Here is a 144,179-nt window from a genome sequence, read left to right on the forward strand (position 1 = left end):
TACCACTGGGCCATCTCGGTATCTTTGTACTGTTCCAGATAAATTAAAAGGAGTTAGTTACTCTTATTACAGGAACAAGATAGATAACATTTAAAATGACTTTTTAAGGAACGGTTTTATTTATTATGTTACCAATGTCAGTACTCCATGTCCTCATTGCCAATGTTGACTACTTAGAATCTAGCTGAATTGTAATTAATTTATCTTTAAATGAAGATTTTTTTAAGCTTTCACTAACATTATTTTAATAGCTTTTTCTTTGATTGAATTTTTAATAAACACGTCTCTAGATATTTCTTCGCAATATTTTTAAATCCACTTTTAATTCAACATTGCATTTCCTTATTTAATACGACATTTATGAAAAAAACATAAACGTCAGATAAGGTTCCTTTTTTAATATTAATCTAACTTACATGATATATACCTACTACTTTAATTTGAAATAATCTATTATCGTCAGAATTATCTTTATTTAACCCATATACGACTTAATATAGAGCTTTAATTAGAGCTCTAAGAACCATTTGTAGTTTTTAGTCGTGGAAGGGTTTTTTATTTAGTGGGACGAAAACGACCATATGTAAATTTATATGACTTTGGTCATTCCATGGCTTTACAACACTTGAAAATGACATTGCCATTTCATTGACATGTATGTACAAATTTCATTGTATGTACAAGATTGCCTTTATTTGTATATATTGGTATGAAGCATTTAAGTTGGTACCATTAACATGGGTTCAAGAACATTGTGGTCAGCTAAATAAATATGATCAAAAATTATTTGGTTTATTTGCGACTTTGCTCGCTGATATTTAGCTATTTAACATTATTTATATTTACAAATATACACACATTAATATTTTATACAATTACTTATTTAATTTTTTATTGAAAGGGTTAAAGTGGTTTCTCGATTGTTGCGCTCAGTTTTTTAATTTAATGGTCTGTGTTTTATATATAAATGTTTTATATATAATAACACAACAGCAGATTAATAAAAAAAAATAAAGTTCTGGCTGACTATTTCCAATATACCATATTTTAAAAAGGAGAATAGCTTCACATCCAATCTACATGTGTATTTAGTTAAGGCCTCGGTGTAAATTTATTTTATTATTTTAGCTTATTTTGTTAATAAATTATTTATCAAGGTTCGTATATACAATAATCTATACATGTATGTAATTAAAATTGTGTATATATACAAACTTAACAACATATTGTCGCCGGATTCCGTTAGTAAGATATAAATACAAAATAAAAGTTTTATTAAGGCAAATACATAATTTACTTATTCAAAGTCCGTGTCTCTTAAAAATTCATATCGAATCCAATGGCTCAATTTTAGTAACAAATTTAACCGTTAACCGTTTTCCTACTTTTTTTAAACATTTAGACACCAACGCACATAGACATTGGCATTGCAAGAAATGTTAACCATCGGTTACATCGCCAATGCACCACCAACCTTGGAAATTAAGATGTTATGTTATTATATCCCTTGTGCCTGTAATTATCCTTCAAACCGAAATACATTGATACCAGGTACTGCTGTTTTGCGGTAGAATATCCGATGAGTGAGTGGTACCTACACAGACGAGCTTACACAAAGTCCTACCAGTAAAATTCCACGAACATAAAGATCCAGTTGCGATTCGGTCTGTTAGATCGAAATTGAATTGGGAAAATATCGAAACCGTTATTGTAGATATACCTAGTAGATTTTTCCCCTATTCGAACAAGATTTAAACAATATACACAAGACGCTATTAATAATTAAATTTTATATTATTTTTGTAGCAGTTTTATTTTATATAGTACTATAATTCCAATAATGATCGATTTTCTGTGCGTTATCCGTGTTTCGGTTGGTTCGCTATAACACTAAAATTATGGATCCTTGAAATAAATCTTTTAGCATTAAACATCACTAATTATTCTCATATTAGTGGGATACGTTGCGAAATAGGTCGAACTGCGGTAAATAAATAAAAGGTGAATATTCTTAACATTCGCGATACTGTATTATTTATTAATAAAAATTTGAATATAATATTTTTTACAGATTTCACCTGTTCTTTTTGTGTTCGAGGTTACGTTCGTGTATCATTCTATATTAACATATTTTTCGGTCTTAGTAACAAACAAAAAACTTACAAATATATTTTTTAAGTCGGTGGATTGCCTGTCAATGCGTTGAAAACTTATCAATTTAAAATATATTTTATGTAGATGTCTCAATACTTGCACTTATAATTTAAATACCATTATTCGTCATTTTGTGTTATGTACTTAGAGATCTCTCAGATAGAATATATCAATGAAGGAATTATAAATTTGCAAGAAAATTGTAAACATAAATATATACACATAATAAAGCTGCATATTATTTTAAAATTTATGCTATTTTTTAAACAGGTAGGCAAATGGTGCTAGCAAATAAGCTAGCAAATAAATATGATGGTAAATGGTAACCATCGCACATAGACATTGGTGCTGTAAGAAACATTTACACAGGAAGTGTTACATCGTCAATGCGCCAACAACTTTGGGAACTGAGATGTTATGTATATTTTTTTCTCGCTGGAAATACGCGTTTACGTATTTCCCCGTGAAGCAGGGTAAGTAGGACTTGCCGGCGCCGATCTTACGCCGGAATATTAAAAAACCAGCGGTATTCCGTTTCTTCGTGGGACGTCACGGGATCGTTTGCGCATACTACCGTGCCGTCCCGATGGTTTGCCCGCCTTTTGGGCTTCCAATTCCTAGTGGGTTCTCGGGGTACAAATACCCTCTTGCCCAGTGACACTTATGAAGGAGGGAGAAGGTGCGCATAGTGCCAACGCCTTCTATGGAATAATATAACAAATCTAACTTATTAAATTCAATAAAACTCTAACGGCATTACTTATAAACGTTGCTTAGCGACTTGATTTCGCTCTTTTTGTCATTATTGACTTGACATTTGAAAGAAGAAAACAGCATTACTTAACTAATCACCTACTAAGCAACGTTTGTAACTAAGGCCGTAATAGTGCTGCTAATTCTGTGCTTTCATTAAAGAACAAAGCCTTTACTTATAGATAGCGAGATCCTGGAGTCAAATCCCGGGCTGGACCAACTGTAGTTAGTGGGATTATCTGACGACACAAAGCAGATCAAAGTTTCGTTGACCAAAGTTGGGAGAGCAACACTCTTACTCCTCGGAGTGCACCTGCTCTTTTTCCGATCGTATCGGATTGCAGATCCATCAGGTTACCATATTAAGGGAATTAAGAGTGTGCGCGAGCTTGCACACTAATAATATCTCCTACGCTAATCTTTTTTAAGATGCAGACATGCTTTGACCTTAATCATTAGGAAGGCATCATAAAAAAACAGTAGATTGATTTATTGCAAGATTTCATATTCATATCATAATCCTAAATAATACTATAAGTGAAAGTAAGTTTATTTGTTACGTACTACTCAACCGATCATCATTAAATCATTAAAAGGGTACTTAACACCGGTTTTGTTCAAAATTGCATTAAGTAGACAAGAAGTAGGAACCTGCTGCTGCGAAGAAACGTTCGAAAACTTTTGACTAAACACATTTTATTTTATTACTAACTCAATCTATCGAATGATTGCAAAATCGTACATCTGTATATATAGATGTCATCACTGGAACTTATGATCACAAACATTCAACAAGGCGTGAATAAATTTGTAGCGAGTACGTTAGTGAGGTCGCAACGATGACCTTTCCGGAAGCAAGGTCGAGTCTTAAATTATTAACTTGGATATTCCGGAAAATTTCATAGTAAAGATGATGCGTATAAAGTAAGCGTTATAAATAATCGTCAAAAATACCTGTCTTATAAAAATATAAATATTTTAGACTATCTAAACTCCTTAACTATAAAATAATATTGCGTATTCGACTAAATCCTTCAACAAATAGTGGAGCAAAGTGACGAAAAGAATACCAAATCTTTTTAACAGGAGAAGTGGAGGATTGCTTTGCTAGGGGATATTTACTTTGCTTTTATAACATTATATCGATATAACCTAGATGTGAATAGAACACATGAATCTTTTCGGAAGATTGAGGGATCAAACCCTGGCTCTCAATTATAAATTATCTCTTGTTCAACGGTGAAGAATGATTGTGACTTTTTCAGGATGCCATTATGGCAGCCTGTCCAGGATTCTTCTTACTATTGCTGTGTTCCGGGTAGAAGGGCGAGTGAGCCAGTGTAAGTACAGATACAAGAACCATAACATCCTAGTTCCCAAGGTTGGTGTCGCATTGACGATTTATGAGATGGTTAATATTTCTTACAATACCAAAGTCTAGGGGCGGTGGTAACCACTTACACAATTGGTTTTTTGCACAAAAACGGGTGCTATTTCATTCCAGCACTCTCATAATTGTATGACCCGACCTGATAAGGCGCAGAACTATACATGCTAGTTAATTAAAATTTATTAACGTAAAAAATCAACAGCTTCAGCTGAACATTCTTACCCACGATTTGAACCATGAACGTCAGGATCTGTAACATTATTACACGTATTTACTTCAATATAATTATGATTGCTTTTACGGCGTACACAAGAGACATATACGATTCGTGGGCGTGCCTTCGAACACAGCCAATTTTCAAAATGAAAAATTATTGAATACCATAGCTAATAAAAATTTATTTGTATTAAATAAAAAACCTAAATGGAAATACAAGTTTTAAATTAAGTTATAGGCTTATTAATAAAATTATTATGACCTAAAATACAATTAACTGACCTTCGTGAAATTTATAAGTCTAAATTATTTTATGTAAATTAGATTAATCAAAATAAAATTGTGCTTCATCATTGCGATTCGAATACAATTCTATTCTCGACTAACAGCGATACGATAGATTATTTATTTATTTATTGAAACTTAAATAATATACATTCATTAAAACCAGCTGCTGTTAAAGGAAAATGTTAAACATATTTTTTTGCATTAAAAAAAATATTAACAACGGCACATCACGAAACGATTTTTCTTTGTTATATATATTCATATTTATGCATCCTTACGATACATGCGATATAAATTAAGAGTCTGAAATATGAATTCACTTAAGTGCAATGACAAATAAAAGTGGTTCACAAAAATAAGTACGAATATTATGAAAAACAAATTTTATATCGTTGACACAAAATGTTTTATAACTATTAATTGTATAATATCTAATTATATTTTAATTTTATAAGACATTACCATTGGCTTTCTATGAAGTTGCGACATGACATGTGTGGGTTACTCTTTAGATTTTAAAACTCGAGACACATATATTTCGAATCTTTACATTTAACTGAATACTCTAAAACTTCGTTTCAGAAGCTGCTCATAAGAACCAATTTGAATAATGTATATATTGTTAGTTCAATATTTTTAATTGTGTGTTTTTATTTACTTGAAGTAACGTTATGATGAATAATGATAAAGAACAATTGCCCAAAGTACATTATAACTGGCAACATTAATACAAATATACCTGTTGTCAAATGGCTGTGTTGTTTAGTGTTAGCCTTTTTCAAATTTACCACCTAAGGTTTACTATACAATACTTATTTTAACATGTTTAATGAAACGACTAGTAATTTATTAAAAACTGGTGATCATAACACACACACATACATAGCATATACACATAGCCTAGCTATAATAAAAGAATTGGCGCTGCCATTATAACCCACGCGATCTTTTACTACCCACGTAATATAGATTCTCGATTTTAATGACAAGGTAAACACCGTGGCGACAGATTTAGTTTTCTACACACATAACGTGAATCAAAGATACATAAAGTTAACAAAATCGTTTTAAAAAAGGCAATTATATAATGTTACTAATAAGTTATAAGCCAATCCTACTTTTATATATTTAATAAATACTGTTGATATGCATTTTACTGCTTTTCTATAATGAATACCATTCTTTATGTTACTTGTTGGGCAATTTATTTAAATTTGTGGCGTCTACATATTCCTAACCAGATTTGTGCGTCACGGTTGAATATTTTACATTCTACAGCCTTTAACTCGTGAAATAGAATTTTGTTAGAAAGCTTATTGCAATTTAACTCGACTTGTTATAGTAATTAGTATGTGTGTAGCTTCATGCCACTTTATATCAATGATTGAAAAGAAATAAATATTGCCATTGAATTAATTACAAAATCTGAAAAAATAATAAATATATTAAATTATATTTGAAATTGGAGACAAAAAATAATAGGTACTTTTTGGACTGTACACCTTAACACTAAAAAACTCTAACAGCTGTAAATGTTTGCAAAAACTGTTATAAAATGTTAGTTGAAAGGCCAAAGCTAAATATAAAATGAATTTGATATAAAGACAGAATATTTCCGGGATGCATGTAATTTATGATATGGTAACAACATTTTGATCAAAGATTGACTTTTAAATTAAATATCTTTTTTGTCATAAACTTTTTTGTTTAAATTTATAAAATATTTAAGGAACATAAAATTAGACTTAGTATACTATTCAGGTATAATATGAGTCGAAACTTTATACAACAAATAAATTTTAAACACAGTTAAGAGTAATTAGAAGTACAATAAACAAAGCTTAAGTGCCTTATTTATCCTAAGCTAAATAGTGAAAACGATACAGCTCATTTTAAATAATAAAAAAAAAATAGCCTTTTTGTATAGAGCTAAATTACTTTTTGCAAGTCTGGTTAAGTACCACTCAATCAATACACAGTGTATCGCGAAACATCAATATTTATTATCTCACCTTGTATAGTGAATACGCCAATGTGACTACAGGCACAAGGAATATAATATCATTGATGATGTAAGGGATGGTTAATATTTCTTACCGAGCCAATTTATAAGGGTAGTGGTCGCATAAGTTGGCCCATTTGCCAATCTGCCTATCTACTAGAAATATATACTATATGCATTCTATTCTACTGGATTTTTTATTTTCATTTCGATGTCAATTGTATAATTTTATTAACTTATTATATAACTTCATTAGGTTATAATAAACATAATAGTTATATTTCTTGAAATTACCTTGGTTTTTTAAACAATTAATGTTTTCAGCAAAATTGCTTTTTTTTTCTCCTAGGATCTCTACAATTACTTTTAAATGCCTGTTAAAAAATTTATTGCAATTTCACACAATATTGATAAAAAAACAGAAATAAACTTATTATTTTTAAATATAAGTAAATAGAGATAACTTAAGTATTAATAAACTTATTATATAAAATAATTTTATAATTATATATACGAAGAGTATATATTTAAAAAAAAAAACATGCGTTTGTAATGAGTACGTCTATATAACGATGACATATATTGAGAATGACACGAAAACGAAACATAATAGACCTTATTAACGTTTGGTTAATATTGTCCAAACTAAGCATTGTAAGATCATTTCCTACCAGACAACGACCAGGCGAGGCGTATTTATTAAAGAAATCCAATAACCAATACCAAACCAATGGAGAATAAATATTGAGTACACAATGAAGTATAAGTAGACAGCGTCGCCGGTTAGAGGGGAATACGGCATACGAGTTGGTCTGAATCCCACATGTCATTACTTGTTTCAGGCGCGGAAACACCGTTGTGGGCACTAGGGGCATGCCCACAACCCTTCCCTAGACTCTGTGGTCGATAGAATTTTCTGCGAGATTTTCATACATTTTTTAAGCTTCTTTGTACGAGTACGAATGCATCAGTAAATGCAATCTGTAGTTCGACTCGCACGGCTGATTTTTAGTCATATGTGTTATTTTATGTACGCAAACTCCAAGAGCTCAAATGCCTCCTTTAAATAAGATGGACTTTTGTGACTAGATAACCAAAAGGAAAATAGTCAAAGTCAAAGTTAAAAATCTTTATTCAATGTACATAGAAACATTACACTTGCTTACTGATTTTCAAAAATCTACCACCAGCTTGGAAATAAGCAGCTCAGAGATGAGAATAACTGGCGAAAGAAACACAAACTTTATTTTTAGCTCATGTTTATAGAGAAATTATATACCATATGAATTTTAGTAGTAAGTTTTTCGTCGGCGTCGTCCGGCGTAAAGGTTTTTTTCTTTTATTTTTGGTATGCACTGAGAAGGATTTACTGAAGAGTAAAAGAAAAAAAATGCCTTGAAATCGTGGTTAGGCAGTCGATGATAACGTTCAACTCTCAAATTGCAACTTACAATATGCGACAACAATCATAATACTATGATTTTCAATAGTCACATTGTATGAATCTGAATATCGTCTACGTACATTTGATAACGAAAGAAAAACTCTGAATTCCAATTATGCTCGTCACACATTATCATATGAATAAACGAATGCTTACGGGATTTACATTGATTATTTTATATATTTATTAGTAACGAATTTATCGTTGTTGTTTTTATTTATCGTTCATCTGAGTATTTTTTATGCGTGATAATCTTGAATACGCTTCAGGCGATTTGAACCCGCAATAAAATAGTTATGTAAATAATATTGACAAAAATATAAATTTAATATTAAAAACTTTAGCTTTTTAAAGCGCACTATTTTGATAATTAAATATATTTTATGTAGCGTTAATTTTTCCCTTGTCTAGAATTATAAATTCAAATATTTTAATGATTTAGTGGACGGTACAATTCTCGTAAATATTAGTTATCAAAATAGAGATAATAATAATTAAGTCATTTAACTAGCCAATTTATTTGCGTATAAAAATATCCTTTTGATTTATTTGCGCTAACACAGATCATATAATTACTATGCACTATAGACATATTTTTTTTACAGATTTTTTTATGTCAAATTTGAACTAGAGTTAAATGTATTTTGAGTATTCCTGTAAATTTATGTGACATTTATTTTTATCGTATAAGTTTCAGTTTATTTTTATTTTATTCGTCTGATAATTTAATAAATTAATAGTATTAATAAATTGATTATAAACACTTTTACTGGTGGTAGAGCTTTGTGCAAGCTCGTCTGGGTAGGTACCACCCACTCATCAGGTATTCTACCGCAAAACAGCAATACTTGATATTGTTGTGTTCTGGTTTGAAGGGTGAGTGAGCCAGTGTAATTACAGGCACAAGGGACACAAAATCTTAGTTCCCAAGGTTGGTGGCGCATTGGCTATATAAGCGATGGTTGACATTTCTTACAATGCCAATGTCTAAGAGCGTTTGGTGACCACTAACCATCAGGTGGCCCATATGCTCGTCCGCCTTCCTATTCTGTAAAAAAAAAAAACAAGTAATAATCAAATGTGTGTAACTGGAATTATTATTTAAAAAAAAAACAAAATTAAAACCATGCTTTTTATTCACAACTTAGTATATAACTAATTCATTTATACGATTAAAGAATTAAGTTTATAATATCAAAGAGGTAATATACCTACTATTTAACTTACTGTAGCATTATTATTTATATAATAACTAAACTACACACATACATCATTTATATAAAATAAGGCAAGTATTTAAAATCTATTTGAAGATTAGTTTAAACAGAGATAACCAAATTCAAAAAGTCACTGTAAATATACAAATAAAGTTTTACAAGAACTACTAGTGCGATATTTTTTTTGTGTTATGTAATTTATTTAAAAAGGATTGTAATAACGAAGGTTATACGATTTAAAGGTACGACCCTAAGAAACGGAGAAGTAACCTTAAGCCGTAACCAATACGACAAACTATACATACGACAAAAGCTAATTCAATGCGTGCATAGATAGAACCCTGTGTCCCTTACATAGCTAGTTATTTATACATTTTTTTATTAATGTCATATTTATTATTAATTCGGTGTTGAGAACGCGAAACGCTGACGAAAAGTTATAGGTATCGCTTTTATTCAACGGAATTACGATGATTTTATTTGTTAGTGATTTTATTTTTAATGTTCGATTGATTCTATTCTTCGACGATACGAATTACACGCCAAATACTATTAAAATATATCTATAATATCATTTTATTGAGGTAAAATAATATGACGCAATACAAAATTTGCGGCTAAAAGCTATAATAAAATATTTATTATAAACAAGAAAAAAAAAGTTATTAAGCGCTATGATAATTTTAACATCATATCAATGTTATCTACAGGATTATTTTTGCAATATTTAAATTAAGCTAAAAATTGCATTCTAAATAAATATACTCCTTAAATCTCAAATAACACAATGTTTTATATAGTATAAAAGTAAAGTATGTTTTGTTTAACCTTTAAATGTCTTTGGAAATCTTAAGTTAGCCTCTTAATACAATCTTCATTTACAATTACCACCAATAACCGTGGTGACCGTAATACCCACCATAGGGCCAGCCTCCATACCATCCATAGCTCGGATATCCCCACCCGTAGCTATAATGGGGGTAACCGTAACCGTAACCACCCCAACCGCCATAACCACCGTAATGTCCACCCCAGTGTGAGGCTGCGGTCTGTAGATCTTCCTTCTCAGAAGATACGAGATCTTTTTCTTGTGCAGGCGCAGATAGTGCCACCGATATCAGGCACGCAAAAGTGAATAGAAGAACAATCTAAGCAGAAAATATTTTCATATCAGGTAAGTTAAAAATAAAATTAATTAACACAAATAAACAATATCGAGGAATTAAATGACGAAATTTCCAAAATCATCATATTTGTTTAATATTAAAAAGTTACAATAAATTAGGAAACACTTAATAAAATAAAGTTACTGATTATATATTTATCTGTATAAGTTTTAAATGAAAAAAAAATACATTAGCACTACTCGTTGACGTAAAACAATTCTCTAGTTATTTATCTTGAAGTAAAACAAAAAAATATCTCGAAATTAGGATAAAAAACTAGTACAATTAAAACAAAAATAGTTGCAAGTAAAACATTTTTAAATGAATGTCGAAATGTTTAGTATAAAATAGGACTTACTTTTCTGGAAGCCATCTTGGTTCAGGTCCTGTGTCGCACTGTCCGTAGTTCTGAAGACGATCGTTTTATATGAACGTTGCGTCCTAGACGTATACGGTCGACTGAGCTTCCTTCCATGGTGCCATTGACCTCCATGGTGTTTGGATTAGCACGCAATGCCGAATCGAAGAGACTACCAGGGAATGTATGTATGGGCTGTTATTATGGGTTTTTACATAGCATTACAACCGATTCCGAACCGAACTGTTTATTTTTCAAGGCATTTCTTAAGATTTGGATTTAATTAATATAACTATGTAATTTAATAAGTGGAAAAAAGCTTGTCATAGCTTGTAAAGAATATTTTGCCAGAATTATAATATGGTCTTCAAGCCATTTATTTCATACGTCAAATAAACGTCTGACTAACTATTCATTAAATTTGGTTTTGCAAATATAATAATAAAAGAAATATCTGTAAAGGCGATAAATTGGAAAGTAATTGCATTAGTTAAATAAATAGCACTAATTTTTTTAATTTAATTGTACAGTTTACAGCACTCTGCCTAATTATTATTTATAAAAAAAGAAATGCGATTTTAATCAATAAAATCGTACCATAATCACATTTTTATCTATACTCATGTTATAAAGCTATCGTTTGTTTATTTCAACTGGCTTATATCAGGATTCATCAGTCCTATTTTTGAATCCGATCGTATTCATTGGGAAAGGTAAGATATTTATGGGATTTTGTTATAATACTGTCTTGAATAATTAAAATATCTTACAAATTAAGTGCAACTCAATCAACTAACAAGTAAATACTAGTATATTGTTGATATTATTTGTATAGAAATGACAAGCGGTTACGTCAATGTTTTGAAAAACCATAAATAATATTGTACACAAACCACACTCATTAAACTAAACAACTTAAACATTGTCATCAATACTTACTGAACACTATTTAAAATGAAACTAAGCTAATTACAGACGAAAACAAATTTGCTAAAAAGCTGAAACCGATTTGCTTTCGATATTGTTATCTTTTTAATAAAAACAATATTATTGAATGTATATTATTAACCAAGATGACGACTTGGTTAAAATCTGTGGAAGATGTTCAAAAGAAAAAATGTTCAAGTGATTAATTTGTTTTTATAGTTCATGTATTAATTATGTTAAGAAACCTACATGTGTCGAATAAGACTATATCGCACGTGTCAGCAAATGGAATAGGAACAAAATGGTGAAATAGCTCCCAAACCCTTTGACCAAGTTAATCAATTGTATTGTATTTAATATCGTTTTATGTATTAACAAAAAATATACATTGTAATGTAATTTCGTGTCGTTGTAATCAGGGGCGGTCCGTAATTAGATAAGTAGGGTCGCTTAACACAATGGGTGCTGTTTCCTCGAGAATGATTGTACACATACTATAGACGAAAGCGATAATATTTAAAAAAAATTAACTCCAATAATATTTAAGGCGATTTTTCTATTAAATTTAATTATTATGACAGCAGCAGCCTTTCGAGCTGTTCCTTTCAAGTTTGACTGGGAAAATATTTTTATGACTTTTTATTGATCTGATTCTATAAATATAATTATAATTTATTTGATTGTTTTAGCCGTTGGAGCAGTCGAGTCCTTGAGTGAAGACCATAGATCGGCAAGGGCAGCATAGGTTGCCTCCAGCCATGTGAACCGACAACCTTGACTTAATTGACCTAATACATAGTGTATTAGAAGAAAAAGGTGAGCTCTTATTGGTCTCTCTGCCCAGCCTGCTTCATCACAATCATGTAAAACGTTAGACGCCCACAGTTCGCCCTTGGCCTTGTCAATATGTTTACCCAGTTCTATCTTTGACTTTCACAAATCACACCGATTGACAAGACATCTTCCCCAGCCCGCGTTGCTTATGACTATATCCAAAGTCAGAGAACGGACGCAGCCATCGCGGCTTCATCCTTCCTCGCGCGTTTCTCTTCATTACATCTGTCATTGAGATGGCTTTTGTTAATTTTATTCACTAACCCTTACGGTGTATTATGTGTGACATTGATTATACGATCATGCTTCTAAGCTGTAAAGTCTCGCTGTACTTCATTAAAACAATATGATTAACACCTTTTTTTAATTTTACAATTTATAGTTCTTATTTTTATATTGAGCATGTGTCAATCGTTGATTTCAAGAGAGTAAAGTAGAGAGCATCTGTGCTTTGACGTCAGACATAAAACATAGTTATTGAGTTTTTAATTTGATAGTGAAGTATTCGTTTTATATGTAACTGAAATTTTATAAAATACATTACAATTTGAAATTTACAAATACATTGTATTGAACAATAATTAAATTCTTTGTACCCAGTACACAAATTGATAAATAAAACTTTAGAGAAAAAAAATACAATAACACAAATAAAATATACCAACAAACGATACTGAATCTAAAGTTGTTGCGTTATTATTGATAAAACACATTGTACATAATATTGAATTATACAAAAAATATATAAAAAAATATATAATAGATACTAAAATAATTCAGTACATATTACATTTATCTGCCATTTATAACAATGTGTAATGCTTTTCTCCGAATTATTATCGCGTTATAATGTATTTCCAAATATATTTCATTGACCGCTAAAAAATACCGCATCGATACATGTTTCGAATATACAATAAATATACAGTACGTAACAGAGAAGATTTTTCATAACTTATATAAGCGACTGACGTCTCTATTACATTACAATAAGGCTTATAATAGCATTAAGCATTTTTATAAATGTGAACTGTAATATGAAGTCGATTATGGAATTGTCAAACACGTGCTCGCGTCACGGGAGCGACTTGAAAAGTTCTCAATGAATGTAAGAAGATTCTCCGTGTACGGAATATTTATTGGTCCTAATATATGATTGGGATTTTCATGTGATTTTTTTAGTAAAAGAACAAATTCATTCACCTTTTTTTTAAGTAGGAAATATTTATGTTGGTTTTAGGTTAGTAAGTTAGTAAGTAAAAAGTTTATTGACTTGGTCGGGTTATTCTTAATATAGAAAAAATTTCAACGTAATGAACGTTAATTTAGGTTCTGGTTTCAAATAAAATGATTCGCATTTTATCCTTATTTTAAAATATTATTTAATGCTTAATTTTGTTAATACTTATATTATATAAAATGTTAATACTTATATTATATAAAAATTCACTTCTTTTTCGGTTTAATCATTAAAAAAATATATTTATAGACGGTTACCGAAACGAATGTTCAATTAAGGACGCGTTGTCATTTACAATACCAAACGTATTTTCTTCAGACTGTAATAGAACGATATCGATTACATATCAATACCAAAGTAAAAATAATATTTAAAGGTTTAAAGATATATTTTTTAAAAAGACAAAACAGACACATGAGAACATGGGAGATATATTATACATATCTTTGGTTGTCAAAAACATAACAAATTATGTGTGAGTTGAACGAGTGTTCAACGGTTGTATTTTGAAAGCATTATTAATTAAAACTATATTAGAGCTTTTTTGAATTAAATATTTCGATAGTTTTAAAAACGTTGTATGATTTTAATTTTTTTAAATATGATAGTAAATTGTTATATAGTTATGCTCCTTTTTAGGTGATATTCTTTTGAGCATAATTTGTCTGTGTTTGCAAGTGTCTTGTGTGTGCAGGGCTAGTAATCTAGGTTTACGAAGATTACGTTTAGAATTTGAAATTTCTAAACGTAGTCTTGAATCGAATTCTACAAATTTTCGAATTAAATTCTACAAAACGTGCAGTCTTAAATAATAATCTATGGTTTTGTTAATGTATAATGTTAATAAAAATGGCGTTTTAATTTTCAACGAAGTTATTATCAGATTTTGGAAGTAAAAATTAAGTGGATATAAGTAATTAAATGGAATATTGAGTATTATATTACAAATAAAATATATTTACCAAGAAATATTCGCGCGCGTGTTACGGGAAGAAACTACTTTTTACTTAATACTCGCCAAAAAGTAGCCATGTCCGTCCTTGGGGTTCCTGCTTGCTTCATACTGAATTTTATCAAAATCGGGTTAGTGCATTAACAGTGTAACGGACAGAGTTACATCGCATTTATAATATTGGTATAGATTGTATGCATTCATTCATTCATTCATGCTATCAAATTGCAAGGAATATGTAAATTTAAGGCTTGTTGATCTTTACTCCTGTCATTTATATTGGCAATACGAAGGTACAGCTTACAGGCTAGGGCATACATTGTATGGTATTTTTTATATTATAATACAAATCTCATTACAATGGTTTATTTATGACTATATAATATACCTATATATAATATAAAAAGCCGAGATGGCCCAGTGGTAAAAAACGCGTGAATCTTAACCGATGATTTAAATACATTGTGCTTGACGGTGAAGGAAAACATCGTGAGGAAACCTGCATGTGTCTAATTTCACTGAAATTCTGCCACATGTGTATTCCACCAACCCGCATTGGAACAGTTTGGTGGAATAACCTCCAAACCTTCTCCTCAAAAAAAAAAGGGGGGAGAGGAGTCCTTAGCCCAGCAGTAGGATATTCACAGGATGTTACGGTACGGTATATGTAATACTGATTTCAGAATAGGTATGCTACGAAACAAAATGAGTTTTGGGTTACCTAAGTGCTCATTACTAGGTTTAAGTAATCTAATGGTATACTCGCCAGCTACGCGGGCGATGCGTGACGGTAGGCCTAGTAAATTTATTATGTCACCAAACAAATTACCTGTCATAATAACAACTAACAATTTTATTTATTTTTCATTTGATATAGGTTTATTTGTACATTTTCATTATAATGTAATAATATAAGGAAATTGCTTTTGTAATCGTTTTCTTTTATTTCTATTGTTAACTGCGATTACACTAGTTCACTTAATCTTCGCATCGGAATACAGAGTATATGTGTATGTGTTTTATTGTTGTAAACTGTTATGCCAGATTCCAAAGGGCTAAATGGCGAGAAGTCACCGGCGTCATCTGTAATCGCAGAATACCCATGAAATTAAAGGGCCTTGTGTACAAGTGTATCATCCGACCAATCCTATTTTACGGCATCGAGATGTGGCTAACTCTTGAAAAACATGTGTAGCAACTTCACATCGCGGAGATGAAGATGCTGCGATGGATGTGTGAAATTACGCGACTAGATCGAATTCGTAAAAAGCACATCCGTGGCAGCCTCGGCGTTCGCGATGTAGCGGATAAGTTGCAGGAAGGCCGTCTACGTTGGCTTGGCCACATCAGCCGCAAGCCGCCGGGCTATCTCGGAAACCGATGTCTTGACCTTGTTGTCGAAGCCCTAGATTCCGCAGCAGGCCCAAGAAGCGTTGGCTCGATGTCGTGAAGAATGACCTGAGAGCACGATCTCACCAAGGAGCATGTTTTAGATCGAGCAAAGTGGAGGTTATGCCTTCACTTCACTTGAGGTTTCCTATGTAAGAAAGCGGACCCTAGGCCGGGAAAACCCTAGGCAGAACAAGAAAAAGAAGTTGTAAAATGTTATACAAAAAAGGATAAGAGGTTAATGAAATTGAAAAGACGTATCAACGCAGATCATAATTTTAGATAACCATTAATACTAATACTTAGTAAATTTTCGTATAAAAATTTAATTAAAGTCTGAACCTTAATCACTATTAAACTTTTTTTCTTCGAAAATTGAAGATTTAAATCAAGACTAAGACAAGCATCTCTGAGATTTTAATAATAATAAGCTCAACCTTTCCTTTCCTTTTCCTTGACCTTTTCGACCATTACAGCAATGGATTTTTATTTTTTCTATGACCGTTTGTAAAACATATTTTTGTAAAATAGTATTAAATATAATAAAAAAATAATTTCTTATTTCTTCTAAAACGTATACATATAACTGCCTGGTCAAGCGACCAAAGTCTACGATAATAATATCCGTATTGTATTTTGAATATTCCCACGAGTATCCGATAGTATTGTCATATAACAAATTACATGTTAATTTCAAATTCCATTGATATTTATTTGCATGAGGAGTACTTACACTTACATATATAAATACGTAATAATCATTACGTTTCAAAATGAAAATACTCTTTATTAAAAAATAAAAATTTAACACCAAAAATACCTCTAAACAGTAAAAGCCAAATGTGTTTGTTGGCCCTTTAACTGCATTATAATATGAAATATGAAATATGAAATAATTCTACTGGTGGTAGGGCTTTGTGCAAGCTCGTCTGGGTAGGTACCACCCACTCATCAGATATTCTACCGCAAAACAGCAATACTTGATATTGTTGTGTTCCGGTTTGAAGGGTGAGTGAGCCAGTGTAATTACAGGCACAAGGGACATAAAATCTTAGTTCCCAAGGTTGGTGGCGCATTGGATATGTAAGCGATGGTTGACATTTCTTACAATGCCAATGTCTAAGAGCGTTGGTGACCACTTACCATCAGGTGGCCCATATGCTCGTCCGCTTTCCTTTTCTATAAAAAAAAAAAAAAAAAAAAAAAAAAAAAAAAAAAAAAAAAAAAAAAAAAAAAAAAAATGGAAATACAAAAGTCGTCGCATCGGAAAACCGCAATTTAAAATGAATCGAACCTATGAATATTAGTAAAACCCTTTCTTAAAATATTAAATGAGCTGATGATTTTCACTTGAACAGGTCATCATAATTTATAGATGAGAACCATCTCGATCACATCAGATTTCATAAAGAAAAAAACCACATCAAAATCGGTCCATTCGTTTGGAAGCTACAATACAACAGAACCACAAATTAAATATTATATAACATTCCACTTTTTACGTCGGGTGTTCAAAAAGTTGGGATAATTTCGTCGAATAATGTTATAACATAGAATTTACGGAATATAATAAAGACAATAAAATATTTTTATAATTATGTGTAATTCAACAATTAATCTTGAATCACTTAATTATAAAACATGAATACTCAACCCAAATAATAAGAAATTGGCCTGAGCGTGAATATAAGACTATAAAAATAAATTAAATATAACTATTGTTTACGCCATCTATTATAAGAACTGCTCAATTGGCGCGTAATTTATGGCAGCAGCGGTGTGGAAGTTCCCACCTCGTCCGATAGATGGCCCTTGCTGTCTGAAGTATTCAGCAACGTTGCCGCTCATACTGCCGTAAGGAATGCCACCTATAAAAGTAATTAATTTTATAAATATGTTATATTTTTTAATTTTTTACATATTAAAATTTTTGTTTCATGTTATGAAGCTATAGCTGTAGACTTACTATATTTAAACGAAGAAGAGACGTAAGTCATATATTTAACTTTGCTATAATATAAAACCTAATATATAAGTCTACCTGATATAGTCAATTATAACCATTTTGTGATTTTCCGGTTTTTTCAGATTTTACCGCTCTATATACTTTAAATTGTATATTGTTTGTACATTAAATTATAAATAATTTTACCAATTACTAACACACAAAAAAAAAATCACAAAGATGCACTGTTTTTAACTTGACATATTATATACTACTAAAGCTTACTTTTGGTAAGTTATAAAAACTTTTCATTTTTTTAATATAGTGCCTGTTCGTTAAGGCTTGCTACATTTGTTCCTTTGAAGGATCATATATTAAACGTGCTCTAAAAATAAAAATTACCATATGAAAGTCCTGGTCCAGGCAACGGAGCATGACCCGCGCTGTCAGGTCTCGCCTCGCACAACATAAGCACAGCGCACGAGACGAAAATCAGGACTAATATCTGAAATATTTACAAAAAATTGTATGAAAAATAATGAAACTTGTCAGTCGTTCACTTACATTATAAGTAACAGCCTATTAATGTCCCACTGCAGGGCTAAGGCCTTTCGAGGAGAAGGTTTGGAGCTTATTTCACCACGCTGCTCCAATGCGGTTTGGTAGAATACACACGTGGCATAATTTCAATGAAATTAGACACATGCAGGTTTCCTTACGATGTTTTCCTTCACCGTCAAGCACGAGATGAATTATAAACTCAAATTAAACACATGAAAATTCAGTGGTGCTGGCCGGGTTTGAGCCCACGATCATCGGTTAAGAGTCACGGTTTGTAACTACTAGGCCATCTCTGCTTTTTACTTTATAAGTGCACGTCATATTTTCTTCGTAATACATAAACAAAAAAAAATTTTCCGTAACTTAGTCAAGATACATGCATAGTAAATGGGGCAAATTATTTACTTGTGCTAGGAAGCAGCGCTCTTCTATCACAATACTTAAATTAAATAATTATGTTAATAAGTAAGTATTTTCTCAAACGGTAATCTCATTTCATCCTGATAAACTACTATCTACATATAATCGTTGGTCACTTCAGCATTAATATTAAAAAATATATCAATGCAATGTTTCGCTGAGAAATAATACCTATTCATATTTTCCTCTGTTGATAATCGTAAACCTTACGATTAACTACCACAAACTTATTTGTGAGTACAACCATTTTGTACAGAGGAAGCATTCAGAAATGTATACGTGGTCCTTGGGAGATGAAACAGGGTTTTGTGTGATTATCTATATTATCTGGCATTGCTCAAGAAATCAGGATCGAAATAGGAACTATCACCTATATATAATATGCTTATTAAGCTATTGAGTCTCCATCCATCAATTGTATGAATAATGCTAAGGCCTTTCCTATATAAGGCATGGAGCGAACTAATATATAATATTCAATATTAGACCATGAACATTCCAACAAACAATGTCATCTAACGTAACGTTATACATAATATTATATCTCAATAGTGACAACGTGTACTTTAAGACCTTAGCTAGACCTCATATAGCCTCAAAGCACACAGAACAAAAACGATTGTAGAAATAACTTGATATAAATATTTTAACAAAAAAACAAATTACAGACTAATACACAAAAAATTAAGTGTTTATGCAAATTCGAAGTTAAACATTTCACCTTACTTTAATTACTAAAAACTACATCGCTAAAATTATTATATAAATAAATAGCAACTTATCCGAGATTTGCCCGGGTAGAATAAAGGTCTAAATAAAACGCGTTTATATAGTAAAACATATTCCATTTGTTTATGCGGCGAACGCCAATAAAGCATGATTCCCAATCGGCTTGATTTTTCCGATATCTTTAATAATTATCGTTATATTTTACCCAATTTACTCAAAACCTTTAATGAATTATGTATGTGAAAACCGTAAGAGAATCCATTCGCACACGGTTTGTTTTATAATATAAAGTGATAGTGACGGAGTAATTATAAAATATTTGTTTTATCATGAATAATTTATAGATTTTATATGTTAGGTATTTGTGTCAATAGCTTTCTTTCCTCTCGATCCAAAAATAAATTTCCCTCAGGATCTGTGATGAATATATGTTTTGTTAAATAGAAAATATTCGCTGTAGTTTAATTATAAACAATTTCTCTTCAACGTTTTCTACTTAGTAAAAACTCCTCGAGTTAGTTAACGATTGACATGAATGGTAATGATATTTACTGGAAGAAACCTTGACGAGCTTTTGTACTTATCAATACTTTTGACTGCCTCGTTGGTCTATCTAGTTAGATATAAGGCAGTTGACCCGGAAGACCTGGGTTCAATTCTCAGGTAGGGCCAATACTAGAATAGACTTGTAGTCGTAGATCGTCATTGTCCATTAGATTAGGTATATTAGGACATATATATATATTTAAAATATATATTTTAAATTTATTATATATTTTAAAAAAGTTCTTATTAAAACTCGCCTGTTTACCAAACAAAGTTATTAGTATTAAATAAGTATCGCTTTTACAAATATTTACTACTCAATTTTAAATACCATTTTGTAGAATTTAGGCTGTAATTGAATGTGATTTGCATAAGCTAAAAATCAAACCTTGAACTTAAGGCTTATGCACAATGTCAGCAACTATTGCGAATTTTAACTTCCTGCTTAAAATAATTGCAACTAGATTTGGATTTTATTAAATGTTTCAAGATCGCTTTATGAAAGGAATTGAGGCTCGATATGTAAAAGTATAAACATAAAAAAGTTGTTAATAACAGTTGTTACTTAAATAAATAAGTGTAATAAACATAAACAGCAAGTCTATTTGGCGGTATGTCTTTGTACAAGCTTGATAAGTTACACCTACTCATCGCATATTCTACCTCCAAATAGAAATACCTAGGTGATATTGTTGTGTTCCAGTTTAAATGGAGAGTCAGCTAGTGTAACTACGGGTACAAGGGACCATAACATATCAATTTACAAGGCTTGTGGTACATTTAATATGAAAGGGATGGTTAATATTTCTTACAGCGCCAAATTTGTGATCGTTGCCATTTATCCGTTTCCCTATTCTTTAATTTAATTATCGACTATTGGTATAAAAGTTAACAATTGAGTTGGATTTTGACATAACGGTATATGTTAACATATTATCGGTTCGGTTCCGATTCGAATAAAAATATATTATTCAAAGTTGGATCAGAATTAAGTCGGGAACGTATTGTAATCGATATACTAGAATTCAGCCCCTGAATTATGACGCGAGCGAAGCTATCTTATATAAAACTTGCATTCGTGTTACTTTATACGTCAACGTACTATAGGAAGCGAGCGCTATATTTCCGTTACGATACGTTCCCGATTCTATTCCGATCCAACTTCACCCGAAACGCAACTGGGTTGTTGTGTAGAATAGAAAAACAGTTAAACTGCAAAACAATTACATTTCGATTCGATTGCGATAAAGTGACAATTTGTTAGTAAAATTTCCCGTGATTCAAATTCTACGAAATCTTACATGACCTACTTACTAATCATGGAAGTATGTATACAATTATAAAACGAAATTAAAATTGCAATTATTGGAAGACGAACACAGAATTTTTTCTTATGGGCATATAATTTGACACACATACGAACGCTGCATTAGGCTTGCAATATAGTGAAATAAGGTTTTAGTACAAAAATGGAATTTGATTAAGATTACTTGTCCTTTAATATGTATTTTTTTATGGTCACAATGATTTACTGTTTATACTAGGAGCTCGGGATGTGCAGTCTTATAAGCCACTAGGCCGACGAATATATATAAAAATATTTAATCACGAGCCATCGCATTACAATAATAATATTTAATTATCAAAATTTCTTCCGACACATGAAGGTTTCCTCGCGATATTGCCCTTCACTGTCACACAAGACTAATAACACACACATTAGAACTTGACAAACTCAGTCGTGCCTTTCCTTTGAACTAACCTTAGATTATGATCCAAGTGCTTAATCTTATTATGTATCTTATTGTTAGCGGCTCAGCCACAGACATATAGAGATATCCATCTCCTTATAGATATCGAGATATAAATCTGATTGGTCGACTATTTGGTATTTCACTTCTAGTGCTAGAAATAACCCATAAAAACCAATATTTTATTTGAAATATGTTAGAAGGTAAGTGTGAATTTAAATGGCGAGCGTTAACCACCATCTTGAATTTTTTTAAAGGATTTTTTTTTCAAATATAAATGCATAATATTAACAATTTTAAATGATACATCTTACGAAAAAAAAATGATTTTATTATAGAAAATTAATTAATAAATTATATTTTTTTAACAATTTATGTTATATTTTAATGGTAGGGTATATAAATCAAAATACTTAGTCTTATCTAAGAAATATTCCAGCTCAGAACAGTCCATAAAGATAGCTCTATCGCCGCCCCTAACTTTCCCACGAACCTCGCGGCCTGTCGGATACTTAGATAGTAGTATATTGTACATAAAATAAATCTACCTTGTCCATTCTAGCACTGTCTTAGTATAAATGAATCATAGTTATTGAACAACAAAAATCAACGAACCTGTTTAATCGCGAGCATGGTGATCACGGGCAGTTTATACTGGCACTTAATATTAAATAAACAACGCGCGCGGCGCCCGTGCTCTATATATACAGAAAGATGCGACCCTCGAATCAGAGCGATTTAACATAACCAATTAATTGGATGTTTAGGAACATTTTCCGTAAATAGCAAACACGTGCGCAATTTAAGTCAATCACTATAAGTAGCATTTATTCTGTCTTTCTTGGCTTTGTATGTACTGACTGTCAAGAAATAAATTATATCAATTTTATCCATAATCGCGATCGTTTGGCAATAAACGGTGAATACGGATATAGTAATAGTTTTGTATATATAATTCATTTTGTATAGAAGAAATAGTATACCTATGCGGGTCATTTTAAATTAGTTAAAATATCATATAGGTATCCAAAGGCTGTAACATTCTGGAAGTTGAAAGGTTTACAAGGATTTATACTACGTAATTTGAGTTAATTTGAAGGCTTAAAATGTAAACATTATTTTTTTAAATTGATTTTTAATGGGGTTAAATAAAGGAATGTAATCAATAAATTATTCTTATTTCTTTAAAATAAATAACAAAATATAAATAACACAACACAATTTTAAGGTTATTGCACATTTCCCTCCAATATGGTTTTTACACAGGTAGTATATATATATAAGATAATTAACAAAAGAAATGTGACACTGGAATTTGTTCAAGTATATTCAACATGGTCTACATACATTTTTGTCTTTAACCTGAAAACAAATTTCACAAATCGAAATACACAATAATTTGATACAACCGTAGTAATCTAATATTGGAAGGTGATAGCTTAACTTCCCCTCTACTTTGTACACATTTTTATGAATGAAACACATACATTAACCCTGAATAAAAGCTTGCTTTTAAGTTTGTATATAGCTTATATAAACTAGCAAACGTACAAGTAAGCAATAAAGGGGTCTTATTTAGTGTGTTAAAATTTAAATTTCAAGTTTGGTAGACGGATCTTAATTTAACGATTACGTCTGTCGTTGTTCTAATCTAAAGTGCTTAATATTTTATTCTAAGTGTACGATGATAATAAGCCAATGTGATTTTTAGCAATTACTTTCTCTTTTATTTACGTATTATTATATAGTGAATGTAATATTTCGCATTTGTATTTTTATGATAGGCAGATAAACTGGATGTGTGACATAATTTGTGTTACGTAATGATAAAAATGTTATTTCTTTTTAATTGTAGTTGCATCTCACCATAGACGTTGGCTATGTTAGAAATATTAACATTTCCGTACATCATAAATGCGCAACCAACTTTGGAAACTAAGACGATACTCACGAATAATGTCTATGGGCGCTGGTGACCACTTAACATCAGGTGACCCATATGCTCGTCCGCCTTCCTATTCTATAAAAAAAACAGCAATCTCTTTACATTGCGTAACTAATATACCTGCTACAATATAATATTATTTTACTAACTTTAAAGAACTTATGTTATCATATTTTGTGATATTTAGCACATGTTACTTCTACTTGACTCAGCAATGAGGTTAGTATGAAGCCTTGACAAACAAATTCCAATTGCTAATACTAAAGTTAAGCATGTACTTATAAAGCGTGCGCCACATAATATGAATTTCAAGCGTATGTAAGTTTATTAATACGGTGATCACTTTTTATTTTTAAGTTTAAGTAAGTTTTTTTTCAAGTGCTTAGCGATGTAAAAGTATCAGTTTTTATACTGACACCTCGGGTTCTTAGTTTGAGGGGTAAATATGAATATTAATAATTCGTTATAAACGGATATTGCACGAATACTTTAAAAAAATGACATATTTTGCAAAGTAAAGTACACCGGCAAATGGATGATTTGATAGTAAATAGACAACGGCGGACATTTTGGCGGTAGAATATGTAATGAGAGTCCTTTACCTACCCAGACAGGCTTTAAACGTGAAGTCGTAATTATAATAGTATCTAATTCTAAGTATCTAATTGCCCTTTTTTAAGTTTATTATATTTATTTAAGCGCTTTAATGTTTTATTTTGATCGGAAATTTAAGTTTGAAAGACACTAATTACAGTAGTACAATTGAGTCTACTCCGCGTGATAAGCATTTATATTACATTTATATTACATTTATTACAACATACAATTTATACACATTTACTTCAATTCTGTATGTATCAAACAAAATCATTTTCAGTATTCTAATCAACCATATCTAAATTGACAGAAACTAATTAAAAGTAATAAAATTGCCTCTAAATGTTAAACTGCTAGGCAAAGTACCCTTTGAGTTAAAAATTTTTAAGCGACCACGCAGCTCCAGTGGGGGTTGATGTTATTAAAACTGTTTTAAGTAGATAAATCATATAATGACGAAGATATCCAGTGTTATTGTTCTTTATTCATATATTGTTTGTATACAATAGATAAATAAATCAATTATGTTATTGCTCTGGTCTATGTTTTGTTTTCCAGAAAATTATTTCAAGAAAACAATTTCCAGTGGCGAATGATAAATTATTACTCAACCCTAAGTAAATCATAAGTTATATTTTTTAATGAAATAATAAATAATATACGTTTAATGTGGGGATGACCTTCACAAATATCTTCATTGCAAACTAGTTTCAATACGCGTTTCCGTATGATAACAAAGGTCGCTAATATTAATTGTTGTACACGACAATGTTTTACGCTTGTGGTTGTGAAATTTATTTTATGTTAGTTTGTTATGTGCACGATAATAAGGTCATCGTTAACCAATCCTCATCTACTGCTGGACATAGACCTGTCCCAAGTTGCAACAAAGTTTCACGCCACTGTCTTCAGTTCATCGGTCCACCTGACTGGAGGGCGCTCCACGCTGCGTTTACTGATCCGCGTTCCTCATTCTATATAGAATACACACGATATGATCACACGAAATTCAGCCCTATCTAATTCCATACCGAATGTGTAAGAGTAAAGTAACAGCCGGTCGCGATTAATACCTGATTTTGAGGTGGGTGGTAACTCTACTTCTTTGAGATCTGCAGCCATAAAAGATACTACTCTACTGAGTTTCAGTCACGAATATAACACATTTTACAGCATTTCAGGTCAGCATTAAAAACTTTAAAATATACGTTCTTTATACATGATATATTATGCTGTATGTTTCCCAAAATAAATAATAAATAAATAAACATATATAAACATATATATGTTTATAAACTATCAAAATCGTCTGAAATCTATTTCGAATAAATGACAAGATATAGCTGGCTATGTTAACTGTCATGCTTTATATGTTACAAGTACGTCATTAGTCTAAATTTAAAGCGGGTCAAACTGCGATGCGCATTTACTTACATACAATAATATTATATACTAAAAGCCCTCTGCTTAAATCCCTCTGCTTAAAGCCCGTCTGGTTAAGTACCACCCAACCACTAATCACCATATTTTTTTCTACATTAAAAATTGTTGTATTCCAGTTTGAAGAGTGACTCTTCGTCCCAAAGGGAAATGGCGCATTGCAATGCCAATGTCTATGGGTGTTGGTGACCACTTACCATTTAGTAAGTCATTTACCAGTCTAATACCTACCAATGCTCTTCTCCGCTGCACCTTTTGATATAAATTTTAAGTGTATTGACTTATTAGTTTTTCAGTTAGGCTAAATAAAAAACACGTCTACTTATTTATTAGTATATAATATAAATTAATACAATTATCCTTTGATACACCTGTTTAGTAGCATTATTGCTAATTCCCTCTATGAAGTAGGAGCTCAGCACTTTTAAATGTATGAACAATAGTCTACGGTCGCCCTTAGCATGAACCTTTTTTAACTCATTATACTGTAAAAACTTTACTAACTGCAACATTTCCTTGACTCACGTTTTTCAATCAAAATATTTCAAAACTTTTGATTCTCTTTGATTGTTGTTGAAATAACAAATAACGACTAGACACTATTAAGAAAATAATATAGATAAGTTCGTGTCAGATCACGCGGTCGATGGTTCCGTAGTATACATTTTACGAATATGTGTTATATTTAAAGACTAATAAGAATAGAAACACATAACGTGGGTAAGAGTTTTGATCTAAAACGAAACAGAAGGTGGGCCAGGATAGCGAAAGAAGTGTTGGGTGGTTATAAACAATATTTATTTAAACAGGCAGAGTAACCACCCTGCTCAAGTTCAACAATAATTATGATCGTTCATTGTAAATACATCGCTTTTTATACAAAAGTTAAGTCATTATAATGTCGGTAGTTGTAAAAATCATATCATGAAATTAAATAACATTAAAACAAAATTTGTAATCAAATTAACTTCAATAAATATTAGGTTATTCTAAATTATATACGTGTCGGTCGTAGCGTTGAGTTTAACAAATAATTTGAATATTTTAGAATTGACTACATATGTATATCATCTTAGTTCCCAAGGTCGAAGGCGCATTAGCGGTATAAGGGATGGTTAATATTTTTTACAGCGTCACTGGCCAGTTCGTGTACATTAATAATCAAAAAAAAAAAAAGTTGACCTCAAACAAATCCAAGTCTTCGTTTCTAGATCAGCGCAAGCCACCATCTTTAGTAACAAGTGTTTTCAAATATTTCATAATCAGAGCATGGTACGATAAACATAATAGGAATCTATGTAGTATAAAAAGCACTTCCTATTTCACATCATACATTTTACTTTGCCTACATTTCGTTTATTTTTTTAAATACGAATAATAACACGATAATGTCAAACCGTATTCAATTATTATTATTATTATTATTATTATTATTATGTATTGTTAGTAAGTAGTTAGCGTGTTGAGTGAAATATTTTATTATATTTATGTTTTCTTTATAAGCAGTTGTCAACATTTAACTATGTAGAGAAAGCTTTGTAAGGCGATTTGTTTGTACAAAAAATGTTCCTTTTTATCACACAATGGATAAGATAAGTATGATAGGTATGACTAAATATATTCCAAATGAAATTACGCGTAATTTAACTTAATTTTAATTAGATTATTATTGTAACAAAATATTTCTTAAAGTCACATATAATAACAACAACATTTCATTCTGTTTAAGCGGTTTTCATGAGAGAAATACACAACTCCAATATAAAAAAATATTACGAAACTTTTAAAGACATTTTTTCATGTTTTAATGTCTAATTCTAATTTAAATAACAATAAATTTTTTAAAGATAGAGCTCCCGTCAGCATAACATGAAATACCGCCTTTGATTTTTAATAATACAATATAACGAACTAACGATTTAACTAATGAAATATCAACAGGCTCGTTAAAAACGTTTTAACGATTAAATATAGCGAATTCGAGTTTGGGTAAAAACTGAATCATCTTATACTTATATTTGTAAATCATCTTGTGCTCGGTGCGATCTTTCAAATAGACTCCATAAACTCCAAGGGTTTATAACAGGGCTCAGTTTTGGGTGTTTTTTTTTATTTCAAACTTATATTATTAATATTCCTGCCGTTTTGAGAAGTTTATGTGTTTATTCTATTATTCGCAACTGTATACATATAATTTTTTAACTAAGACTTGTTTTCGTAAAACGGCCACATTCGTTTACTCCGTTATTTTTTATAGTATTATAGTCAAACTATATTTGTCTATGATCTTCAAAAATGAACCTTATGACCTAGTTATATTTTTTAAGATTATTTTTATAAGGCAGAGCTACCTTCTGGGACGTACTAAGTACACAGTTTATTTATTTTAACAACCTAATTACATGTAACAAATTCTTAAATAAAAAATGACATATAAAATACTACAAGTAAATAAAATATTATCTAATAAAGTGAAAATTAAAAACGTTATATATATATATATTTAAACACAAATCAAAGTAAATAAATAGTCCGTACGAATTAAAACGAGAGCGGATCTAATACAACCAAATTATTGACGGTAGCAGGTTCTATGCAAGATTCAACTTTCGTCTGACCCATAGTAAATTGTTCTAGATAATTACAACTGTTTTGTAAGGGAAGCCAAGGACTTGATACTCGCAATTATTAAAAAAAAATGCTATGAAATAGAACTGAAATTATTGTAATATACTCGTAGTAGTCATGATCATAGTAATATCATTTTCAAAGTGGTAAGTTTTAATATATTTTGTCAAGTGTTTAGTTGCCAAATGACATGGACCTTTCATCATGATAATAAGGTTTATAAGGTTTAAGACATTTATTTCCTAAAAAAGAACAAAGTCCACTTAAACTTAGGAAATAACATTATATACAAAGTACTATACCATAACTTAGAATTCTACATTTTGTGCCAATAAATAACTTTTTAATCTTTCTGAATATATTAATTAAATTTGCATTTATAACGTCTTTTGGTAATGAGTTGTAAACTGCGCTCCTTCAAATAATATAGTTTTTGTACCATACTTAGTTCAGAATTTGGGTAATTCGATTGTATGTCGATTTCGAGTAAGGTGAGAATGGATTTTAGATTAGAATGTAATTTAAGTGTAATTTAATTTAGTGAATGTGTGGTGTTTGTAACTATGTTCCGAATTAATAAGCATGTTTTGTATTTATAAATTTGTTTTATTGATAAGATTTTTTGTGATAATATAATGTGTATTATTATATTAATTATTTAAATACCTTATATGTTATGTATCTATGTAGATATATATATATATATATATATATATATATATATATATATATCTACATAGGTTGGCAGTAAGTTGTAGTAAGGTGACTGCCTCGATGCTGTAGTGGTGGCTATATAGAAGGCCACAGACTCCGAGGTCCTAGGTTCAAATCCCAGGTCGAGCCGATAAATAGTTTTTAGTATAGGGGTTTTCTGTCAAAAAGTTGGTAACAGTCCGGATTCTGAAAGTGTGTACATTACTATAAAATGTAATAGGTAATAAAGATATTGAGTGAACTGCTTTTCTAAGCGACAAGTCTATTTTTTTTTCTTGTTTTAACCATAATAACACTTACTGTAATGGACCTATTTGTTTAAGATATATAAAAATACTATTGAGTCTTTTCTATGTAAAAATAAATTTCAATCACTTAAAAATTATAACAAAATCTGTTACATAACTTACATTTCATATATAAGCGGATTTATCTTACGTTCTTGCTTTTAACAAAAACCGACACCAGTTCAAGTTTGAAGTCACTTATCTTTTTTTTGCGATATTTTTCTTCATTAATATTGACAATTAATGACAGTTACATATGGAGTAATATGCATTAGACATATGCTAAATACAAATAATAAAGTTCTTAAAAAATATAAGATAACTAATTAAATTGCACATTATTAATGCTAGTGCATTGTGGTACAGTTCAAATAAACTGGCGGAGTTTATTTCTAACCGATTACAAAAATAAGCAATAGTATTGTAATTGTAAATAAATAATTATCTACGCCATCTGACCCAGACCTCTCGGCCCGTTCAATGTCACAGGCGATATAAAAAACAGATCTAAGACACGGTTTAAGATTCGTGTTATGAGTTATATACATATTTATATGAAACGCGAGTAAAAGTATGTGAATAAATAGAAAAAAAAAGTCTTCTTTTAAATAAACTTAGATTATAATATTAGAGTAAGAGCCCGTGGTATTTTATACACCTTTGTTGCTTGATACCTGATAAAGCCACGATAACTCAAACTCCATAGTAGCCCATCCATCATTCTTGGTTGAAAGAAAGCGCTGAGAATCTTTCAGCTTTTATAAAACAAGGAATGTCTGGCGTTCACGGGCTCCTGGTACGTATGTATGCATATATGAAGTTAGATCTGTACCGAGACAGTAATTACTTGAAATTTCATTCGATGATATGTAATTACATACCACTTTGTTCTCTATCATTCTGCACATATATCCCTATAACTCGAATGATCCTATTTAAAAAATGATCTTGAAAATTTTAAGTTTAATTTAATTTATTTTCTCTATATAATATATTTTGGTTTTATTACAGCTAGAGTTATTAATGTAAGCGATACTATAAATGTATCTGTGGTTAGGATAATTCTAGATGTGGTCCGTGACTTCATTATGATGTTGAAAACAGAAATCAGGTTCTCAGTTGGCTAACTTAGTTCTCATGAAATAAGCTTTATAAATTAAATCGTTCACAAAACTAAAAGGTGTGTCCTTTATCGGTATTTTATGTACTATTTATTATCATTGCATCTAAGAGACTGTTTGAGATTGTTGTGAAATCAATTCTGAGTGAATATCCATCTAAATTTAATCCATAAGCAATTAACAGTGGTCTCTGAGAAAATCATAAAATCTTTACGTAAACTACAGTACATTATAGACTTACAATTTCTCATCATCATCTCTTAAAAATAAAATAAAAACCCCCAAAATATATATATATATATATGGAGACAAAATATACCACAATGAACTGAGTGTCCAGTGCGTAGAATATACGAATCTTAACTAAAGATCACAGGTTCAAATACAGGCTATATTCATGCTTATATGTCAAATTGTGCTCGATGGTATACATGACACATTTTTTTAATTAAACATGAATTATAATCACAAATTATGTAAATGAAAACAATAAATCTTGTACGATGTTGAACCCGCAGTAATCGATAGATGTTCATGTTCTAACCACTGGACCATCTCGGCGATACATACCTATGTATATATTGTAAATGAAAGTCCCCAAAGCATCATCTACATAGGGATATTCACCAAGAGGCAGATTTACTTACGAGTTGTAAGTATATAATTCTTGAATATTTTATTAAATTAGATAATGTTATTACTTAGTGTTTTACTCGATGGTAGGGCTTTGTGCAAGCCCTCTCGGGTACCACCCACAGAATGAGCTATTGAGCAGCAAGGGCGGGTTCCTATGTATATATATTATACACATATCGTAATATATACATTTAAACCTCCTCAAACATACAATTCTAAGATAATGATATAATTGTTCTCAGAAATATCAGACACTTTCGGTCGACTTTCTTTGTACCGTTGATAAACGATACATTTTATATTTGTACAATACTAAAGTAATAGTGTTACGTCAATTCGATCAATTGTCCGGCCGATTGCCAAGTACCGTTACATAAAGGAACCCTGGTTAGTTGGTTGCACAAACTGTTACCACTAAAACTTGTTGCGTCAAACCTGTTAAGCTTTTTGGTTTAAATTAGGCCGTGTGTACAGAACTGAAATGATTATAAAAGTTAATATGTTTTTACCTGACAAAGTATTAATCTGTACGATTGTCGACTTTGTAGAGCGAACCTTAGTTTGTTTTTTAGTACCAATAATTAATTAATTATGCAAACTTTTCTTTTACATTTAACATTATTCCTTTGAACTTATGTAAGATTCGCAACTTCGCAACTAATTATATTTTATTGTATTTTATATTAAGATATTCACTGATCCATATCATAGTATTGGAAATCGTAATAATGAAATATTCTTTGTTACGTCCTATCGTTTTATGCTGAGTTTTTCGTCGCTGCAAGTTCTATATTGTCTCGCTTCGTAAAATTTACGCAAATACCTTTGACCAAAAAATTAGAAGATGCTTGGTCAACGATTATTTAATGAAATACTTCGTTACTTATTTAAAGACGCCTAACATTTCACTCCATTGTTTATCTGAGTGACGATAAGTGTTGGACCTGATTACGTATTTTTATTTAATTTGTCTCATTAGATATTAAATTTAAATACTGTTAAAACATCTCACAAATGATATTAAAATTATTATGTATTATTTGTTGTAATCATTTCAACATGTTCTTGTAAAAGTTTTTAATATCAATTTGCCTTTAAATTTTTTTACAATAAATTACAACATTTAATTTTTTTATATTAAAGTTTAACCTTTATTTCACTAAAATATAATATATGTGTATGATATATATTTTATTAGCAATATAGCTGCTAAGCTTAGCGGCTTAATACATAGTGTTTTAGTGAAAAATCCTTAGGTACTTAGTCATGTAGAGTAACGTACAAGTACAAGTAGGCTTTCACGCTTCAACATCCGGCTGCTTTGTGGTCGTAGAATTTATCTATTTCATTAATCGTCAAACTTATACACCTTTTCTTATCTCAATTTCACTAAACTGCAAGTAAATGGTTCAAAGCAAAAGCTACTTGACCTCAATTTTCATATATGGTAACCGGTTAACTACTACAATAATACTGGAATAGTACAACTGTATATGAAATTTCGCTTCACATATTATGTTTTATTAAAAGTAACCCTTTACATAATGATTATGCATAGTTCAATAATTGATTTAACGAATAAGTATGACAACGGAAATAGTTTTTTTATTTTTATTTTACGTTCAAAATCAAATCAATGATTTGATTTCATTTTGATTCATGTAAGTTGGGAATAATAAATCGATATAAAAAGCTTTCATTTGTTTTATTTTTATTTTTGACGCTTTCATTCATATTTTGGACCAAAACGCTCAAACAAAATGCACGATCACTAGCTATCGGTCGGCAACGCTTGACCGAGGAGATAAATACAGTGATCGGCGTGCCGGCCCGGTTAGTTGACCGCTGTATTCGTCCGCGATCCGTGATGTGAACAATGCACAAGAAAATAGTGTTCACTTTTCTAGTGCTTCAGTGTACGCTCTGTCTAACCATCCGAGTGCCCGTGGACTGGAATGATGATAGTGAAGTGAAAGATGGTCAGTTTACAAAGGACCAAATACAAACGCCGCAACCTCCGATATATAATGAATACTTCCAATACACTGCGAACAAACCACAATTCGCGATTGATATCGCCGAGGCACATGGTGTGCAGTCGCCGGAAAAACATTACGAATCGTATCCAATTAGACCTAACACAGGCTTGACAAGACCGGTATTAGGACAACACCAAATTTTAAATTCAGAAAGAAATACATATGAATCTTACCAACCATTCCTTCAAAATTCTGGGCACTTGTATTATGCGACCCCAGTATCTACATCATTTGAAGTATATCATCCGTATAAAGATGAACAACCGGCTCTGAAGGAAATATATAAAGATCCCGTTTTGGATAAAATAAGAAATGACCTACGTAATAGCAAAAACAGATTGCAAAAGTATGAAAATGAAGCTGGAGAAACGGATATAAGTAAAGATGAATATTTAGAGACACCTAAGCAGATTGAACGTAAAAAAAATCCGCAAAAAAATATACCAACCCAGTTTGAAATACATAGGCCCCAGCGTCGACCCATATATTACCGGTTGCCAGTAAGACAAAATCATAGGGAACAATTATTGAATCATAAATTGAGACATCCTTGGAATCAAAATATTAAAGTCACGCCACACCATTATCGCCCTGTTAAAAATCATCTGTATGGATTGAGGCAGCAACATGCTTTGAAGTACGATGATGAACATAATGAATATCCTCAATTTACCGTTCCCGAAAGTTATAATGAACAACCAGATGGTTACGATATATATGAAAAAAATAAAGCAAAATATGTGCAGCTAAGAAATAATCTTGATGAGTCTATCAATACGGTAGTCCAGCAACATAGACCTAACACTCAAAATAAATTAGAGTTACAAACTGGATATTCCAATGATGATTCTAATAATAGTGATGAAGAACAATTTGTACCTATTAAGAACTATGCACAGGTAAGAAAAACTGAAACAACCAAATATCTTCCAAGAAAAGCTGCACTTCATGACGCTGAAAGTATTGAAGAAATTCAGAATGCACCACGCCTTCGAGAAGCTATTAAAAGTACAAAAGCACAAATAGTTTACTCAGAAGAGGGTTATGAAGATGCTGCATATGACCACGCTGGTGAACAAAAACATGCCTCTGATCACGAAAGACATGGTGGTTATCTCAAAGAAAATGAAATAAGTGGTGGTAAATATAAAATACCATCTGTAAGTGCCAATTACGAAGACAACAAAGGCTCTGTATACAGAGATCAACTATTACATGACGAAAAATGGAAAGATATTAAAAAAGAAAATGATGATGAAAATGAATCGAATGACTACTCTGAAGATGAAGAAGAAGATGATCTTAGTAGTGTTATTATAGACGACTTGAATATTGAAAACGAAAGTGATCGAAATAAACGAAATAGCGACATCTTAGGAACAGCAAGTTCTTCTGAAAGTCTTTTGAAAAATGATAACAAAGAATACTCCGATAACTCATCTAAAAATACTACGCAACATGAGGTAATAAAAAGAGAAACGTCTTTTAAAATTCCAGAATTTGATTTCAATTCAACATTACCATCAGACGCTGAAATACTGAAACTTTCGAAAACCAAGGTGATCTCTCAAAAACTGAAAATAGAAGATAAAACAAAAAATAAAAAGTATCCCTACTATTTAAAAAATAATAAAACATTAAACAAAAATTCACCACTTCGTTATGCTGAAAATATTAATTTAATTCCTAAGAAATCAAATGGCGGTACTGAATTCTACGACTCACGTTCGGAGCATGAATGTTCTGAAGTTGAAGATAATGTAGATGTTGTACCTGAGAAACTAAATAAAGATGGGAACCCGGATGATAACTCCGATGGTGAAGCAAATAAGAATAAATTTGATAATCTAAAGGACAAACAGCGACTAAAAGGACTTGGCGATAAAATTGATTGTTTTAAGGTTAAGTACTTTGGTGAAAACCCACTAGACAGTCCATTTTTTAATGAAGAAATAATTGAAAATCCAGAGCCGATAACAAAACCCAATCTTAAAGTCTTTGAAACAAAAAAGGTTGAAGATATGTCAAATAATAAATTATTTTATTATGATGCTGATATATTTTCCATCTTAGAAAATATACAGAACAAAAGTAACAATTTAACGCATCCATTAAAAAATGAATTATCGATTATTAACAACATAACATTAACAAACAATACATTATTATCAAATCAACCAAATTCTTATCCAGAACTTTTTAATATAACTAATAACGCCTTACAGGTAAATAATAGGTTATTAGAAAACATACAGAATTCAAATTTATTAAATGGATCATCCGATTTATCAAATATAACGTATAATCATTTTCAAAATAAGGAGGATGTTACAAAACCTCCTCTATCTATTAGAAAAAAGAGAGCCACGCCTTTTTTGTATGAACCATACAAAATTATAAGGGACAGTCAAGTGCAAGATTCAAAGAAAACAACTACTTCAAGTAATATTAGTCCTTTAATTAAACAACTACAATCAAGCAGAGTCATCGACAAAGTAAAAACAAATATAGATATAGATCAAGGTAAAAAGAATTCAAAAATTTACAAAGATATTGGGAAAGGTGACAGACAAAAATCTTCTAATGAGCATACCATTGATACTAAAAATTCAAGTTTCGTAGATATAAGCTCAGGTAAACGTGGCGAGCCCCGTTACGAATTGCGACCAATAAATCATAAAACCACTTACTCACCAGTGGAAAACAAAAGAGCCTTATCAGTCGAAGATTATAAAACACAAATGAGTAATGATGGCACAGAAATTAATACAAAAAATATACACTCTACTGCACAAGCTCAACCAAAACAATCTATATCATCGAAAATGACCTCCAGGCCTTACTTTGATGTATCTAAGTATTTACCGGAACTTGTAGAAGCACAAAATATTGCTGCGTCAAATACTATACGAAAAGTCATTCGTACAACGACCCCAGAAGTAACAACAGACCAAATACAACGACAAAAATATGAAACTGATAATGATGATAATGAGGAATACGATGAGTATGAAGATGATGACGAAGATAATGAAGAAGACATTAATACCACAACAACGACAACAACGACAACGACTACGAGAAAACCTACAACAAGAAAAAGAACAAGAGGTACAACAACCCTTAAACCAATTCCAATTGAAAAAGAAACCGAAACGCCAAAGTTACGCTTAACTACTAGATTCCGCAACTATCCATCTACGATGAAATCTACTACACATCATGAAGTAGTAAAAGGGCCTATTCAAAAAATATCCAATACAGAAAGTGATTCTCCCAAATATACAGAAAAGAAGAGAAAATCAACCAAGAGTACCTTGATAACCGATACAAAGACGTACGGAGAAGATGACGATGATATGACAAGAAAAGAAGTAGATGCCTTATTACGTGTAAAACAAGATATGGATGAGTATATGCCACATTACGAAAAAGCTAATAACAAAAAAGATGATAACTCTGATAATATTGCTCATAACGTTTCTGACATAAATGAGAGCGAAGATCATGAAGGAAACGACGAAGACGATGAAGATGATGAAGAAGACGATGAAGACGATGAAGACGATGAAGACGATGAAGATGACGAAGAAGAAGATGACAACGAACATGAGGATAAGTCCAATCATCAAATTAAGAACAGTAATTTAGAATTCACAACTTCAGAACCCACAAAAAGGACCCTAGTTAGAACAACAGTAGCTCCAGCCACAACAACTGAATCAAGAAGCGCCAGAATAGAATTAAAACCTACAGTATTAAAAAAGAAATTTGAAATACATGAAGAATTACCGATCAACAGATCATCTCCACATATTACTCAATTCAAGCAGGATATTAAGGAAATCGAAATTGTTAAAGAAATGCCACCAAAGCTTAGAAAAAAGAATCATAAAAATTTAGAAGCTTTAGATTTGTTTCGAGATGAAAATTTAGCTGAAGAAATAAACAAATTAGGAGATGTAGAAGTTTTTAAAGAAAATTTGAATTTGAAATCAGGACCAAAACACGGTGGAAATTACCGAAGTCTTACATCAGAAGATGTACGAAAAGAAATGGTTGCAACAAAGATACGTGATAGTACAAATAAGGATGACGTTGAGACTTCTCCGACACAACCTAGAAAACGCATAAAATTAGATGATGATCACCGTTTAATATCTCACATAAATTTTGGTACAAGAGGTCCGCAATCATCTGCTCCTGACGATGCTAAAAATGCAAAAATTACTGAAGAATTAAGTGATACTGTAGACACAGGCTTAAATAACATGCATGGTGGCAATTTAAAATTATTAAAAAGCAAAGGTACAAGACACGGTGATAAAAGTGCAAAATTAATTGAGCTTGATACTGATGACGAAGTTGAAACATCGAGGATGCATGGAGGTAATTATAAATCCTATGGAAACAGAAACACTGGTCGTCAAATGCATGGAGGCAACTACAAAAGTGCAAAAATCATTCAACCCGAAGACACCAATGATAAACCAAGATCTAGAAGCAAAATCAGAGACGCGAGAACTAATGCAGCAGCTCTATTAAATGACTACGCGCGCGCCGTACCTATTCTCACTACAACCCCTGCTTTCATTTTAGATCCTAGTAAGCGTATGTACTATTATGTAGATTCCTAAAATTTATAAGGTTTTCTTAAAATGTACTCATTATTGTTTATAAATAGGACATTGAAAAGTAGAAAGTGCCACAAAATTAACTTTGAATCACTTTCGTGACAAAAATTGTGAAAGTGTTTTATATTACTTTTTAAGATGTTAGACGTGACAACGTTAAATAAGTAATAACATGACGTGTATTATAAAAGTATTAATTTTAAGATTCTGTGATAAATATTTTGTTAGACTTTTTTACTTAAAATTTTATATTTATACTGTTGAATTTATTAATAAAGATCCTTGACTTGTATCTTGTATTTATTTATTGACATGCATATGTAGAACTAAAACTCACTATTTGTTCATTAAGTATTTGTAGTTAAAGGCTATAAGCCGAGAAGTGTTCATTATTGCTTGAATACTCATTCTCTTTACGGAACCACATTTGTGTATTTGTTCACCGATTTAATACTAGGTCCAGGCAGGTCAATCCACAATTACAACATTCAAAACGAGTAAGTATGTAATAGTTTACTGTTCAAAGTAAGGCAGTGTAAACAAATTATTGCTCTAGATTCTATTTTGTCTCGAACGTTCACCTCATTACAGAAACTGCACTTTCACTTTTGATGGCATTCAACGAAAAAATAATTTTGTGACAATACGCGGTTATTTTATTTAATTAGTATTATTTATTTATAATATTCCATTATCTGCTATTGAAACATATTCTGAGACCCTGATTACAAAAAACATGATTTCTTTGTACACAAAGTTCAATAATTTCGGTTTGATGTTATATATTTATAACATTAGCACGATAAAAAGCGAAGAGCTTAAATAAAAAAACATTTTTAAATTATTATTTTATTGGCAAGTTTTTAAAATTGTAATAAATACCTATAAAATTGTATAAAATAGTAAAATAACTTAATATAAATAAAAGCAATAACTTAAATAATTTACATTGCAAATTAAATTTGGCTTCGTTTTTTGTTTATTAACTATATTGCCATACGTACTTAAAGCTAGTTAAACGATAACATTTATCGTTAAGTAAATGTATTATAATTTTAACTTATAAATATATTTAATAATAAACTTCATTACAAATATTATGAACTAATTCATTTAGGGTGAATTACTTGTGTTTTTTTCGCCCTATTTTGTTTGTAGATTTAGCATCTGAAGATGGGTGGCTTATTGGTTTCCATTCCGATTCAGGGGATACTTCATAAGTTTCAACATTGTCTTCTCTATCGATAGATTCGTCTTCTTTATCACCTTCACCAAAGAAATCAATAATTGGATGATAGTTATAATTAACTTTCTTGGCATTCGTTCGTGTTTCATTGTTTATCATTTTCATTTGATCAGAAGTAAACGTAGTAAAATTTCTGTCTGTTGTTACAGCATACAGCTTAGGAGCTATTGTTGCTCTAGGATTGAAGCTAGAGCTTACATTTTCTACTTCAGAATCATCTAAATCATCATTAAACTCTTCCATAGTTTCCAAATTGTCACTTACATATGTACCTATAGATGATGTCCCCGATGGTACTAAATCTTCCGGACCACTGGATATCTTTTTTCTTATCGGTCGTCGACTCGGTCTGATAGGACCTCTTTTGAATTGACTGTCAATTATTTTATACTTATTTATATTATCTTTTGAAAATGAAAACGATGATGATGAGGATGCAGATGGTGTGGGTGGTTCCAAATAACTGGGTAGTGTAACCGATTCTAATCCAAGTATTCCACCTGGATTACGAGATATAGGCCTTTTCATGTTTCTTACAGAACTCGCCTGATTAAATGAATCAGGAAAATATGTATTTCCATAGGAGTCCATAGTATTTGACGGTATGTTATTAAATTCATCGTCATCACTTAGTTTAGCTTTATTAAAACTTGATCCTGGTATTGAATTATGATTATCGACGAACGGTGGGAATGTTTCTAAAGGCTTATTGAAATTAAATGGTTGCGTTTTAGATACTGTTGGCCTCTGTACACTAGACTGTATAGATTCAAAGGCCTGATTTTCATGTTCCGAAGACAAATCTTCTCCTGGGAAATGTTCAGACGATGTTTCATGAACTCTGTGACTGACTGGCGGAAAAGATACACTGTAGCCTTCGATGTGACAGGAACAGCAAGTTGGGACCTACAAAATAGTGAATGGCAATTTTAATATCTAGATTCTAGAGTAATGTTGGAATCAAATGTGAAAAATGTAATAAATATACATAATTGTTGTATCCAATATTATACGAGTGGCCATCTGAAATAGTTCTAACGTGAGGTACGTTGAGTGGCAAAACTTTTACATCATATAATTTAAAAGTAGAATCATGTAGTTTTTTTAATTATATTAAAACGTAAACTTAAGCTCACTTTGAATATATCCATATGTAATCCATTTTGTTGATCCCAAGTCAGAAGTCTATGGTAATTATAAACTTGGACGCACTTCGATTTAAAATTGTCAGTCAAATAAGTGCACGATTCCTTTGGTTTTCTGGAAAAAAAAATAAGGTTTTTTTTTTAACTTATACTCTGATCATGTAATAATTCATGAAATAACATAAAGAGGAATGCAACATTGTCCTTAGATAGAAAAACATTTAAGGTAAGTAATAAGCTTTCTTTGTAGAAACTTATCAAGCATTTTGATTGATAAGTTACCAAGTATTGTGGTGAGTGAAGACATAAAGCATTCTGGAAGTGTGCATGTGTACATAATCAAGCCTTCTAATGTTGATATAATGAATCATTAAATATTTAAAACAATAATACACTACTCTACGCTATACCTTTTGTACTAAAAGTAACTTAGGTATTAAAACTAGTTAAGATTTTTTAACAATGTTACTCTGTTTTGTCCTAATATGAAAATGTTATAAATTTATAGATATATAACCAATATCTATCGCTTCGTCACTAGTTAGTTTTATTCAACATGAAAATACATGCAACTACTCCTTCAACTATTTAATATCAAACCTACTCACAAGCATTTCTCTAATCGCAATGTCTGCGTGTGTTCTCCAGTATTTACGATGAATTTCCATTGTCCTGACGTTGCTCTAGCTCGCTGCGGTCTCGCGTACTTCACTGTGCTTGGACACATAAATCCAGCCTCTCCAGCACCGGCGAAGTCACGGTTGGCAGTATCTCCTCGTCTAAGATATAATAAAATATTATCATTTGTTCGCTTGACCTGTTTGCTTGATTGCTTGCTTGCTTGCATTGACCAATTAGTCCAATATTAACGTTGTAATATTGCAATATTCGAATAAGTTTGGATGTGAATAAATTAATGTACTTTAAAATACTAGTAAAGTAGTTTTTTTTTTTATTATAAGCCGTAGCCGTAACAGCCTGTGAATGTCCCACTGCTGGGCTAAAGGCCTCCTCTCCTCTTTTTGAGGAGAAGGTTTGGAGCTTATTCCACCACGCTGCTCCAATGCGGATTGGTAGAATTCACATGTGGCAGAATTTCAGTGAAATTAGACACATGCAGGTTTCCTCACGATGTTTTCCTTCACCGTAAAGCACGATTTTATTATAAAACTTAATTTATTCAAGGTACTTTAGATTTTTTGTCTATAGAAAATTATTACTATTTTTATGTATGTATGTAGTAATGTATTTATTAGCGAATATTGGAATTGGAATCATTCGCAATCGTTATATCAGCGCGCACAATCAGCTTTTACTGCAACGAAATATTTATGATGAAAGGAGAAATGTATCGAACAAAAGAGATTTGCATTTATTTATTATACAATCACTTCGATCTTTTAAATTAATTTACTTTGGTAGACGAGCGAATCGGTCACATTCTCAGACTATTACACACTACACTATAACAAATATAAAACAATTCTTAAGTGTCAATGCTAAGTCGAACAAATCTAAGATATTATTTCCTTGTGCTAATTGCTTAAACTTATTCTCCATTCAAATGAAAAGACCTATTTAACGTATTAATATTTGGCATGAAACTCTTCCTCTGTGGATGATACCCAATCAGACTTTTTTTTTAACGCTGGAAAAACGCATTACGCGTTTCCCCCACGGGAACAGTGGGGAGGGGTATGTGGGTCTCGCCGGTGTCCAAGGCGCCGAGTGCGCCCCGAAAATCGGAATACCCGGTAAAAGACCCAGCGGTACCGTCCGGTCCGGTCCGTTCGGTACGTCTTAACGAGGAGAGCCACGGGATCACTTTCACATGCTACCGTAAGATACTCAATCAGACCTGCACAAAGCCCTACAACAAGTAAATAAAACATTCCCACCAGTTGGGAGACTTAAGAAATGCTATGTTCTTCTTACAATGGTAATATACATATATGGACAAGAATTATATCATACGAAACGTAATCGTTGCCGTTAAACTATTCCGTCATCTATTCTACTGACACAACAATTCAGTTGCTTTTCAGTCGAAGTTGGATTGGAATACAATCGGAATAGATATCGTTACCGTTATAAATTAAAATATAATTGTCGCCTAGTTACGATTCTTGTAAGGAATGGAATTGGGACCTTCCCATCATAACAGTTATAAATTAGTAGAATTAGCCCCCAAGTTTCCTATCTATAAATATGATTTCGTAAAATAATTGAAACATCGATTACCTGTTAGACACTAGATAATGGTCAGCGGTGTACTTCGCTTCCTGAGCAGCTGTTATACCATCCACGGCGCCTTCACCCGGATCCTTGTAATCAGCTAGTAACGCTCCAGCCGCTGCTTTGTTCCTGCGGATGGACTGCACTATTGCTTCTCTGAAAATAGTAGTTTTATTATAAAATAAGATTTTTATTCAATCTTAATTATATTCAAAGTATTACACGCTCATATAACCCTGCTAAAATGGCCCCCTTGTTATAAAACCCGAAGATTTCATGTTCCAACCCGGAAATGTATCACTGAGTTTTTATGTGTCGGTGATGAAAAAAAAAACATCGTGAGAAATCTGTCTGTCAAAAGGCGAGTAGGCATTAGTCCAGCTATGGGAATGGATACAGGATGTTAATTTTGTTATACATATTTCTATAGTATGTACTATTTTATTTATATCGTAACTTTACAAGAGCCTCTTCATGCTAAAATTACATACAAAACTTGGCTATAAAAACTCAACAACAAAAAACGTTACTTTTAAAATTCCCTACATACGAATCAGGTTTTGCTTTTCAAACTGACCAGTGACATATCACTTTCGCTTTTGTACGCCGTTCCGACACGGCAAAGATTATTTTTTTATTTACTTTTGCCTTCGTTTGTGATCTACTTCTTAAGTCGTTGACCTATGTTTCTTTGTTTTTGCATACAAATTCATTGAATAATTAGTCCAATATTAATTATGTATGAATAAAGTAATCAAACAAAATGTAAGGGTTTAGAATTTTTTTATATTTCTCTTAAAAAGTGATTTTAAGTCTTTAAATTAATAATCTTGGCTTTTCCACGTACAAAACTAAAATAGGTTTTACAGGTATTACTTACGTAGGATAATCATCAGAATGTAAGCACAAGGTGTTGGTGAATAGCTCGCATTTCGATTGATCGCTGACTACAGGTAGTTTTCTAGCTGGCATCGGTCTGCGACGAATGAGGGGACCAAGAGTCGGTTCAGCAGTTGTCCGACGTGATGCGGGTGACGGTTTTGGATACATCCCACGACGCATTATGTTGCCTGCAAATTTATTAAAAAAATATTACCATAAGAAATATTTTACCTTCTCAATGATCTTATGACAGTTTACATTTAATATTTCATAAAATCGTTTATTCAGCCGGCAAAAGAAAATTTTGATACTTTTTTTTAATTTATCGTATAATTAAACTTTTTTTTAATTACCTTTTCTGTCCATATATCTATTTAACGAACGAAGCTTCTCAGGCACAGGTAAGTCTTGGATTAGAGTCATATTCGTCGCGTCTGCTGATAGTTCCACAGTGCTGTTATCCATGGCACGATCGATATCGTCAAATCTTGATTTAATAGTAGCTTCCGTTGTCAAAGATTGTGTTTTTGTGAGATTCATCTGAAAATTTGTTAAAGTTATGCCTTTTTAGTAATTAACTTCTAACAATTGCAATTTTTTCCATAATTTATAAAGAGGTCGTAAATTAATATTAAATTAACAAACAGTTATAACCGCTTAACAAAATTATTGCAACTATCTTCTAAATTTAACACTAACGTGAAAATAATAAATTAAGTGAATTAGCGGCATCTAAATCATTTTAGTAACAGAAACGCAAAAAAATATAATAATAAATATATCAAAACAATTGCTAAACTAAAGAATGATGCATAATATTATAATTACTCACACAGTCATGAATAAATTATTGTAAGTTATAATTTTAAGAAAATATGTTAGTGTATATTCTTAAAATTAACAATTGAAATAAGATAAAAAGCGTATTTTGCAATGGTAAAAGTCGACTCATATTCTAACAGTCTCGTAGCACAATATCGAAAGTTCAAACAATGACTGATTATCTGTAAACAGAACTAATTCACAAATCTCTTTGTAGCTTTCATCTCATTTAATAATTCACATAAATATTAAGCCTTAGCATAACCTTTTTAAGAATTTATATATTTAATATCTAGTGACATTCGAGTATAAATATAAACACAAGAGTTAGGTAAATAATAATTTTTATCGAATGGCACATTAACATTGTAAGGATGGATATTATAAAGTACAACAAATTAGCAAGTTTTATCTTCCTGGAAATCAATGAAAAATTAATATCATCCATGTCTCGATAAACTAAGAGAACTTAAAAAAGACCATTATTTTATGAGGCCATCCATATTAAATTTATTTGCCTGTTTTGTCTTAAAAATTAAATCGATTTTAAATTTGCACCTTCAATATCGTAACTGTATTTTTTCAGGTCTAGAACTATTAGTAAAATGTTGATGTTATTCAAGAAATTCAGAGGGTATTTTGAAAACGAGGAGATAAAGCGATTTTTAAGAATAAACATAATATCGTAAGAATTAGCTAGTTATGTACTGGTGGTAGGGCTTTGTGCAAGCTCGTCTGGGTAGGTACCACCCACTCATCAGATATTCTACCGCAAAACAGCAATACTTGATATTGTTGTGTTCCCGTTTGAAGGGTGAGTGAGCCAGTGTAATTACAGGCACAAGGGACATAAAATCTTAGTTCCCAAGGTTGGTAGCGCATTGGCTATAAGCGATGGTTGACATTTCTTACAATGCCAATGTCTAAGGGCGTTTGGTGACCACTTACCATCAGGTGGCCCATATGCTCGTCCACCTTCCTACTCTATAAAAAATAAAAAATAAAATGTTACAATACACGAATTGATTGATCGGTCTGAACTTGGGTTATATAAAATCATGTAAAATTGTATTTAACAATGATAATGAACTATTTACCTAATTGTAATCGTAATATTTCGTAATCGTAACTTGTAAAAAAGTACACATTTGGTCTGCTTTCACCTATTATTGTTCCTACAAACTTAAAAATATACTTGCAGAGCTAACGACTAATTTCTAACCGGCCAACTTAGACTGTGCAAATTGCACCTTTTAAATCCAGTACTTAAGTTACTGGTGGTAGAGCTTTGTGCAAGCTCGTCTGAGTAGGTACCACCCACCATCAGATTTTCTACCGCAAAACTGCTAGCAGTACTTGGTATTGTTGTGTTTCGGTTTGAAGGGTGAGTGAGCCAGCGTAATTACAGGCACAAGGGACATAACATCTTAGTTCTCAAGGTTGGTGGTGCATTGGTGATGTAAGCGATGGTTAACATTTCTTACAATGTCAATATCTATGGGCGTTGATGACCACTTACCATCAGGTGGCCCATATGCTCGTCCGCCTTCCTATTCTATAAAATAAAAAAGTAACTATATTATTTTTAATTAGTTTATTTATTTATACTCGTAATCATACTTACATTCTCATCTATATCATAATCATCAAGTGTAATGTCTTTAGGTTTATCGTTTTGCGTGTGATTTGTTATTTTATTATCTCGTGCATGTTCTTTGATTGGGTTTGTTGTATTTATTTTAAATGGTATTCTTTGTGATCTTGTTCTGAAGTTACGATATTTTTGTATGATGGATTGTGTGGTTGTACTTGATTCGTTTTCTTGTCCACTATCGAATAAATCACTATTAAGTGATGTGTCTTCGTTGAATGATCTTCTTTGGAATAGTGCTTGTGGAGTTTTAACTTCGCGTGGTTCTTTACCAGGTCTCATCGAACGACGAATCAAATTAGCCGTGTCCAATAAAATTGGTAACATTAGATCCGAAGTGGTGTTGTTATTGAACATTGATCTCACCTGAAACGAAATTTAATATTATTAATAAACAGGCAATCGGCAAATATGCAAAAATCCTCTACAGATTTTTTTTATTTATATACAATTATACAAAAGCTCAACTAGTCACCCTAATTAGAATCGTTTTGTTTTTGTTTTAGTTTTTCTTTCATTCGATCCATTATGTTTTCCACCTTGATTCTGTTAGATCAGCAGTCTGTTTCTGCATTTATAAGATAGAAATCTTTCATTTTATCAAATAATATTTGAAGTTATCTTATTAATGATCCAATTGTTTGTAAAACCCTATTCTGAGATAAAAACTTATGTAAAATTTGATTTAGAATTGTTTAATCTAAGCTACTGTGCACCACACTTTATTTGACGGCCATGCGAAAATTTACTTCAAATAGTGGGACAGCTTTCATGAGCTCATTATCTACGGGACAATGTACATTTAAATTCCACTTTTTAGGATTATAATCTCTATATTTATGTAATTAACGACTGTTATAGTATGTATGATGTCTCTTGAGTGGCCTACACCGCTAGTTTGATAAGGTCACTTATTTCCAAGATTCTAGTTCAAGTTCTGTAGCATATTGTTTTATATTATAAAATATTACAATGGTTAAGCGTGAGAGGTCAGTTTGTTTAACTACCGTGAGATCGATTCCCGCCGGCGCGTAATTCGGCTCTGTTTGATAACAATAACATTGTCTTATCAAGGTCTTATAAACATATAATACATAATATTTAATACTAATTAGAATAGAATAGAATAGAATTTGCTTTATTGTACACAAAAAGAGTTACAGAACCATTTTAAACACAACCTAAAAAAACGAAAACCATTTTGTACAAAATACTAATTATGTGCATTAGAAAAGATATTTAATGACACAGTTATATTAATTTGAAAATCGAATTATAAGTCGATAAAATATTAATTATTTTTTAGAATTTTTGATACAAAAAAACATATTACACTTATTTATAGTCAGAAAAAGATATTACAATTATTCATCGTCAGATTTGTTCATGATGTTGTTAAAATAAAATGTTGAATTTCGATTTTCGCATTTTTAAATACCATAGTTTTTTATATAAATACATCCATTACATTTTTTTGTAAGAATTTTCAATTGCAATTGCAAAATGTAATGTAACACATTGACGATGATCAAATAACTTATATCAATCAACAGCCAATCGTTGTCCACTGCTGAACATAGGCCTCTCCCAAGGTGCGCCAAAGCTCCCTGTCCTCCGCCTTCCGCATCCAGTTGGTGCCCGCCACCTTCTTAAGGTCGTCGGTCCACCTGGCTGGAGGGCGCCCTACGCTGCGCTTGCCGATTCGCGGTCTCCACTCTAGGACTCGTCTGCTCCAACGGCCATCGGTCCTACGACATACGTGACCAGCCCACTGCCACTTCAGCCTGCTAATTTTGCAAGCTATGTCGGTGACTCCGGTTCTTTTCCGGATAATCTCATTTCTGATCTTATCTTTCAAAGATACTCCGAGCATAGCTCGCTCCATAGCACGCTGAGCGACTTTGAATTTGTGGACTAGTCCCGCAGTTAGTGTCCACGTTTCGGCACCGTATGTCATGGCAGGTAAGACGCATTGGTTGAAGACTTTCGTCTTCAAACATTGCGGTATAGACGACTTGAGGACTTGACGAAGGTTGCCAAATGCTGCCCATCCCAAGCGAATTCTTCGATCGGCTTCCTTCTCGAAGTTGTTCCTACCGATTTGTATAATCTGTCCTAGGTAGGTATATTCACTAACAACTTCGAGAGGTTTGCCCTCGACGTATATCGGTCCCGGCACGACATGCCTATTGAACATGACCTTGGTCTTGTCCAAGTTCATGCCGAGACCGACACACCGGGAAGACTCGCCTAGGCTACGCAGCATTTCGGTGAGTTGTTCCAGCGACTCTGCTATGATGACGATATCGTCGGCAAATCGAAGGTGTGAGATGTACTCGCCGTTTACATTGACTCCATACCTAGTCCAATCCAGCGTTTTGAAAACGTCTTCCAACGCGTTGGTGAACAGTTTCGGGGATATTACATCCCCCTGTCTCACCCCTCTGCGCAATTGGATCGCCTTCGTCTTACAGTCCTGGATGTGGACAGTCATTGTAGCGGCGTTGTACAGACATCTCAGTACCTCGATATATCTCCAATCGATATGACATCTCTGCAATGAGTCGAGCACTGCCCAGGTTTCGATGGAGTCGAAGGCTTTCTCGTAGTCCACAAATGCCATACACAGCGGCTGATTGTACTCTTCGGTCTTCTGCACAATCTGCCGAACAGTATGGATGTGGTCCACGGTGCTGTAGCCTGATCGAAAGCCGGCTTGCTCTGGGGGCTGGAACTCGTCAAGTCGTCTGGCGAGACGGTTCGTGACGACTCTTGAGAACAGCTTATACACGTGACTCAGGAGGGAGATTGGTCTGTAGTTTTTCAAGAGGGTTTTATCACCTTTCTTGAAAAACAGTACCACCTCACTCCCGCTCCACGTTTCCGGGGTCTTGCCATGTTGGATGACGGAATTAAAGAGGCTTGCTAGCTCTTTCAGGACCGGAGTCCCGCCTGCCTTAAGCAACTCTGTTGTGATTCCGTCATCTCCCGGAGATTTGTTGTTTTTAAGCTGTTCTAGAGCCGCCCTAATCTCTCCTTGGTCAACGACCGGGAGCTCCTCGGAGTAATGGCGCATAAGAGGGGCGCGCTGGTCATCAATACTGATTCCCATGGGTTTATCCGATCTTGAAGAGAACAACTGCCCATAAAACCTCTCTACTTCTCCGATAATCTCAGGCCTAGAGGTAACGACCCCACCATTTTCAGTTTTAAGTTTTGTCAGACGCGGCCTCCCAAACTTGCGAGCGAACACTTTCGATCCCCGATTTTGCTCAATCGCAGCCTTGATGGCACGGGTATTGGAGCGTCGGAGATCGCGTCGCGTCAGCGTTTTTATTGTTCGGTTTAAGGCCTTATCTGACAAAAACGATGGTAGTTCTCGTCGTTTTCTCATGAGCTCGAGTGTCTCAGCAGAGAGTTTTGGTGCGTTGTCTCTTCTCTGTGGCGGAAAACACTTGCGGGATGTGTTTTGCAGTATTTTGACCAGCGTGTCGGTTATCTCATCAATGCTGCTTATGGTTTCCAACGCGGTGAATTGATTTTGAAGTTCCATTTGGAACTTTTCGGAGCCTTGAGCAGCTTGGAGCATGGTAGGTCGGAGAGTAGACCTCATCATTCTCGATCTTTCGGCTTTTAAGTTGATATTTAGAGTGCCTCGAACCAAGCGGTGATCACTTCCGGTATTAAACCTGTTGATCACTGAAACATCTCTAAATATGTGCCTTTTATTCGAGATGATAAAGTCTATCTCGTTCCTTGTCACGTTATCGGGGCTTCGCCAGGTCCACCTCCTCTGAGGCTTCTTTTGAAAGAAAGAATTCATCAAAAAAAGCCCCTGCGCTTCGAGGAAGTTTACCAGCATTTGCCCCCTGTGATTTCTGCAGCCCAAGCCGTAAGGTCCGACTTTCGATTCACCGCTATCTTGTACTCCCACTTTAGCATTAAAGTCTCCCATAACAACATTGTAGTGGGCCCTCGAGGTGTCGTTGAGGGCCTTTGCGATGTCCTCGTACATCGCTTCGACCACATCATCAGAGTATGTCGAAGTTGGCGCATATACCTGTACAACCTTCAGGGAGTACCTGTCGGAAAGTTTTAGGACAAGGTACGCTACCCGGTTCGACACACTACTGATTTCCACAATGCTGCTAATGAGATCCTTTTTGACTAGAAAACCGACACCACCCTGGGAGAGGTTATCACCTTCGCGGAAGTAGAGTAAGTTACCGGACTCTAGAGTTATCGTGTCCTCCCCCTGTCTTCGGACTTCAGATAACCCCAGTATATGCCAGTTTATATGACTTAACTCTACTTCTAATTCGGCGAGGTGATGGTCCAGCCTCATCGAGCGTCCATTATACGTTGCCATTTTCAGTCGTTTTATACGGTAGCCTGCCGTGAACCGGTGATTCTTAGCACCCCCTGCCCTGCCGATACCGCGACCGCTACCTTGGTCGGGCCTAGCGGGCTTGCCGGTAACTGGGGGCCTTTTTTTGGGCGCATCTGCCATTTAGGGAGGTGGTTTGCCCATACTCGCCGCGCTGGGCAGGCGTGTTGGCGAGCGCAGTAGGGGGTAAGATGTTTATGGGAGGGGGGACGCTGCTGCCCATCCCCCCTTTTCCCCGTCCCTCAGTCGCCTCTTACGACACCCACGGGATGAGATTGGGGGAGTACTATTCTAAGCCGGTACTCCACGGCGATATAAGAAGACGAAAATATAACTTATAAGAAGACGAAAATTCATAAAAAAATAGAAGAGTTTCATGCAATTTTTATTTCTAACTTCTATATATATATATTTTTATTATTCTATAATCCGCATATATACCTAACACTCCGCATGACTACTCCGCAGGACGATAAAATCGATTCGACCGAAAACAATTCAGGTACAGGATCATGCTTTTCGAGGCATATGATTGTAAAAAATGCACTGGCAGATCTTCCAATAACTTTTTAGTGACCTGACATTTATTTGCCGATACATACTAGCTACTATGGCAACGAAGCTGTCAAACATTTTTATTACGTTATGAAATACAGCGGTACTCAATCTTCCTTCGCTTCACTCACTAGTCATCTTAATTGTCTTGTGAGTGTATGGTTGAATATTTATGGGAAGGAAATAGTTGGGCGCCGCTCATCTGTGTCGAACGTGACACTTCGATGTAAGAATTTTTATAATCAAATTGATGTCTTATAAAGCATTAAGCTGAGATGACTCAGTAGTTAGATAGACTGACATTTAAAGGTTGTTAGTTTATTTTATTTTGCTACAAAAATAAAAATATATTAGTATTAACAATAATTCATAGATATAATGTACTAGAAACGGGATAAGGAAATGTATTGTATTGATTACTAATACATTATTTTAGAAAAAATGTGTTTTGTTCACTACCTAACCCGCTTGTGAGTTGTTGGGTACGCTATGTCCTTTTCTGCACCCTGACATGCATATACGCAAAATGTCGTAAAGATCGGGTGAGTAGCTTAGATGTGAAAACAAACAAACTCACTTTCGCATTTATTATATTGGTTAGGATGGATAGATCTTATAAAATGTTTAAAGAAGGCAATATACCTTCCTACCTACAAATACACTACTTGGCACATTGGGTACATTGGCACTTCAAGCAATATAATAAAATAACACCAAGACACCGCCAACCTCAAACTCTAAGACGGTATGAGATACGACTGTTATGTCTATCATATCAGTGGTTCACTCACAATTCAAAGCAAAAAAATACAAAAAGTATTGTTTAGGGGAGCAAATGGGGAGTAAGTGGTACCCATGCAGATCTTGTACAAAACCGTACTAGTAGTAAATGAAATGGTTTGGTGATGGCACGTGATAACTTATATACTATGTCAATACATATAACAATTATATATTTCATATCTATTTTCTCTTAATAAAAATGAGCAAAAACTATTGGTATTATTTATAATGTAAAATATATAATATTTACTTACATAATAAATAATACAATTCAGTAAGTGTTTTAAAAAATATAATTTACGTAAATTAAATTTAATTTCAAAATAATTTCTTTACTTATTAAAATTAAGTTATTAAGAAAATATAGTAAAAAATTAACTACATAATTGTCTATTTCATAACATCGACAAAAAACTGACAAATGTTTTACAATAGTGTCTAACCTAGTTTAGATTTCAGAAATAAAATCGTTTAAATGTACTGTCTGATTAAACCTTTTTACTGTTGCAGTATAAGTTTACAGTAGCAACCACAGCAGTGATATTCTGTAAGAGCTCACTCACCCACCCACTCACTCACTCACCCACTTACTCACTCACTCACTCACCCGTGATATATTAACAATCGACTTATAGTAATATACTATTTTGATGCATGTCTTCTTGAATTGTTATAATTATTATGGTACCTATTTGATATGTAAGATAGCTTGAGATACGATGGGTTTGGCCGTAAGGATGAAAAACCCGTAATAAAATAGATTAAAAAATATATATTATGGTCATTGTCGTATATTACGAATGTTCTGGCATTTTAGGGTCGATTTTTGCGGTGAGTTTAGTTTGTTCTTTCAGGATAGCCCTACAGCTCACCGGTCATGAATAAAATTAATATAGAACATAAGACTCATTATATCTCGGTGCTTGTATCTTTTACATGTAATAAAGTCCAAATGGGCCATGTCATAAAATTATTTCTTGTATATTCGCACTGTAATAAATATAAGCTCTTTCTTAAACTTTCAATAAACTACCAAGTTACCAACCAATATTTGGAAGGTTATTAATATAAGTACTTTCTCGTACACACACTTATAATACAAAAAATTGCTTAGGAGAAAAAAAGTGTTGTTCAACGGACGGAGATATATTGCCTATTCATCATCTCTACCAGATAACCCAAGTGTAAAACATCCATATTACGTATATTAGAGTTTAGCTTCAAATATTTGAGTTTTGTTTAAACACTTAGTAGTATCATAAATACAAATAAATGCATAACTATCTTCAGTTGCGCCGGAGTCGCGTAACAAACAATCTACTCGGTCTAATTGACGCTGTACAATACATGTGAGAATTTACATCGCTTGACAAAAAAAACGACCCCGTTCCGGATCTCGAATGAAACTCGCGGATGGAAGATAATTCGATACACTTCGTTGAACAATGCGTTTATGTTGAAACTATTTATTGAAATTGCGGCGATTTTTATCAAATATCGATTGATTGTAATATTAACAGAAACTTAATGCAAATTTCAAAATTCGTATTACGTTGCATCAATATCTTTGCAACAATTCTGTTTTTCATTTACAGTTGAAATATTGAAGAAATATCTGCTAAAATTTTAATGCAATTACTTTAAATAGATAATTATTAAATCCTAAGCGAAGATATTAACCTAAATGAAAACTGAATTTCAGATAATATAAAAAATTAATTAAACTTTTATAACTCGATGACATAGACACTAATCTCGCAGCTAATTTTTTATTTGATTTTCACAGTTTTTAGTATTCTAATTTTAATTTCAAGCTTACGAGTACTAAGAAAAACGAATAGTATTTTTTGTTAAACATGAAAATATAAGTAAAATCACTGATCGCGTTTCCAATTCACATAGAAATTGCAACATGATTAAACGTTGACAGTAAAAAGTTTAACACTTGTGGGAATAGATTTCGCTGGTATAAATGTCGTAAAATGATAGTGTATATTTTTTTGTCGGCTTGCCGTGTAACAAATGAAAACCTTTGTAACTGTAAAATTTACACAAGTTGTAAAAGTATTCATAATATTTTATTTTTACGAACTTACATAAATGTAATGACCATTGAAATACGCTTAATAAAATGTTTTTTTTTTTCTTAGCAAGTTACTATCTAGGTTTTAACCATCTTAACCCAGTAGTAGGACATTTGCAGGATGTTACTTTACTTTTTCAACGGGTTTTCCTCAGAACACGTGTTATTAAATATCATAAATTTAATGATGTGGCTAAAAATTTCACCATATTCACACAACTAAAGTAGCTCTTATGAAATCTTTATATTACATAATAAACGTTATTTGACGTTGCATTTATTATGCTATCATATTTTGTTTATTATTATTTTTAGAGAGTATACTTATATTGACTAGATCAGAGAATGAACCGCCTTTGAAATGAATCCCCTGGTAGTAGTACATACTAATATGTAGACCTCTAGTTTATCCCAAAAAGAGCGAGGAAGGTACTGACGACAATATGATTATAGTAATAATAATAATAAAGAAAACGTATAATATGTATTTTTTTTTCAATCCAGGCAAAAACTCATCATTTGATTAGTATAAAACTTTCTCATAAGTATAAGTATTGTCAACTGAACGTAATTACGCTTACGCTTTTCTAGCGGGCTTAAAGCAAAGGGAAAACCATAGCAAATAGGTATATAAGAATTAGGAGGAATTTAGGAGATTCATAGATCACAAAAAAAAATCTACAAAACAGTTTGAGGTACTATATAACTATGTGTATAGTTGGGAGATTCCTTCATACTATAACTGGCTAGATACAAAAAATGCTTTTGGGTTCTCGGACTGTGATTCATTCATTATTGGTGCGACTTGTACTTTGTTAAGTGTTTGTTTTTTAAATTTACTGAGTAGGTATTTTACTTCAATTTGTATAAATAGGTGTTTGATTTATATTAAGATTCGACGTTAGAGATACTTTCGGATGGTGATGGTTAGTAAATTGCTTAAGTTAATTAACTAATTATTATTATCTTTTTAACCTATTTAAATCCTTGACGTATTCTCGCTTTAAAGGAAAAGCGAAAATTCGTCCAATTGACCGACATAGCCGACTGGCCGACTATATTAATAAATAATTTGATGAGATCTATTTCACACGTATGTATGTACATATCATTATATAAGAAGAGAAAGTAGTACTAAATTATAAAAATTTTAACTGTTAATAAGATTTACTGTTAGGAACGGATATACGGCAGTGCGTCTTATATTAATTAGCCCGGTTACGAAACATTGCTTAGTATAACTATTATATAAAGTGATTCCGAGTATATTATTAATGATCGGAACTGGAGTGTTCTGATACAGGGTTGGCCTACTACTACTAAAAGTTGGTTCCTGCCTAAAACTTTTGAGTTACTGAAATAATCTATTTTTATTTAATACCGCTACAAAAGGTATACGCCGATATTTACGTAACTTTAATAAATAACTTGTAAATTTTTGGCACTCTGTATTAATTTTTTTTTTATTTTATTTATAATTAATTAAATATATAATATTTATAATTAATTAAATTTTTCATAAATTGTTACTAATACGATACAATATTGTATGTGAATGGTACTGTCCTTTCCTGCAGTGCTGTTCTTCTTCTTTCTAGAAACTCACTACATTACTCACCCGTAAAATAAACTATTTTATTGCTTGTATTCTTGAAATGTTATATCTATTATAGTCATAGATATTTCACGACCGTTTTCTGAGGCGAGTTTCGGGTTTTTTCTTACATATCAGCCCTAAAGTACACCCTAAAGTACAAGTGTCAAGCACAATCGGTCAAAGTTTCAACTCATTCGGATTAATTGTGAAAGAACGCATTTGAAATTAAGATAAAAGAAAATGACAGATGTCATTTTTATAGAAAAAGGATGGCTTCGTTTCTTGATCTTACAGAATTGACAGATAAGCTTTTATTTTATTAGTATAATTGTGTATCTCTTTTCTATTACACGAGCAATTATAATTTATATGTATTATAAGTTAAGTAATAATAATAGATAGATAGTAGTTAAAAATAATAGTAATATTCCCATTGAACATTGTCATCAGTAGCAAAGAGCAGAGCATGTCCAAGCGAAGTTAACTATGTGCATTAACATTATTCATGATAGAAGAAAGGTAAATAAGCGTATTATCCATCTCTTAGCTTATCCATCATGTCTAAACATGTAAACAATATTATTATATAATGTAAATGATGGATATAAGGTACCTACTTCTGGGATAATCCATTCTTTAAATTAGGGTTGCCATTTAATATTTAAAAATATAATCTAATTTTGTCTTTTAAAAAAGTATTTGTTAGAAAAACAAAGCACATAAATGTTCACTTTGTTAAACTTCCGACTTATTACGTTCTATGCAACTATAAGGAATCTCTCCGAAGTAGTAATGATTTTTTTTTTATTAAACCAATAAAAAATTAAAATAACATAATTATTGTTATCGACGCGAGATTTTATCCTTGAGCCTCAGCAATATATTTATATATATTTTTTATACCTTTTTTATTTAAAAATTCATATGAAATATATACTTAATATAATTATAGTTATTATGACTAATAAAAAGTATCTCGATATGCACATCGGTGACAATTTATATATCATTATATAATCATACTTTCCAGTTGAAACATCCATACATTGTGAAAGTATTTTTTATGCCGTTTAATTACACAAAAGTATACATGATTTACTTTATTAGAAGTTATAAAATTTTAAATGTAAACAAGAATAAAAAAGTAATCTCGATTTCATTTATTCTTTATTTGGCGCATGGCTCAAAACGAAAAGTCATAAAGTATATATTTTAGTACGTACTAAATTGTGTAATTGGTAAATTTTTTTTAATGTAATGGGTATATTATATGGACGACTAAACAGCAGCCTAAATACAATTTTGCATGTTGTTTTACGCAATTTAATTTTTTGAGTATTTTTTTTTCTCTCGCTACTGACGGACTATCTCAAAGAAGGCCCTATTACTATATTCATATAGGAATAAACTAATTACTGAAAGGACTTTGTGATCTGAACTAGATACTAGTTTATATGTTTACAGATTCCGTTTCTCTCTCTTAGTTTCGATTCCGGTGCTATAAAATTGAATGGTTGTTTTCTATCAATAAATTTTCAGTAGGAAGAAGTTAGGACACTTCCTATAAATTTATTTCTGTCGTATTGTCGTCCTATTGGATTATGAGAGTGAGAGAATAGATAATGCACCTGTGTTAGCTGCTAGCGCCATACTATGTTCACTGCACAGCTAGTCTTTGAGTTCAGTTACCGTGGACGAAATTCGTTCAGAACATCATAAACTGATCAATAAATGACTATGTTAAACACATGCTATAATAAATATCAAAATATGTTACAATAAATATAAGTATAAAAAAGGAGACGACGTAGACCAAATATTTACCTATGCTTATATTTATTTATGAATTAGTGTTATTATTATTCAAAACTTTAGTGGCAACTTCATTATACATAGAATATTTTATCTTCGCTCTTTTAGGATACTACATGAACAATAAGAACGTATGTACTGAAATCTATAAATATCAAATATTTATAAATATTAAACATTATAAAAACCCAGGTCTGTCTTGAGTTACTTAACAATGTTTTATTAAAAATAATAACCCATTAACCGGCATCGATTTAACCTAAATGCTCACACTCATGAATATTTATTCAACCATCTTCTTACTTTATTTTTATTATTTAAGTATAACTCAACAACTTAGTACCGCGTAATTAATATACTATTTAATTTATACTTAGATTACACTAGGTATCTCCTCATATATTATCTAGAGCTAGTCTGTTGATAGATCGTAATCATTTTACAAAACAGAATTTATAATAAGGAATGTATACATTACCTGAGATAGACTTAGTGGCTGCCTTCCAGGTGGTGTAGTAACTTGACTCGCGACCAGTGACGCGAGTGCCACCCGCTGGTTTCCAGACATCGCCCTGATGATTGGAAGGATCTGCGCGAACTTCCCAACATGGTCCTTCCTTTCCAACGCTTTTAACACCGCATCCCTTATCATGCCTTCCTTGTTTTTCTTAGTTTTATAATTCTTTACTAAAGCCTTCTTCGTTGTTGCTTCATCGTTGAATTGTGAACTATCTGCTTCCAAAGAATCTAAATTGTACTGTGGTCTATGCGAATTCGTTACGCCGTTAGGCTTAAGGATCCTGATAGGAGGTTTGACGACCGTCTCGTAATGCCTCGATTCCTGTGCTATTAACAGTTCATTCGGCTCAGAAAACTCAAAATCCTTCAAATCGTCGGCGTTTGAAATAGCCAAGAGTGTCAATAAATAAAGTCTAAAATTCGCCATCGTATTCAATATCAAACCCTAACTGCAATATAGCATTATTGTATAAGAGCACTAAACACAGAACACCGCCTATTCACATATCAGTCTTTTTTGTTTAGGTAGAGATGCGCGCGCGCAGCTTTCTGCCTCGCAGCCGAATGAGCGCGTGCGCGGTAACCACACGCATACAACTCTCACGTATTTACAGGTGTCAGATAATACCGGAACTCACAACTTTCTCCCATCCTAGGGTCAAAATGCGACCTATCAAAAAGTGCAAAATCACCCTTAAAACGTACATCGTCAAAATAATTGCATATACAATTCGATAACGAACAATACAAAAAAACACAAACAGACTGAAATGGAATACATCTGATAATGTATCATATTTCCATAGTCATAGAAATCACTTTTCTATGACTCAAAGTATTATGTATCGTTTGTAAAGAGATGCTTTCACAGAGTTACGTCAGTTATGAAAGCCTTCTATGGGTCGATAATATCGAAACTATTATTAGCTTTGTCATTTATAAATGGAGATATGTTTTTAAGTGACGATTATGAGTACAATGGAGTTTAGAAGTGGACAGCAAATATAATAGTTACATGCTTAAGTTTTCTGATTTCATACACTTACAGCATTCAAAGCAAAATAAAATTTCCTAGAAATATAATTTCTTCCTAAAATACAAATTGTAACTACTGGCTTTAAATAAATTATATAAGATAAAAAGTCATAGATGATAGAGCTTATTTATTAATATATGTATAGGTATTTTTACTGGTGGTAGGGCTTTGTGCACAGTCGTCTGGGTAGGTACCACCCACTTATCAGATATTGTACCGCAAAACAGCAGTACTTGGTATTGTTGTGTTCCGGTTTGAAGGGTGCGTGAGCCTGTCTAATTACAAGCAAAAGGGACATAATATCTTACTTCCCAAGGTCGGTGGCGCATTGGCTATGTAAGCGATGGTTAACATTTCTTACAATGCCAATATCTATGGGTGTTGGTGACCACTTACCATCAGGTGACCCATATGCACGACCGCTTTCCTATTCTATAAAAAAATGCTGTACGATATAATATTTTAGAATATTACTACTGTAGCTATATACCATGACATATTAGGTCCTTACATATGAACTTGGCATTTTGTCGTACTGACCACTTTGATCTGAAATATCTCCTCTTTGGTTAAGAATCCCAAATTCAAATTTATAAATTCATTTAGCTGGTACATTTGAGTTTTGAAAACAGTCATTCATTTGTTTTTTCCTCATTATTTTTTTCTTTGGCGTCACTTATTACCTTGCAATGGAAAACATGAAATGGTTCTCTACCGTGGCACCAGTAGAATGCAGAAACAGCTCAAAGAATTAATGATGTGTACGGCGCTGGTGTCGCAAAAGAAAGCACAGTACGTTTTTGGTTTCAACTTTTTCGTTCTGGAAATTTCGACCTTCAGAACCAACACCGTGGACGGCCGGAGACCAAAGTGGAAAATGAAGAATTAAAGGCTATTGTGGATGCGGATCCATCACAAAACACTTCAGAGATAGCTGCTGGCTTCAGGGTAAGTGATAAAACTGTATTAATCCACTTGAAGCAAATCGGGAAAGTAAAAAAACTTGAACGATGGGTACCTCATGAATTGAGTGAATCGAACTTGCAAACACGCGTCGACTGCTGTGTTACTTTACTCAACTGACACAATAATGAAGGTCTTTTAAATCGAATCATTACTTGTGATGAAAAGTAGATACTGTACGATAATCGGAAGCGCTTGTCGCAATGGCTGAACCCTGGAGACCCAGCCAAATCCTGCCCTAAACGAAAATTGACTCAGAAAAAGTTTATTGTGAGTGTTTGGTGGACTAGCGCCGGTGTCGTTCACTACAGCTTTCTAAAATCTGTCCAATCGATTACGGCAGATATCTATTGCCAGCAACTGTAAACCATGAAGGAAGAACTAGCTGCTAAACAACCGAGATTGGTCGCTCTAGGCCACTGCTGTTTCACGACAACGCAAGACCACACACTGCACAACAAACAACCACTAAGTTAGATGAGCTACAATTGAAATGTCTGCGACATCCACCGTACTCCCCGGACCTTGCTCCAACAGATTACCATTTTTTCCGGAATTTGGACAACTTCTTCAGGGAAAAAAATTCAACTCTGATGCGGCAGTCCAAACCGCCTTCAAAGAGTTTATTGATTCTCGCCCTCATGGTTTTTTTAGTAAAGGGATCAATGAACTACCTATGAGATGACAAAAGTGCATAGATAACAACGGTGCATACTTTGATTAATTAAATATATTTTACAAAAAAAATTGACTTTATATTCCTCCCGTACAAAACGCCAACTTCATATGTAAGGACTTATACATAGCAAGTAAGTAAGTACTTACGGTGCATTGACTAATAAGATATTCTTTCATAATTGATTTTCATTTCAGCACACAATAGCTTATAAGCGGTTACGCCACTTCGCACTTTCCTTTTAACCGCAGATTGACCCGACCGCATTATCAGTGTTTGTAATTTGATTTTATACATGATGCTTAAAACAAAAATAAGCCCTTAACAAAAGTAATTTAACTATTGAAATATTTTAAAATTATGTTATTTATTAATTAATCCCTTTATAATTGGCGTTAAACTACATTTTAAAAATAAATTAAAAGTGTATCTTGACAAAGTTATTTATTTTGTCTTTAATCCTATTTTGATTGAAACAGGCTATGGCTATTTTGCTTGGTATATAAAAAGCACCTTCAACTTCAGTATAGCTAGTTATGTATAATAAAGATTACTAGGTACAACCACGTTATTACAAATACTTTGCCTGTGCCAAAATACTAAGCATATAGTATTGGTCTGTAACAAATAATAATCTAAAGCAGGAGGAAAATAGATAAAAGAACAATTTTGAATTGACATGACATCTTTGGCCGAGATCTTAAATATATTCTATGGTAATCATTATGGATATGGATTTAGATACGAAAATAGATATAAGTAATTGTGGTTTTTTTTGTATGTATATATATACCTACTAGCGGACCAAGCAGACGTCTTGCCATACAGACATCTTTTCATTTAGTGACACACCGACAACAGCGCCACCTACCGGGTCCAATTGTGTTTTCAAACCATACTGGAACTCATTAAATTGCAGGGGTTATGTGACCAACACACTTAAAGAAGAATAATAAATATGAAGATAATAAAATAAGATAATCATGAAATATTCGTAGTGCATAGGTAATATAGCAGGACTACTTGGAAATCGCATATATAAAGTTTGCTTATCTGACTCCTCTTGCCATCAGAATATTGTAAACATTGTTCAACTTATCTTACGTTTTTGCCTATTAACGCAAACATTTCTAAATCAAACATAAAATCATCACAATAAAGATTATATTTAAAAATAATAAATAAATATATATATATTTAGAATATGTTTATTATTTAAAAATATAATCTTTATTGTGATCACTCTGTAAGCGAATAATTCAGGGAACAATGGGTCAAAGCAAAGAAAGTAACAAGTCATACCTTTAAACCGCAGGCGTTTAATTTTAATATCGTTTCGTCTTTGATTGCCATCATATGGAATGAACAATTTAATTTACCCTTTATCTTGTAAGTTTTAGAGACGAAAATCAAATAACGTTTTTGTTATATAAACGCTTCTCAATATTTCGAAATCAGGTATTACTTTAAATGACTATTATCTGTGACATTTCAAGATTAAATTAAATTCTCTCCTTCAGAAAGATTTAAATTAGTCAATGATTTATCTACCTAATTGCAGTGCAACATTAGTTAAGAAATTAGTTTTAGTTTTGAATCATTGTTGCTTGTTTTTGTTTGTTTTTACTGAGTTCTTCTGTATCCGTTAGTTTCTTATTATTCTTTGTCTAAGAAATCAGTAAACTTTTACGGAAAATTTTAGAATGTAAGATTTTTTTTAATTAAAATAAGTCTGCGTCATAGTAATTAAATTATAATGAAGCAGACTGGCCCATGTGCGAACAGAGAGTAAATGGTCACCACCAGGCACTGTGTCAAATATTCCCCATCATTTTCAACCTCAATGCATCACCAACCTTGAGAAGTATGTTATGCCCCTTTTGCTAGTTACACGGATTCACTCACCCTTTAAACCACAACATAACAACACGAAGTAGTTTGGTGGTAGAATATGTTTATGATGAGTGGGAGGTACCACATACCCAGAAGGGCTTGCACAATGTCTTACCACCAAGTAAGTATAAAAACCACAAGTATAAAAATATTAAAAAATCTCCACATTTTTTTTCAAGCCGCTTGTTATGATGATGTTCATATATCACACTTAAATTTTTATATTATAAAATTTTGTATGTTATATGAAATACATATTAAATGTATATTGTAAGTGTGTGTTACCTATGAAAAAAATTACACATTAATTACGTTTTTATAGTTTTTTTAATATTTTCTCGTAAAAATAAATATAATTATTGTATTATTTACTAAGGTATACAAGGAAAGGTTAAAATAGAAATAATTTATAATTTTGTGCATTTGATTAAAAAGCATTCCTGACATAACAGAGAAAAATACGTAGGAAGCATTGTTATATTATAATATAATTAATATGATCTATAAAAACTCATTTTTTACTATTTAAAAATATTACATACAATTTATTCTTAAGAATAAATAATAGCAGCATCTTAAAACAACTATAAACATTTAAATTATCTTTAACAAATGAACGACATGTTCGCCGATCTCATATTATAAATATGACAACATAATTCTTCTCTATTTCATAAATAAATATAAAACATCCACTAAAGTCCACGTATGTTTTAGTCCCCTGACTAAGAACCATTTTTCAAATATAATATTATAATTAATTACTCGACTTTAAAAGTGAACTCAACTCCACATTTCGAGCGTCTAATGGAGACCTTTGACTGGTCATATGGCACGAGAAAAACAACTATAGGAACCGAACTATTTCTGCCAACTAACTCAGGCAAGGCTGAGGAAATAGAAGGCGAGCAGCGACAGCGCGTAGAAGGCGCCACTGAAGGCGAGCAGTGCGCGCACAGCCGCCCGCTGCGCACGCGACCCGCGCCGGCGCGCGCCGTTGTTGTAGCGCTCCGTGTTCAGCACTTTGCGGCGCAGCACCGCGCTCACACCTCGCGCCGGCCTCTGCGCTGCCTCCTTCTCAGGCTCGCCATACGCCTCATAAGTTGCATAAGCGCCCGACGCCTGCGATGTCCTCGATACGCCGTACGATCGCTCGTCAGCGGACGGCGCCGCACTCTGTAGCCGTGACGCCGACGGCGCTTCATCCGGTAACGCGAACTCAGGGCGCGGAGCCGACTCGGACGCGGAAGTGCGCCGACTCGTCGGTGATTCACGACGCCACCGACGCTCGGCGGTAGACAACCGCGTGCCCAGCGGCTCGACACCTTCTGCCGGTTGACGGTAATCGAGTGGAAGGTATCGAGCTGGATACTCGCCTGGGGTAGACTCGCCGGGTCGAGTCTCTAGCGATGGCGCGAAAATGCGAGGGAGATCCCGCCGACCCCGACGCAGCGGTGCGTAGCGGGGTGAGAGACGGGGGAGCGGGACACCCGCATCAAACAACACGCCGGCGCGTGGCGCCTGCGTCGGCGGTGGCGCACGCAGCGGCACGTGATGGGCGCGGGCGCGCGGGGAAGCAGGCGGCATTATGCTAAGGGGCAGGCCGTAGCGAAAGTAGCGGTCGCTGTACACGACGGTGGATAGCGCTCCGACGCGTGTAGCTGGCAGTATGTTGTAGACGACGCGTGAGAAGCGCGAAGTGCGGGCGCGGCGGCGACGTGGCAGCAGGCGGCGCAGGACGGCGGCACGCCGAGCAGGCGGGGGCGGACGCTCGTATGGCTCGGCGTAGAGGCGGCGTGGTGAAGGGGAGCGCGGCGCATGGCGCACGCGGCGCGGGCGGCCGCGGAGGGGCCGTCAGTCGGCGGGAAGGGGACGCGCGCGTCGCGCTAGCTCGAGCTCATGTAGCACCTCAAGCACACAGCCCGAGCTCCATGCCTGCGTGCGGCACGAATCGGCACAATAGGCGCCACTTGCGTTAGTCAACTCCGGCAAGCCGCGCCAGGGCGAGGAACGTATTTCAGCCACGTGGGGCGCGAGGGCTGCGTATACGGCCGCAATCGTCTTTGCATACTGCCCGTTCTCGTGGGCGAATGCGAGGCGGGCTCGTAGATAGAAGCCGATCAGCCACACCCACTCTGGACCCTGGTGATAGTTATATCCGTGCGCGACACTAGGATCGTCGCTGTTGTTAGAGTTGTCGTAGTCGCTCCGATATGCCCAGTCGGCCGGGTCGAGAGTCTTCACGCCAAGTGGACCGAGCAAAAGTCGCTCTACGTTGTCGAGGGCGAGCCAGGCGTGTTTTGGGTCAAAGAGATCGGGTGCAACCGCCATTGCGACGGAGTAGTTGCAGCGCAGCTGGTAATCTGCCCAGGGCCGCGTGGCACCGTGCGTATCCTTGTAGATGGCACGACGGTGAACTAGGTCTGGGCGCGCATCGGCCGCTGAAGGGGCGGCCGGCACCCAGAAGTGCCGCTCAAAGGAACGATGGATGCGGTCAGCCCACTGGGCAAAAGTCCACGCTGTGAGCGACCCGTCGCGATGTCTGCGCGCCACGCCGGGGTAGGGGTAGCGTCCGGCACGCTGCTGAGTCGCCAGCCATGACGCAGCGCTATACGCTAGCGCCACGAGCTCCACGGCGCTCCCGTCGCGTGGAGTGGCAGGCTTGCCGCGAGTACCGGCCGTCTCAGATGAACCCATCTTGTCCATCCACGTACCGCAGTTGGCGTCGTTACCGCCGAACGGGAAGCCGGTCTCAGGGTCGACGCCGATCTGTAGATTGAAGCCCTTGTCGGACATGTGCGCGTCGATCTGCCGGCCAGCGTTGCGCTCGCGGAACACGAGACCCTGTGGATAAAGAGCGGTAACAATGACGCCAACTAGACTGCCATAAATTTAAAATAAATCAGGAGGAAGCAGGCCAGTCCTTTCAATTCCAGGGTTTACTGAAGTTAATTGTCTAATTACCTGGAAATGCACGTCGAGAGCCTCCTGCATGACGTCGTGTAACGGCTGGTCCGCAGCGCCGGGCGGTGCTGGCTCGCTGTCGTCTTTGGGAAATATTCGTGATACGGGATCAGTCAGCAACGCGTAACCCTGAGGCGCTTCGGTACAGTACTGAAATTAATTTATAAGCCGATTAATATTAAAATAATACAAATAAAATATTAAAATAATATAAATATAAATTATATATCTAAATTATTAACCTGTTTTATGCTCTGCAACCACCACCAAACGGCATCGCGACAGTTAAAACGAGCATTTCGGCCTCCGTCCAACAAATTCGGAATAAGTCCATGTCTGAGACAAGCCGCGAAACCGAGGATATGATAGCGAGCGTCCTGCAAAAAGAAAACCATCAATGCTGCTAATATAAAAGACAGTCGCATCATAGGCTGCGAGACTAACAAAGGTCCGTCCTTTTGACGTACCTGAAAACGGCCAGTAAGCAAAAAATTGCCGCGTAGGGCGATAAAGGTGTCGCGACCCCAGCAGCGCATATAGCCCACAGCGAAATGCGGCAGGCCGGCCGATAACGACACCGAGTGCGCGGGCCGCGGCGGTGGCAGTCCAGGAGACAACGCTGGCAGCCGCGCAGATGGCACCGAACCCGCCAGCTGCACGCTGGTTAGTGCAAGTGCACGCGACAGACTACAGCCACGCGCCGCACCGCTCATGCGAGCCAGCGCCGTACGTTCCACATCTGCGTGCAAGCCACGCATCACCGCCTCGAAGTACGCAGGCACGAGGAAGCGCGGTAGCTCGGCCACCACGCGCAGCACCTCGCGGTAGCGCGCGCCCACTGCAGCGAGCCTCGGGTCGCTCTCGAGGCGACGCCACTGGTACTCGAGCAGCCAGTCGCCGGCACGCAGGTTGTCACACAGCGGGTGCCCGAGGTCGTCGCGCGGCGCAACCTCATCGAACAGCGAGAGCACACCCTGCAGGCCGGCGTACACGAGCGGTCCGTGGCCGGGCACGTCGTAGGCACCGCCACCGCAGCGCTCACGCTCCTCGGGCTCGCTACAGTACAGGAGGGCATTGAAGTCAGCGAGGTCGAGCTCGGCGAGCGCCGGCCCGAGGCCGAGTGGATCAGCGCGTCCCGCGTGCAGCGCAGCCACCGTACGCCGCAGAGAAGAGATCGCGGCAGCCTGCAGACGAACAAGTTTTTTCTTTAAGTTCAATTATATACAGAAAGACAAAAAAAGACTCGAAAAAGCGGTTCGACCTGCGGTGCGTGCGGAGACACGCGTACGGCGACAATGGTGCCGGGTGGCAGCGAGTGGAACTCAAGCACGGTGAGCGGCCCTTCGCGGCGTTCGGCGGCGAACACAGCGGACTGCGCCAGCGGCACGCTACATCGCAGGTGCGCCTCGTATTCGCTCAGTCCATTGATGTACTGTGAATGTCGCGTGAACGCGCCCGGAGGTTGGAATGCGCGTCCCGTGTTCCTGTAACAGCCGACGTATTATAAATGTTCATCGGATTTATCAATACCCCGAAAATTTCATGTCGTCGATTACGTCACCTATAATCCTTGTGTCGAAGACCAGCCTCGAGTATAATTTCGTCAAGTTGCCCTTCGAATCGTAGAGGCTTCACGTAGCGGGCACCAAACGAGGCGTCCGGTGACGTGAACGCAGTGAACGCCACCATAATCACCGACTGCGAGTGACATGCATTTCATAAATTCACATCATTAACAGTAACAATATCATAACCATGTACCAAAACGTGTTCTTCACCTTTCGAGAGAGCGGTTCGTGTCTAGTCACGGCTACAACGTCTGCGTCCATTTGGTCGACGTAAACCTACACCAGATAATTATAAAATCATAATAATAACAAAAATATAATTTCATTATTCATCAGGTTTGATTATAAATCAAGCCGACCTCGCTGTAGCCGGCGGCGGCCAGCTCCACGTGCAGCGCGTTAAGTGCGCGTCGCGCCGCCAAAAGCCCCGCCACGCCACTCACACGCCCCTCCAGTTCTTCGTCGGCCTCGGTGTCACCCCACTCCGCGTAAAGCCGCGTCTCGTCTACCACGTGGATCTGCGATACAGACGCACATAGGTCAGCGTAGTCGCCACGGCCGGCTTCCCGCTCGCGACGCGACACTCACGTGGTGCGGCACCAGCTCATCGTAACCGCGTGTGCTGCCCGTCGCACAGCAGGCCATCGCAACGAGAGCGGCCGATGGCAACATGTCGAACACGCTCCTGTTAATTAAAATTATCGCAACATGATTATCGCTCCAAGGAGTCAAGCCTACGCAAACTAGGCATACGGCTCGAAACAACACTGATCGATCTAACTAGATGTATTTCGGAGCGGTTTGAGTTCAAGCATACCTCTTCTCGAGCGGCGAGGGGTTGTCGTGCGTGAGGTCGAGCAGCACGGCGTGCGCGACGAGCGGCACGGCGAGGCGGCGCGGCGCGCGCAGGAAGGCGCCCACCGCGCGCCCCCCGAAGCGGTGCACCAGCCGGCCCTGCTCGTGCGAGTCCCACGCGCTCAGCGCTTCTGTAACGCGGAATATTCTGTTTCGGTCACTCTGTGGACTCATGTCAGCCGAAGGCATTGTAGCAACATCGGTAAGGTTTTCTCGACATAAGTGTTAAAAAATGTCAAGAAATTTATTGTTCCTTTTGCTACATAATAATAGATTACATTGTTAATTAAATCGTAGCGCGATTTAATGTAAACATGTATGCTTGATCTCGCCAAATATATATTTATAAATATTTTCTCAAGTTTGATCCAACAGTTCTACAAGAAGTCAGATACTGTGATTTCATTACCTGAATATCTAGAATATATCCCTTACCTCGGATAAGCGAGGTGATTCCGAGGCGGTTCACGAATATGTTGTCGACGTGGTCCGAGTTCGTAAACAGCTCAGCGACAACATAAAGATCCGGCTTCACGTTGCGCGCACAGTCCAGCATATACTCCGCCACCTACCGTGCGCTTTTGATAAATACCTTTGCTACATGACGCAAAATTAAACTAAAAACAAACATATAATGGTATATTTGATTTCATGATATATTTTAAAATATGTTATTTAAGAACTTAGTTTATTTAAATTTTAATATACGCTAACTGAACATGTCATAGATGTTTTATAATTCGAAAAAGAAAAATAGAAAAATATACGGTGTTCGATAAAAACTTACATAACACAAAAGTCATTGAAATGAAATTTAATAACTTACGTGCAAGGGCGTCGAGTGACAATTATCTAGTCGAACACCGTCAAAAACTTCAGCCGTCAACTCGACGTACTCGCGCATCTGTCCCCAGAGGAAAGGACTGTCTTCCGGTTTGTCACCGTACCTGCGAAGGTAATGTCAACAATAGCATCGAACCAAACGAGTTTAGTTTTTCAGATTTATCATGCGCACCTAAGCTTGACACTGTCTCCCCACGCAATAAGCTCGCGGCGCATGTAGACGCGTCCCTCGTGCTCGCGAGCCGCGAAGTCTTGCAGCGGGTCCGCGTTCATCACCCAACCGTTGTGCGCCATCACCAACCGCCCTGTCTCGCCGTAGATTATTGCTTCCATATCCGCCAGCGAGCCAAACGCACTCGGAAACGTGAAGTACCTGCGACACGGAAGTATATCACTAGCTGTCGCCACATACTCACTCACTCACCCATCGCCAGTACTCACCTCGGTACTAAAGGATTTTTGGCGCTCACCTCCTCGATCTTCGGCCCGTCGGACTGCAGCCGGAAATATCTGGAAGAGTACATTAATTAATGTCAAAATAGATGATTGTATTACTAGTTAAGGTAAAGCGACGCACCGCATGCCGGCCACGCAGTTATCGAGCGCTGAGCAGAGGTGATCGCGCATGCAGTCGGTCGCCACCTCGTTGAGCTGCTCGAGTCGTCTCCGCAACTCCTCGCATGACCTTTTCAACCGCGACTCCTCGTCGTAACAGTCGGATCTGCAAGAGATCGAAGAATGGTTACGTAATTTAATAAATAATATAATACTAATATAATAATATAATACCAGTAATACATCTTGTAATTTTGTTTAAAATATTATTAATTTTATGATAAAATTATTAAGTATGTAATGTACAATACAACATAGATCTTTTGGTGCTCGGATAAGATTCACAGTAGTTGCAGACTTAGGGGTACCAGTGAATAAAATCTCCTCACTTCCAAATATTAAGATATAACTTTATAAAACGAGCAACTCCAGTGTAACTTTATAAAACGGCGTTTTCGCAGTACGAACCTGTAAACGTTATAGATCTGCAGCGCGAGGTCGAGGTCGACGGTGGCGGCGCAGCGGCGGCGCTGCGGGTCGGGGGTCAGTCGCAGCGCGTCGCGCGCTCCGTCACCCAGGCCCTTCACCGGCGGCACCCTGCAACACGGCGGGCGTCATGCGCGCTGCTGTCCGCTGGGACGGGGCGACGTCAGGCCACCTCCCACACTCACTTGTTGCGTGCCATGTAGTAGAATCGCTGCACGATGTCGTCCACATCACATGTGAACATCTCGTGCAGCCGCGCCTCCGGGATGCGCTGCGTTTGCAGCACGTGCCGTATCGCCTGCGCGGAAAATGTCGATGACAAAGGTGAATATGAGCATATCTGAGTAACTACAGTCTAATCGCAAGATTCTACCTATATGTCGCCATTATGTTTATAAAGCTTTTGGAATTACAGGCAAAAGGCACAGACTCAGATTGCATGGTTGGTAGCTAATGCTAAATAATAGCTAACGCCCTTGCAGCGGATACCACTCACCTCAATATGGTCATGTTGCGTGACACGTCTCGGCACGGCGGGCTCAAGCGCGCCGCGCCCAACGTCATCGCTGAGTTTGGCGAGCACGGCGTCCAACAGCGCGGCCGGTCGCAGATGTGGACAGTTGTAGCAGTTGTACGTCGCTTCCGGGTGCTCCGCTAGCCACGGCGCCTCGTTGGCCGTGTGGTTTAGCACTACATCGCATATCGACAGCATCTGCGACAGGCATCCGTTTTAAATTAGATAGTCGCTCGATCAATCGGGGAAAGCACATCCGAACGCCACTCACCTTCCAGTCACTGCGCATCTTGGCGACAATATTTTCGATGTCGGCGAACGTCGCCTCGCGACCGGAATTCACGTCGTTAAAGCGCGGGTCTACGCGAAGCTGGTTGGCAATGCTGTAGCTCGAATTCGACGCGCCCAGCTCCTGCAATACCAGGTCTTTTTTCGATCATGCAATCGCGAGACATCTCACGAGCGAATGCGATGATCGCACCTGTACGGGTGTGAAGTGTATCATGTTGTAGCCGGCCTCGTGCGCCACACGCAGCACACGCAGCCAGCGCGGCAATGGCCCGAGGCACTTGGCGAGCACAGTCTGACACATAACACCATCTAGCGGCACTTGCGAGCCGCCCGCCGAAAGCGTGGGCGCTACGTGGAACCAACCTGAGCCCTGCGGTCCTACGCGTGACTCCCTGCAAATTATGGTGAGATTAGCGGCAGCGGTACAATCAGATTGGCTGTGAAAGATTTAGTGAGCGCACTGACGGGCTATCATATACGAAGTAATAGTGGAAGGAGCCGGCGCGTGCCAAGCGTAGCTCGCAGTAAGCGTCGGTGTCAGTCAGAAGCAGACCGGAGCCGAGTGTCTCGTTTACGTTCTCACGTTTCCACTCCAGTCCGTAGTATTGATTGCGCACGAACTCACCCTGCTCGCCCTGTTCGCCCTTCTCTTCCGCTGCGACGATGGAAAAAATATCAAATCATTTGTTTTAAAATATCATCGTTTTAGTGAATGATATGAATTTTACTTACGATTGTCTGAGACTACATAATTGGTGTAGAGAAAGACCTTGCGACCGAGCAAGCTGGGTCCAGGGCAGAATTGTAAATAGCAGCCTTTTTCAAATCTGTTGGACAAAAATTAACAATTTTACTTTTATGGGCAGTCCGGAGTGATAACTAAAAATTGTTTACACTTGTTGTACAGTTGTACTTGTATTGTTATCGTTATTTTAAATACCGGAAAAGAGTGGCGTCCTGGTGCTCGCCGTGATTGAGTGTGAGCGTGCGCACGACCAGCGCCTCCGCCTCGCTCTCGCGCGCCTCCTGCGCCTCCCGCCGCTCCACCGCCATCTGTCTCTGTAACAGATAAATATTCAAAAATTTATCTATTTCATAGGATATATTATAAACATATACATATATAGCAATATATAATAAATAATAATAAACAAATCAAACATCTTTGTTTTGCTAGTATGTCACAAAAACGAGTTAATGCAACATGAATAAGAATTCTTATTTAATTACTTCATTAACCTTTTCAATAACAGCCTTCTCATGGACCTTTCGGCCGTAGTCGCTTTTCTCGCGGGTAAGCATTTTTTGCATGACGTGCGAACTGCACGACATGAGCGTACTCGCTGCAGTCGCAGGCTGACGTGCCGGGCTTGCCTTTATAACCGCGGGATACAAGGAAAATACGATCTCTCACTCGGTATACGGTTACAAGCTTTTGTGAGCCTCGCTGGCAACTAACCCGTCTTCAAACAAAGCGGGAACTGAAGCGTACGACTATTATATCCTTTGTATGCGTTACATGACGTTATAATTGTGTGGTTAACAAGTTGTCTTCAAAGCTATATTATTAGCAAAAAAACTATTTTAGATATGCACCATGATTACCGTCAATTACACAAAATATCAATGACTTAGTCAAGCTATTGTTTATACATTTCAATTAATTTTGGGATTAGACTTAGATATAAGCTAACGTTAACTGAAATTTGCGTAATTTTTGCATATAGACTTACTTATTATTTGTGACGACACGATGAATTTCGTGTTGTCAGCACTTACTTTACCAACGCCGACATACAAGTTACGTCACCACAATCGGTATCCACTTCAATATTTTGTAAACTAGCAAAGTCAATCAAATTAAATTGTTATTTTTGCAATCAATTTATACAATCGGGTTTGGGTTATTTAGAATTTGTTCCATGTTTCGATGTCCCCTTACTTTTTCCAGATTTAATAGTTCTAAGGTGGTACTATAACTTTTTCATGATTATAGAACAGACTTAATCATATTTTTTACATTAATTTTATTACCTCGATACATATATATATATCATTTGAAAAGGTATTTATGTACATACATACTGACAGGCAACTAGATAATTTTAAACATGGTAACCCTTAGTAAATTTACTATTAAAAAAATTACTTTGATTATGTGTAGTAATTGATGATATGATATAGAGAATGCGATAATAAAACAAACTGCATGTGATAAAGTCAAATGAATATTGATGAAATAATAAAAATGATAATTCTTTTTTTTAAATATAGAATCTGTTTCTCCATATTTATTGTTTTTGTTTCTTTTTCTTTCTAATATATATTTTTTATATGTTAATGATATTAATATCTAATAAGTACCTAATAATTTTTATGTAGAACAACTGATAACCTTTTTTCTGTTAAAAATATGAATAAAACTACAAACAAAATTTAATATTATTTTTATATTATTTTATACATACAGTATTAAATATTTTTAACCTCCTGCAAAATATAATTAAGAACAGTATAGACAATAACCTAGATCCAACTTTGGCAAAGTGCTGCCAACAATCATTGGAAATATAGATGACTGCTCCATTTGCCATTAGATTACTCATTTGCTGGTCTACATATAAAAAATGAACATGAAAACATGAACTAAAACATACATGTCCACGATAACTAATATTTTAATTAAAAACTAAATAAAGATAAAGTAACATACCTTTAAGCATGGTATCTTTGCAACTTGTTTGGATAAACAACAGAATATCATGTCTTAAGAAGAAATGATTATGGCATAAATGATAAATGCATTTGCTAATAGCATTTCTGTTTAATGTACTTATATCATATTCCAATTTTGTCACGGTAATTTATTGGACACACTTGCTTTCAATTTAATTTCAATGAAATGCTATTATTATCAGAGGTAATAATTTATGTATATTAGGAGAAAACACTCATTTTTTTAGGCTTTAAATATATTTAATTGTATGATAAAAAAAAAATATTTCATTATTATTTAAAAAGTTAATGTCGAAACACATCTACTTCATAAATTAATTGCTTATATTATGTACAATACATATTAATAAAGTTAACAACATGTATAAAGCTAAATAAAACAAAAAGATAAGCAAATATTTAATGATAAAATTAATGACATGAAAATGATTTAAAAATAAAATACTTACTTTAATATATTATTCGATTTTAACTGACCAGCATTCAGCACTATCTAAAGCTTAAAACAGTACTGTGACAAGAAACTGAAGTATCTAGGGCATTTATAGTCTTTATTATTAATTCTTACATTTGTATTGGCATATTTGAATTCCAATTCCCTCTCATAACTCAATTCAATAACAGAAAACTTTATGACAGAAATGTCCTCAGTGTCCTCTAAAATTTATCAATGTCAAGTTTGACAATCATACAGAAAACAGGATATAAAATCAAAATGAAAATATCAATGAAGCATTAAAATTATTGTTTTAAGCATGCTTAAAAAAGTTCGAAAACTTTAATATATTTACTAGTACCCACAGAGTACATAACCACTACAATTTTACTAAGACTTTTATTTTATAGTACTATGATCTATAGTAAGTTTTGAAAGATTTTTAAAATAATTTCAATACTGTCTATATATATACCGTTTGTTAATATAAGTTTAAATGTTAATTTAAATATAAAAAATATTGATAGAATATAATAAATAAATACAAAGTTTGTAAAGTTATTTAATTTCTAAAGGATAATAATTTAAAAACGAGCAATAAAATAGATAAAGAAATAAGTTGCTTCTAATATAAAAGTTGCTCTAATAAAGAAGTTGCTTTTAATATAAAAAGGCCTGTATAAATTAATTTGCTTCTGCAACTACGTAGGTACAATACTACTATAAAATATAACCGTATCCTGCTGTTTACAAAATACAACGTGTGCTTATAACATTACAATCGCCGTCTAGGCGTTTGGGGATGTCGCTGTCGACATTAACAACTCGAATGCATATTTCACACACTTGATGAGTTATGTATTTATGTGCATCTCATTAACTAAATACGACAAAAGTTTGCCAACAAAATGTTAAGATCGCAGCTTGCTGTTATACCTTATACCCAGGTCTTATCTTTAAATAAATGGGCTATCAAAAAGAAAAAAATCAAAACATAACCATGGTTACCGAGACTAGCCCCTTGAAAAATCCACTCATAATTTTGTTAAATTACAGTAAGTCTGTAACTATGTATAGGGATTTCCGGAATAATCTAAGACATGTTGTTGTTGCGTGTATTAGCTCAAACATAAGAAAATAAGTTTATTATTTGATATCACCTTATTTTTGTTATGTCATATGCTTATGTTATCGTTATATTTTTGTACCCACCTTTGAACTTAAAACGTACATCTTATCTTTTAACATGTATTATAACATTACAATCGCCGTCTAGGCGTTTGGGGATGTCGCTTTCGACATTAACAATTCGGATGCATATTTCACACACTTGATGAGTTATGTATTTATGTGCATCTCATTAACTAAATACGACAAAGGTTGCCAACAAAATCTTAAGATCGCAGCTTGCTGTTATACCTATATACCCAGGTCTTATCTTTAAATAAATGGGCTATCAAAAAGAAAAAAATCAAAACATAACCATAGTTACCGAGACTAGCCCCTTGAAAAATCCACTCATAATTTTGTTAAATTACAGTAAGTCTGTAACTATGTATAGGGATTTCCGGAATAATCTAAGACATGTTGTTGTTGCGTGTATCATCTCAAACATAAGAAAATAAGTTTATTATTTGATATCACCTTATTTTTGTTATGTCATCGTTATATTTTTGTACCCACCTTTGAACTTAAAACTTACATCTTATCTTTTAACATGTAATAAAACCTTAACGTACTCTGTCTGTACTTAAATAAAAAATATATGGATTTATTTTGTAGGTTTTTATCCATTCTACGTTAGTAATGACTTTTTAGATACCTATTGTTAACAAATGCATTACCCAAAAACAACTGGAATTAAATAAATGCGCGTGTGCGATCAAGCAAACGATGTTAAAGACACGTCACATAATAAAAACCTATCTATAACATAATTTTTATTATAAAATAATAATAATCATAAGCGCGTTCAACCATACAAACTCTTACAGTGAAACAACCATACAAGTTGAAAGCGCTTTTCTAAGAAACTAACAGTCCGATTTCAGAAAATATTAATCGCTGCAATCTTAAAAAAAGCGGATCAGTAACCATAATCGTCATTTCAATTTGACAAACTGTAGGCAAATAACTATCATGTGAATGAATCAGACATTTAGGTGTAATTCAAACTTAACGAAAGTAAAATTGCGAGACACGGTTAGTATTTTATTAAGCTATAAACTTGATTTAATAGTAATAATTTGCTGAATTATTTAACAACTCATTCTGATATTAGTACTCTAGTTTTCTGCACAATTTGTTTAATAAGGAGTTCGTCAGTAAAATGAACGTTGTGATTACCGGTGCAGCAGGATTTTTAGGATCACGATTAGCAAATGCTTTGCTAGCAGAGCATTCAAAAATACCTATAGCGCGACTAGTTTTAATAGATCTAAAACAGCCACATCCATATAGCGATCCACGAGTTACAACACTGTCAGTTAATCTAGCTGACCCTTCTGCAGCTGATCTCATCATTGAACCCGATTGTCATGTGTTGTTTCATTTAGCTGCAGTATTAAGCGGTCAAGCTGAAGTTGACCTGGACCTGGGTCTTCGTGTTAATGTTGACGCAACTCGAGCGCTAATCGAAGCGGCAAGACGTCGAGCTCCAAATCTTCGATTTATATTTACTAGCACAATTGGAGTATTTGGAGGTACCCTTCCACTTGTTATTGATGATCAAACGGTAGTAACCCCTGAAAATTCTTATGGCTCCCAGAAGGCAATGTGTGAACTACTTCTAAATGATTATGCACGGCGTGGTTACGTCGATTCACGAATAGTAAGACTGCCTACGGTAAGCGTAAGGGCTGGTACTCCAAATGAAGCCGTAACATCATTTGCTAGCGGTATTATACGCGAACCATTAAATGGGAAAATGAGTATTTGCCCCGTTCGTAGAACGCAAAAATTATGGCTATCAAGCCCCCACACAGTAGTGCAGAATATAATACACGCAGCTACGATTCCGGCAGGTGAGCTGGGTTCATGGCGAGTAGTTAATTTACCTGGCATATGCGTGTCGGTAGGAGAGATGATTGAAGCGCTATGGGAAGTGGCAGGCGATCGAGCAGCATCTTTAGTGCATTTTGACCGAGATGAAATGATTGAACGTATCGTTGCAAGCTTTCCGAGTCAGTGTGATAACTCCCGTGCTCTGCGTCTTGGTTTTGCAGTTGATAAAAGTTTTATTGATTTTATTCGTTATTATATTCGGGATGACTTAAATCCTTCAAAATAAATCATTTTATTTATTTTATAGAAACAATAAACGCAAAATTTAAAAAGTTTGTATGATAACGTGTAAAAATATACCATAAAAATATAAAAGCAAGTATAAAATATTATTCGAAAATTGTACAATATAAAACTAACAACACTATACACAATAATTCATTCTGTTATAATCAATACCCACGACTATGGCAAGGTTTGAATTCCGCGATACTATTTTTCTGGAAAGAGAAAAGACAAATAACTTTACAGGTGTGTATTTAATTTAAGCGTTAAAAATAGCTCTTACTATTATACACAAAGGAATACAATACAAAAGTTTGCTCCATGGCATGAAGCATTTTTTATTAATGCAAATTTTATTGCAGTTAGTAATTTAGCAGAATGTTGCAGTGCCCCCTGAAATATGCGCCCCTGGCAGCCTGGCCCATTCACGACCCTGCGGTGACTGAATTGGGCTAGACACGAAACGAGTTGCGATTGTATTAACATGGTTTTTATATGTCGAGAAATTTAAAATAATTTTTTTTATATATATTTTATGTATAATAAAGAAGTATGCAAGTATCGATGCCTTATTTTTAACACTAGTAATAGCTTACATTATTGTTAAATAAAAATTGCAATATCAGTTTCTTTCTTTTAATGTTATCAATAATAAAAATATTAAAAATCAAAAAGATTTTTTTCTATAGCTTGTTCAGATTCCCAAACATCAGTGGAATCTGGTTCATTCTTTTTATACTTAGCTTTTTTTGCTACATGTTCATCTTTCGTACTAGACTTTCTTTTCCTCTTCTTTTTCGCTGACTCCATAGGTATAGTTTCAGTAAAAGGTTTTGTTTCTACGTCCGATTCAATTTCAACTTTTCTCTTTTCTTTTTTATGTTTCTTTCTCTTCTCCTTATCACCATTTGATGATTCTATCACGGCATTGTTTAGTCGCTCATTAATCGATGGTGCAATTTTAGTAGCTTTTCTATAATTTATACCAAACAGCGGGTGACGGCATTTTGTTTCCGGTAATGGAATAAAGTTTATTTGATTATTGGTTATTACATTCTCTTCTGGAATATGTGCTTTAGGTATTCTTTTGCGTAAATTAATTGAATTAATTATAGGAAAATTTTTCACATATAATTTATTTTTGTTATATGACAATATTGGAGCTTTCTTTGTACAATTATCAATAACTGAATCATAAGACTGTCCCTTAAATTTCAGCTTACATTTTGTATCTATTTTTATATGTTTACCTTTAAAATCTTTGACATTTAACTCATGTGGGCCACTAATTATCCATACTTCATCATCTTCTGTAATAACAGATTCTGTTTGAGCATTAGGTGTTATCAATGATAATTTTTTATTATTCTCAAAAAATTTTTTGAGATGTTTCGAAAAGTTTGTTTCATCGTCATTTTCTTTAGGCTCTGAATCAATACTATCTTCATCTTCAAATCTCAATCTGTCTAATATTTTAGAAATTTGTTTTGATGGCTTAATGTCAGAGGTAATTGCATAATCTGCCTTCGATTCTGTATTTGTTGATTCATTATTTAAATCACAATCACTATTCTCTTTGATATGGTCATCATCTATGAAATTATTATCTAATGTTGAACTATTGATGCAACTATTTTCTTCAATTTGTGAATCTTCACTTTGATCAAAACTTTTGTTATTAATTTCCTTTTCATGTTTTTTCTTTTTTAATTTCTTCTTTGCTTGGAAATTATTGTCTGAATTGTCAAAATCATCATTTAAGGCAATAGTGTCACTTGTATTTTTTTTACTCTTTTTCTTTTTTTTCTTTTCAACAAGTTCTTCTTCTTGGACATTTAATTTATTGTCTATTTGAGAACTTTCTGAATGCTTTGAAGTATCTACTTCTTGTCTTGTGTTTTCCAAATCCTCATTTAAGGATTCTGAATTTTTTTTATGTTTCTTTTTGTTTTTAGTCTTAACTGGTGCAGGTTCTAGAAATGAAACTTGCTCTTGCTTAACTTTGTAATTAAGATAACTGTCATCATAATCAGATTCCTGTAACTCTTTATTAGAGTTATGATGTTTTTTCTTCTTTTTTTTTCTCGGTGTATCAAAATCACTATCTGGTTCAGATTTTATAAGTTTTGGTTTGCTATCAACGGTTCCATTAACTTCTTTTGGTTCCTCATGTTTTCTTTTTTTAGTCTTCTTTTTTTCTCCATGTGATTTATCTTCAACCAAATTGTCTTTATTATTGTCACTTTCTTCTTGTTTTATATCAAATTCCCTGGAAAATAATTACAGTTACAGTTTTTTTATTCACAATTATCTATTTAGTGGATTATTTTGTAGTAACAAAAGGAATATATTCTATAAAATTGTAGTTTTCATATAAAAATAACATCACTCTTTAGGATTGTTACTTCTTTTAAAATTATTTGTTAGATAGTATTAATTCAAGTAACTTATCATAAGCAAACGTTCGAAAGAAATTATGAAAACATGAGTTAAATTGTAGTTTAAGCATCGATTTTCCTTAAATGTAGGATTTCAAAACATATCACGCTAGGTTTCAGGTCTAAGTAGTACTAAGTCAGGAATTACTTGAGTAATTGGCGGGAATGTTTTTAGTTAGGATAAAATAATTAAATTTTAAATTCAGCTCATCGTAATAGTTGTGGGCAAGTAAACAACGTGAAACGATATCTAATATTATGGTTTATTATTCATGAACACAAAAAGATTCATGAAATATCAAATTAAAAAACAACTATTAATGTTAATCATACATGCCAATTGCCAATGAATAAATATAAATCTAACATACATTGTGTCAGAGTCATTAGAAGCATCAGACCAAATAAAACTGTCATCAGAAAACTCCATATAACATTTATAAACTGATTATATTTCACTTAATTTAACAAATATATTTAAAAAATAACTATGTACATATAACCAATAACCAAGTATTGCCGTAGGCATGGTATGTATGACATATAACTTAACCTAAAATATTATCACAATTGAAATGTTGTTGTTATTTTAATCGTTCGCTTGGTTTAGGCAAAGATCTGAACAATACAGCCTAGTTTTAACATTTTGAAAGTTAAAATGACGCAAAGCCTCTAATTTTTAGGACTGTGTAATAATATTTTCATGTGCTTTTTCAACGATATGCATGCATTACATTTTCGCCAAAAATATAAAAGAATACAGAACTATTACTAATTAAAACTAAAAATGTAATGTACTATCCATATTATATACTTAATTAAGTTGTGTTCCGAATTATCTAACTAGTAAAAGGTCTTTGTCAAAATCAAAGAAATAGTTTCCTATAAAGCAGATGCTACATTCGGAAAACTAAATCCATAAAGATCTTGACAATATGCTTAAGTATATTTATTGAAATAAATTTTACATTTTCATAAAAAAAGTGCTATATTTATTATCGTTAGGTTTGGTAACACTAAAAGTATTTTATATTGAATTTACGTGTGTGAAATTGATTTAAAAGCAATAAGTGAAGCAAAAGGGATTTAAGGGGAGCCGATAACAACCTAGGCTCTCTACCGTCAACCTCACCTGCTCATGGTACATCCTGCTAATCAACGAACGAGGCTCTGGCGACCGAAATCGTGGCGGTATAACCACACAAATGCTGGAATCCGAAAATGCAAATCCTGATAGCGGGCAGCAGCGCTATTAGTGAAAGATTTCCAGCCACTGCGGTCACCAACCCGCCTGCCAAGCGTGGTGACTAAGGCAAAAACCCCCCTATGAGCGACGACAAAAATTCACGGCCCCCAATTCCCGATAATCACACTATTCCTGGCCACGGTACCGGCCATGGTAACGGTGCGATGGGGGGTGCTAAGAATCCCCGAGCTACGGCAGGGTACCACAAACGGCGACTGTTTCTGGCCACGTATAGTGGACGCTCTCTGCGGCTGGACGAACATCTGACAGAATTGGAAGTAGAGTTAAGTCGTATTAACTGGGATATAGTAGGTCTATCAGAAGTCCGAAGACAGGGCGAGGACACGATGACACTAGATGCCGGTCACTTACTCTACTTCCGAGAAGGACACCAACCATCCCAAGGTGGCGTCGGCTTTTTGATCCACAAGTTACTCAGATGCAATGTCGTGGAGGTTGGCAGTGTGTCGGCGAGGGTGGCATACCTTGTCTTAAAGATAACTGAGAGGTATGCCTTGAAGGTTATACAAGTGTATGCCCCAACGTCTACATACACTGACGAAGAGGTCGAAGCCATGTATGGAGACATAGTGAAAGCTATGTCTCGTACCAATACCTTCTAAACAATTGTTATGGGTGACTTCAATGCCAAAGTGGGAGTACAAGAAGATGGTGAATCGAGGGTAGGAAAATTCGGCTATGGGCGCAGAAATCATCGGGGACAAATGCTGGTAAACTTCCTCGAGGCTCAGCGATTATTTCTGATGAATTCATTTTTCCAGAAAAAGCCCCAAAGGAAGTGGACCGATAACACAGCGATGAATGAGATCGACTTCATTTTATCCAATAAGCGCCAAATATTTAGGGATGTCTCCGTGATCAACAGGGTAAACACTGGAAGTGATCACCGCCTGGTAAGAGGCACCCTGAATATTAACACTAAAATAGAACGATCGCGGTTAATGAAGTCGACTCTTAGACCAACTCTGCCTCAGGTCGAAGCTGGTTGTGAAAGCTTCCAGCTGGAACTACAGAACCGATTTGCCATGTTGGAAACCAGGCAGGGTATTGACGACGCCACCAATGGTCTGGTGCGTGTCATCCGCGAGGTAGGCCAAAATTACTTTCGACAAAAGAGCAATGGACGTAACTCGAAGCTCTCAGGCGAAACTCTGAACGAGATGACGAGGAGACGAGAACAGCAGAACATGACGCCATCTGAGTGTCAGGCACTTAACAGGAAGGTTAAAAAACTAATAAGGCGTGACACAAGACGAGCGAATACCCGGAATATTGAAGATGCTATAGCACTCAATAGGGGCTCAAAGGTTCTTGCAAAGTCACATACCTCCTGTTGTCACCTGACAAAACTCAGAACCATACAAGGCACAACCGTCACCTCAAAACCAGAGATTCTAGCTGAAGTCGAAAAGTACTATGGCGATTTATACTCATCACGAGTACCTCCACCTGAGTCCCACAGTGCGGATGACCCACGAGCCAGACTAACACGCCATCTATCAGATGATCTTCCCGACATCGATTTGGGCGAGATGAGGATTGCTCTCGGGCAACTTGGAAACAACAAGGCTCAGAGCTTCTCAAAGCAGGAGGCACACCAGTTCTGAGAGAGCTGGCTAACATCTTTAATTCCGTCCTCCACAATGGTATAACACCGAAGACATAGAGCAGAAGTGTGGTGGTGCTGTTTTTCAAGAAGGGCGATAAAGCTCTTCTGAAAAGCTACCGCCCCACCCCATTTCACTTTTAAGCCATGTTTACAAATTGTTTTCGAGGGTAATCACGAATCGTCTTTCCCGAAAATTCGATGACTTCCAACCCGTGGAACAGGCTGGGTTTCGAAAAGGCTTTAGTACCGTAGACCACATACACACACTAAGGCAAATAATACAGAAGACCGAGGAATATAATCAGCCTCTATGCCTAGCGTTTGTGGACTATGAAAAAGCCTTCGATACCATCGAGACCTGGGCTGTTCTGGAATCCATGCAGAGATGCCTAATTGACTGTCGGTATGTCCAGGTGGTGAAGTGTTTGTACGAAGCCGCAACCATGACCGTCCAAGTACAAGATCAGAGCACAAGACCAATCCAATTGCATCGCGGGGTAAGACAGGGAGATGTAATATCACCGAAACTCTTTACCAATGCATTGGAGGACGTCTTCAAGACGCTCGATTGGAACGGACGCGGCATTAATATAAATGGCCAACACATTACACATCTGCGATTTGCCGACGACATTGTCATCATGGCGGAGACTCTGCAGGATTTGGAACAGATGCTAAACAGCCTGAGCGATTCTTCAAGACAAGTAGGTCTCGGGATGAACATTGAAAAGACCAAAATTATGGCAAACCGTCATGTATCCCCGAGACCAGTGGTCGTAAATGGCTCTCCACTTGAAGTTGTGCAGGAATATATCTACCTGGGCCAAACTATACAACTTGGCCGGCACAACTTTGAGAAGGAGGCTAAAAGAAGAATACGTTTGGGCTGGGCGGCATTCGGGAGGTTACGGTCTTCAATCAGTGCGTCCTACCTGTAATGACTTACGGTGCCGAAACGTGGACACTTACCGTGGGACTGGTCCACCAATTTAGGGTCGCTCAGCGAGCAATGGAACGCGCGATGCTTGGGGTTTCTCTGGCAGATAGAATCCGAAATGAGGACATTCGCGAGAGAACTAAAGTCACCGACATCGCGCTTAGAATTAGCTCGCTGAAGTGGAAGTGGGCTGGTCATGTCTCCAGGCGCATTGATGGCCGATGGAGCCGACACGTGTTGGAGTGGAGACCACGCTTAGGCAAACGTAGTGTAGGACGCCCTGTGACAAGATGGGCCGACGATTTAAAAAAGGTGGCAGGTTCGGGATGGATGCGGACTGCCCAAGATCGGGATGGTTGGCGTTCTATGGGGGAGGCTTTCGTCCAGCAGTGGACGGCAAAAGGCTGAAAAACAAAAAGTGAAGCAATTTGAATAAACGAAACGAGAATGTGACGTAAATTTAATAAATATAAAATATTGTCATTGTCATTGCAAAAAAGTAAAATACTTTGCGTCAAATTAAAATAACTCATTCAATTTAACTCATAAGAATGTGCAACGTAACCATGATGATGATACTCATTAAATTGGTTTATATAATATTTTAAAATATTATGCAACTTAGGTTTAACACAGAGATGACAACGTTCGTAGTACAAAAATAATAATCCTCCAGACGGATTTCGGCCACGGCGGGCAAGCTAAAGAGAGATTAACTCATAATCTAATGGATCGGCAATCTGACACGACCGGAAAAAATTCAGGCGCAGGACTTTCCGAAGCACGGGAGTGTACACACTTCCAACTGCCAGGCTCCGGGATTGAGAATTTTCGACCTGGGATTTAAACCCAGGACCTTTGGGTCTACGGGCCTTAGATATAGTAGACCAACGAGGTAGTAATATACTCGTAATACAACTCATTATAACTCCTATTTCTAGGAATTGAAGTTTTATTTTTCTTAGCCATAGAGATTAAAGATCTATATTATAATTTTGTATAGTTGTATAGTCTGTTGCTTGTAAAAAATAAAGACTTGACGTACGTTTGACGTTAACATTCTTTCTTGTTAAACTTTGTGTCCAACATGGTGAGTTACATTTAAAAAACCGCGTTTAATCCGTTTAAATCTATCGATTTCCAAATAAAATCAATTGTTTTTAGTGATTAATGCGTAGCTTAATTTTACATATGACGTGTTCATCGATTATTTTCAGAGTTCATGCAATATTTAAGCTGAAAAGTTGAATACAATTTAAATATTTTGTGGAGTAAACTCGAACTTTATTTTCTTAAATTCATGTTTTCTTGAAGTAATTAGATTCACGCCTTTTATTATTATGCTAAAAAAAAAAAAATTGTTTTAAAAATATATTTTGTTATGTGTTTTCATATTTAAGGTTATAGTTATTTAAATCTTTATTGTGGTGATTATAGGCTCGTGGACCTAAAAAGCATTTGAAGCGTTTAAACGCTCCCAAAGCATGGATGTTGGACAAATTAGGAGGTGTGTATGCACCTCGTCCATCCACTGGACCGCACAAACTGCGAGAGTGTCTGCCGCTAGTGATTTTCCTCCGTAACCGTCTAAAGTACGCGCTTACCGGTAATGAGGTGCTCAAAATTGTGAAGCAGCGCTTGATTAAAGTTGATGGCAAAGTCCGAACTGATCCCACTTATCCAGCTGGTTTTATGGGTGAGTAAAGTAGAATCATACCTTATTCCTAATTTACATATTTTTTTAAAGGGCTTTTCAATTCATTACTTTAGAAGACTACTGAGACGAAATAAATTTTGTTTATAATATAGTTTATTGATATACTTAGCATACTTGATAGTATTGTTAAAATTTAATTTATTCGCAGATTACAACACTATTTGGTTAATTTTAAATATCAATACAAATATTAACCTCAGTTTTTTATGATTTTTATTTTCAGATGTTGTATCAATTGAGAAGACCAATGAATTATTCCGATTGATCTATGATGTTAAGGGACGTTTCATTATCCATCGTATTACTCCCGAGGAAGCTAAGGTTTGTTTTGTTTATCAAAAATTTTAGCTTCAAAAGATAAAAGTTATTTATTAAAAAAAGTAAATTAAATTTATTTCATATCATAATGTCATTGTTAAAATCACATGGCATGTTATTTAAAATACATATTATCCGCACCATGGCAATTAGAAATATACAAGTAGGTCCTGTGTTAATGACTGAAATTTATTGATGGCTTGACACTCTTGATCATAATTGCCGTGGCTGAAATTAGTTAGGAGAACATTGTTGAATATTATGCATTAAAGAAATATGCATTTTCAGTACAACAAAAGTGTTTTAACTAATAAAACAGTACATTAACAATTCTGAAATGTTCCATTGTTGGACAAGGCTTCCTCTTATTTCATCCCTTATGTAACAGTAACAGCCTGTTAATGTCCCACTGCTGGGCTAAGGCCTCCGCTCCCTTTTGAGGAGAAGGTTTGGAGCTTATTCTACCACGCTGCTCCAATGCGGGTTGGTAGAATACACATGTGACAGAATTTCAATGAAATTAGACACATGCAGGTTTCCTCACAATGTTTTCCTTCACCGTCAAGTACGAGATGAATTATAAACACAAATTAAGCACATGAAAATTCAGTGGTGCTTGCCCGGCTTTGAACCCACGATCATCGGTTAAGATTCACGCGTTCTAACCACTAGGCTATCTCGACTTTTATCCCTTATGTATCTAATAATAATTGCAAAATCTATATATCATATCATGTGAAAGCTTTCATATTAGTTGCACAGGTTTGTGAGGTGTTAAAACATAATTTATAAAACAGTAACAGTCTGTCAGTAAAGGGTCTTATTTATATCTATAAATATGTAATATTATATACTAAAATGGCCAATTTACTTTATTTTGTTATCTATTTTTCAAATCCAAATTAAACATTTTAATGATTTTAAATGTTCATTGAGAATGGTGAAATTAATCTTTTCATATTCAATGACTACCTTACAAACAATTCATCAGTATTCATCATAGTTATGCTGTGTTATTAATCTAATTTCCTACCATTTCAGTACAAGCTGTGCAAGGTTCGTGCTGTAGGCACTGGCCCCAAGAATGTACCTTATCTTGTGACGCATGATGGCCGCACATTGCGTTACCCTGACCCCCTAATTAAGGTGAATGACTCTATCCAGCTGGACATTGCCACTGCTAAAATCATGGACTTCATCAAGTTTGAGTCAGGTTAGTTCTTCCAAATATGTTAATATGTTATGTTAATGTCCAAATACATTAATATTTAATGTAAATGTTTTAGTGAGTTTGTACAATACAATGTATTATATTTTGATAGATAACAGGCAAAGCATAGTATGGATTTAGATGGATGGCATGTATATCCAATATTTTAGGTGGTAGAATAATGAGGTAATGGGGAAATTTTATAAAAATTATTGGCACATTTTAATTTTACAAATAATTGTCTTAATTATATTATTTAGGCTAGAATAAAAGATGGATATAAATTAAAATCTAACCTTTGCAAAGAAAAATATTGTAAGTATTTGGCATATAATCTTTTACAAAACAATATGTTAGCAGAATAAGATGTTAGTCACCTGAATAGTTTCTTTTTAATTCTTAAATCTTTTTCATGATCATTTTTCATGTGTTTTTTGTCAAACATTCGGGAACCATTCTTTCAGTATGGCACCTTTGTGTATTTGTTAAACTTTATTATGATTCATGGTTCTCCTACAATGCTATGATCCTTACTTTACTCATAAGAGGTGGGAGAATATATTATTTTATTTAAGGACTAGTTAAATGGTCCACTTGACTGTGAGTGCTATCATCCACAGTCATTAGCACTGAAATAAATATAAATCATTACATAATAATTAGCGAACCAAAATGAACTAAGATTTTGCCCTTTTTAACTATGATTACACTGAAAAAAAACTGTGTTGCAGTAGAATAATATTTGATGAGAAATTTACCCAGAAAACTATTTTGAAATATATTATTTCAAGATGGTTGAAAAAAAAAAAAGTAATACACATTTTGTAGTAACTTATGCATTAATTCAACATCAACATAACTCAATTTAATAAATATGAGATTCTTTAAATCACTTCTAATCAATGTATATATTCTTATGCTATTATTTACAGTGAACAATGCTTTCAGAAAACAATGTGCAAGTTAATGACTTATAATTTACAACTATATTGTTCATAAGAAAAATGTTTCAGTATAACTACCATGTTTCTGTTGAATTTTTGTGATGATTTTATGAAATATGGAAAATAGTTTTAAATGTTGATTTATGTTGCCAGGCAACCTGTGCATGATCACGGGAGGTCGTAACTTGGGAAGAGTGGGCACTATCGTGTCACGCGAGAGGCACCCCGGTTCCTTCGACATTGTCCACATCAAGGACTCCACGGGACACACCTTCGCCACTAGGTCAGTTATTTGATAACTTGTTCAATTGTTAACCTACAATTCTTAAATAATAAAAAGAAATGATACTTGAAAAAAAAGTTGATGATGAATAATAATTAAAAAATAATAATACTAAGATAAAATGAAACATTCTTATATTGTACACATCGATGACAGTAATTAATATAATTTCCTTATTTGATGAGTTACTTTTTACCATATTTGTATTCTTTTTTATATTAATTTCACTACTTGGTATTTTTAATTTAAATACTATTATGATCATGACTTTTACTATATTAATTATTTTTTATTACTTTCAATTGGTTTATAGTCATTTCATGTTGTTTTCATTATTGTTGTGAACACCACACATACATGCTTAGATATAATATTTAAATAAGGCATGTTTCCAAGTTGCTATTACCACTGTCCAATAGACAATATTCAATTGAAATAATTAAACTAAAATTCTCCAAATAAAACTAAATGCAACTTTCATTGAAATTATTCAACCTCAGCAAATGTTAATCGTGTTTGTACAAATCTATACTAGTACTGTCCTATTATGTATGTATTATAAATGTAAAAAATTGTGTGATTAATTATAATTTAATGATATTGATTTGTTACATAGGCTCAACAACGTGTTCATCATCGGCAAGGGCACGAAGGCATACATTTCTCTGCCACGCGGCAAGGGTGTGCGTCTCACTATCGCTGAGGAACGCGACAAGCGCATTGCCGCCAAGGTCGCTGCGCACTAGCCTTAGCTCTAATATTAAATATTAAAACCTACTACTGACCTTTTATTGATTCCCATTACCTATAATACTCAGCGATTGTTACTTTATGGTAATTTAGTGTTAAACGAGTGAGTTATGCAGCAGACGCAGAGTACTGAAATTATTATATGTACCGTATAGCGATATAGAAACCATACTCATACATACTCTCCAATTACTAGAGCATACAATTTTATACCTAGTAATAGTTTTTATCAATATATTAGGACCTTACTTATGAAATTGGTGTTTTGTACGGGAGGAATATAGTCTTTTTTTTTTTGTAAAATCTATTTAAAGTGCACCGTTATCTATGCACTTTTGCCATCTCATAGGTAGTTTATTGATCCCTTTACTAAAAAAAAACCACGCGAGCGAGAATCAAACTCTTTGAAGGCGGTTTGGACTGTCGCATCGGAGTTGAATTTTTTTCCTTGTAAGAAGTTGTCCAAATTCCGGAAAAATGGTAATCTGTTGGAGCAAGGTCCAGGGAGTACGGTGGATGTCGCAGACATTCCAATTGTAGCTCATCTAACTTAGTGGTTTGTTATGCAGTGTGTGGTCTTGCGTTGTCGTGAAGCAGCAGTGGCCTCGAGCGATTGACCAATCTCGGTTGTTTAGCAGCTAGTTCTTCATGGTTTGCAGTTGTTGACAATAGATATCTGTCGTAATCGTTTGGCCATATTTTAGAAAGCTGTAATGAACGACACCGGCGCTAGTCATAGTAACTTTCTGAGTAAATTTTCGTTTAGGGAAGGATTTGGCTGGGTCTCCAGGGTTCAGTCATTGCGACGAGCGCTTCCGATTATCGTACAGTATCCAATTTTCATCACAAGTAATGATTCGATTTAAAAGCCCTTCATTATTGTGTCGGTTGAGCAAAGTAACAAAGCAGTCGACGCGTGTTTGCGAGTTCGATTCACTCAATTCATGAGGTACCCATCGTTCAAGTTTTTTTACTTTCCCGATTTGCTTCAAGTGGATTAATACAGTTTTATCACTTACCCCGAAGCCTGCAGCTATCTCAGTGCTTTGTGATGGGTCCGCTTCTACAATAGCCTTTAATTCTTCATTTGCCACTTTGGTCTCCACCCGTCCACGGGTTTGGTTCTGAAGGCCAAAATTTCCAGAACGAAAACGTAGAAACCAAAAACGTACCGTGCTTTCTTTTGCGACACCAGCGCCGTACACATCATTAATCCTTTGAGCTGTTTCTGCAGCACTGGTGCCACGGTAGAACTCGTACTCGTAAATTACCGATATTTCATGTTTTCCATTGTGCGGTAACAAGCGACGCCAAAGTAAGAGATAATGAGGAAAAAACAAATAAATGACTGTTTTCAAAACTCAAATGTAACAGCTAAATGAATTTATAAATTTGAATTTGGAATTCTTAACCAAATAAGAGATATTTTAGATCAAAGTGGTAAGTACGACAAAACGCTAATTTCATATGTAAGGACCTAATATTTTCGTCGATTGATGAGTCGATCTATTTAACTTGACTGGTTGATGCGAAACATTTGACTATTCAAAGACCTCTCTATAAGATATTTCGATAAAGCGTCGCAACACGCTAACCCGCTCATCTCTAAGGCGTGCATGTATAGCCCCTTAGAGCTACCTAAAAGAACCCGTAGGTGACCTAAGCACGTCCTACTCGATCCAGTCGATAGACTCACCGCTGCCAACATGCACTTGTTAGGGAACACAAACGACACACACCGACCCCGCCGGCGGGGTCGACGACCCTCTTACGTTACGTCCCGTCAACGCTTAGGCGTATGACGGCGCTTATAATGCACACGTCCCTCCCTCCCGATTTCAACGGAGTCCTAAGCCGAGGTCCGGCCTCACAGGAGGCACCCTTAGGAAGTCCGTCTCTCTTGAGCCCTTTGTGGCTCCCAACATCCGGCTGAGTTCAACTCGCCCATCCCGCCCGGTGACGCTGTAGAGGCCAGTAAGGCCAACAGTATTACACAATCCGAAAAAAAAAGCGAAACATTCGTGATAGTAGGTATACCTTCTGTCAATCGAAGAATAAATAAACCTTAGATTTACATACTCTATGCGATTTGCAAATAGTTCTGTATTATATCAGTAACAGCCTGTTAATGTCCCACTGCGGGGCTAAGGCCTCCTCTCCGTTTTTTGGGGAGAAGTTTTGGAGCTTATAACCTTCTCTCCTTCTCTGTATTATATACTACAATCCTTTTAGCTTGTCGCATCTATACGTATAGTTACGATTCAGAACCGAGTGAAGGAGGCAAAGGGTTAATGCAGTAAGTACCTATACATATTCTTTATGGTTTTAAATAATTATTATAAACACTGATACATAAATGCAGATGGAGCGCGAACAAACATTGTGAGGTCTGTAATCAATATTTCGCCATGCTTTGCCGTATGATTGACAGCTCAGTAGAAGTACGTGCGCCAGCGCCAGTGAAGAACTAATTGCAAGTGCATCACCTTAATATCCCACTTTTTTTTTTTGTAAAATCGAAAAAAATATTTTTTTTTTAAATATAAATCTAGTAATGAAATCGTTGCGTTATTATAACTTTGATTGCCGCGTTATTGATTATTGTATGTGATATAATATTACATTAAATTTATAAATCTATGAGTATATCATTTTTATTAAATGTAACCTGACAATACCAACCGTAAACGAAACGTATTTTTTTATTTGTGAACTGTTATTGCTAAAATATCAATGTACGTGTACACTAGTGACAACATTATTAATAAACTATAATTTAAAAAAAAATGAAATAACACGTCTAGCCTGAAATCTGAATGAATTAATTAATGGCTATTGTCACTCGGGATGACGGTAAGGTTCCAACGATACCCATTACCCCATACATTCAAGTCTGTTCAAGCATACAGAAAGAAGATTGACTTTTTAATTTTATTTAGGCTTTATTAAGGCCGCACTTAATGTTTTTATTATATATTAGGTTTTCGGGGCTTATCTTTCGTTAGAAATTTAACATTTTAATATGTTTGTATTGCGTTTGGTAGTATTCAGTGCAGTGCTAAAAAGCGTAATCATAACTCAAAGTATTACTTTTTGAATGCTTAGAAATGTTTAGTATTAGGCTAGAAGGTTTATAAATAAATAAATAGAAAAATGTGAATAATTTACTCTTATATACAATAAATATTAAAAAACGACTAGATAAAACTAACGCTGTACAAATGACCGTAACATGAGATTTCCCTTTCAGAAAGAGGCAAAGACTATATATTAGTGTATCTCTGCGTATTCGGTTTCGCCGGTCAAAGGTAATGAAGAGAGGTGTTGCGGGTGGTGCGAGCGCAGGTGTCGCAATAAGTCGCGCCGTCGTGCCAACGGCTTGTGACACAGCCCGCACGCGTGCGTCAACGCACCCGTGTCCCCCGTCCTATTCGTGTCCGCCGCGGCGTGCAGGCGCACATGTTTGTTGAGGTTGCTGGGGTCGCCGAAGGCGCGCAAGCAGTGGCGACACCGTAGTGGCTTGTAACCGGTGTGCGTGCGGATGTGGATCTTGAGCCCGTACTTGCGCGAGTATAGCTTTCCGCAGTAAACACAAACATGACCATCGCGCGAGCGTCCCCAAGCCGCCGCTAGTGCTTCGAGCTGCGCGGGGTCTGCAACCGATGTCGCAGGCAGCGGTAGTGTGCCGATGCGCAGAGTCGATGATAGTGGAGAGACTAGTGACGGCCCCAATGGGATAGTTGTCGCAGTCGCCGAGACTGAGGAACGTAGCTGTGCAATGCAATGTTTCCAGAACGCATCAGGCTCGAATGTTTGACACGATAGAAACATATGTATCTTTAAAGGGTTTGGCTGTTCAAATTCTGCATCACAATTGTGACAAGCGTAGTTCTTCTTTCCTGTTGATAAACATGATAATTAATCATACCGAATAAACATAATGCTTAACTCGAGTTGCAGCATAAATTAAATATTTAAACTTCCTAATCTTGATCAACTCCTTAAGGTTAGATTTAATTTATTGACTTAAAAAGTAGATATTATAGTCAGTCTCGTTTAATATAATTATATCGTATACCAAATTTTTATAACAAATAACAATTTAATATTTATTAAAAATTTTTGCTTTGTATTTTGAGCTGTGTGCGTACATTTTTTTAACCCTGGAAAAACACGTTACGAGTTTCTCCCACGGTAATAGTGGGAGGGTATGTGGGGCTCGCCGGTGTCCAAGGCGCCGAGTGCGCTCCGAACATCGGAATACCCACTAAAAAACCAGCAGTACCCTTCCCGTCCTTACGAGGAGCGCCATCATGCTACCGTGGCTGTGTACGTACCTACTTAAAGTAAGTTATAACCATTTTATAACATACATTTATGAGCACCATTCATTAAGTATTTGCAGTGCCTATATACAAGTAGGCACATACTTTAGAGACCAGAAATTGTTCTAACGTTTGTATTCATGATTTGCGGAACTTGTTTACTATAAAATATATTAATGATTACCAGTAATGTTGCGTAATGTCAGGAATGGCATATTCAGATGTGCGAGTGTGTGTTCGTCGAACCAAAGAAGCAGTTCGTGTAGAGGGGGAGCATCGGTAGTTAAACGAAGGCACAGGCGAAGATCATCGGGTGAGGTGGGCGGTGGACCTCGCTCGAGGCAAAGCAGCGCCGAAGCATGCGGAGGCGCTGGTGCGAGGCGAGCCAGGCGTGCTGCACGCGCCGGACCTCCGCGAGCCGTCAGCTGTCCGCACGCATCCATTTCCATGTAGACCTAGTAAAAATAATTTCTTGTTAAAAAACTGTAGTGGATTTTAACATATTAATTGACTTAATTTTACAGTTCCATGTCTAAAATATGTTCATACTATTAATAACAACTGTACAATCCTGGTTATACTTACATTTTCTTCCTGGTATCTTTGCTTTATTTCCGCTAGGTCAGCTAGTGAGAAATGACGGGAACGGCAACCATTCTTAAGACCACGTCGTGACATTACACGACCGCACTGTCTTTCTGACATCCTAAATCACTTCACCAATCAATTCACCGGCACTAAATGTTACACCAAAAATAATAAAAAAGTCAAATATTTCGTTTTGATACAGAAGTTATGATGTGCGGGCGCAGGTGGCGAGAACGAGTGACGGCAGGTTCATGGGCTGAATCTATATATATGAAGTCATTCGGAGGGCGGAGGGTGCGCAGAGGGCTGTCGCTAAAATCTGCAGAACACCCTCCGCAAATCAATCTGTGATTAAACAATTGTTATTGAATCGCACAAGCCGGGCTCCACTGATTTGACAGAGGATACGCCTCCCCACATACCGAGACTAAATTGGTGTGCGGGGATGAATCGTAACTGAAAAAAGGCTATAAAACAGCTAGTTGTATAAAATTAGTAAATTAATAAAAAAAAAACAATATACGTTTACAAGGTATAAAAATCTTGAATATCTACAAAATATAAAAACCAAGCAGTATTATAGGAAAGTGGTTTAAATTAAACATGGTCAATATCTAATTAAATCTTTTATTTTAGAAACTATAACAGTGTTTAAATAATACCTAAAGTATACAATTTACAAACGTACGAGTTACAAAAGTTTTCGTTTTAATGTTGTTTACAAATTAAAATATCCACATTATATTGATATTATAAGTGTTGCCATTATATGTTCTTTTACTTACTTATATTAATTTATATATTATAAAACTAAACAAAACATTTAAAAATTACATAATAATGTTTACTACGTAATTTATTTTGATTAATTAAACTAAAATAGTGCGCACAATCTCATATTGTGTTATGAGCATTATTTTATTAATTTACAACTTAAATTTATTTTTAAATAAGAAGTGTGTTTTAACATACTAACATTATTTGTTAAATTTATTCTTGAGTAACACTTTTTCTATTCGATATTTGTACAATATGTTCAGATATATTTCAACAAATCAATGAAGTTTAACGCAAATATAACATAAGTAACCGGGTAAATTTTTTTTACCTCTGTATCATCATTATCCTAAACAAAAGAAGGTGATTACAACATATTGTATCGTTTGTTTAATTTATTCAACTTATCTAAATAAAATGCCATAGGTAAATGCATCATCAATTTAATAAAATTGGAAAGTTACATTTAAGTCCAGTTCTCAAATAGTAGGTTTTGATAATAATATAGTAAGTAATAAGTTTTAATTCGGGTAGTTAAAATGTGTTAAGAAATGTAGAAATTTCTTAACTAGGTACTAATAATTTTATACAAAACCAATACGTACACGTAACGCTTCTACTCCTCCGGTTCTGAAATTACAAAAAAAAATATAACATGATACTTCTTAATTATTATACTAAAATAAATGGCCTACTTATTTTTAAATAATAATAAAAAATAAGCAATTATTAAATGTTTGAAAAATAAGTAGGTGAGTAATTATTATTTAAAAATACCGATGATGATGATGATGTCCTCCAAACCGATTTTGGCCAAGGCGGCCAAACTCAAAGGAAATTACCACGCTGAGCTGTGAACCTAACTCCCATAATCCGATGGGATGGCAATCCGAAATAACCATAAAGAGTTCAGGCACAGGACTAACGGCTTTACGTACTTTCCAAAGCATGGGAGAGTTCACACTTCCAACTTCCAGACTCCGGGCTGCTACTGTGACTTTTAGACAGAAAAACCTAGTAACTTTTTAGTGGCCCAACCTGGGATTTGAATCCAGGACCTCGGGTTCTGCGGCCTTCAATTTAGCGACTAGACCAACGAGGCAGTCAACTATTAATACTAGTATTTTCTTAACAGCTAATTTTTTGCCCCTTTTGTGTAAATGGGAAAAAAAATAATTAAAAAAACAACTGACACACAACTTTGAACTGCCTTGTATTTAGGTATGTAGTTATATATTTACTTTTTATTACCGGATGAAAAACGATTTTTTTATTAATTTCTTACATTTTAAAATATTCTCAAATATATTCTTAGAATTAAAAATGTAATAGTAATTATTTCGTATTATGTTTATAAAATGTTTAATGCGTTATAAGCGAAGTGACCACGCGTATTGTACACTTGACATAATCCGGCATCGCTGTCGAGCACCCGCGCCCGCACCGTGCGAGGCGTTTTGCTTGCACAAGTTATAGTGATTTGTCGGACAATAGGGAAGTTATTTAAATTTTAAAAATATTAATCTGCTCCAACCACCACTTGTGTACTTGGATTGAAACAGTTTAACATTATTCTTTTTGGTAAGTGAACTTTTATAAATTTACAATATTTAATGGAAACGTCTTTAGTATATTATATACATTGTTTTCCGCTGATAGATAACATAGACCGTCATAATGAAATGTAAAAAAAAAAAACAATTTTACCTCCGATTCAAAAACAGTTCATTATGAATATAAAATTTCAATCAGTGAGTCATTTAAAGAAGGGACCTGTAAATATTATCGTAAACCAAACACTCGCAAAATATATACGCTTAAAACTATACGCTCGCAGTATAGCATCCTAGCAAGTGTTTTTATGAAGTACTTCTAATAGCAACGTTTAAGCTCTACATTATTATCGTATTGTACGGAGGCGACGTAAACTGCGCTCGCGCCCGCAGCTGCACAAACAACTTAATTTCGATTAATTTTGAACTTTATAATTTCAGACATACGGTTCATAATAAAATATAAGGTTTCTATGTCTGTCCAATTCAATTACAGATCTAAATTTCCGCTATACGGTGGAGATGTGTAGAGAGATAGTGTTGCAAATGGATAAGGGTTGGTGAAGGGACGGTCGATGGTAACCTATAATTGTTTGTCAGTACCGCTAATGTGGAGTGAGTGTTGCAACAATATTGACGTTGCAAAATGTCGACTCACTAATTTCAGACAGTTGTAATTTGATATTAAATTTCGTATGTTCTACGAAGAGTTTGTTAAATGTCGTCTATTGTAATCAATGTTGCTCGCAAGTAAATTTATAGCTCGATAGTAAATTTAAGTAAATTTAAAGTATTTTTGCATATATAAGTATTTTAATTTAAAATTAAAGAATTTTTTTAAATAATATCTAAAGCCGTATTTCTATATATTTTTCGTCATATTTAACACCTACTCTGCTAGTTAAATTTATATTACGGTTTATGTTAAAGGTTGGATTTTCATAATGATTGATGATGATGATTTTATGTCAGGCAAGATTAAGATTTGATTTGATTTTGTAAGGTTTAATGTACAGCCACAAATCAGAGGAACAAATTTTCCTCATGGAACTTCGAAAATAAAAATCAAAATGTTATAATGGATATAACTATATAATAATAATAATATCCTGGGACATTATTCACACACGGCCATTTCAACGAAAACTAAGCAGAGCTTGTACTATGGAAACCAGACGACTGGTATACCACAAATACTACTTTTCTTTCGTGAATACATACTTATATAGATAATTACATGTTCATGCACACAAATATCTGTCTTGGGTGGAAATCGAACCCATAACCTTCGGCGTGAGAGGCAATCTACCAACCACGCCAACCGGCCCTATTATCACATACATGTATTCAGTGTCTGCATCACAAAATTACTTCAAAACTATAACACAATTTTTGCAAAGTGATAAGCTTACGTAAGTATGGATAGATCACGTGATACCTAGTCACTGTACATTTTCTTTTGCTGACTTATTGATTCTAACCTCAGATCTAAAGAATAAGATCTTATCATAATCATCTTTATGTTATTCTTTATTTTAATTCTGTTAGGAATGTCTATGGCAACATCTTAATGTCTTTGATTAGAAGTTTGTTCATAGAGTATTAAAATATATTCGAATAAAGACATATTATAATGATACAGATTCTAAATAAAATATGGTTAATTATTATTAAAAATATTTAATTAACTATAAGAGTGTTATAAAACGATTAATTTTAATTATCTGTTTATTATTTGAGCAAACCGAGTGAACCAAAAATTTGCAACTAAAATTATTATCACTTAGAAATCAAATAAAACATTATTTACTTATACGAAATGAAATAGTAATTGTATATATTTATAAAATGAAATTGTTTGCGAATATGTCAGGTGTACGCAGTTCCACACGCTGCGCGGGAGTGAACACAATACACGCTTAATGCTTTTACACTCTTATCGCTGCAGTCAGATGTGATCAAGATAAGCCATTGTAAGTGAGAAAGCCCGGCTGTGTTTGCATTTCGGATATTTTTAATTATTAACTCTGTACTATATATTCGAATCGTTTGAATATATTGACAGTTAAGATATTTATGTCAACCAATAGTAGCGACTTGAATCTATGTCTAAATATATTATTAGCATTTATCCAGCATTTAACCACCAAAAGCGTGTTCATTTTTAGAGATTTTTTTATCATAAGAAATCAAAACTAGAAATATATCAAGCAATTAAACTGAACATCGGCACTAACGTTTAGTTTTTCAAATCATATAATTTATTTAATATTTATAATTTCGTGAAATTGCAAAAAAAAGCATGTTTAATGACCTTTCATTCGCACTCCATTATAAAACACGTAGACAAATTATATTTAATTCAATTTCATTTAAATAGCACTGTCCTCGAATAAACGTCCAAATAAATTAGTTTGAAAAACTTTGTACAATAGCGAGAATGGTATCGCACGTGCGTGAGCGGCGTTTCGTATCAAAACGATATTATAATGTCATCACAGCGTATCAATCTTAATCGTCCGCGACCGCAGTTCAATCATGACCCCCTATCTACGTAAAGCTTAGCGATTTCCGCATCAGTAGCCTAATATACATAAGAGCTAAAATCGCTAGGGTCGAGTGTCGATAGGATAATATTATAAGTAACGATTTCCAGCAGATTGTTATTATTAAGCAAGGTCGAAATAGTAAGCTAATAGGGATGGCGTATCGCTCTAATGAGTGTATTCATTCCGATCGGGGTGCGGTGCGCGTACGCTGCGCTGCGGTGCGGGTGCGGCCGCACGTGCGCCATGACCAATGTGCGGGGATGGCGACAGGTTGCACTTGTTGCTGTATGACATTTTTGGCACGCGTCACGTATTGAAATACATATTATATTAAACGAGAAATGCATATGTGTGAAGCTAAAGTTAAGTTAAGATTAAAAGGGACGGCCTACACTTAAACGGTTAATATGCTTATTTATATCCATATATTATGTTTTGTGTATAGTCTTTTTTTAATGGAAATTGAATGGATGACCGAAATAAATAAATATACATTTGAAACGAAATATAGTTATCTGAAATCTGAAACGTATCTGATACAACGTCTACAATATTACCTTCCTCCGATGGCGCGGAGGGGGGCGTGAGTGAGTCGGGTGGAGACACGCGTTGTGAGTCGTGGTCATCTGTCCCGAGAAGTTCTGCTCGCGTTTCCACCACGTCGCGCACGATCTCTGTAAAATAATTATGGACGTGAGAAGTCATATTGTAGAGGAAAAATAATTTAATGAACCTCTTTTTGTAACACTGTATACAGAACTTCACTGTGAACAATGCCACTAAATCGTATCAAAGATTAAAGAATAAAGCTATCTAGAATCGTTCCTGTAGTGTATACCAAAGAGCAGATGTAGACTTAAACGCGCTACGTATATTGAAATAAATGTAGATTTTACATAGATAATGATTTGATAATGAAATGTAGATTTTACATAGATAATTATATATGTTTAAATAGGAATTGATATATACTTGTAATGTTCCCAATTTTATTTATATTAATTATTAAAATGAGCATATAGATTTGTATGGCATAAAAGTGAAAACAAAAAAAAATATAAACACAAATACATCCATGTGAAAAAAAAAACAACCCCTGATTAACAATTACAACGTTAAAGACTTAGACTAAGAAATTAGTTTTGGGCAAATAAAAAAAAAAGTATTTTATTAGAACTTTTACCGCAGCAGTTAGCACAATAATTCTTGGAAGAATGATTTTTTTAAAGGTTAATATTTGAATACCATATTACAATAGTCTGACCCAATTTTGTTATTTAAATGAGAAATTATTGAATGGCTTATAACATACACTCGAAATAAAACCAACTTGAATAAAATATATTTTGACAAAGTAATGCGTTGCTGAAATATTCTGGTGCAGCTAAAGGTACAGTACAGAGGAAGGTGAGTACAGAGGAAATACATTAAGTACCTGCAATAACGTCTCTACTCGTTATGATTGACTCGATCTCGTGAGAAACTTCTTGTATCAGCCAAGGCATAAATTCTTCTTCAACTCCTGTATAGAATAAAAACATTTTATCATCTACCTTAAAAAAACCTTTTATCATCATGGTTATTACATATTATTGTTATAGTTAATTTATGCCGTGTAGTTCCGGCAAAGTAGGAACGGCGACCCTATCACAATTTTGTAAAGCGCACCCGTCTATCGACCACATAAGCGCCTCAAGCTTAACTAAGCTCTTCAATTCTAATCGTGTGTGATCAAATCTGATTGTAGAAAAAAAGGACTTAGTAGTAGTAAAATTAATCCTTTCACTGTAAAGTTTATTTAATACAATTGATATAATAAATACTCCATATACGTTTGTGTTTATAATTTAATTTGTGGTTAAAATGTTTTGATCTTTACCTCGGCGCATGCGTCGCACGAGGTAGCCAGAATCCCTCAGCCCAGCTAGCACAGCGGGCAGGAGTTCGGCGACGTAGCCTTGTACCAGCGTTGCGGCAGCCACCCTTGCGCGCGCTTCTTCGCCTGCCGCTCGTGCCACACGTGCTTCCGCCACGCGCCTTTCCTGACATTTTACAAAATCTTCTATTGTATCGCAGTAAATTTATTATATCAATCAAAGTAATCAATAAAGTTACAGCTCTTACTTTCAAAGATGGTGTAACTTACTTTTATGTAACGATTAATTTGTTTTCAAGTTTTAAGCTCATTGTTTAATATAAACAGCGTTAGTAATTAGGTATACCTTCTCTTGGTTTAATCGTTCGTCTCGCAGTTCAAGACGCTGTCGCTCAGCGAGCTCCGCGTCACGAAGTTCCCGGTAGCGCCGTTGTTGCTCGCGTAGCGTTGCCAACTCTTCCTCCTGCGCTACTTCCGCTAGTGCCTGCTCTGTCGTCTTCCCTATTAGCACCTCCAGTATAGGTTGCACTTCCAGGTCAAAGTCGAATAACTGCATTTAAATATTTATATCAATAATTGTAATAAGATAAAAAAATACTAGAGATAGATTAAAGATGTTAAATAAACGATATTTATCAGAAGAGTATTCTTCGAACCAATTTCTTTTAATCGTCTACTTAGTTCGGATTTTTTTAATTGTGTATTTTTGTTAAGATGTTTATTTATATGCTAGTTTTAAGTATTTGTTTTGTCAAGTTTTTATATATTAGGATAATAATAATTTTACTTACGTCTCCAGGTTGTATTTGCGTGTAAGCGTCAGCACCAGTTTTGGCGGGTACATAGATGGGCGTCGCTGGACGGTCCACGAATAGGTCCGTTTGTACTCCTACCTCCATTTCTACCCCCTTATCAAATAGCTGAAAATCAAGTATATACTTTTATGAAAAAAATGTTATTACTTCTAGCATATGAAATGTATCCACATTACTTAATAACGTTAAGAAGTTGTTTAAAAATTATAATATAATAAAATTATAATATTGTAATTAATGAAGGAAAATTAAATTGCTTGACTATTTAGTATTCCATCAATCTTGTCAATCAATTTATTATTAAAATATTTTTAAGGATGGTCTAATTTCAACATATTTTATAAATAACTGGTATTTAAATAACAACATCCGCAATTGGTGATCGATTTTAACCATTCAAATGTGTTTCCTGAAATATTGCGGTATAAATGATTACATAAATAAATAAAACAATTACCTCTTCAAGGTAATATTCCGTTTGTATAGGGTGATGTCGACGTCCAGGCGCTGGTGGAGGCGTGCCGGGCCGAAGACGCGCCAATGCAGCGCGTCTAGCGAGCGCGCGTCTTCTCGTCCGCGCCGCTCGTGCAGCACCGCTCTCCAAGCCATCGCCCTGCGCGAAAAATTCATAGGTATCGCTTTATGTTATCTGCTAATGTTAAGGTCTTATGATAGAACGTGTGTTCTATTAAGAGTTAATACCCTAATTACTGTGGAGTTACTTAATAGTCAGCATTCATAACTTAGTATTTTTAATTACTTAAAACGCACATGTACATTTTTTTTAAATGGTATGTGGTGAACTTCCGAAATAGCCTGTGAATGTCCCACTGCTGGGCTAAAGGCCTCCTCTCCTCATTTTGAGGAGAAGGTTTGGAGCTTATTCCACCACGCTGCTCCAATGCGGGTTGGTGGTGAACTTCATTAAGATGTAAATTAGAGTTAGGAATAAATTATTAAGTTAATGTAATTTCCAAATAAAATATATGAATTGTGTAAAGCGTAGTTTTTTTTTAAGCACAAATTGGTCAACTTTCTTCTGTACCAAATTCTAATCAGTTATTCTATCCACCATCCACACCGACACTTTGCATCAATTGATTGTTTCGGTTTTAACTACAAGTTCCGTTTAAACGCCAATAATTGCATGAACAAATGACACATCTCAGATCCTACAGTTGGCAGCGTAACGGTGTTACAAATTGTTTCAATTTTTCTTAAGATGCTAATGTTTATGGGTGATAGTATCTAACTAATTATCTCATATATAAAACTAAAGCACGCGTGGAACAAACATTTTGAGGTCAGAATTTCACCATTTGTTGACAGCGCATTGCCAGGGTAATAAAAATCCCACATTTTTTCTTTAAATCATACTAATTTTTATTTATTTATTGGAAATCCATGAATTGTATACTATAATGGTTATCTAATTATAACTTTAGACTACTGCTTTATTGATTATTGTAATAATATGTTATCCACTGAATAAGGTATTACGTCGACCCACATTAAATTTATAAAACTAGAAATGTTTCGAGAACCTTATATTTATATAAGCCGCATTGGAGCAGCGTGGTGGAATAAGCTCCTAATTTTCTTCTCAAAAAAGAGAGGAGACCTTGGCCCAGCAGTGGGACATTCACAGACTGTTGCTGTACTGTATACCATATTATTTTAAAAATAATTTTCATTGATTATCATATCAAATGGACAATATTAAAAGATCGTGTGTATTAAATTGTCGCAGACATATATAACTATGACCCAGCAAGTCTTAGGAATACATTTCAAGGTGATTATGGTAATATTGTTGATGTAAATTTCATGTTTTCTTAGATTTGATCAGTAGGTTAAGGTCATATAGTGGCCTAAGCGTTCTTTTGGAGTAATACTTTCCCGCGTAAAAATGTCTGCTGTCTTGTCGAGAAAATTGATCAAACACGCCTCTTGAAAATATAATATTAGGTCCTTACATATGAAATTAGCGTTTTGTCGTACTGACCACTTTGATCTGAAATATTTCCTCTTTAGTTAAGAATTCCAAATTAAAATATATAAATTCATTTAGCTGGTACATTTGAGTTTTGAAAACATTCATTCATTTGTTTTTTTCTCATTATTTTTTTCTTTGGTGTCGCTTATTACCGCACAAAGGAAAACATGAAATATCGGTATATTTACGAGTACGAGTTCTAGTTTAGTACGAGTTTTAGTTCCGTGGCACCAGTCCTGCAGAAACAGTCGAAGGATTAATTATGTGAACGGCACTGCTGTCGCAAAAGAAAGCACGGTACGTTTTTGGTTTCAACGTTTTCGTTCTGGAAATTTCGACCTTCAGAACTACCCCGTGGACGGCTGGAGACCAACGTGGAAAATGAAGAAAAGAAAGGCTATTGTGGAAGCGGGTTTATCACAAAGCACTTCACTCCAACAGATTACAATTTTTTCCGGAATTTGGACAACTTCTTACAAGGAAAAAATTCAACTCCGATGCGGCAGTCCAAACCGCCTTCAAAGAGTTTATTGATTCTCGCCCCCATGTTTTTTTTAGTAAAGGGATCAATAAACTACCTATGAGATGGCAAAAGTGCATAGATAACAACGGTGCATACTTTGACGAATTAAATATATATTTTACAAAAAAAAATTTACTTTATATTCCTCCCGTACAAAACGCCAATTTCATATGTAAGGACCTAATATTTCTACAAGTAAGTTCTTCATACAAAATTTCATTTTCAACTTTAAATTCGACTTATCTATGCAAATTTAAATAAAAGAAAAGCAATTAGGACAACACGACGATAGTACATAATGGAAATGACCGGCGCCATGGACGGGCTATAATGTAAGTATGCAACTTAATATATGTATTTATAGTAGATATGCTTGACTACTTCGTCAGACCAGAGGTCCTTAGGGTAAAACCCGGGTTAAACAAAAATTAATGGAGTGTTCTGTCAAAAAATAAAAAAGTAGCCGGAGATTTTTTTGATAGATAAACAAAATAATTTATTACTATATACATAGTTTACCCAAAGGTTGTCTGGAAAAGATCCCTCTCTTAGCGCCTTTTGTACTTATCATGAATATATTATATTTTTTTTACTGTATGTTTATAAAGCATATTCTATTCTATTCTATAACTTGTGACTATAATGTCGATTCAGGGTTTGAACCCAGGACTTCGGGATCTACAGCCTTTTAAACTAGCCATTAGATCAACTAAAGTGGAGAGAACCAAAGAGGTTGACGGCTAAGCGGCGCGAAATGTTGCGTTGATTTGATTTGAGAGAGGAGTGATCTCGACATAACCGTTGGTAGATTACTATGACATTAAATAAATAAGTGTAATGCAATATAAAATGAATATTTCGACTATGAATTTGACATTAAATTAGAATTGTTATGCATGGATCACACAATTAATGGTTACATTATATTTCATTTTCAGTATAAAATAAATATATTCAGGTACTAACATTATTCCTAAAACGGTATCAAAGTATAAAAGTATATCGATAAATACCCGCATCGAACTCCATACCTGAATACAGTATTGCCGTCGTCGCCCCGCATATGTATGCACACATTTGTACGACGTATCATATACATATATTAGCATACATAAAATAACAGTTATTAATTTTTCATGCTAAATTTAACCAAAACCTTTTTAACTTCTTCGTTGGTCTAATGGCAAGATTATGCCAGGGTTTATTTTGTATAGAATTCAATTATTTTGAAGGATGCCAATAACTAATTACAGGTGTTGACAAGACAGATCATGATGATCCAAATCACTAATTAAGACTTTAGTAAACTAAATTTTAGATTTATACAATTACACCGACAGCTCGAGGCACGTAGCTAGCGCCAACTGGTTTAGCTATAACCGAACTACTCGTAATTCATCCTATTATTATTATTCTTGATAGGATCGAAGTCGGGGAAAAACGAGGTCTTTTTCCAAAGAAAATAGTTACCGTTTACTGATGATTGCAGTGTTACAAATACGTTCGAGTTGTCAGCGGTGAAATCAACAGTTTACATTTATAAGGTACTATAATAGTGGAGTTGTTTATTCGGTTTCATTACCCGCGTAATTGTATTGACTGCCTCGTTGGTCACGTAGCTACATGTAAGGCCGCAGATCCGGCGTTTCTGGGCTCAAATCCCAGGTCGGACCAATACATTTTATTGAGATTTTCTTTTGAAAATTCTCAGTAGCAGCCCGGAGTCTGGAAATTACTGGTATGTACACTACCGTGCCTCGGAAAGCACGTAAAGCTGTTGGTCCTGCGCCTGAACCCTTTCCGATCGTGTCGTATTGCCGTCCCATCGGGTTATAAGAGCTAGGGAATAGAGAGTGCACCTGTGTTTGCGCACACACTTGTGCACTATAAAATGTCCTGCGCAGTTGGCTAATCTCTCTTGAGATTGGCCGCCATGGCCGAAATCGGTCTGGAGGACAAATGTTATTATTAAATGCATTGACGATAGACAGCGATGGTATGGTACACACTTTAAGCTGCATTTCGATTCTAAACATATATCACAGGAATGTGATTATAGATATATATCACAGAAAGTGCAAAAAAATAATATATATTTCATATAAAAGTGTAATAAATACTGTTCAACGTTTTTGTGTATGTAATGTGTTATAATTTCAGCCCAAACATTTTAGTAGATTTCTCATTGTGTAGCGCTGTATGTGTCAAAGTCGTAGAAATATTCCTAGAATCGTAAAGTATTGCAGGTATTTTTTTGTCCCTTTGAATGTTATAGACGTTACTTTTCTTATATTTTTGGGGCCGATAAGGGATTTTAATATTTAATAGCTATCATTATTTTTTTTTAGTTACAAATCCACAACAAACAAAATTGATAAGGATCTTGGACTTTTTGAAGGAATTAGAAAACTCTGCCATCTAATTAACCCAGTTTGAGTGAAGTCTAGTGAAACAGTCGACCGCATTCGATAGTTTGAGGGTTGAATTCGGCTTATACTTATGTTTGAGGCTACTGACCTACACTATGTCAAACAAATACTCCTAATCACAATCGTATATTCCATTTTAGTTTATTTCATAAAGTTACAAGTAACAATTGTCGTTTATTTTTTAAGTTCAACCGACTTAAGATAAGTATAACTGTAGTAAAGTAATAATAAATATAATAATAGCATTTTTATACGAGACTAGCAATAGGTAACTGGTATATACATACTAATATATAACGTTATGTATTACGCACGTAATATGGCTTTACATTATAGATATATTTGTATAAAAGAAAATATTAAATAAATAGTGGATTAAATAATACATTTGTATATAGTGTGCGAACAATATATGTCGATAATAATACCACAAAACTAATAGTAATTTAAAAAGCTATAGAGACTGCCCGTAAATATCAAAAGTATTTCAACGAAATCAAAAACACAACCTCCAGTATTTAAGAAATATAATATCCTTAAATGGATCATTATGGCACCATAGACGCAAATATATACCATTAGATTATTACCTCCCTCTTACCTCCCTCCCTCCTCTGGGCCGTTGTACTACATAATATATTGCTGAGGCAATTTATTTTAGAATTCATCTAAAATAAATTGAGTAATAAACCTATAAACACTCAAATTTTTGTTCTTATACAAACTCATAATATTAACCAAAGTGACGAAGGTGATGCAATGTCTCTTTCATTTCTTCTTAATAATTATACTATACGTATACACCGATTATATTATACGTTGATAGTGACTATAGAATCGATCATAGTAGTGCCAAAAACTCTGTTCTGTCCAATCGAAGAAGTAAAGATAAACAAGCCTCAGATTTACATATTCCAAGCGTTTTTTTAATAGCTTCGTTATATAATACAAACAGTTTTTGATTCATAAATATTTCATTATAATACAATACTATTCCACTTATGATTTTTGAAAGGACATTTTTTTGCAAATTCATAATGAATATCATAGATTATTCAAGTTATCGACGAATAATATTACGTCAATTCAATGTCGATGTTGTTTTTATGTCTTTACTCCTATTGCGATTGGAAAAGTCTCAAATCTCAATCGAAAAATAGATCCGCAAACGTGTGATGTACGTATTACAAACAAAATACATTATATATGTATATAATAGATACATTTGTAATAGTAACTTTTATAAATCAACAGATTTAATAATGTCTAAATTCGTTTGTAATTTGTCTTAATCGACAATAATCAGTGCCGGTAGTATTCATTATGACGTAATAATTATAAGTCTATTAACGGTCACTTTTGACCTTTTATTAACGACTTCCACTCTCTGACGCAGACTTGACCGCGGTAATGTAAGAAAAACACTGTATTGCATGTTTATTATATATATCATTCCGATTGTTTAGACAAAAAAATGATTAGTTCTGCTGAAAGGACAAGTCGAAGCTAAGTTAAGGTTTGTTAAATATTTATTTATTTTGTGGAATTGTTTGAATTAATCGCGATTTTTATAGTATTTCCTGCCTATCACAACCACTATGTGGAACTAGCTTTCGAAGACGGTTTTTCCGAACCGATATGACTTCAAGAAAATAAATTATTTAAAGGCCAGCAAGGCACCTACAAGCCCTTCGGTGCAGATGTCTATGGGCGGTGGTAGTCACTTTTCATCAGTTGTGTCTTCTTTCCGTGTGGTCCCTCTAACATAAAAACAAATTATAACGGCAACTACAAGTACAAGGTTATACTCGTATAGACGAAAAGCGTAAAGTTCATTGATGCAAGAAATATAAATTAAATTTCATTTAGCTGATGACGTAATTTGGCTCATACAGATGTGAACTTCTACTAATTTCTACATTTATATTTATTTCAAACCGATGAAAGATTTAATTTTATTTTAACCTGGTAAAAAAATGTGTTTAGACGAGTCTCCTTGAACGAAGTGTTCAACTTGTGCTGTATCGATTTGAAACATTGAACGTATTTAATTGTCTGGATGAGCTAAACAGCATTAGCATGAAACAGAACCCAATGTAATGAAAGGAATAAAATTTAATAAACTAGCTTATATTGTCACCGGCATCAAAATACAATTAAAAACAACAGTACCTATATTTAAAATGTTAGCTCAGTCGGTTAGAAGATAATATAACCGTTAAATATGTATTAACAGATAAATAAAAATGTTGAAATGGTACAATCAATCAAATTAATGTATTTGAAAAGAACTTAAAATTAATTACGGTTTTACTTGAAACTTTGTTAAGCGGGTGTTTATTTAAACAATGATTTCTCTCTTTATAATATAATTGATTGGACATTCAAAAGAACAAGACACATTGTTTAACTACTCAGCCCATTAATAACATTTTAATTATAGGTAAAGTCGTAAGATTGAAAAGACTATTTTGGAAGTATACTTACGGCTGCGTATTGAGGATGTGATCCAAATGTGCTGCCGCGGACAACACGCTTGTCGTGCATAATATTGGAGTAGCCTGTGTTGCCCGTTGCACCCGTCGCCATGCTACCACTGCAATAAAAAAATTAAGTATAGGGGTTTTGGTTAGGATCAAGCCTTCCTCTAATGTCAACGTTCTATTTTCGTGAAAATTGAAATAAAATGTTATTAATAATAATTTTATCAAATACATAAATATATTTATTTATTTATTTTATTTATTAATCCTTTATTGCACACACTTTACAAATATATATATTATATAAATATATTAGATTAACTATATTTTTGATATTATTCGCTGCCTTCACACGCTTCAAATCAGGTATCCTTCATATAGGATTGATATTGCAAAGGTATTTTTATTTAAGCAAGTAATTTATTGTGATTTTGACCATAATTATAACATATTAATATATTAACATTTTATATATATTGCATAAAGTAACAGTAATTATATGTCCCAAGTTGGACAAAGACATTTCCTCCTCTTGAGAAGACATAAGTATTTCTTGACAAAGTTTCCCCACAAGGTTTTCCTTCGCTGCCGAGAACGAATGAATTATAAACACAAATTAAGCGCATGAAATATCTGTAGTGCTTGCCCGGGATTTAACAGTTACGATTAATCAGTTACAATTTACGTGTTCTAGCCATCATATTTGCATAAGTTTTAGGTTTTCCTCATACTCTGAGTAAATGTGTTTATATCATTCGTGTTCCTAGAAGAATTACACAGGAGGTGTTTACACCGTCACGGTAGTATGCGCAAGCGATCCCGTGACAGCTCCCGAAGAGACGGTGAGGGTACCGCTTTTTTTAATAGATATTCCGGTGTACTGTATACTTTAGGCGACGGCGAGTTACACATACCTCACCACTTGACGCGGGGGTTACATTTTATATGGATTATTTATTGACAAAAGTTCCCTTTCTTTGTTTAAGATCGATAAGACAATTCATTATATTAATTAAATATAAAATAATGAACGATACCATTAAATAACGTTAAAATCGTAATAGGATATAAAAAGTCGTAGGTGGACACTGTGTTAGTTGCTTCCGTTAGTTATCAATGATTAGCTAATATAAATTAATGACAAGCTCAGATAAGGTTACAGGCTTTAGGTTGCAACGTACCATCACGTTACGCACGTGACGGCACGGAATCGTCCGATGTAAACGATAATGTTTTCAAAAAATGTCTTGGGTGTCAGTCTACTACATCAATTTATGTACTTCTTTTTATTTAAAATAGGCTCACTGGCAAATGGACCAGCTGACGGTAATTATTCAACACCGCCTATTACGTTGGCACTGTAAGAAATAATTACTATCCAATACATCGCTAATGCGCCACTGACCTTAGAAATTAAAATGTTACTTATGCCTGTTGTTACACTAATATTGTTATTTGGCGGTAGACTGTGTCATAACTGGGTGATACCAAACCAGACAGGCTTGCAATAACGGTCTTTTTATTTGGCTTTTTTCTAACATAGAAAAAATGTGTTCTGTAGATGTTAGACACATAGATCGCTTAACTCGATAATGCTGTATTATATTAATATTTGCTAATACGGCGGACCTGATGGTAAGTTTTCACCACCGTCCTTCGACATGGTGCTGTAAAAGACTTTTCCTTGAGAACTATGACGTACCTGCACGGCCACGGCGTGAAGACGGAAAACTACGACTTATTGCTGTTTAGCGGTGGATTATGTGATAAGTGGGTGGTACCTAACCAGATGAGCTTGCACAAAGCCATAGTACCAAGTGTGTTTAATATAAAAAAACATATCAAAACTTGAATTTAAAATAATGTTATTATACAGACTAAAATTGGTTTCTGATACTCCATAATTTTGTTACCAAGTCGACAAGAATAACGAATGTCTGTATTTTTTATAAGGCATCTATAAATATCTTACTACATTTCCTTTTCATTACTTTTGTTATAGTTATTATTCATCATAGTTTAATGTATGTCATTAAATATTTTAATTATTATACTCGTCCCAGAAAAACGATGCTCTAGTTATTACCAAATTTTGTATCTATATAATAGCGGATGTATATATGTAAGTGTATAAAATCACCTACTACATTTTTTTAGAACGTATATTTAATTATTTAGTTTAATTTTTATTCATAATATTTTATTTCATTTTAATTAAGAATAGAATATTTTCTTCAGAAAGAAAATTAGTCCGATGACACAATAGATTGCATTTACATTACATACATTACATTTAAAATATTTGTTTAGAATTATTAATATTTATTGATTGCTAATTAATTTCTTATATAGATAAGATAAGGTCGATCGCTCGCGGGGGTAGTTGACCTCTAGCGAGCGGCCAATAGCAGCGGCCGGAAGTAGACCGCGGCGGATCCCCTACAAATAGCTTGACCTCTTTACTAATCATATTAAATATTTTTTTCTACTTATTTCAACATGAGTAATACAATTCTAATATTACTAATAGATTTGAAACAGTATTCTGGGTCTTTTCCTTACAAGAAATATTTTGTTGATAGTTTTTTTCCTGTCTAGCGTGTGTCCGTCGCTGATTAAAACTCAAAAAAACTTAATCGTACGCAATGATTCCCCGGGTAAATAGTTTCATGAAGGTAGCCAGAAGGATATAAGCCAGAAGTCCAAGGTGACTGAATTTATATTATACGAGTACCATATCAATAAATATCAATCACTTTTGACATTGATGTGTGCACTGTTCGCAAGCGTCTGTAATCGATATCAAGTGATAACGCTTTCGTTTTCACATATAAATATAAAATCATTTTCTATAATGCATATTTAGATAGTTGAGAAATAATGAAATCTAACAAGTATAAGAAGTTTTACTAACACATGATCATGTTCCTCGAGGAGGTGTTTGACACCGGCGACACCTGCTATCAGCGCTCGAACTCCTTTGAAAACTTCACCACCGCTTATTCGCTTCTCGTTGCTTATCCCAGGCGGCACACCGTTTGGAATTGTTTCTTTCTTTTCTGCCAAGGAACGTTTGCTTCGATTCGTTACAGCTTTTGGTTTACTCGCATAAGAATATACAATTTTCTCTCTTTCCTGAGCTGGATATAGTGTTTGCAATCCGAGAAGGCAAGCGACGTCCGGTGGTGGAAGGAGAAACTGTCCAGTTTTCACGGTGGTTACAAATCTTGGTTTGTCACCCTCAGTCGTCCCAGAGACTTTGCTACGACTTTTGTTTGCTAAAGGAGACTTAGTTAATTTGGGAGAAATTTTCGTCCTCTCACACTCACTCGATATTATATCGATTCGAGGTTGAGATTGACTCAACATTTTCTTTGGAGGCGTTTGGTCTTTCCACGTCAGATTAGGATTAGAAGTAGCTAGGCCTCCAGCGCGACGGCGATAACGTGTTGGCCGTCGAAGATTGGCCTCCAAAGTTTCTTTCTCTTTCAGACGACGAAGTTTGAAATCGAGCGCCCGAGTGAATTTAGGATCGAGAATTGTCTGCGGAGCGACGGCAGCGACCATTTTCTCCGTCAGCTGCTCTTTTGTCGCGCTCGGTAGGTGTGTGCGGCCGTCATCGTGCTGGAGCGGTTTAACGATATTTACAATACGCGGTAACGGCACGTGTTTTACTATATGCTTTTCGTCCTCATGGTTTATTACGGTAAATGCATTCGAATTGTCAGCCGGAATATCTAACGCTGGCATCGCGCGTCACATGACTTTCCTTTGAAAATAAAAGCGACGTCGTTTTAAAATGTTGTTTGGAATTAGCTTGAATATTCGCTTCAGGCGGCGTATCGCGAGCGTATCGTGGTCCGTTTGGTGGTGTCCGCGTGGTGCGCGGGTGGTGGCGGTGGCGGCGGGCGGGCGAATGTCCGGCGCGGCGCCCGGCGGTCAACACGCTCACCCCTGTAGAACATAAGCGCCCAGTTTTCTCACGTCGCTTATGCCTTTTAATGCGGAAACATCAACTAATGCGGTACATGTAATCGCGCAAGCGCCCACGTGGACTTGAGACGGTAAACATGAGTGTGTCGAAGTACGAAACACATTTTAACCGAAAGTCGGAACAACGATTTTGAAATACACATGATTTAAAACAGGTAATTGAAAACAGACTTTGTTTCAAAATAATATTTAAAAGAAATTCAATGAAACGTAACAAGTAAATCATTTAAAGAAACAATAAAGATTTTCATTAATAAAAGTCATTATAAGGTCACTAAAGTAATGCATTCACTTTTCAAACATATTCCTCGTATTCTAAAACATAATTATGTAGAACATTTGTTTTAAATAATCAAATAAACACATTATGAGATAATGTATATTCAAAGAGATAGTCTACACTAGCGAGCCCGTTCATGAAGCACCGAGTACTAATCGCTTTCCTAGTTAGTACACACGAGGTGTGATGTATAAGGCTGTCACGGGCGTACTCGCATTGTAGATAAAGAGGCAACGTGTAATCATCAACAATTGCAAAATGATTTTGTTTAGTCGATTAGCGGTTGGGGACATAATTTATAATTGGGTGAAAAGTATATGCTTACAATTTAGAAGAATATTTATAGATTTTCTTAACATTATTGTATCGTTTGTTGTAATTTAATCGCATTGGTTTTTTATAAATCGAGGCTTGTTTTTATCTCATGACAAATACTTCATTATGTAATACACTATTCATGTATGCTTCGAGTGTAAGGTATTTAGTTAGTTATTTAAAGCATTACAGGAAATCGAAACATCCAATTGTTCCTAAATGTGTAATCATCGTTTTTAAATTAGAAGGACCACTAATAGTTATACTCTTCAAATGTATAAAATGCAGTGAAATGTTAATAGCGTAGGAATGAATCACTAAAGTATTGTCAGCGTTTTCTTTCGCGTTTGGTTTATGAAAATAAAATACATACTGTATCCTGTAGAAAATATTTATTTTTCTGGAATTATAAACAATCATTGATATTATGAGTTTCATAATATCAATGATTGATGTATTCTATTAATGTTCCTCTAACAGAATTTTAGCAATAGCGACCTTTTAAAAGGTATTTCTGTGTAGGAAAAATTATAGTGTTAGTTCCCGAGTGTGTGCGAAAAAATAGGCTCACTCTTTATTCCATTACTCTGATTGTCCGATAAACCAGGAATCCGACTCGACCGCAATATCAAGAGCCATACCTATTTGCTGTGCTCAGAGTCAGGGAGTGAAACTGACTAATTTTTTAAGACTGCTACGGGCAAATACAATTGAATTTTCACTTGCTACTTTTGTGCTTATAATCTATCCTGTGCTCAAATGTAAAGAAAAAACATTGTTAGAAAACCTGCATGTGTCGGATGATTTTACCCTTTGTATCAACCACCCACTCGCATTTGAGCATGGTGGTAGAATAAGGCTCTCCCTTAGGAGAGAAGAGACCTTTAACATATCATGTTAATTTACTTAACTATAATTAAATATCATGTTTCTTTGTCAAGTATAAAACAAATCGTATTGCAAAACACATGAACCACGATAATTAATGTTATAATAAAACATTTTCGTGTTTCAGTTATGTACTCGTTTTAATGAAAAGTTACTGAAGACCTTGGAGGTCAAATTTTAATGTTTTCTAAGTAACAAAGTAACAGTTGTTAACAACCGGACGTGCGTCATTGGGTGCGTAATAGCTGCGTAGAGCTGCGAACCGTTATGGCTCGCGCGTCGCCGCAGCGGTCACAATCTGATAAAACTTATGGTCTCTAATTATACAGAGCGGACTCATTGTAGAATTCAATTCTATATTTAAATCTACAAACTAACGAATTGATTTCGGACTCCAAATACACTTTTTATAGATTTTATGTTATATAAGCTAATCGTCCCGGCTTCGCAAGGGTAGATAAGAAGATAAATGTATTATGGATATGATTTGCGTAAATCCGTTCTTAGTGAGCATCTACGTCTAGAAAGGAGTAACTCTGACAAATTTCAAGTCAATCGGGCGGATAGCTTAGAAGACCTCGTGATGAGTGGTATTTCGCTTATATATACTCGTAGTATATATAGAATAGAGCTTAGACAGTCTAAGTTTTCTTGTGTTTAATTCGTATTAAAAGGATAACAGCGTGGCGAAAAATACATATGTCGAATTAAATTTTACCACGCGTGTATCCACACTTGAGTGTGAGGTCAAGACTTTCTTCGAAGGCAAATTTTTATGATTTTATTTTATGATTTATAATAAGAATATTTATTTAGGTATTGAGTTAAAGCAAAGAAAATGCTTATTTAAGGTAGTTTATAATACACTGCGTCCTCCAGCGGGTGAAGTAACGGCAAGCGAATGATGATGACAAAAAAGCTCTAATTTTGCTGTAAAAATTGATTAGGAAGTAGAGATTTTTCAAAGTGAAATGTTTTTTTTATGATTGTCTCCATGACAAAATAATGCTTTAAGCGAATTAATGAGTTCAGATACAAAAAAGACTAGTACGTACGTTATTTTAATGATATAGCTTTTTTTGTTTTAGCTAAATTTTGGCTAATATGGATATATGTCATTATGTATAATATATTATTACACGGAAAGCCGCAATTAAGTCATATCATTTTAAATAGTCGCTGCGGTCATTACCTTTCTTAAAGAATTCTAGTCAAGGAGTTGTATGGCGAAGTGGAACGGAAACGGGCGTCGGTTGCCCTGACTACGGCGACCACGCGGTCCACCCTCACAGCCCTCCACTACTCTATCAGTGACTCAAGGTTAAGGGCAATGCTCCTCTCACTTATTAACTCAAGTTATATGTATTAGTTAATCCTTATCTTAACCTATGATCCTTCACGCGATCGCTTGACGTAGCAATTATTAGGTTAGTACTTAACAAAATCTGGTCATTTTTAGGGTTGTGTATCCGAATGAAAAATATAATTTACGTTAAGACATTTGACAAGTGTAAAAAAATCGGAGTTATTTTAAAAAAGTATATTGGATAAGTTCCGACTTTATACAATATTACATGATATTAAAATGACGAGACTCCACTGTACACATTATAATTTTTAAATAAAATTTACCTTTATTTAATATTTTTCATATTAAAAAAAAATACGATACATATTACATATGATTTATATTAACATTATTATAATTAAAAAATAAAAACACGACTGCCCTAAATGAATGAATGCATAAATTTATATTTTCCAAGTGTCGCTCGGTATGATGGATCCTAACGATACCCCATACATCCTAATCTGATCAGGTATTTAAAAGTTCTGGTTTAAAAATTTTAGGCATTCATGTATAGTGTTTTACGCGTGACATATTTAAAAATAGATAACTTTAACTTTTGAAAAGCGCCTCATTTACTTTTTAACTTAACTATTTTTATAAAAAAGAATCGTATTGAAGATAAGTAAAGTTTTGCCAGAAAATAGAAATTACGTTATTCATATAATGTTTTAATGCTAATTTTAGTGTAAATAAGTGAAAGAAAGGTTTTCGTTAAAAAAAAGATTGATATCAAATAAATTGTTTTCTATTTAAATAAAATTACATATTAAATTAGCCTGTAAACTGTACGATTCTTGAATTAGGTAATGTAAAGGCTCTTTTGACGTAATAATGCCATAATGACCCCTGATTGGAAAATTTTCTTGCTGAGGATCAAGCTGCTCAATTGGGGATCAGCGGATATAACATAATTATCTCAGTTTTTTTCTTAATCAAGTTTTTGATCTAAATTTGATACGCCGGCTAAATTAATTGTAGGCGTTCGTTTATCATTTATTAATCGACTAGATTTTCAATCAGTATGGTTCAGAATAACTTCAGTGATTTTTTTTTTTGTATGAATGGATGGTTAGCTATGATTTTCTTAAATTTAGTAGTTCGTGAACATAAAACTTAATTAAATAAATTTAAACGCTTAATAAAGCTTGGTCTTTATTAATTTTATTATCGGAGATCAACTTTAACCTTGGGATAAAATCGTCTGTCGTTAGGTTAACGTGGTCACCTCGCGTTGGACACGCGACTGTAAGCTCTTTGTTTTTTGGCACCTGTGCTCGGTATAAGGATATTTTACCAATAATTTAAAATAAAAAACACACAACGTATAATTGCAGTTATACTGGTAAGAGGTCACCGCCGCCCATAGTATTTGCTTTACAGCAAGCTTTATTTAGAATTAAAAACAACTCCTTACGTGTTTATTGCGGCACAAGCTCTGGGATTTTAGAGATCAGGTATATACCTCATGCTTCTGACTAAGTAACTGTCAAAATTCACTATCACTGTATAGCAATACACGATTCTTTCAATGCCATTTTTCAAAGCAATTCAATTATTCGGACATCTGCCCACTCCCTCCCCAAAATCGCGGGCAAGGCCGAGAGCGAAAACTAGCTTACTATAATTTTAATTCTAATAATTATTTTTGTAAATTTGTATTGTGCATATATATTAATTTGTAATTTATTTAAAATTATATTTTAATAAAAGATGTTTTTTTTTAGGTAATTAATATTGATATTTAAGATGTCACCTCTATTTATGCAACACCTGTAATTAAGAAAACACTTGGCTTATATAACTTTATGTTTATTTGGTGTTGAAATTTAATAAATAGAAAAATAATCCTGTAAAATGACTAAAAACTGCTTGAGAAGCCTACATGAATAAAGTATATTTTGATTTCGGAAAACAATAACATGGCTGTTTGAGTACCAATACTTCCTCTAATTACTAACTAATTAGTGAGTTACAATAAAATTAATACAGAAATGACTTTGATATAATAACCAAATGTTAATCTGGTAAAACAATCGAAGGTCATGAAGGTGCATGTTCATAGGCTATAAAGCCGACGATGTCGCAGCACTATTAATTCGTATCTTTGTCACTAGAAAATTCCAGTTAAAAATGTTCGATTAATTTTCACGAAATGCCGGAATTGTGGATGACGTCAGTAATAATTATCGAAAAGGTTTCATATGAATTGCTTTTCAATAAAAATATTTTTAAATTTAAAAGGTTAACGTGTATCAATATTGTGTAAATATTTTATGTGCTGCAAGTCGCTGTCAATTCGGGTTCGAGTTCGTAAATACGTATTTATTTATTAATAACTATTACCGCTCAACCTCCGTGGGTCGTTGCGTCATGTTGTACAGTGTATAAGACTGCCTCGTTGGTCTAGTAGCTATATGTAAGGCCGCAGAGATCCTGGGTGCAATTCCCAGGTCGCGCCCATAAAAAATATTGGGTTTTTCTGTCAGAAAATTCACAGCCCGGAGTCTGGAAATTGGGAGTGGTTACGTGGAATTTAAGTGGTCCTATGCCTGAACTCTTTCCGGTTGTGTCGGATTGCCGTCCTATCGGATTATGAGAGTTAGGGAATAGAGAGTGCACCTGTGTTTGCGCACACACTTGTGTACTATAATATCTCCTGCGCAGTTGTCTAACCTCTCTTGAGAATGCCGCCGTGGCTGCCGTGGCCGAAATCGGTCTGGAGGAACTTATTAATAATCTCTCAAAAAATTAAATATCTGAAGCAAGAAGTTTTTTCATATCGAACTTATAGCTCGTTTAATTTAACAGTTTTTTTTTTAATTTAGTATACACGTATATTTTTACGAGCAATGTTTAAAAAAAATATTTTATGCATTTTAGTTAGCGTTCTTACGTAGCAGACATGCTATGGCATATTAGGTTACTTTTCGTGACAACTTAGAAATCATAAACAGTTTTTTCATTGGTCGTAAAAGTCGTAAAATACCATCATTTTTAAAATAAATTTCAGCTTATTAATTTTAAATTTTTACCTAAAACAATTTATAATACTTTCGAAATAGACTTTTTTATAGTTTTAGACTTTTATATAGTTTTTTTAAACAAAAAAACTGAACATCATTAAATTATGTAAAGTAAAAGCCTGTAATCTTCCCACAGCTGTGCTATGGATTCTTGTTCGCCATGCTTCAATACAAATTGTATACATTATGTATTTATGTCGAAGATATTCATCCAACATATGAAGCTATTCACATGATGTTTTCCTTCACATCTGAGATGAATTATAAACAAAAATTAAGCCTAAAAAAATTAATTGCTGCTTGCCCCGGTTTGCTCGCAGTCTTCGGTTAAGAACCACGTGTTCTAGCCACTGGGCCAATTCTGCTCACGAGTTTTTTCTATTATCTGTATTTTAAATACTAAGCAGGTTCTAGTCAGAACTGATCCCATTAATAAAAAAACTCTGTTTAAGGGAAATGGACAAAGATATCATTCTGAGATAACTGATTTCATATGAACTTGTGGCGGTAGTTGAATGAAAGAATTTTGTAAATTAAATATGTCAAGATTTTTTTAAACAAAAAAAAATGAAAGCCTTGATGTCGTCAGCCCTTGATTTATGCGAACGTATACAAGGCACCGACCTGGGCCCCATCCAGCCAAAAATAATATTCTTTTACTCTAACCGCTTCGGAATGGGGGGTTGTTGCAAGTGTAAAAATGTCTACGGGTCTTAAATTTTTAATCCGGTTTACGTGTGTGATTTTGATAGATTTCAGCAGCAATGATAGATGAACGGCAAATATACTATCTAAAAAATGATCAGTGAAATGAAAAGTTTATTTACATATCTTTCATGAATATTGTACGAAAAATGTATTGAAATAGATAGATCCGGACTCGGTCATCTTTCGATTTTACTTCATACAGTTCCATTGTAAATGAGCGACGGTTACCTTTTTAACATCAGATAGTATATCTTCCAGTACTATGTTGACAGTAATAAAAATACAACATTGTAGTATGAAAGATGATGTCAAACGGATTAGTATTTATTGAAAAAAAAACAAGTCATGTTATCAACTTTATACGAAGTGAAATTACAAAGGGTATTTATTTTCTAATTGAAAAAGAGGGAATGTTCACGCGGGACGCTTCGATACAATTTCATGGTATTTCCAATGACGTATACTTGTTTCATTCTTACTTTGTATAGATTTTTTTTTGATTTAGTTACTTTTTAATGTTAAATTTCAACTCACCACGATGGATCCCTTTTGAGCTTCATATTGTTGTATAATGCTCGCGGCGTGCTAGCATATGTGTACGGTCCCTTGGCCCGAGGAGCCTGCGGGCCCTCTACCAGCACCGCCCGCACCGAAACACTCATCAGCTCGGAGCCGTCTCGCCGTGCTAACCAACAGGAGAAAGCACTCCTCGCAAGCTGATACCACTAAACAGCACATATATAACACGAGAGACACGAGCTGCGTCTGTCAACCGCCGGACGTCACGCCGCGATGACATGAGACACATTTGAAAATGGAATCACCACACGTCATTTCACTACACGACTTCATGGACATGCTATAATCGTTCAATATCGACCATCATTTGTTTTATTGACAGAGTCACTGTCCTTTCTCGAATAGATTTTATATACGATAATAAACCGATTATCGGTTGCCATGGCAACAAACTATCAAGCCTTTCCGGTCATCAACTTTTATGATAGTGTATATTAATGTTGTTACAGCTTGAGTAAAGATTACAATAACTATACGATTATTTTTTTAGCGAAAAAACCATAACTTTTAGTCTTTAACAAGCTTAAAAAGTACCTGTAAAATATTTAACTGAATATGCATTCGCTTCTAAACACTAGGCGTACTCATCTATATTATACTAATTTTCGGCTTCGCTTGCGTGAGTGTGTTGAAGAGGTATTAGGTACGCTGTGTCCTTTTCAGACAACGTGTATGCAAAATTTAATGATGATCGGTCGGGTAACTAAGATGAGAAAGCCTAACAAACAAACTCACTAGATGTGAATCTATAATATTAAGAAGGATTATGCAAAGAGTCATCCCTTGGCCTTTTTTTTTTAAGAAAATAAAATATTGGTATCAAAAATATATAATGGTGAAGGTGTGTTTATTTGTTACACAAAAATGGTTTAACGATTTTAAAATATAAACTTGCGCGTAAAACCATAATATTTCATGGAACGAGATTTATAAGTTTTATGAAATGATTCTGAAATTGAATTAATTTTTAAGCTAATTACAGCTGGTTGTTTACAGGTAGGCGTAGCAGCATACTAATATTAAGTAAAGATTATGAGTCACTGAGAAACTTAATATTTGTATAAAACTGATTTTAAAAAAAGTTAATCGAATTGTATTAATCTTAACTCATAAGTATAAATTAACATTTTGCTTACTAAACTAAAGAATATTATCAACCTTTAACAATAAATACATTTAAAAATGCCTTCGTATTATGTTACGTTAATATGTTCTACTAGCGACATCTGTTGGAAATCAGTGGTACTTCAACAACCGAATAAAAAGGTTTCGATATGTAGCTAAAGTACTTATCTTGGTTGATTCTGTTTTAGTACGTAAGCTTTACACTAGATGGCAGCTTATTTTTTTTTTAAATAAAATATTTTACTCCCCTAATGAACGTTGTATTACGGTTGTATATTTTAAATACCACAGATCATATAATACTTTACTAGTATTTATACTAAAATATGTTCACTTTTTTCGGATTTAAAGGTAAACGGGTGCAAGCCGACCTGTTATTCGAAAAGATGCGGAAACTAAGCAAATAATTAAAAATAGGTTTTTAAATAAAAAAATACCCCTTGTATATTTTCTTTACATAATAAGAATGTATAAATATATTTATAAATATAAAAAAAATATCGAACTGCCTGAACCTACGAATAAGAGGTCGATATGACCCACGATCAGTTGAACAATGAAACACCCATGGATAGAAATATGCCAGAATTTAAAGATTTCCCTCAATTACAATCTAAGATGATGAGATGATTAGTAATCATTTGACGATTGTAAAAATAAAAAATAATATACTAAGTGCAAATTATTATAGCATAACTAATACGAATGTATAGTGTAACTCCTTTGTATAACAATGTGTACGGAATGTGAACGGTTTTACAACGGAATTTAGAAAATATTCTTTTTCGCTTAGTTAAGAAAAATGTAGATCAACGTTTGGGTCGCTAAAGTTCCGATAGTAGATAGCAAATATTACAAAACAATCAGCATCGTGCCAAGCGATATTTTTTTTTGTTATTATTTAATAATTATTTAATTTCAAAGCGTAATGGGCAAAATTTATTTTATTATGTCGTTGATTCTAATAAAGATTAATACTCTGTGGGAAATATATTTTACGTATATAATTAACTCTGTTGTGTTACGTAACATTGCGGACTTATCTTTAGCATAAATTATAGCAATTTTGTTAATTTGAACATTTTATCGACAATAAATTCAATGTCTTATAAACGACTTAGACTTGTATATTTTCCTAGGTTCCATCATTTATAACATTTAAAACATTGACGCCGTATAAGAAAACACATCAAATTATCCTAATATTAGTTTTATATACATTTAGTTCTCATGCGATGACGTGTAAAAGTTTTATATGATTTCGTATTGAATTATCGAGTAAATTTACCTTAATAATACAATATAATCATATCGCGTCAATCGTGAAATGTTGACAGACCGCGATATCACGGTAAAATCAAATATAACCGATATTCTACGGACTACCAAGAAGTGACGTTGACATATGATAGGAAAATTATTTAAATTCGTTCAAATAGAATAGAAAGGTTAATTTTTTCTTTTTTTTTTTAAACGCAATAGACATGCGAATTAAGACGATTTTATGTTGACGCGCGTAACCGTGACCATTAAAAGTTTTTTTTTAATATTATAGTCAATCAATACATATTATACCTGTCCGAGATTTAACGATCGTGTTCTTAGTGTTCGTTTTGAGTTTGTCATTATAGAATTTAAAATAGAAAATATTGCCTATAAATCACGTAAATTATAAAAAAAAAATAAAATTATAAATTTTAAAAATGAAACGATATTCTAAACTGGCTACATAATTATATTTTAATACAGTAGTCTAGAATGAATGAACAAAAAAAAAAAACAAATTTCACAGAAATATAGAATAAGAGGATCTCCTCTGCATACAATTTTATATTTATAAAATTAATCAAAGCGGTCTTATATAAAAATAGCAATTTGTAATAATAGTATTAATATCTAGACTAGCGAGTAATAGTGATAAATAATAATAATGTTTAAATTAATTATTTCCAACAATTTGTTTGTTATAACTTGTTTGATATCGGAATATAGTTAAGCATTTCAGTGGTCGGGAAAATTAAGATAATTGAAATTATGATTCCGTAACAGCCTGTGAATGTCCCACTGCTGGGCTAAAGGCCTCCTCTCCTCTTTTTGAGGAGAAGGTTTGGAGCTTATTCCACCACGCTGCTCCAATGCGGGTTGGTAGAATTCACATATGGCAGAATTTCAGTGAAATTAGACACATGCAGGTTTCCTCACGATGTTTTCCTTCACCGTAAAGCACAAGATGAATTATAATCACAAATTAAGCACATGAAAATTCAGTGGTGCTTGCCCGGGTTTGAACCCACGATCATCAGTTAAGATTCACGCGTTCTTACCACTGGGCCATCTCGTAGCAATTATGATTCATCATATGAAATTATGATGAAAGGCTTAAACCTAGATTTAATTAAATATATTATATATATAATAGAAGATATCACGTATGCAGCACTCAAGTTATATTTTCAACCCTTTTGTTATTTAGTTATAAAAAGGATTAATAAAATATATTAAATTAATAAATAAATAAAATATGTAGATTTTATTTATTTATTAATTATATTGCAATTTACTATAAGAATAAGATAACTATTACGCGTAAAGAATAAAATAACTAATAAGTAATTTATAACAATTAAATTTAAATAGGACTTAAATAGAAATTCAAATAAAACAAATCAAGCTAGATGCAATGTAAATAAATCAAGCAATAACACCGTTAAGCCCTCTTTGAAATCTATCCTACTATGAATTTACACATTTCCCCGTCGTTGGCGCGCGCGCCATGTCCAATGCGCCGATGAAGACATCATAAAATAATGACAATATAACTTTCCAAAAGATAATTCTCTCAGTGACAACCCTGGGGAAATACGTCGCGAGTCATCGTTGCGCCGCAATCAATTATAGACTCAGTCCCTTTTAGTTACGCGCGATATTGGCGTAGATAGTTTACGGGCAGGGGCGTTCCACAGCGTGCGGCCACCGGACAGGGTTGTCAAGGCGTAGAGTAATAAATATAGTTGCGCTTTCACTTAGGAGAGGAGAGCGCAGTTTAATGATCTGTGCGTAATGTCCTTGAAACATAACTTCCGCACTCTTTTGTCGTAAAAAAGTCGCCGTCGCGGGTCGCAGCCGCCGCGTGCGCTCGGATTGCTGCTTTCCGTTCAAATCTACTAATGTCACTTTTTTAGGAAATTATTAATGAGAGCAAATAAAAAGGGCACAGCAATAAACATCTCAGACTGGACTATTAAATGTTTGAATAGGGTGTATTATGATGGGTTACTTTGAAAATGTTTTTTTTGCTCTTACCTAATAAAAAAACGGTATATCGTATATGTGAATATATATATTTAATAAAAATATTTTTATTTATTGATAATAATTCGTTTGTGAAGTAGTTATAATTGTAATTATTTTCAAAATTAATTGTTTCTTAATTTTCTTTTCGTTAGGTTAGATTTTTTCATTCAATTTTTTGTAATTACAATTTTATTTATACGCTAAAAGTTCAGATTGTTTGATACTTAAGGGGGGGGGGGGCACTGCTTCGCATTTTCTAGTTGTAGCTTAAAGGTTTATAGACGGATTTTTTTCAATAAATGGGCTATGTAAGACTTAAGATTAATTCGATTAAACATATAAACTTTATTATATATTTAATTTTCTCGTGTTTGTATATACATATTATATACTAATTGCGCATAAAGAATGCAACAAAAATAACCATTACCTTTTACAGCTATAAGTTAGCTAATGACCGTTTTTTTCCACGGTGGCCCTTCTTAAGGGTCCGACCAGCCGTCTGTGCGGAATATATTATAGTGCACAAGTGTGTGTGCAAACCTAAGTACACTCTCGTTTTCGTTACTCTAATAATCGAGTGGAAGGAATTCAGGCGCAGAATGGTTTTACGTGTTTTCCGAGGTACGAGATTGCAAAAACTACCAACTTCCACACTCCGAGCTGCTACTGAATTTACTCTATAAGCTAGCCCGTTGACCACGACGCTATATAATACGCTGAACTCTACCATAAATGATTTTTGTAATAATAACCAAATATATTGATAAAATAAACGACTATTTTCTTCAATGATACAAATATGTCTTCATTATTCTATTAGCAAAAAAATGGTATTTATTTACATAATTTATGAGTAATTTATAGTCACTTAACGTTATATAAATTAGCTTATTAATGATGTGTAAATGTGTGTACGTGTAATACATAATGATGATTAACGGACGAATATTGGCTGTGAAACTAGTCTATCTGGCACTTGTACATAAATATCATTAGTATCCAATGGATTGTCGTTGATTCGACGCTTGCACGACGAATGCATTAATGTTTGCATTAATTATGTTCAAAACAATGTCTGTAATATGTTATAATGAACGGTTTTCGTCGTAATTTGTCTTTAAATAATAAATTATTTATTTATTATTCAACGAACAAATTGACATGTAACGACGATGTCCTATTTACGTAATTTTATTATATTTATATTTAACGATGTAAATAATTGTTGTCGGAATAAGTTTTATATTTGATATCAATGCCTTGTACGAATTCTTTATATATGCGTCTTTACTTAATATTTTTGTTTTTTTTTATCAAAAAACCTATGAACAGATTTTTTTTTATAAGTCGGAGTATGTTAAGTGGTCAACACCGCCCATAGGCATAAGCGATGTAAGAAATATTACCCACTCCTTACATCGCCAATGCGCAACTAACCATGGGAACGAAGACGTAACGTCCCTTCTGCCTGTAGTTCCACTGACTCACTCATCCTACAAACCGGAACGCAACAATACTAAGTATTGCTGTTGAGCGGTAGAATATCTGATGAGAGAGTGGTATCAACCCAGTCTTCCTCATCTCCCATCCCTCATCATCTCAAGTCAAGTCCTACAACCAAGTAAGATCTAAGTTTTATTTTTATTTTTTGTTAAAGATATTGGCTAAGAAAGAGCTCATTCGTATTATTTTCTTAGTATTTATTTCCCGTAATCTAATTGTAGACGTAATTGTAAACATTTTCTTGCTAAAATAATTAATAAAAAATACTTACACGAGATTGGACTATTTTTGCTGACTTTTGACATCAATGCTGAAGTGTTGTTTAATTCAAAAATCAAATGAGATAAAAATACCAAATTCGTAATGAAATAATCAATAGCTTCATTAATTTAAGACGAGTTATATTGCATACTGTCTTTAATTAAACTTAAAAAGCTTAAATACATGAATAAATATCCCGAACACAGAGTAAGGCTTAGGAAAACGGCACAAAAATTATACGAATACACGTTTTAAAGGCTAGGGTTGTCGACGGATAAAGATTAAAAAAAATTAAACTTTCTTAAAACTGTATTGAATTTGTAGTTCAGGTTAGGCAAATACAAATATATATTAGACAAAATAACTTTATTTTTTATTTATTTTTGTAGCATCGACAACTTTTGTCTTTTGGTGCAGCTGGTGCAAGCCAATTTGCCATCGCGATGAACGTCGTATGAACCAATTGAAAAGAGATATTGATTATAAATTACAAATAGAACCTTATTACTGAGCGATCGAGAATTTTGCTCCGACCGTCATACAGTTCACCTACGGAGGGAACTTATCTGATTTATCGAACTTGGGTAGCTGAGCAATACTACAAACTAAAATAAATTAGTATCTATTAGAAATAAGCTAAGTTGTTATTTTTATAAATAAAAAGATAAATCAATATTCTTGTTATTGCTATATACATTTGAAACTCGAATTTTATTCACATTTTAAATAACAAAATAAGCATAGTAGTCATTTTTTGAAAATATTGTCAGAAACTAGATATGGTTTTATGTAAAGTAATATGTATATACTAATAAATATATTATATAGTATTAATAAATAAAAATTATGTAATTTAATTAGTTATTTTTCCAAATTCCACTTAATAAAAGCGAAACAAATAAATACTGTCCCCTAACAAAAGCGACAATAAGAACTTTCTGTTATCTAAAAACAAGGCTCCGTCCAATTTATTAGAGAGTCATACATATGTATCATGACCCTGCCGAGTGCCGACGGTGAAAAACTATTCGCTAATAAAATCAATTGAATAATACATTAGATCCGCCATTTTAGGGATTTCGTTCGGGTCGAAACCGCGATGGGAAAAAGTCGGCGACCGCGAGCGATCGACTTGAGCCAATATTTGATACGTGCCCATCAAATACTGGATTCCTTGACGTTTATATTTATGTCCTTAGACTCAATCGGGACGAGCGTTGTTTTAAGTAACAAAAACATTTCAAATGGTGATAAATCAAACGTCAAGAACGCACGAACAATAGGTATCATATGTTTTTTGCTATCTTCTTATGTTGATCTCATTAAATGATTAAAAAGTATTTGAATGTTTAAATTATAAATTTGTTGGTCATATTTAAGGATCGTGGGAAATCACTACACTAACGCTAATCACTCATTTTTTTTACATTCGTTTTAAAATATGTAAGGCTAAGGTCGCTCTCGGAAATTACACCGAACTACATTGCGTCATATATTAAACTTCAGATTCTGAAGATACAAAGTTTAAGCCCCGTGTGCTTGGAGACACTCATGACTAGATACAATAATTGTTGCAGGAATGCGAAAATAACACCACGTGGTATAAAATCACGCAGATCGCAGTGCAAGCATTTACCTATATCAAAATAAATAGTCAAACAATTAATTCTAAATGTAAATATAACAAATACTATCGTATAATGATATTACATTAAACTCGCGAATTGTACAAAACCGCCTTACTATGCCTGTTATTTTGGTGCTGTTAAAGATAAGTTTTGAATTTTACAATCCTTTTTATAGGCAACTAGTTTCCGCGCGCGGCTTCGATCGCATGTGAGGTCAGGTGCAAGCTACAACGTAGGCAATCAAAGTAGGCTTTGTTCGTCCTTTGGAGCTTGTTGCTTACTAAATTTAATCAAATTCGGTTGTGCTAGTTAACTGACTGTTCTACGACTTGTTCCACGGTAGCATGCGATCCCGTGGTGCTCCTCGTTAAGACGGAAAGGGTTCCGCTGGTTTGTTAGTGGGTATTCCGATGTTCGGGGCGCACTCGGCGCTTTGGACATTGGCGAGCCCCACATACCCCCTGTTCCCGTGGAGGAAATGCGTAACGCGTTTTCCAGCGATAAAAAAAAAAATAGTTAACTGACTGACAATTTTTTGACATTTCAGGATCGATTTTTTTCTTTCAGAATAGCGCTTTTATAAATGATGTATATAATGTATACGTCATAGATATTACTGTGACCGTAAAAAAGTAATACAAAAGCACTGTTTAAGCGCACTCGAATTATTTTATTTTCAATACCAGACTTTTGGTTGGTGTTACGCCATAAATAAAAAAATGCTAATTTGGGAAGTTTTATACTATTGTAGTATTTAATAAATATTTGATTGTTTATTTAGTTTCACAGCTTTTATGGATTCTATTAAAAGGTACAAGAGGGAGAGATCAATTTATAATGGTTTATATGTTTTAATATTTTAATATTCATTTATGAACAATAAATATTAAACAGTAGACGTGAAATGTTCTCACTGGGTTAGGATATTGTGAACTAGGCTTGAACCCAAGTAAGGTAGGTAGGTTTCATGTACTTAATTTGTGTTTATAATTCATCTCGTGTTCGCCGGTGAAGGAAAACATCATGAAGAGAACTACGACCACATTTTATAGGACACTCAAAAATTCTGCCATGCGTGACCAGCGTTGTGAAATAATCCTAAAGCTTCTCCTCAAGATAAGAGGATTTTCAAGCCTAGCAGTGATACATTCACTCGAACAGCCTATTAGTTAATTTATTTATTTTTTTATTAAAGGGCAAAGTTAAAATGATTATTTTATTTTATTTTCATCAAAGATTGAAGGTTTTATCAAGCTGTATTCTTTCCTTTAAATTATAAATACAAATTAAGCACATAATAATTCAGTGGTGCTTGCTCGGGCTTGAATCTATAATCTTTATTATCTTAAATAAGATTTAAGTGTTTTAACGTATAGTTCATCTCGGCTCAACACCATGGACTAAGTATTAACAGTCCTACGATACAATACTAACGCAAGCTGAAGTAGTTAGCATATTAAAATTACAAAAATAATCACGTGTTGTTCTAACGTGTTACATGTACTTGTAATGTAGACTCATAACCCAGGAATTTATGTACTCATACATTTCTGGGTACAATCGCGGCCAGTGTTCTATCAATTTGGCTAGATATTCAAACTATGTAAATCAACCCGCATTAGAGCAGTGTGGAGGAATAAGCTCCAAAACGTTTTCCTCAAAAAGTGTGAGGAGGCCTTAGCCCAGCAGTGGGACATTCACAGGCTATTACTGTATTCAAACTATGTAGCAAATAATTGCAAATGACTTAGAAATAATATATAATTAATAATATTTTTGTTGCTTGTTTGTTCTCGGCGCGTCTGTCGGACACACAGTCTGAACGCGATAAACTCAAAAACTACAGAAGGAAATTTCATACGAATGTCACCAGTCGACGGAGTGATTCATAAGGAAGGTTTTGGTGTATAATTAATATAAGTTTTGGTTCATTTTTCTGAAATGTGAACATGATTGTCAGAAAAAATCATGCCAACTGGGAGCTTTAGAAGTTTTATGTAGATTCTTATTGTACCCGTGCGAAGCTGGGCCGGGTAGCTGGTTGTCAATAAACATAATGGTCGCATTTCGACCATTATGCGCACAGACGTAATTGGAATTTGGTTTTGAATTTAATTTTTTTCACCTTTCAGTTCTTTTCATTTATTCTTTTGGGCTGTCTTTTGATTCTGTCGAATCAAGTGACAACATGGAACCTATCATATTTAAAAAACATACATTGTAATTAACACTTAATATTTGTGACACGCTCGACATGGTATTTTCATTGTAATCTCTGAGGTATGCACCTTCAAGTATGGCGGAGCAGCGACGCGTTCCTCCCGATCCTGCCCCTTATGTAGGTGAGACTTGTAATTTCTCAGCCATATCATCGAACCGGTCACGAGACTTGTCGCGACGACGGCGGATTGGTGCAGTGCGCAGGTGCGGCACGCTTGCACGTTTGTTTCCCGTCCAATGTTATAATAGCAATATTATTATTTACAACGTTATTACTTACAATATTATATAACAACTTATGATATTTTGCATTATCCTTAATAATGTTATAAATTCGAAAGTGAGGCATTTCGTTGGTAATGTTATCACGTCTTAACTACTCGACTGATCATCATGAAATTTTGCAAATACTTTGTCAGGGGTACAATAAAGAATATAGGGTATCTAGCACCTCGCCCCAGAGAGCGACGCCACGGGCGGAAAGTAGTTTACTATATATTTAAAAATATATATATTAAGGCTCTGACATTCACAAGTTTTGAAAGTGATCAAATTAATATTATAAATATAAAACTGTAAGCGAAGTTCCGGTTAGTTTATAGTATTATTATTAGTTTATATAATAAAAGTAATAAACGTATGAATTACACTTTAGAATTCTGAAGAAATAAATTGAATATAATAATGTATCTTATCGAAAGCTTTGAGTTCTATCCACTATTACATTAATTTTTTTATGTTTCGTACACTCAAATCTTTTGGACGGAAATGGTTCAAATCTCAAATAGTAAAAGACCCAATTACAAATGTATGAAAATAAATTTTGAGTCTCGCTATCCCTAACACAGGTACAGATTATAAAGACTGTACTTAAATGTCTTTGTTAACTCATTAATCATTGCATAAGATATTTATTCTCTAGACGAGTAAATGTATAAACTCTATTCTGTGTTAAATGTGAATTATTATTTTTTTTTAATTATATTTTGGTGGTTGATTTTGTTACGCAAATTAGAAAAATATGTATTATGCAAGAGTATCAGCTCTTCATAAGAATTACAGTTTTATTTTATAATTTTAATTGCCTAATATTTAAAAGTTATAAAAGTATATTTAAAATTCGAAAATCCCTCCTTCACTTTCTAAGCATACTGAACTAATTACAAAATAAAAAAAAATTAAACAAATTTTATACGTTGTCAACATATGCTGATTGACAATATTTCTTATAAAGCTATCAATATTAATAATCATAACATTGAAGTGCTTAAATATGCACTAAGTTTACTAATTATCTACTTTTAACACGACATATTGCGTACCAGTTAAATTGCTATTAATTTCTTGTTAACCGTTACAATTACAGGCATAATTGTTGTAAGATAAATGTAATTTTAAATGTCTCGATTTAGGTATACTTATTGCATTAACTTATCAAAATGTCACATTTAATTAACCTATACAATATAATAGAATTTTAACAGCAGTATTTAAGGTAATTTTATTAAGTCTTTTTAAATGTGGAGATTTTTTATCAATACTTTGAAAAGTTCTTTAGTCGGTTTTGGTGATAATTTATCAATGGATATACCTAAGCGCAATTATTGTTATAACGTGAAAACGAGGTAGACAACTGCAAAGAATATATTATAGTGAACAGGCGTGTTTGTAAGCACAGTTGCAGTATTTATTATTTCTTACTCTCATAATTCTATAGAATGGCAATCTGACACAAACACGCTCAGACCCAAGAACAACGGTTTTACGTGATTTCCGGAGCAAAGAAATATAAGCACTGGCAACTTGTCAAGCGCCGGCTGCTATTGTGAATTTTTCCAAAGAAAACACCGATAATGTTGTATTGGCTTCACCAAAAACCTCGGAACCTGCAGCCTATAAGTGTGTTGGCAATATGTATATGTACTAATAATTAATAGTAGGAAATAAACAGTCGAACGAAGGATTAACACAAAAACTTCTATCTTAATGCCTAAATTACATGCGAACTATATTGCTGTTAGCAGTTATTAATTGTTGAATAAAAAAATAGGAATTCATATCATAAACGTATGCTTAAGCTTGTTTGTATGTATATTGTTGTAGATATTTTTTTGTATTCAAAACATACATTAATAAGTTTGTGATTAACTTCTTAATAAGATCCTACATGGTCATACTAACTTGGCTACTTAATGTTTGTATTCTTGTATAGTATTTATAATAATTTGTATCAATACATATCAGTTTCGTACTCACAGGAGACAAATAAAAAAAAACCAAGACTTTTTAAGCTCAATGCTAAAAATATTGCCTTATTTATTATATTTCTGCATGCAATTCGACGGCTCGGGTTCAATACAATGCACCTTAAAGTTGTTAAAATGTAATTGTTTATATTTTTATATGTATTGTGTATTAATCGTATTTTATAATACGATTTAAAAATTGTTGGGTACAAATATAGTTATGGAGTATCGTAATGGATAATAAAAGTATATAATGTTTTTAATGTAATCATTTTATTATATACTTGACATTAAACTCATTCTATATACTTTTATCGTAGTACACCTTGCGAAATTCTTAGAATTTTTGGAAATAAACTCTAAAAAATAAACTTATCCAACGCGATCTAATTAAAGAACCACAATTAGTGCTTACAAGTATTAATTATCGTAATGGCGATTGGTTGACTTACTTCATGGAATAGTAAATAATGTAATTTACATAAGTTATAATGTTGGAAGAGAAATATATTTTTTAAACTTTTTTACATTACAATTATAATATGTAATATAATATCTTGATTATACAAAGAATAGTTTATATAAAATATTTTTTTAATGAAATTAATTTAGGTATTATAATATGAAATATTGATATCTAAAAGTGTTTTATTATTTTTTTTGCCTTTAAAGTACATATTATATTTTATAAAACATTAAATTTATTTCATTTAACATATTATATTTTTAACTTATTAGAAAAAAAAAACCATAATATCATTTCAATTGTATAAATATATTTTGTCAAATCACAATCAAATCAATCTAAAAAATACAATTTAGTAGTAATTTTTAATAGTATGGAGTAGATGTTCGTTACGATTACGTCTCTACTTAGAATTTAGAATACAAAATGAATCTAGAAATAGGTCGATCCTGAAGGACCATATGTTATGGATTATTCTGGAAAAATTCCACCGACGGCCTGCGCTCGCGCCGCTGTCACTCAATTCAAATGCATGTTAATGAGCTCACGTGGCTCCACGTGAGTTCCAGCTTCCAACTTAAGTACACAAGCGCATTAATACCTACTTCTTCATCCATGAATATTACAATGAGTCGCTTACTCGTACTATATTAAACTAGTTATATAAGATTATGTTTTATTACAATATGTTTTACGTAAAGGGATTTAGAATTACCGAAAGCAGAGGAGACCCTTTAAATAAAAAAGGGGATCTTGATCGAAGATTCTAGATTTAAATATGAACAACAACAAATGAGTTTTTATATACTTTATAAATTATGTGTAAAATTCATCGGCTCGGTCGGGGAAAACGTAGTGAGAGAACCAGCTTGTTTCAGACACTACAATTCTTCTTTATGTGTAATGTTTATACACCAACCTGCACTGGAGCACTGTTGTGGAATAAGCGTCAAACATCCCTTAAAGGAGGAAGAAGCTTCTGCCCTACACTGGGACACTTACAAACTGTTGCTTTATTTTTATTTTTGTTTCAATTATAAACGTTTAGTAAAACAGAAGCTATTCTTATTATTTAGCTTTTAGTAAATCGGGAATTTATACTGGCTTTTGTAAATTAACCCTTTTATTTACCCAGGGTGTAATATAACGAAATGTCTTCATAAAAAGCCATTGCACTGTAATAACGTCATTTCGTTCAGTAATCATCATATTACTTAACGAACCGTTCAGCGTTAGCTATTGAGGCCTAATATTTTAACTATGACATTTGTATCTACCGAATATTTCAATTTGAAATTAATAAAACCTGCGATGCAACTAGTTATGACCTAACTGGTTTTTCTCATGTGAGAGAAAAAGAAAAATTTTGAATCCCTAATTACGAAGTAACATCATTAACACGACAAGCTTTTCGTGTGTGTGTATGTTTGTGTGCGCAAGAAAGTAAATTTATATAAAAGACGATCTTTTAAATATCAATTTATAATAATGATCCTGTGAAAATTCTTCCAAACGAATAATTTTATAGTTAATACAAACAATTCGAATAGCCGCTAGTACGTGCATATTTATCGATACATCGCAGATTAGCGCTTGCTCGACACGAGCAAATCTCGCCGCAAATTTCTTTTAAAGGACAAAGGCTAGAATATCTCGCTAAAGGCAACAATAGCGATTAAACACTAAAGTCCGTTTAATATTTAAGAAAATCAACATGCTATTTTCTACCTTCTTTAACTAACTATAGATATCATATTAAGATGCATAGATTTTGTTATGTCTTCGGAATTCGAGTAGGGTGTATGAAGTGCGCTTGCGAAGATGCGCGATATGCAAATCCAGGCTACCGTATTGACCGCGCTATTGTCCGAAGCGGCGCGCGGCGGTACTGCGCGGGCGTCGTTTTGTTGGTAGCGGAGCGGCGCACGCGCAGGTAACTTATGGCCGCGCTGATCCGCGCACAATGAAAGCCGCCCGCTTCCATCCTTTGTTTGTATCCGATATTGTCGATTGTTCACTCATACTATGTAATATTTTAAAATATTACTCATTTCTATACGGTTTTATCGTAATCTGACGCTCCTTTTATAAGGATGTACCTTATATATATATAAATTGTCTGTACTTTCAATTTAATACATACATACTTACTAAGTGATTTATGAAACATACGATTACATTAAAACATATATATGTATATTAAATCATTTTTAGAGATGAAGAAGTAAGAGCTTCTGAAAGTCATACTGCTGGGCAGTGTGGTGGGAGCTTCCCACCACTTCATCAAGATTCACGCATTCTAACCACTGATTCTTCTACTAACTGACTCAATAAAATTAATATCGAACTCAAAAAGAATAATTCAAATCGGCCTGGTGCTGAAATTAGCGCATTCAACCGTACTAATTATAGAGTTTCATAATATAAATATAAATAATAATTATTAAAAAAAATGTAATGCCAGCCATGCATCCAAAAGTATATCGTAGATCCTGTAAAAGGATATACAGTTACAGCTTAGTATTAATTGTTGTACATGAGGAAAAACATTATATTATAACTCAGAGATAATGGTATTTGTAAAATTCTGAATTACGGAGTAACAAAAAATGTATTTGAATTCATAACTTAAAGGTTACAATTAGCACTTTATTAATGATAATTACAGTACATATATACAAAAGCTTATTTGGTTCAAATTATAATAATTTAATAATAAGCTACTTATATGGGCCGAATTATAAAAAAATACATCTTAATGACAAGCTGTTTGTCAAACAGTTCATTAGCTTTGTCTTTGTATCTATATACTCTAAGTAAACAGTTATTTTGTATCGTCGAGATAACCTTTCCATTGATATATAAAAAACAATGAAATTATGGTATATGTTTCACGAATTTTCGGTCAAACATACATACAGAAAGTACAAGTACAATATAAAGGTAAACAAACAAAAAACTAAAAGACTTCCGAATAAATATAAAATTAAATTTGTATTAACATAATATAAGTGTTTTTCTATATGAGATTATTAGTCAATCTCAGAGTCTATGAAAAGCACCGCAAGTCATAAAGTTTATTTAAGATATATTTTAATTACAACAGTTACATAGTTTCAGTTAGTTAGTTACATGTTATGAGATGGTTATCATTTTTGGATTATGTTTGTTCAGGTCTAATATCTGTTTCTGATGATCATATATTTAGTGGTAGAAGTTAAAATTTAGTTGTACTTTTGGTACAACGTGAATATTACGTTTGAGTGTAATGATTCAGATGCTAAAGCGTCTTACACCATAGACAGTCTAGCAAAATAGTCTACCAATAGTTAGTTAGTAACAGCCTGTAAATGTCCCACTGCTGGGCTAAGGCCTCCTCTCCTTTTTTTGAGGAGAAGGTTTGGAGCTTATTCCACCACGCTGCTCCAATGCGGGTTGGTGGTCTACCAATAGTTTAAAGAAAATTCTTCAAATAACAAAACATAACCTTACAGTTATGAGTTAATGTTCTATTATTATAAGAGAAAGTTAAAATAGTAAATAAAAAATAACAAAAAAAATATTTCAAATAATTTGTTAATAATTATCAAATTGTATGTTCTGGTAGAACATTGTCGAGGCATATACGAGAAATGTTAACCTTCACCATAAAAACATTACCATTTTCTTAAAAACAAAAAAAAAACATTTAGAAATAATAGGAATAAATATGCAAAGACCCTGATTCAGTTAATGTTAGCTTTTTTTTTCTAAGCTATTTATTGTGAGATTGTAAATTAGTTATTATTTATTATGAGAGTTTTGAATAAATCTATAAATCTTTTCTCAAAAACGTAGCACAGGAATAGAGAGGTTTCCGCACGCCATATTTATCGGTAACTTTTACTGCTATTGGCTATGTGCTACGTAGAGCGAAGATGACCACTTACATTCTGATACCATTTGACACGTTCATTAAATAATGCATGCAACAAATTACAACAATTAAGTTTTGCATTAAAATGCTATAATTAAGTGGTAGTTTTTTTATTTAATTGTGTATTTAAATTACTTTTAAAAATTTACTACAGAAATGTGGTAAATTGTTGTAAAGGCCGTCTCGCCTGTTAAGGAGAACGATTGTGACTTAATCCAACATGTTGCTAACATTCGAGTTGAAGGATACAAATGTGGGAAAACTACATTTGATAAGTGATACGGCATGAATGTAAAATAATAAGCACAAATTAAACACGTGAAAATTCAGTGCCTGCTCGAATTGGAAAACGCGATCTTCGGTTTTATACATCTGATCCATCGGGGCTGTCTTTTGGGCATTTATTTATTTGAAAAGGGACATCTACAGTACATATATTAAACACTTTTGAATTTAGTAGCATATTTTTAATTACAGATATGCACAACACTGACAAGGTAACTAATACGTGCTTTTTTAAATAAAAAAAAAAAAAAAACTGATAAAAATATTTAAAAAAAAAAACGACAATTATAAATGTATTATTACAATTGTTTTCATAATTTAATCTTATTTAAAAGGTTACATATATAATTACTAAAGTTGATTAAGATTAATAGCAATATTAAAATAAAAAAAACTATATTCCTCCTTACGTATTAATAAAAAATGAACAGAAATAGTGTCACTTTATTAAAATCTAAAAGCACAGTAGTACCACATAAATCAGAACGAGAGCTGACGTAGGCCATATATCACAGCTTCTATAAAGGAGTTCCAAAATTGCGCCTGTCAGTTCTGCGACGGTTTTTTTTTAATTGTTTAGACTTTGGAGCAACCAGCAGCGGCCGCTATTGTTCTCCTTATACAACCTCTTTTAGTGATACAAAGCGTTATGTTTATCATTTATTAGATGTTTTTTGTGGTTTGGCCTGCGTCGATTTAGGTCTTTTTGGTTAATAGAAATAAAATATTGATTAATAATATTGTTTTCTATTAATTAATCAATTTAGAAATACAACTATTAATTTTATTCGTTAAGAAAACTACTATTTCTTTTTTACAAAGGCTTTCACTTAGTTTCTGTAAATTAGGCTTGAGTAACTTAATGTCTTAAATAATATAAAAAGTATTATATATTTATAATAATATATAATCTATTAGATACTTGAAAATCATCATCACTTTGTGGTAAATTAATTCATTAATAATTACAAATACGTATACATATAAATAATGTTTACAAAATAAATTTAAAGTTTGTTAAATGTATAAATGTATATAATTAAAGCAGAGTCAATAGTTTAATATGATGTTTAATAAGCAGTTGTCATATATTTTGTATATGCCGTTTACCTAATTAGAAAGTTCAGGTTTCCTTGCGATGTGCGCAGGATGTTTTATTTTTGCATACGCGAGGCTACATTAGTTATTATATACAAATACAGAATACTTGTCGGGTATTTGAATGAGACCCCATGCTGGGATTCAAAATGACTTTAACTACTTATATGATAGCTTTAAAACGTCAACAGCCAACGACGAAGGATCGTTCTTTATATGGGAATGTTAAAAAATGTTGTCGAAAACGCGTAACACGAATCTGATACAAAAACTAACAAAATGATTTCGCCATTAAAACAGTTCTGCTATCAGATTAAACACGTGTACCCGCGATTAATCTACCAGGTAGCAACGGGATTCTAACGGGTCCCGAATTTTTTCATGTTATCCCAAAAATGTCATTTCTTCGAATTTTCGATAGTTAGAACGATCGCGTTATTTCTATATATCAAAAAATAAATGATTTGTTTGTAACGTAAAAGTAATTACTAAATGTAAAGTACGACTGCTTGGAGGACTTTTCGAAGAAGATAAAGCTCCTTGTTGAGGAAATGGGTGATGAGATGAATAAATCTTTTCATAATGATGAAAATAATTCAATTTATTCGTATGTAGACAAGTTTTTTATTGAATTGTTTCTTCATCGTTTAGCACACCGTTAATTGTTATATAAAGATATAGTGAAGCACTAAACACTTTGTTTTAATTTACAAGAGTTTTGATTGAAAAGAAATCCTTATTAATAGTCGAGTTGACTCGGTCGCTAGAAAACGTGAATCTTAATTGAAGATCCTGGGAAAAATCCGGAGAAGCCTCATGTGTGTTCACCAAGCTATAATGGAACAGCATGTCATTTTATAATTAGCTACACACCTATGCCCTTAAGAGCAAACGAGTCTTTTGTCCAGGCTGTTACTTTTGATTATTTTATATATACACAGACACCACGTTAGTAGAAATTCGATATATAAAGTAAAAAAAGTACTGATTGCTTTATTCTTATATAAATTTAATTTAAGAAATACTTGTTGTTGTTTGTTTTTTTATTTTATTGAATATGTTGGTAAGTGGTCACCAACGCCCATATACATTAGCATTGTAAGAAATGTTAACCATTGCTTACATCGCCAAAGCGCCACCAACCTTGGGAACGAAGATGTTATGTCCCTTGTGCCTGTAATTTCACTGGCTCACTCACTCTTCAAACCGGAAGACAACAATACGAATTACTGCAGTAGAATATCTGTTGTCTGAAGGCTTCTTCTTAATTTATATCGAAACGAGAGTCGATCGGTATCGAAATATTAACGAAAAAACCCGATGCATTGCATTACTTGATAGTGTAATAAAAATTACTGTAAGTACTTTTACATTACTTCATATATCATTATATTTAGATTATTTATTTTTATTTTATTTATTAATACTTTATTGCACACACTTTACAAACATTTAGTAACATATAAAGCTAGTAGAACATATTGTATGCAAAGGCGGCCTTATCACTTATAATGATCTCTTCCAGGCAACCTCTGTAAAGAGAAATGTCTATGTTTTTTTTTTTTTAGCCAGGATCACTAATCGGGCATAGTGTGCGAACAACTTATACTTAAAATTTAAGGAGCTTAATACAAATATTTAATATACCAACCTACATACATATATATACATATACACTTATACATATATACATACATACATACATACAAACAAACTTATATAAGAAATAAATAACCATATACATATAATAATACAACAGTTTAGATTAGTTTTATGTATACGCTTACTCTTGCCAGAATATATGTTTAATGCACAAGTATATGTAAAACTTGTATAATTTATTTGAAATGTATATATTCATTAGCGTTTGATCTGTTTAAAAGTTGAAATGTTATGTAACGGGACCTCGAACCGTTCAGAACTCCTGAACGGAACTGATGTTCCTGAGTCAATGTCAATACTCGCCGTGATGGGGAATATTATGATTTCATTCAAATTAAACCTTATTTAGGCTTTTTGTTTATCATTTGACTTAGATGTTGCATATTATGACTGTTATAGTTAGTACCTTATGCTACACAAGTTGTTTTTCGTATCTCATAGTTATGCCTTATAACCTCGTACTATGCGTCAATACAATTTTCACAGTTATTTCTCGTGGTTCGTTCCAAAGACAGACCAGTTTTTTTTTATTGTATTTTAGCCGAAGGTATATGTTATTCAATTTTGTAATAATTTTATTGCCATAAGTAAGTATTTCGATACTGGATGAAATTAATATTATAGAAATGTTACAATTAACTTATACCTACAGTCAAAACTACGGTATAATAAGCACAAAGTTGGCCGGCCAGAAGTTAGGCTCTCCGAGATGGAAAAGGGTTAATCAAATATTTGGGGTGCATGTCAGTCACCTCCACGTGGTGCACCCTGGGCAACGGGGTCGACCAGCAATCCGATGTTTTTCCGGAATGCTTGTCGATCGCGGCTGAGACTGACGCGGCGGAAGTGTCGCGGGCCGCTCCTGGGACCTCTCTGTTGTGCAGAGTGGACCAGCGAGCGGCTTCGTGGCAAATAGGAGGACTCCGGGGTCCTTTTGGGCCGCCGGAGAGAGGAGGAGTTGGTCTCTGCAGTCCTTTCGGGCTGCCGGAGACAGGAGTAGAGGAGTAGAGGAGGAGGGAGAGGCGGGTTCGTCCAGTTTCGGTGTCGATGCTGGGCGGACAGACTTCGGTCACCGCCTCCTCAAACTCGTTTCCCCATCCAGGCGCCAGCCTGTGGAGGGACCGAGGGCCTTGCCTTCACCGGCCGGGTCGAGAGGAGAAAACCTCAATAAAAAACAACAGGTGGGTCGCTCACCCAAAGCGACGGCCGCAGGTGGGGTCGCGGTGGTGTGCTAACGCGTTCCCGTAACCCCGCCACCCCCTCGTTTCCTTCTCACATGCGGTTTTAGTGGGTAGGACGATGGCCTTCTGCCCCGTGAGTCCCACATACCCGTCCCGGTCGTGTCCGGGCGGCAGGCGTAAATGCCTTTCCAACTGGAAAAAAAAAGGGTTAATCAAATATTTATGTAATTGTTACCGCGCTATATGAACTAGCATCTTTAACGTATATATACCACCTCTTCGTTTTTATTTCTTCTAGTGCAACCCTGATTAACCTCAACCGGTCAACGACGATCACGCATTATTATACTAATATAATTTTGAAGGTTGACTAATATTACTAATTTAAAGGTTTTGCTTGCAATTGAATCTACGGAATGCGTAATTTAAAATATAGTTACTGCAGTCTGTAGTACTGTTATAATAGAAATAACAGTTTGGTACGCCACCGCTCTAAGTAATTAAATATTTATATTATTAAAGTGTGATTAAGGCAGTGTAATTGTAGGCACAAGATTTATTATTACATTGTTGTAAAATTAATTCTCACACAAAAACGTAGATTAGATTAATAATAAAAAATGTTTACTTATTATAATTATATACAGTATATTGTTAGGAACGTATTTGTTATAAGTTAATACTACATATACTCATAGAGCTATACATAAAGGCTAAATATTATATTGGTATTTCTTAGGAAATAACATTTTAATGACATAAAGTTTTTTTTTTTATTAACTTGGGTAAAAGTTTTGTGACAGTGACAGATTTGACAAATAAGAATAAGAATGAGTGCGGGACAAGTAGGCGAGGGGCTGCGTAAATGCATCTACAATCCAAATTCGAGATCAAATATTGATGAGTTCTCGAAAAGTCCACAACCGTTACCTCTTCGCATACACTCTGCATACATTGTTTATGTTTTTCTAAATTATCTCGGACGATATGCGTCTGACCGGCTACTCAGTGACACTCGTCCTCTTAGCTCACCTCGCGCCCATCTGTCAATCGCCCGTCAGCTAACATGATTGCTTGAATTATTTATATTTTCATACCTCACTGTTTCGCTTTGCTTTCGATTCTAAGTATTTTTTACGGCCAACGGTAATATATACAAAAAAGTCGTGTAAATGAATACCGTGATTTAAAAATTATATCGCGTTCACGATATCAACAAAAAATATGGCAGTTAATTTTTTCACATCAAATTTACTACAAATGAGAAACTTGTATAGAGTATATAATGCCCTCCCACATAAATCACATCTCGGAGACAATGTGAATAATCCGGCTATGTGTGAAAAGCCGCCGCGCGGCGCACTCGCCGTGAAGAATCGTCTAAAGGGTTCCTTAGCCATAATAGGAATATGATTTAGGAGACACAATGAGTGTGGACAAAAACACCACTGCGAACGGCTACAGGTGCGTTGAGAACTTCTAAAGAACTCACTGATACGATCTGTTTGCCATTTGGCGTGTATTAACACGTTCGTGCCGCACCGGTCGACGTTCCACGCCGTTTCTCCAAACTGTTCCCTAGCAGATTTATGCACTACGTGGACTCTGGCTTCCCACGTATCTATTAGATAACGAATCAGCATTTTCTACGATTGTTTACGATTAAAACTCGAATCGTTCTTTAACTTGCTTCGTTGATTTTCTTTTAAGACTTTGAGTGATTTTCTATTTGATATAAATAAAACCTATAGTATATCAAACAATTAATGGTAAATGGTGAAACAATCGTATTAACTACTGTGAATATTTGCTTAAATCTTTTGAAATATAACTAAAGCATTGGAATAATTAATTAATTATAAAATACATATTTTACATTAGTGTTTTATTTTTAAGAAAACTAGGAAATGTTGATGCGAAATAAATAGCGTGTTGGAGTTGTCGGCGCGTAGTGGAGAGCAGTTTGAGTGGGCGAGTGGCGCAGGGCGGCGCGCGTGTGCCGACAGGCGAGCGTGGAGGGTCCTCGGCATCTCGCGCCTCGCCGCCTTTTAATTACACACATTTCAAACATCGCGACGACTTCATCAGCACGAAGGGTTATCTACGTCATAATACTGACGCTTTTTGTCTCGGCTCCGGGTTGTTTTTGACGGGACTCGATTATGTTTAGAGGTTTTAATATATTCCGTTTTCTCTTACATTTCTTTATGATCATGGTAATTAGTAGACATTGTGTTTATATGAGTCATTATTATTAACTAATACGCTGCGAGATAGTTCGCTATATCTAAATATAGAAACGGGAAGTGAGGGTTAGCGAGGGTTCGCTAATGTATTCGCAATAGTTTAATTTAGCAGAGACATCTATCGGCGCTTGTTTGCGGGCGGCAGCTTTCATTAGGGCGTTTGATCCCGCTTATTGTCCCGACGGCCGGTGCGGACAAATTAAAAACTGAGCCGATCCCACGTGTCACCGCTCAGCTTGTCGACGGGACGTTTAATAATGTTCTGTTTATATTTATACAGGAATTAGAAGGTTAAAAGTTTATCTTTCATGTGATTTTTTGTAATTCAAATATCGATCGACATACATGATACAGCTTAAAATAGTTAGATGTTTTTTTTTGCCTGAACGGTTTGCCAAGTCTGCATTATCAAAAGAGTATGCATTTCGCGTGATTTATTTATTTTTATATATCGATCGATAAACGTCAACTTCATCAAGGTTAGATCGAAATCATTGTTCATGAAACAAAAGGTTTGACAATTTCTGTATTGTTTTTATTTATTGTGGTCGTTCGAAAGAGTTTGGAACAAAGCTGAATGTTCGTTAACATTGCGGTATTGTCTCGGCAGGCGAGCTCCCCTGCTGCTGTATTGACGCAACGCACGGAATGGTCCCACGCCGCGCGCCGGGACTATGTGTTTACTCAGCACCGTGTATCGACACCACTCATTATTTCGACACGCGACTTTTGCGCAATGATTGATTGACACCCTATTAAACGATAGTAAAGGCGGAATTAACACACAAATATGTTTGTATTATTTGTGCTGCGGCTATTCACAATACTTACTATAGTATAGTTTAGGTAATAGTGGGACTATAATTATCAATGAATAATGATTTTCTGCAACCAAACCCATTAGCGTAGTAATTATGAAAGATAAGTATGTATTTGGAAAACGTATATAAATTACAACATAATATTTTAGTATATCTATTCATTTGCCTCTTCAAATAACAAACCTCCTTATGTTTATGCATCGTATTTCAAGAATTCTACCTTAATTGCTTTCATTTTTTAACGAAGTACCTAAAATGAAGCTCCGAAAATAAAAGAATATTACTATAAAAAAAGATTATTGGTGAAGTGTCCTTCAAAAACAACTGGCTTTGCATCGATGCGAGTGTTGTGATCAGTGTGGCGCGAGATGAGACGCTTTGCATCTCAAACGTTCGCGCTAGTCGCCACTTAGTCACGACACGGCGACAACTTGACGACTTGACGAGTTGACGACTTCCAGTATAAGTGTATCTAAGTTGACTACCGCACGCGATCGGACTTGATTAAGTAACTTTTAATTATTTTCAGATGCTTGTGTGCGTGATGTTACGCTTT

At 34.3% G+C, this 144,179-nt stretch overlaps 9 protein-coding genes across 12 annotated transcripts; 3 read left to right on the top strand and 6 right to left on the bottom strand.

Annotated features, from left to right (window-relative positions):
• Nucleotides 1-17,946: 17,946 nt before the first annotated feature.
• LOC126768582 (uncharacterized) lies at nt 17,947-22,942 on the bottom strand. The gene is made up of 3 exons (XM_050486774.1): nt 22,898-22,942; nt 18,678-18,780; nt 17,947-18,198 (listed from the first exon to the last, which is right to left on the bottom strand). Exons 1-3 carry the CDS (start codon nt 22,913-22,915, stop codon nt 18,065-18,067), a joined length of 255 nt encoding a protein of 84 aa, XP_050342731.1. The 5' UTR covers nt 22,916-22,942; the 3' UTR covers nt 17,947-18,064.
• A 10,584-nt stretch (nt 22,943-33,526) lies between these two features.
• Nucleotides 33,527-38,526, top strand: LOC126768468 (MATH and LRR domain-containing protein PFE0570w-like). The gene is made up of 2 exons (XM_050486594.1): nt 33,527-35,799; nt 35,899-38,526. The coding sequence occupies exons 1-2, from the start codon at nt 33,527-33,529 to the stop codon at nt 38,324-38,326; spliced, it is 4,701 nt and encodes a 1,566-aa protein (XP_050342551.1). The 3' UTR covers nt 38,327-38,526.
• Nucleotides 38,527-39,316: 790 nt separating this feature from the next.
• Nucleotides 39,317-58,665, bottom strand: LOC126768472 (neurotrophin 1-like). The gene is made up of 8 exons (XM_050486602.1): nt 58,000-58,665; nt 46,278-46,670; nt 44,185-44,371; nt 43,830-44,019; nt 42,956-43,105; nt 41,323-41,493; nt 40,706-40,829; nt 39,317-40,475 (listed from the first exon to the last, which is right to left on the bottom strand). The coding sequence occupies exons 1-8, from the start codon at nt 58,465-58,467 to the stop codon at nt 39,447-39,449; spliced, it is 2,712 nt and encodes a 903-aa protein (XP_050342559.1). The 5' UTR covers nt 58,468-58,665; the 3' UTR covers nt 39,317-39,446.
• A 4,251-nt stretch (nt 58,666-62,916) lies between these two features.
• On the bottom strand, nt 62,917-74,056 carry LOC126768467 (glycogen debranching enzyme). Of its 3 annotated transcripts, none has more exons than XM_050486593.1 (24): nt 73,870-74,056; nt 71,625-71,743; nt 71,417-71,511; nt 71,150-71,339; nt 70,875-71,076; nt 70,665-70,805; nt 70,376-70,591; nt 70,065-70,177; nt 69,862-69,990; nt 69,416-69,559; nt 69,280-69,348; nt 69,011-69,211; nt 68,822-68,942; nt 68,431-68,563; nt 67,958-68,126; nt 67,729-67,825; nt 67,500-67,658; nt 67,351-67,416; nt 67,134-67,270; nt 66,834-67,056; nt 66,040-66,756; nt 65,815-65,949; nt 65,573-65,722; nt 62,917-65,452 (listed from the first exon to the last, which is right to left on the bottom strand). In XM_050486593.1, the coding sequence occupies exons 2-24, from the start codon at nt 71,735-71,737 to the stop codon at nt 64,463-64,465; spliced, it is 4,710 nt and encodes a 1,569-aa protein (XP_050342550.1). In that variant the 5' UTR covers nt 71,738-71,743; nt 73,870-74,056; the 3' UTR covers nt 62,917-64,462. The 3 variants fall into 3 exon arrangements, with proteins under 3 accessions (XP_050342550.1, XP_050342549.1, XP_050342548.1); XM_050486592.1 differs by lacking the exon at nt 73,870-74,056 and adding an exon at nt 73,398-73,463; XM_050486591.1 differs by lacking the exon at nt 73,870-74,056 and adding an exon at nt 71,924-72,031.
• Nucleotides 74,057-76,100: 2,044 nt separating this feature from the next.
• On the top strand, nt 76,101-77,705 carry LOC126768541 (D-erythronate dehydrogenase-like). Of its 2 annotated transcripts, none has more exons than XM_050486716.1 (2): nt 76,101-77,390; nt 77,507-77,705. In XM_050486716.1, the coding sequence occupies exon 1, from the start codon at nt 76,186-76,188 to the stop codon at nt 77,143-77,145; it is 960 nt and encodes a 319-aa protein (XP_050342673.1). In that variant the 5' UTR covers nt 76,101-76,185; the 3' UTR covers nt 77,146-77,390; nt 77,507-77,705. The 2 variants fall into 2 exon arrangements, with proteins under 2 accessions (XP_050342673.1, XP_050342674.1); XM_050486717.1 differs by having other exon boundaries at nt 77,532-77,705.
• A 61-nt stretch (nt 77,706-77,766) lies between these two features.
• On the bottom strand, nt 77,767-80,134 carry LOC126768491 (putative uncharacterized protein DDB_G0289041). The gene is made up of 2 exons (XM_050486641.1): nt 79,954-80,134; nt 77,767-79,413 (listed from the first exon to the last, which is right to left on the bottom strand). Exons 1-2 carry the CDS (start codon nt 80,010-80,012, stop codon nt 77,805-77,807), a joined length of 1,668 nt encoding a protein of 555 aa, XP_050342598.1. The 5' UTR covers nt 80,013-80,134; the 3' UTR covers nt 77,767-77,804.
• Nucleotides 80,135-84,400: 4,266 nt separating this feature from the next.
• Nucleotides 84,401-88,644, top strand: LOC126768557 (40S ribosomal protein S4). The gene is made up of 6 exons (XM_050486739.1): nt 84,401-84,485; nt 84,833-85,091; nt 85,336-85,433; nt 86,472-86,643; nt 87,738-87,867; nt 88,484-88,644. Exons 1-6 carry the CDS (start codon nt 84,483-84,485, stop codon nt 88,611-88,613), a joined length of 792 nt encoding a protein of 263 aa, XP_050342696.1. The 5' UTR covers nt 84,401-84,482; the 3' UTR covers nt 88,614-88,644.
• Nucleotides 88,645-91,887: 3,243 nt separating this feature from the next.
• On the bottom strand, nt 91,888-93,647 carry LOC126768366 (zinc finger protein 672). The gene is made up of 3 exons (XM_050486390.1): nt 93,528-93,647; nt 93,127-93,397; nt 91,888-92,516 (listed from the first exon to the last, which is right to left on the bottom strand). Exons 1-3 carry the CDS (start codon nt 93,645-93,647, stop codon nt 91,888-91,890), a joined length of 1,020 nt encoding a protein of 339 aa, XP_050342347.1.
• A 773-nt stretch (nt 93,648-94,420) lies between these two features.
• On the bottom strand, nt 94,421-112,409 carry LOC126768584 (radial spoke head protein 3 homolog). The gene is made up of 9 exons (XM_050486776.1): nt 111,446-112,409; nt 108,536-108,644; nt 101,558-101,713; nt 101,077-101,205; nt 100,632-100,835; nt 100,289-100,451; nt 99,845-99,931; nt 98,967-99,083; nt 94,421-94,937 (listed from the first exon to the last, which is right to left on the bottom strand). Exons 1-9 carry the CDS (start codon nt 112,279-112,281, stop codon nt 94,924-94,926), a joined length of 1,815 nt encoding a protein of 604 aa, XP_050342733.1. The 5' UTR covers nt 112,282-112,409; the 3' UTR covers nt 94,421-94,923.
• Nucleotides 112,410-144,179: the final 31,770 nt, after the last annotated feature.

Source organism: Nymphalis io, chromosome 5 (assembly GCF_905147045.1).
Source record: "Nymphalis io chromosome 5, ilAglIoxx1.1, whole genome shotgun sequence".
NCBI lineage: Eukaryota > Metazoa > Arthropoda > Insecta > Lepidoptera > Nymphalidae > Nymphalis > Nymphalis io.

What these genes read in the sequence shown, in the direction of transcription:
- LOC126768584 (XM_050486776.1), bottom strand. Translation starts at nt 112,281, where the DNA reads ATGCCAGCGTTAGATATTCCGGCTGACAATTCGAATGCATTTACCGTA. An exon ending in CACATCCTCAATACGCAGCC is followed by an intron (nt 101,714 to 108,535) that starts GTAAGTATACTT and finishes TTTTTCGCGCAG; the next exon opens with GGCGATGGCTTGGAGAGCGG. An exon ending in GAGTAGAGACGTTATTGCAG is followed by an intron (nt 99,084 to 99,844) that starts GTACTTAATGTA and finishes ATTATTTTACAG; the next exon opens with AGATCGTGCGCGACGTGGTG.
- LOC126768582 (XM_050486774.1), bottom strand. An exon ending in TGGACCAGGACTTTCATATG is followed by an intron (nt 18,199 to 18,677) that starts GTAATTTTTATT and finishes TTACTTTTATAG; the next exon opens with GTGGCATTCCTTACGGCAGT.
- LOC126768557 (XM_050486739.1), top strand. An exon ending in TTACTCCCGAGGAAGCTAAG is followed by an intron (nt 85,434 to 86,471) that starts GTTTGTTTTGTT and finishes CTACCATTTCAG; the next exon opens with TACAAGCTGTGCAAGGTTCG. An exon ending in GGACACACCTTCGCCACTAG is followed by an intron (nt 87,868 to 88,483) that starts GTCAGTTATTTG and finishes TTTGTTACATAG; the next exon opens with GCTCAACAACGTGTTCATCA.
- LOC126768472 (XM_050486602.1), bottom strand. Translation starts at nt 58,467, where the DNA reads ATGGCGAATTTTAGACTTTATTTATTGACACTCTTGGCTATTTCAAAC. An exon ending in TAGATATATGGACAGAAAAG is followed by an intron (nt 44,020 to 44,184) that starts GTAATTAAAAAA and finishes ATAAATTTGCAG; the next exon opens with GCAACATAATGCGTCGTGGG. An exon ending in CATTCTGATGATTATCCTAC is followed by an intron (nt 43,106 to 43,829) that starts GTAAGTAATACC and finishes TACTATTTTCAG; the next exon opens with AGAAGCAATAGTGCAGTCCA.
- LOC126768491 (XM_050486641.1), bottom strand. Translation starts at nt 80,012, where the DNA reads ATGGAGTTTTCTGATGACAGTTTTATTTGGTCTGATGCTTCTAATGAC. An exon ending in TCTAATGACTCTGACACAAT is followed by an intron (nt 79,414 to 79,953) that starts GTATGTTAGATT and finishes ATTATTTTCCAG; the next exon opens with GGAATTTGATATAAAACAAG.
- LOC126768467 (XM_050486591.1), bottom strand. Translation starts at nt 72,016, where the DNA reads ATGTCGTGCAGTTCGCACGTCATGCAAAAAATGCTTACCCGCGAGAAA. An exon ending in TACTTCGTATATGATAGCCC is followed by an intron (nt 71,077 to 71,149) that starts GTCAGTGCGCTC and finishes CATAATTTGCAG; the next exon opens with GGAGTCACGCGTAGGACCGC. An exon ending in TACACTTCACACCCGTACAG is followed by an intron (nt 70,806 to 70,874) that starts GTGCGATCATCG and finishes CTGGTATTGCAG; the next exon opens with GAGCTGGGCGCGTCGAATTC.
- LOC126768468 (XM_050486594.1), top strand. Translation starts at nt 33,527, where the DNA reads ATGCACAAGAAAATAGTGTTCACTTTTCTAGTGCTTCAGTGTACGCTC. An exon ending in AGTAACAATTTAACGCATCC is followed by an intron (nt 35,800 to 35,898) that starts ATTAAAAAATGA and finishes TTTTAATATAAC; the next exon opens with TAATAACGCCTTACAGGTAA.
- LOC126768366 (XM_050486390.1), bottom strand. Translation starts at nt 93,647, where the DNA reads ATGTCAGAAAGACAGTGCGGTCGTGTAATGTCACGACGTGGTCTTAAG. An exon ending in AAAGATACCAGGAAGAAAAT is followed by an intron (nt 93,398 to 93,527) that starts GTAAGTATAACC and finishes TATTTTTACTAG; the next exon opens with GTCTACATGGAAATGGATGC. An exon ending in GACATTACGCAACATTACTG is followed by an intron (nt 92,517 to 93,126) that starts GTAATCATTAAT and finishes GTTTATCAACAG; the next exon opens with GAAAGAAGAACTACGCTTGT.
- LOC126768541 (XM_050486716.1), top strand. Translation starts at nt 76,186, where the DNA reads ATGAACGTTGTGATTACCGGTGCAGCAGGATTTTTAGGATCACGATTA.